General features: G+C 43.4%; 9 protein-coding genes across 10 annotated transcripts; 3 read left to right on the forward strand and 6 right to left on the reverse strand.

The window, feature by feature from the left end:
* Positions 1-9,607: 9,607 nt before the first annotated feature.
* On the forward strand, positions 9,608-14,897 carry WFDC2 (WAP four-disulfide core domain 2). 2 transcript variants are annotated; one of them, XM_010346910.2, is made up of 4 exons: positions 9,608-9,797; positions 10,485-10,628; positions 13,389-13,541; positions 14,717-14,897. In XM_010346910.2, exons 1-3 carry the CDS (start codon positions 9,719-9,721, stop codon positions 13,538-13,540), a joined length of 375 nt encoding a protein of 124 aa, XP_010345212.1. In that variant the 5' UTR covers positions 9,608-9,718; the 3' UTR covers position 13,541; positions 14,717-14,897. The 2 variants fall into 2 exon arrangements, with proteins under 2 accessions (XP_010345212.1, XP_003936491.1); XM_003936442.4 differs by having other exon boundaries at positions 9,609-9,797; positions 14,731-14,897.
* A 22,031-nt stretch (positions 14,898-36,928) lies between these two features.
* On the reverse strand, positions 36,929-39,960 carry SPINT3 (serine peptidase inhibitor, Kunitz type 3). The gene is made up of 2 exons (XM_003936443.4): positions 39,857-39,960; positions 36,929-37,166 (listed from the first exon to the last, which is right to left on the reverse strand). The coding sequence occupies exons 1-2, from the start codon at positions 39,930-39,932 to the stop codon at positions 36,973-36,975; spliced, it is 270 nt and encodes an 89-aa protein (XP_003936492.1). The 5' UTR covers positions 39,933-39,960; the 3' UTR covers positions 36,929-36,972.
* Positions 39,961-56,713: 16,753 nt separating this feature from the next.
* LOC141585562 (WAP four-disulfide core domain protein 6-like) lies at positions 56,714-64,479 on the reverse strand. The gene is given in 5 exon segments (XM_074405403.1): positions 56,714-56,835; positions 60,232-60,336; positions 60,339-60,423; positions 63,003-63,118; positions 64,386-64,479. Coding segments are annotated over 5 exon segments (522 nt in total).
* A 3,321-nt stretch (positions 64,480-67,800) lies between these two features.
* Positions 67,801-72,582, reverse strand: LOC101027907 (eppin). Its single transcript, XM_039479604.2, has 3 exons — positions 72,492-72,582; positions 70,888-71,019; positions 67,801-67,961 (listed from the first exon to the last, which is right to left on the reverse strand). The coding sequence occupies exons 1-3, from the start codon at positions 72,580-72,582 to the stop codon at positions 67,801-67,803; spliced, it is 384 nt and encodes a 127-aa protein (XP_039335538.1).
* A 4,908-nt stretch (positions 72,583-77,490) lies between these two features.
* On the reverse strand, positions 77,491-95,378 carry WFDC8 (WAP four-disulfide core domain 8). The gene is given in 6 exon segments (XM_010346912.2): positions 77,491-77,630; positions 78,564-78,704; positions 81,086-81,253; positions 83,925-84,065; positions 87,432-87,541; positions 95,353-95,378. Coding segments are annotated over 6 exon segments (726 nt in total).
* Positions 95,379-108,188: 12,810 nt separating this feature from the next.
* Positions 108,189-109,975, reverse strand: WFDC9 (WAP four-disulfide core domain 9). Its single transcript, XM_010346914.3, has 3 exons — positions 109,885-109,975; positions 108,766-108,913; positions 108,189-108,240 (listed from the first exon to the last, which is right to left on the reverse strand). The coding sequence occupies exons 1-3, from the start codon at positions 109,973-109,975 to the stop codon at positions 108,189-108,191; spliced, it is 291 nt and encodes a 96-aa protein (XP_010345216.1).
* Positions 109,976-117,592: 7,617 nt separating this feature from the next.
* WFDC10A (WAP four-disulfide core domain 10A) lies at positions 117,593-119,037 on the forward strand. Its single transcript, XM_010346913.3, has 2 exons — positions 117,593-117,757; positions 118,709-119,037. Exons 1-2 carry the CDS (start codon positions 117,667-117,669, stop codon positions 118,855-118,857), a joined length of 240 nt encoding a protein of 79 aa, XP_010345215.2. The 5' UTR covers positions 117,593-117,666; the 3' UTR covers positions 118,858-119,037.
* A 4,495-nt stretch (positions 119,038-123,532) lies between these two features.
* Positions 123,533-130,265, reverse strand: WFDC10B (WAP four-disulfide core domain 10B). Its single transcript, XM_003936449.4, has 4 exons — positions 129,707-130,265; positions 127,906-128,046; positions 125,116-125,270; positions 123,533-123,832 (listed from the first exon to the last, which is right to left on the reverse strand). Exons 3-4 carry the CDS (start codon positions 125,204-125,206, stop codon positions 123,702-123,704), a joined length of 222 nt encoding a protein of 73 aa, XP_003936498.1. The 5' UTR covers positions 125,207-125,270; positions 127,906-128,046; positions 129,707-130,265; the 3' UTR covers positions 123,533-123,701.
* Positions 127,922-132,017, forward strand: WFDC13 (WAP four-disulfide core domain 13). The gene is made up of 3 exons (XM_003936517.3): positions 127,922-128,009; positions 130,253-130,403; positions 131,975-132,017. Exons 1-3 carry the CDS (start codon positions 127,922-127,924, stop codon positions 132,015-132,017), a joined length of 282 nt encoding a protein of 93 aa, XP_003936566.1.
* Positions 132,018-142,668: the final 10,651 nt, after the last annotated feature.

A 142,668-nucleotide genomic window follows, 5' to 3' on the forward strand; every position in this document is an offset into this window, starting at 1 on the left:
TAAGCAGGGGCCGAAAGAGCCATGTGCCGACTTTATAGCTTCACACCGTGAAGCTCCCGTGGATTTGATCCTAAAAGAATAACAGTACCTCTTAGAAAAATTCAAATTCGTCAAACATATATTAACAGCATTATGTGGCAATCACATTTGGCAAATTTCATGGGCATTATATCATTATCTAAAAAAATAAAAATTTTCAATTTTTGAAGTTGACCCATTGGATCTTACCGAAAATTACTAGGTCTAATCTTATTGAAAGAGCAGAAAATGTTTTTACAGGTGGATCCAGCAATGAGAAGGCTTCTTATTCTAGATCTAAGAGTAAGGTCATTTAAACATTTTATACAGTGGCCCAAAAAACAGAATTGGTAGCTGTAACTGAAGTATTATCAAACTTTAAAAAACCTGTAAATATAATTTCTGAGCCTGCATATGTTGTTGATTCTACCTGTCCAATTGAATGTGTCCATTTACATTTTAACATAGACACTCAACTAAAGGAATTATTTACTCAATTACAGATAGAAGTTAGAAAAAGAACATGTCCCTTTTATATTACACATATTAGGGCTCATACTGGTCTCCCAGGGCCTCTCATGGCAGGTAATCAATCTGTAGATTGGTGAGCTGCTACAGTTCTACCTGATGATCAACATTTCCACACACTGACACACTTAAATGCAGCAGGGAGGTGGAAAAAATATGACTTAACTTGGAAAGAAGCTAAAAAGATTGTTCAGAATTGTCCGACTTGTCAGCTGGTCAATTCTCCTCCCAATTCAGGGGGTGTAACCTCTCCCCCACCCACACCCCCACCCCCACCCCGGGGGTTAGAACCAAATACTTTGTGGCAAATGGGCGTTCCTCACATCTCATCTTTTGGGAAGTTAGCATATGTACATGTTTGTGTGGATACTTTTTCTCACTCTGTCTGGGCAAATGTCAGACTGGTGAATCATCTGTGTCAAAAGACATCTTATACAATATTTTGCTGTTATGGGTATTCCATCTTCCATAAAAACTGATAATGCCCCAGGATATATTAGTTAATCTTTCACAGAATTTTACTCGGTGGAAGGTCACACATATATAACAGATACTCCACGTAACTCTCGAAGACAGGCCGTTGTGGAGCGAATGAATCTTTTCCTTAAACAGCAGCTATGGAAGAAACAAGGAGGGGACAAGGAATACCGAACCCCACAAATGCAGTTAAACCGGGCATTGCTGGCTTTGAATGTTTAAACTTGCCAAGGGGACGGCAATTGGCAGCAACTGAACAACAGCGGACAAAGCAACCCAGGAACGAGAACTTAGGGCAAGTGATCTGGTGGTGAGATCCACTCACAAAAAAATTGGGAAAGAGATAATGTAATAACTTCAGAGAGAGGATTTGCTTGTGTTTCTTTAGGTCCAGATCAATAACCGGTGTGGGTACCATCCAGACATTTAAAACTGTACCATGAGCCAGATACCAAAAAAGAGACTTGCAGAGAATCCCCCATCACAGAGATGGCTAGACCAACATTGAGGTGGGGTACTGTTCCCACAAGGAGAACATGACAAACATCCCCACTGAGTTGGAGTCGAATTAGGAAGCTTTCACAAACAGTGGAGGAAAACCTGAAGAAAGCAGGACAGCATCTTATAGAAATCATGATGACGGTTATCACCATTGAAGTGAGTATTTATGGAGTTGGGGATAGAAGTAAAAGAAAGTTTCACATATTGGGCATATATTCTTTCTTTTCTTTATTGGCATGTGATCTCTGGCTTTAGTATTTTCTATAATAATGTAGGAAAGAACAATGTTTTGGCCATCAAAACCTGAATACAGATAAGGTAAAGAATGGTCCCCTAAGTTAAAAACATTAATCTGGGGAGATTGTGTTGTGGTAGAGGCTGAGATGCTGCACAACAATTCCTATGGAATTATTATTGATTATTGGTCTCCTAAGGGGATACTCAGCATTGATTGCACCAGTCAGTCCTCTTATAGTAACATGAAATTCAGATGGCAGATAAAGAACTACGATTATTTAGAATTTATACATACTGACATTAACAACTCTATTGTCTGGAGAGATGGGGGATTAATAGAACCGGGACCAAAGATAGTATGGCAAATGTTAAGAGCTAGATAAAAAGAAACTGAAAAATACCTATGGCTCTAAAACCAATAAAAGTCTGGGAAGGAAAATATAATAGAGAATCAGGCCCTAATTCTTATTCATTAGAAGTTTACAAGAAATAAAACTCTTAAGATTCAGAGCTGTGTTAAGCCCCCATATTTTGTGGTGGTGAAAGTTACAAATTTATTAACGCTAAAGGTGTAATGAAACTGAACATAATCGGGAGAGAATAAAATATCACTTGGTAAGGTCTTTAGACAGCAAGCAAGGAGGGGGGACCCAGAAGACAAGACCCTCAATGCCTGTTTTCAGCAGGAAGTAGTTACAGAAGAATGACCTCAACCCCATTTCCCAAAAGATTTCTGGGTCCCAACTCCTTAGGGAGGAAAGCTAAGAGTTGGCGGTTAGTCTGGCTTTGAGGTGCTTGAGGGAGCTGCTGATGGACCGGCAGCCCTAAAATTTGGATGAAAACTCTTGGAGGATCTGTGATTCTGTTGTGATTATGTCGTTAATCTGTTCTGTTTCTCTTTGTGTAGTCTGCAGGTGCAGATCCAGAATCCTCCAAGAAATGGTTCACCAAGATAGAGATGTGTTGCTTACCTAGCTTTGCTGAAACAAAAAAGGGGAAAGATGTTGAGAAACAATTAAGTTTACCCTGTCCCCGTGGCTCCCTTACGGAGAATACCTTTCAGTTTGCAATTAGTGGTAGGCGGGTAACAGCTGCCTACTTGGAATATTTTTGAGTTATGAGTAAATACAGAACACCTGTTTATTAACAATAATCACCTGCTAAGAGAATAAATATGTGGATCAGAATCTGCTCGGGGCCTTCACCCTGGAATGCTGTCAGCCTCTGAGGCTCTCCGTTTGGTAGGCTGCTGGCTCCCTGGATAGATGCACTTTGCTGTTCTATCTGGTGTCTGCCTCTCATTGCCTTCAGTGCTGCCTGGGTGGGCGTCTCCTGGCCAAGCTGGCACTCAGTAATCTCCCATGATTTTTTTTTTTTTTTTTTTTTTTTTGAGACGGAGTTTCGCTCTTGTTACCCAGGCTGGAGTGCAATGGCGCGATCTCGGCTCACTGCAACCTCCGCCTCCTGGGTTCAGGCAATTCTCCTGCCTCAGCCTCCTAAGTAGCTGGGATTACAGGCACGCGCCACCACGCCCAGCTAATTTTTTGTATTTTTAGTAGAGACGGGGTTTCACCATGTTGACCAGGATGGTCTCGATCTCTTGACCTCGTGATCCACCTGCCTCGGCCTCCCAAAGTGCTGGGATTACAGGCTTGAGCCACCGCGCCCGGCTCTCCCGTGATTTTAACTCTGCTCCAGCTATACTGGTTCTCTTACTCTTCTTGGCATTCATTAGGCTTGTTCCTGCCTTAGGATCTTTGGACTTGCTTTAACCTTTTTCTGTAACACTCAGCCCCAGATGATGGTGTAGATAGATGTTACACGTCATTCAAGTTTTATCTCAAATGCTACCTCCTCAGAAAGTCCTTTCCTGGGCTCCCTCACTCCTGACTTATAATTTTATCAACTTGCTTTATTTTCTTTATTGCATTTATCCATATCTGCAATTATATTTTCTATTTACTAACTTATTTGCTTATTTTCTTCACTCAAGAATATAGTCCAGGAGAGTAGACAGTCTTCTTCATCTGATTGATCACTGTTCTGGTTATCTACTGCATGTGTAATGCAGTACCCCAAAATGTGTGGCATAAAACAACAAGTTATTATCTCTCATGGTCCTGTGGGTTGACTTGGATCTGCTGGTGGTTCTTGCTTGGGTTGTCTCATGAGATTGCAGTCAGTTGGTGGCCGGGGCTGCTGTCATCTGAAGGCTTGATTGGGCTTGATGTCTAAGATGGCTCCCTCCAAGACTAGCACCTGAGGCTGGCTGTTGGCTGAAAGCTCAATAAGGGGTATTAACAGGAGCACACATATGGCTTGGGCATCTCACAGCCTGGTAGCTGGATTCTAAGAGGGAATGTTCCAAGAGGCAGGAAATGGAAGCTGCCAGGTCAGTTAAGGCTGCCCCCTGCAACTGGCATGTTACTTCTGCCATATGCTATTGATAAAAGCAGTCAGGAAACTTGCCCAGATTCAAGTAAGTAGAGAAATAAGCTCTGCCTCTTGATGGGGGGTTGTTGAGTCATATTACAGAAAAAATATGGGTTTGGACATATTGTTATGACCATCTTTAGGAAATACAGTCTGCCACACAGTCTCTCCGACATTCTCAACAGTGTCAAATGTGTTATAGGACACAATAAATATTCGTTGAAGGAGTAAATTACTCATTCAGGGAGGAGGGAGAAAACTTTCTGTAGAAGAAAATTTCCAGTATATAGTTTGAAGCCATTTCATCTTTTTTAACCCTAGCCCTCAAAGTTAGACAATAAAAAATAGAACTTAACTGTTGCATCTTGCAGATTCTACTCCAAAACAGATTTCTCTTATATTCTGGGGGAAACTTGACTGTCAGCATCTATGTACTGGCCACTGAGGGTGTTGAGAAAGAAGACTCTGGGGTGAGCTTGATCAAGGAAGGTTTGATAAGACAATGAGCTCCAGGGAAAGTTTGTGCAGCATGAAGTAAGGAATATAGCTGGAAATAAAAGTTGGGATGGTTGGGCATGGTGGCTCACACCTGTAATCCCAGCACTTGGAGAGGCCGAGGCAGGCGGATCACCTGAGGTCAGGAGTTCAAGACCAGCCTGGCCAACATGGTGAAACCCTGTCTCTATTAAAAATACAAAATCAGCCAGATGTGGTGGCAGGCACCTGTAATCCCAGCTACTCGGGAGGCTGAGGCAGGAGCATCACTTGAACCTGGGAGACAGAGGGTGCAGTGAGCCGAGATTGCGCCACTGCACTCCAACCTGGGCGACAAGAGCAAAACTCAGTCTCAAAAAAAAAAAGTTGGGATCAGTCAAAAAGGCAGGCTAAGGAGTTCAGTCTTTATCCTGAAGGCAATGAAGAGTCAGTAGAATTTACAGTCAAGGAATTAACTTGAAAAGTGCACTGTTCTTGGAAAATTACTTGGTTTGGTGCTGGACCCAAGGTACTTCAAATACAGAAGCTCTGCTTTTCACAGTTTTTGTGCTGAGACCATGTGTATTTTTTTTTTTAATGAGGATTTGGTTTGAACATTATTGCATGTATGCCATGAAGACTTTACTTGTGAGTTAGAAGAGAATGAGAGCTAAGAAAAGACCACTGGGTCTGGAAATGAGAAACCTGGTTACATCCACATAGGACGGTAAAGTCAGAACAGAGGTCTTCCCAGGACACCTCTGAGTAAGCTCCACACATTTTCAAGTCTTTTATCATTCATTGCTCAAGATTACAATTCTAGGAAAAGCGTCTGATTGGCCACTCTGCTTAGGGGAAGACCAGGCACTTTAATTGACATTCTCCCTGGCCCCACCTGTCTTGGGTTGAGGAAGAGTTACTTGCCCCAAAGTAAACTCAGGGTGCTTTATCAGAAAAAGGACAAATGGATGCTAGGTGACAAAACAAAATAGCCAATATGCCCAAAGAGAGAGGTTTCCATGGAGCGAAAGGAAGTTTGACTGGGTCCAAAAGTCCAGTAGGAGAGGCCCATAACATGGTTAAAGACACTGCGGGAAGTAGAAAAGTTCCTTTTTAAAGTTTTCCTTCTTGTTAAAGAATAAGTATGCTAATAACTGTGTTATTACAGAAATCCTAGGATTGCTTTGCAAAATATTCTCTCTAGCTGTTAGACGTACTGTGCTTACAGGCCCATAGTACATTCTATGTCCTTGTACTGGATATGCTCACAGGCATGTCCCAGCTCTCTATTGCTTTTACCTATTTAGAAAAGTTTTAAGTTGTTAGCCAATCAGGTTTTAGTTTAGATTGTGAGGTCTGGCTCCAGCCAACTGAGATCAGACACAGCGGTAAGGACGACCCCAAATGCATAAGGAATAAATTTGTGTGTATTCCCTTTGTTCTATGTACTCTTGTGGCAAGATGGCTAGTGACAGTACCTTTCCTGCAGCCCAGGAAGTAAAAATTGCATTGCTGAAAGATCCTTTGTCTCAGTGCTGATTTTTCTTTGTAGCACCAAGCATCTATTTCCAATATCAATTTCCAACAGACACCTTGTTCCTGGAAATTTCATAAATTTTCACCATTAACTTGTTTACAGTCATTTTAGAGTGAGCTTGTCTGCAGCTAACTGACATCCCCTACCACTATAAACTTTTTCATCTTCCCTCTCTGCTTATTTTCTTCCTCCTCTTCCCTAATAAATATTTTTTTACCACTCATGAAATCATGCTGAAAACTTCAGATGCGTCATCTATGTTAACCTCAGTTAGATCTGTGCGAGTGTGTATAATATTGAAATAACTGGGACAGCACAAGTAATTTGGCAAAAATCCTCCTTCTGGTTTACTAGCTGTGTTTCCTCCATCAAATCACTTTGCTTAGCTGAATCTCAGTTTCTTAACCTGTAATAATACTTAATCCATAAGATTATTAAATAAACATAAGCTGTCTTTCACCAAACACTTACTTTGTGCCCATCCCAGAGGTCACAAATTTAAATACCCTCCTGGGGTCAGGTGAGCACTGTGAATGGAAGTATTTGCAGAGGTGGGGGACAGTGGTGGTAGGGATTATGGGAAACTGGAGGAAATGCTTCCCTCATAGAACGAGAGTAGCTCTACTTAGATTCTGGTTTTCAAAGTATGGTCCTTAGCCGTGCAGCACTGGCATCACCTGGAAACCTGTTAGAAATGCAGATTCTCAGATCCTGCCACAGACCTACTAATCAAAACTCTGGAGACAAGGATCCTGCAATATGTCTTTTAACAAGCCTTCCGAGTGATTCTGATGCTTGCTAAGGCCAGGTGTGGTGGCTCATGCCTGTAATCCCAGCAATTTGAGAGGCTGAGGCAGGCAGATCACCTGAGGTCAGGAGTTTGAGACCAACCTGGCCAACATGGTGAAAACCCGTCCCTATTAAAAATACAAAAATTAGCTGGGTGTAATGGCACCTGTAATCGAAGGTACTTGGGAGACTGAAGCAGGAGAATCGCTTGAACCCAGGAGGTGGGGGAAGGGAAGAAAAGGGGAGAGGAGGGAATGGGAGGGGAGGGGAGAGGAGGGAAGCCTGGGGGACAGAGCAAAACTCAGTCTCAGAAAAACAAAAAACAAAAAAATGACTCTGTTGCATGCTCAATTCTGAGACCCACTGCTCTAGCTAATGGTTGTTATATGAAAGATTGCAGGACTGTGTTGACAGATCTTTTACTTTTTCCAAGAGAAGCTAGAGGTTTATTTTTATATGAAATTCTCTACTTTTAAATGTTGGCAACTAACTTAAAACTTTAAAACATACTCTGTAGTTAATGTATGTGCTCTAGCCAGATTTGCAACCTCTGGTTATGCTTTTTCCTTTAACCCTTATAATACCTCCAAGACAGTTAGGATGATACACAGTTCATGCAGGAAGAAGACGCAGGTCCAAAAAGTGAAGTGTTTCTGTAAGCCACATAGCCAGAAAGAGGCCATGGATGCACTGGCCCTGATTGGACCTGGATGCATTTGGTTCTAAAGCCTCTGCTCTTTTAAAAGATGTAAAGAGAATATATAATACTATACCTAGCATAGCACTTGGCACCACAAAATCTAAACATGTGATGCCATTGGCTGATGAAAATTTCTTCCCCATCCTTTTGCCTGGCCCTGCCACCCCACCTCAGTTTGCATTCCTGTAAGAGAGAGCCAATCAACAGGGTGCCCATAAGGGCCTGGGAGGGGCAAGGCTGGGCAGTTTCCTGGCCCAGGGAGCTGAATAGGGCCCGGAAGAAAGCTGTTGGCAGCCGTGCCCGGGGCTGAATATCCAGTAGCCAGCTGGGTCCACAGACTAAAAACCTGCCGCTCATTTGTGTTCTCTCTGTGCTCTACACTGGGTTTCACTTACCTGCTATGGGCTGTGTCCCCACCTGCCTCCTGCCTTCATTGTTGACTGAGCTCAGAGTAAATAGCCCTGGCCCCTCCCAACAACGGCATGTCCCCAGTCCCCAGGCTGAGCATGAGAAGCTGGGGGAAGTGTTCTCAGCATCCATTTTGGGGACAGTGGCCAGATGTACTCACATCACCAAACGCTACTCACCTATCCTTGTCATCCCAGCATTCCCTGCTCCAGACCCCCTCTAGCCTCCAGCAGCAAAGACCTCCTGGAGCTTCCAGAACCTCAACTCATTAGAGCAGGAAAGATGTTCGAAGGCACTTCTCGCCCAACTCCCTGGGTAACCCTGTTTTGGCACTTAACACTCTGGATTCTAAAGCTTGATTTACACTCATCGGTCTCCTTACTCATAGGAGTCACTAATGTATAGAGCACTTACTCCATTTATCCAGTGCCTAGCATGGGTCAGACCTGGGGCCCCTGTGTCAATCAGTGTGGATCTACTCTCTATGCTCTCGGTGAGTACTGGGTTGTCCCGTGGCAGGAACATTGCATTTGTGTTCCCACTGAAGTCCTAGATAGGTGTCATTTTCACCGATGACACGGCAGCTCAGATCTAGGAAAGGATTCATTCAAGGCCCCTCCGATGGAAAGTGGTGGAGGTGGGAGTCAGATCCCTGACCCTGTCACCCCTTCAAGACCTGTGCTGGAGGGCCCTTTTTGACGACTTTCTCTTCGCCAAGTGTCTTGCCCTATAAATGTCATGTAGCAGGCACCCAGTGAATATTTAAAATGGAATGGAAAAACCAAGGGCCTGGAGGAAGAGACCTGGGTTCAAAACCTTGTTTGTGCAGCTTTGCATGGGACCTTGTGGTGGAGGTGGGGTCCTAAATCCCTGAACACCCAGTTCCTTTGTCATATACAGCTGAGAACAGTAACTCCCGGGTCAGAGGTTTGCTGGACGATTCTTTGAAACAAGGAGCACAGAGCCTGGCACAGTCAGCCCTGATCGGGGGCTGGTAGGGCCAAGAGAGGGAGGCAGAAACACATACCCAAATGCCTTGAGACTGGTAGGCGCTTTGCCTTCCTGGGCCTGTTTCTGCTCAGGCGGGTTCGTCTGTTAATTACAAGTGCTATGTCTCTAGCCCCTACTGTGGGTTCTGTATCACTACCCTAGCCCTCCGTCAAGGACGATCTGCCCTCTCATCTAGCTGACCCCAAATCGAACCCTTTAATCCGCTTGCTCTACTGCCTCCCTGCGGTCCCTGCCCTATCCTCCTCAACGTGGGGAGGGGACATTCTGAAGAAACCTCAGAGTGTTGGAATAGAAACCCAGGAGCCCTGGGCCTCCGCTCTCAGGCCACAGGAGGGAGGAGTGGTCAAGGGTCCGGCCGCGGCTGGTCCCGTCCTGGAAGCTGCGTAAGTTCCTGGTTCCCACTGGGGCCAAGAGTGATACCTGATCCCTGGGCATTGTGAAATGGCCTGAGGTGGCAGCCCGCCCGCCCGCGGTGCCTGCAAGGCCCTCTACCCTCCCCTTCCCCTCTCGGCCCCGCCCCTACTCCACTCCCCCTCCACTACGCGCGGTTAAATCCCCGCACCAGAGCAGCGGCACACACCTGCACCCCGCCCCGGCGTAGAACCATGCCTGCCAGTCGCCTCGGCCCGCTAGCCGCCGCCCTGCTCCTCGGCCTGCTGCTCTTCGGCTTTACGCTAGTCCCAGGTGAGTGGGGCGGGGAGAGGCCCGGCGCCCAGAGGGGCAGAGGCACGAGCGAGCGCCAGGATGGAGCCAGGCGGAGGCGTAGCCTGTGGAGGCTGGGGAAGTGGGAATTCCTGGGGCGGAAGTGGACGGGGGTGGGGGGGGTCCCCTGGGTCCTGAGGATGGTGACTCTCGGAGCCTAGGATGTGGGGTCCAAAGTGCTGGAGGCGGAGAGACCATTGATGGCTGAAATTTAGGCGGGTTCTGTGCTGAAGGCGGACACTCCGTGGGGACAGTGGGCGGGGGGTTGGGGGTGCTCTGCCTCGACCTCGGAAGCTTGTAGACACTCAGCTGTGCGGAGGGACCCCTAGGGCTGAGATCTGAGGGCTCCGACGCCAAGGGAATAGAAACCAGGAGCCCTGAGCCTTGGCTCTCGGGTCCCAGGAGGGAGGTCAGGAGGGAGGAGTGGACAGGGGTCCGGCTGCAGCTGGTCCAGTGCTGGAAGCTGCTTAAGTTCCTGGTTAGGGAGCTCTTGTACTCCCGGGGATCAGGGACCCGAGGTCTGGAAGTGGGAGTCTCTGGGGACTGTAAGGGGACTCCTAGGGCCAGAGGCTGAGAATTCCTTGGAGTTAAGGTTTGAAGCAGGAGGTGGGCATCCTCGGAGGCTGGCGCCACGCCCCACCCTCGACTGTCCCGGGCCTCCCCTCCCAGGCACAGGAGCACAGAAGATGGGCGTGTGCCCCGAGCTCCAGGCTGACCAGAACTGCACGCAGGAGTGCGTCTCCGACAGCGGGTGCGCCGACAACCTCAAGTGCTGCAGCGCGGGCTGCGCCACCTTCTGCGCTCTGCCCAATGGTAACCTCAAGGTGGCAGAGCTGGGACGGGGCGGGGCGGGGCTGGGCTGGAGGAGGCGGGAGCGCCCGGATTCCGGGAATAGGGGCGCCCCGGACCCGGGAACCCCCGGGAAAGTCGACGCAGATGAAACCAGATCCGCCAGTGCTCTCCCTCGCACGGCCCCGGGGGAGACAAAGGCGGCGTTGAAGCGCAGCCAAGGGGGGTCCGCACCCCTAGCTGGATTCGAGTCTCTGGTGCATGACCGGCTTCCGGGCACGCACAGCTGAGACATTGTTCCCCGCGGCCTGGGGACCCGGGGCCGCAGTTTCCTTCTCGGACAGGTCAGAGCCTGCCCTGCGGGAAAGCCCGGAACGTGGGGCGCTCACCTCTCCTCTTGGAGTCCCTCTCTGGGAGACTCCCCCAGACCTGAGGGAAAGACAGGGAGCGCCTGGCTGGCAAGATTTTCCCCAATTCCTCTGTCCAGGCTGAAAGGAACTTCACAGATTTAGGCAAGTGCCCAGCTCATCTTAGAGCTGTGGAAGGGAGCATCAGCTAGAGAACAGTGTTCTTGCCCAGGGTCACACGCCAGCCCACGGCTGCAGGAGCCCTAGTGAGGGTTCAGCTTTGGCCTTTCGGGCCGACTGGCTGAGCGATTGGAAGAAAGTGAGGATTCCTTCCTGGACAATTTGTCACCCTTCCTTGTCCTTGTCTTTCAGTCAATCTCTTCCCCTCTAAGGATTGAGTGAGCGCGAGCTGGGGGCTCCCTCAAAAGTGCTTGCTGGAGCTGTAGTGTCTCCACCAGGCTGATGAGAGCAGGCAGTGGCTTAGACAGCATGGAATCTTAGCTTCTCGTTCTCCAGAGGGAAATGCTGAGGATTAGAGGCGGGGATAGGACCTGGAGAAAAACAAGGTACTTAATGATGATCTTTATCCAGAATTTAGCCCCGGTGACGTTTCCTCTTTGTTATTTCCCTGAAGATGCCAGCACAGGCTGGCAAGGTTTGTAGTAAGCCGATCAGCAGGGAGGTGGGAAGTGGAGGGGGACTGGGAGCCACCAAGGGCAACATCCAGGTCAGGAGGCCCCTCTGGACCAGGGAGAGGAGGACCAGAAGGAGAGAGGAAGATTTGGAGAGAATGCAGGTGGCAGGCAGATGAGAGAGGTGGAGGAGCAAAGGAGCAGGTATTTGCTGTTTGATGGATGAAGAACTTGTTCCCTTGTCTCAGATGGACAGACTGAGGCAGGAAGAGGGACAAGGTCAGATGGCCTCCTGAGCCAGGGAGGGAGCCTGGAGGTTTGAATCCTAATTCTGCCGTTTTCTAGTCGTGTGATCCTGAGGCAGTTGCTTTATCTTTGTGAGCCTCTGCTCACAAATGGGAATAATTCCAAACTTTATAGGACTGACATGAGGGCTAAGTGAAATAATGCATGTAAAGTGTCTGTTAATGAGAAGATACTCTATACACAGTGGTTGTTTTCATCATTAATGGTTCCCTATTTATTCCCAAGGCAGACCAATATTGAAGGCTCCTACCCCTTTCAAGAGAATGAATTTCTTTGTCCTAGGAAGTCAAGACTGTCAGCCACTTAAAAAAATTTTTTTTGAGATGGAGTCTCACTCTGTTTTCCAGGCTGGAATGCAGTGGCATGATCTCGGCTCACTGCAACCTCCATCTCTCAGGTGCAAGTGATTCTCCTGCCTCAACCTTCCAATTAGCTAGGATTACAGGCATGTGCCACCACACCCAGGTCATATTTTTAGTGGTAATGGGGGGAGTCTCACCACATTGGCCAGGCTGGTCTCAAACTCCTGACCTCCAATGATCCACCCGCCTCAGCCTCCCAAAGTGTTGGGATTATAGCCATGAGCCAGCACTCCCAGTGATCTGGCCACTTTCATTGTCCTCTACAGCTAATCACCCTGTGTTTTACACACAAAAACCTGCACATGAATGTTTCTAGCAGCTTTATTTATAATTGCCAAAAGTTGGAAGCAACCATGATGTCCTTCAGTTGATGAATGGATTTGGCTGGTTAGGTCTACAGATATGAGTGAAGATTATAAGTGTGTAACCCCTCACGTGTGTAGTCCACTTCACACTTTACATGGCAGCATAATGCTTAACCGTGGCAACATCAGTTAACACATAGACTCGAGCTAGATTTCCTAAGTTTCAAATTCTGCCTCAATTCTGTGTGACCTTAGGCAAATTGCTTAGCCTCTCAGTGCCTCAGTTTCCTCATTTGTAACACAAGGAAATATTAACAGATCTCTACCCGCTTTTAGAATTATTGTGAGAATTAGAAGATTTAATGTATGTTGGGTGCTTAGCATAATACCTGGCATGTAGTAAGAACTAATTAAGCGTTCACCGTTGTAACTTCTCATTATTACTACAGAGTAGTTTGATCTTTCAGGGAGAAATAATATATGTTTGTCCCCACTGCTTTCACAGTAACTCCATGCTGTGAGTAGCACTGGTTCCACCGATACCTAAAGTCATGGAGGCTCTGGGAGATTTCTGGCCCTAGGCCACGAAGTCCCACAAAGACAGAGCTGGCACTCAAGCTGAGGTCCTGTGATTCCATTTGGGAGCAGGTGGAGGGATTTGCAGGTGATCTTCCTGTGCCTCCTGAGTGCAGCTCAGGTGCCCCCGATGGACTCAGGCAGGCAGCTCTGCTGCGAGTGAAGCCAGTGAGGGGCAGTGGGGGGCCACGCTGCAGGTACAAGTTCATCTCCCCGTATCCCCTCTGCTCACTTACCCTCACTCCTTTTTCTCCAGATAAGGAGGGTTCCTGCCCCCAGGTGAACAGTGTCTTTCCCCAACTCGGCCTCTGCCAGGACCAGTGCCAGGTGGACAGCCAGTGTCCCGGCCGGATGAAATGCTGCCGCAATGGCTGTGGGAAGGTGTCCTGTGTCACTCCCAATTTCTGAGGTAAGTGAAGGGGAGAGAGAAAGTGTTTCAATGGCCAGGTGTTGTGGAAAACAGGAGAACACGTTGCCCAGGTGGAGGGAAAGGGAGGATAGTTGCAGGGACAGCTGGGAAAGGTGTATCAGAGGGTGACCCTCAGCCCGTTCTAAAAGAAGAGTGAAAGGAAGGTAGTCTGATGAGCTGCAGTGGGGAGTCGGTCTCAGAGGGAACAGGATAAGCAAGAGCTGTCTGGTGCCCTTGGGTTGAAATCTCGTGGTTGTCATGTGCTACTTTTAACAATTCCTCAGCAAAGGAACCTGAAGATAACTGATAGAATCCGACAGTGCACAGATGAGACCACCGAAGCCCAGAGTGCGGGTGTACTCTTAGTGCCCGAGAGGGAACTATGGTTTCTCTAAACAAAGCTATGGTCTCCCTGGGGCCAGCGCTCTCAGATGCCAACTGCATGGGTAGTCTTTGCAATCAAGAAGATCGAGTTCAAATGTTAGTGCAGACACAGCCTTTTCACCCGCTGAGTCACAGTTATCTTGGTTATAAAATGGGGCTAAATAAGATCTAATGGATCATCGAGTCCCATTTTAACCTAAGAAATGAAGGCATGGGAACTTCCTGATAGTAGAGGGATTATTTTTTTCTTTTTAGTTTTTGAGATGGAGTCTTGCTCTGTCGCCAGGCTGCAGTGCAGTGGCATGATCTCGGCTCACTACAGCCTCCACCTCCAGGGTTCAAGCAGCTCTCCTACCTCAGCCTCCCGAGTATCTGGGATTACAGGCATGCGCCACCACACCCAGCTACTTTTTGTATTTTTAGCAGAGACAGGGTTTCACTATGTTGGCCAGGATGGTCTTGATCTCCTGACCTCGTGATCCGCCCACCTTGGCCTCCCAAAGTCCTGGGATTACAGGCATGAGCCACCGCGCCCGGCCTAGTAGAGGGATTCTTAAGGAAAGGAATGGCTATGGCCCCTCAGGAAAGCCACACTGGGCAGCTGGGACCAGGTGCCTGCTAGTGATGGTCTGAAGGAGATGTCTAGAACCTGCAGAAAATGCAAGCAGAGCCCCAAGAAGGTGAGGCTTTGCTACGTGGGTATGTGGGATGGGGTGAGCTTAAGGAGCTGGTCCAGGATTTAACCTGAAAGTACTCTTGTCCTGTGGATATTGTTATTGATGCTATTACAGTTTTCTTCCTCCAGCTCCAGCCACCACCAGACTGAGCAGTGGGGAGGGAAAGTTTCCGCCTGGCCATGTGTCTGGTTCCAGCCCACCTGCCCTCCCCCTTTTTCGGCCTCTGTGTTCCCTCCTGGGCTGACCACAGTTTCTCCCTTTTCCAACCAATAAAGTAACCACTTTCAGCACATTCTATCTCCGTCTCCATCTCCCCTGACTTGAGTTGAGGTGGATGGGCAAGCGTTGGGGGTGTGACCCGATCATCCAGGAGTGGAGTCCAGACAAGGATCATCTAGTAGGTGTGAGCACTCTCCTGGTGGATCCTCTCACCAACCCTGTGAATCTGGTCATTATTCCTCCATGGGGATGGATGGGAAAACAGAGGCTCAGACAGGTGATGGGATGCTTCCAACGTTGCTCGGATTTATTGCTGGGGATACTGATAAAAGCAGCAGCATGCACCAGGTGCCAGACACGGTGCTGGGAGGTTTGCTTATAAGATCCTCTGGCTCCTTGAAACAGTCCCCTGCATAGTTAACGCACACCCCTGTCATAGACCTGAACTCTAGGCGATTACTTGCTAGTGGCCACACAGAAAGATGGCAAAGCCAGGATCTCTTCTTATTGATTTAAATCAAAATTTTATTTTGTATAATTAATCTAGACATATGCATCAAAACTCAAAAGATTTTTAAAAAAAGGAGACACAATGAAAAGTGTCTTTCACCCTTTACCCCCTGCCTCTACAAGAAAGAAAGTTGTTTTCTTTCTTTCTTTCTTTCTTTCTTTCTTTTTCTTTTTCTTTCTTTCTTTCCTTTTTTCTTTCTTTCTTTCTTTCTTTCTTTCTTTTTCTTTCTTTCTTTTTCTTTCAACAGAGTCTCTCTCTGTTAGCCAGGCTGGAGTGCAGTGGCACAATCTCAGCTCACTGCAACCTCTGCCTCTCAGGTACAAGCAATACTCCTGCCTCAGCCTCCTTAGTAGCTTCGATTATAGGCACTTGCCAACACACCTGCTAATTTTTGTATTTTTAGTAGAGATGGGGGTTTCACCATGTTGGCCAGGCTGGTCTCGAACTCCTTACCTCAGGTGATCCGCTGCCTCCACCTCCCAAAGTGCTGGGATTACAGGCATGAGCCACCACATCCCGCCCACCAAGTTGTTTTCTATGGAGACAACCAGTGTTCTATTTCCTGTATTTCCTTTCAGATAAGTATCTCCAACTCTCAGTCCTTTCTCTCTTTTTCCCTTCTCCATTTCTTCCTCCATGCCTAACTACCTTTCTCTCTTCTCTATCCCTTCCTCTCCATCCTCCTCTCTCTATGCACATTCCTCTCTCTATGTCCCCTTCCTCTACTTCTCTCCCCACTCCCTATCTATCACCTCTTTCCATCTGTTAGAGTAGGTAGTTAGGCAGACAGGAGCAGGACAAGAGAGGGCTCCCCTCTCACATACCCAGACATGTCAGGTGACCATCAGGTGATAGGTCGTGATTAAACTGTCTCTCTAAAATGATCATAGGATTTGATGCAGTGGCTCATGCCTGTAATCCCAGCACTTTGGGAGGCTGAGGCAGGTGGATCACCTGAGGTCAGGAGTTCAAGACCAGCCTGACCATGGTGAAACTCTGTCTCTACTAACAATACAAAAATTAGCCAGGCATGGTGACATGCACCTGTAATCCCAGCTACTCGGGAGACTGAGGCAGGAGAATTGCTTGAACCCAGGAGGCAGAGGTTGCAGTGAGCTGAGATCACACCACTGCACTCCAGCCTGGGCAACAAAGAGAGAGAGACTCCATCTAAACAAACAAAAAGGAAACTAGCCACTCACAGGGGTTCCACCCTCAACCCACAATCTCCAATAAAGAAAGAAGGTCAGCAGGTCTCACCACCCATGCTGGTAGCCCTCACACCCAGCTCACCACTGCCACTGCCACAGCCTCCAGCCATGCCCTCGCCTCCACCGCCGCCTCCACCAACCACCTCCCCACTGGCTGCCTCCCAAGGAGCCCACTGCCCCATCCTCCGAGGACCCCGAGCTGCCAGACACCTGGATCCTGCACCTAGCCAAGAAGCAGGAGATGGTGCCTGTATGTGTGTGGGTAGACGGACGAGGAGGCCAGCAAGAGTGGCGGAGAGGGGGACGAATTCGTCATCCGCACCAAGGACGTCTCTTCACTCAAGGTGAGTCCCAGCCTTCTCCAAAAACTGGGCTTGATGGGTTTGGTCCCTTGAGTGTTTGTTGAGTGCCTTCTGGATGACAGGCTTGTGTGGTGACCTGCAGATCCAGTCATGGTTGAGGCAGAGTAGCTGGGTCCCCCTGGAATTCACAGACCCATGGAGCCAGTAGAGGTGGCCAGGACCTGCAGGCCTCAGAGGTGTATTTGTGTGTGTGTCAATACGTGTATTACCTGTATATAAAGTAAAGCGATTGTGTTGGTTTGTTAGTTTGTTTGTTTTGAGATGAAGTTTCCCATTGTTGCCCCAGTGGGAGTGCAGTGGCATGATCTCAGCTCACTGCGACCTCCACCTCTTGGGTCTAGCGATTCTCTTGCCTCAACCTCCCGAGTAGCTGGGAATACAGGCACGTGCCACCATGCCTGGCTAATTTTTTGTATTTTTAGTAGAGACAGGATTTCACTATGTTGGCCAGACTGGTCGAACTCCTTACCTCATGATCCACCCACCTCAGCCTCCCTAAATGCTGGGATTACAGGCATGAGCCACCACACCCAGCCTTGTTTTGTTTTTTTGAGATGAGTCTCACTCTGTTGCCGAGGCTGAAATGCAGTGGTACAATCTCAGCTCACTAAAACCCCCATCTCCCAGGTTCAAGTGATTCTCCTGCCTCAGCCTCCTGAGGAGCTGGGATTGCAGGGGTATGCCACCACACCCAGCTAATATTTTTATTTTTAATAGAGACGGGGCTCCATCATGTTGGCCAGTCTGGTCTCGAACTCAGGTGATCCACCTGCCTCAGCCTTCCCAAGCGCTGGCATAATAGGAGTGAGCCACTGCACCCGGCCACACCCTACGTCTTAGAAGAGACTCTAATTTTTCTAAGGTAAGCCTTTAACCCAAGTTTGGTCAAGAGTCCTTGCTTTTTATTAAGAAGGGCCTTTAAGCTTCTTTGTCTTAGTGTTGCAGGAAAAGCCACTGACAGAACCCTTCAGACACCCGAGTGAGGAAGAAAGAGACTTTTATTCAACTATCTGTGGAGCAGGGATTGACTAGCGTCCAAAAAGCTGAGCTCCCTGAAAAGGAGGTTTTTCCCCTTTTTAAAGACATACAACACAAGGGGGAGCAGAGGTAAAACTGTGTCAATCCCCAACCTTTTAAGCAGAAACAGAGGCATCCAGTGATGGGTTGGGAAGAGTTTCTGGGAACTTCATGTGTGAATACCACTACCTCCACTTTCTTTCAAAGCCTGTCCTTCTGCAGGTTTGCATTCTGAAAGAACGGCCCAGGCAGGGTGACGTCTAACCCAGGGATGCAAAAGGTGTTGTCCACATGCCATCATTTCTTCCACCAGCACCCATATCATGTGACTGTATCACTCCTGTGACTATATCACTCCTGCTGCTGCTATTTGTCAGCCCTTGTGTGGCCACAGAGCCCTCAGCTCAGGACTCCAGGCAGCTGCTACAGCTGCTTATTGAGGTTGGCAGGCAGATTTGCTACCCCCGATTTAACTCAAGAAATAAAATGCTAATGGTGGAAAGTCAGACCTGATGGTTGAGGTTTTACTGAGTGAGAAGACTGCACAGGGAACCCTGAGCAGGGGTCCAAAGAAGATGGGATTTCAGACCCTCCACCAAAAGCTTAAGAGGGGGTCCTTAGCCGAAGGCCTCCTGCAGAAGATGAGGTGGAGGTTGCCAGGGATCTCAGTAATAGACAGGAAGAATCTACCAGGGAAGGAGGACTGAGAAGTGGGATGGGGCAGGTAAGAAAGCAGGGGTGGGTTAGACCAGGCAGAACCTCTGGATAAGACCCTTCCTTTAATTTTCTTTTTTAAGTTGCTTGGTGAATAAATTTATTATTTTTATCTGAATAATCTTATAGAAAATGACTATTTACCAGATGTGGTGGAATGTGCCCATATTTTCAGGTACTTGGAAGGCCAAGTGGGGAAGATTGCTTGAACCCAGGAGTTGGAGGCTACACTGAGCTATGATTGTGACACTGTACTCCGGCCTGAGTGACAGAGCAAGACCCTGTCTCTGAAAAAAAGAAAAAGAAAAGAAAAGAAAATAGTTGTTTGGCTTAGCTCTCAGCAGCCTGCTCCTGAGCTCTGAGGAAACTTGCCTTCTGAGCTACCTGATCTTTATTCTGGACAGGGGACATCTTGGAATGGTTCCACCTTTTCTTAACTTCTTTCCCAGACTTCTTCTTGTGGACTGGATTCTCTCATTCAGTATCATGAGCTTTCTTACACATCTCTCTGTCATGACTGGAATTACGTTATTCTTTATGTATTAAGAGAATTATTTCTTATAAACATCTTCATCTTCTTGCATAGGGTAATGCATATAATCTGCGATCTTCTGACCCAAGATGTGCTTCCACATCGAATTCCCTGCCTTTTGAATCAGAACCAGGGAACTGTTTGGTGACTGTGAGGGATAGACAACCTCAATCCGCAGCTTCCTTCAGGGCCCACTAACTTTATTTCCGTTGGTAGTTTTGGCAAGTAGCAGATGAAGAACATCAAGTAACCGTCAGTGCCTCCCATGTGATACCCATCTCTGCTCACCTCCACTTGACCTTCATAGATCTTATCCATGTCAAGCCTATTGCGGAGTCTGTGGGTCAGCACAGGCCGGTACAACGTTCTGCAGCATAATCTAACTGGCCAACCTTCACGCTATACCTAGAAAGTTCATGAACATATGCTGTGCAGACGATCATATCCCCTTCTGTATGGGCAAAAACCACATGTCAAATGATCTCCCTGTTAGTCACACAAACTATCATCCTGAATTTGGGTGCTTTCTACTCACCCAGGATTACCAAGTGTTTCTGAGCATAGTAATGTTTAACCATCTCGTCTTCCGAATGTTATCTTGTATCTCTTAAAGTAGGCCTTGCTCTAAGCAACTTTAACACACTCCATCCTGTGGAACAGAGAGCTGTGTCCATGGCTTGACACAGATCTGCAGCAGTGCTATGGGGTAAGGGGGAAGCCCTACGGTCATTCTTTGATTAACTTTTGCAGCCAAGTGAATGCTGTAGTTTGGGGACTCTGAGAGTTTGTGATTGGGAAGGGGGAAGAAAATAGAGGGGGTCCCAGACTGGTCTCTTCTCCGTCTTCCACTTGATGTTCACTTGATGTAGGCAGACCAAAGATAAGCTTAGTTTTGGCCAGGAGGACAGCTCCCAGGGCCCGGGAATCCTGGTAAACAGGTGGATCCAGATGGGACAGCCAACCTCAAGGCCCCTCCCAGAACCACTCAGCCCAGCTGCCCCTCAAGAAGTCAGGGTAGGGCTTCCTCCCGCACTGACTTTCTCCCATTTTCAATGGCAAACTGCTTTGCGGATGCCTCTAAACTCCAGCCCCAGCCCAGGGAGCCATGTATGGTAATACCTACATGGAAATGGATACCTGCTCTGCAGGAAAATGCAGGTTTGAGGTTGAAGGGATAGTAAGAAGTTACATGAGTGAGCTGGAGCTTAGAAAATAAAGTTCTAAAGACAGACCAGTTAGGGAGGATATGGTCCTGCCCCAGGAACAGCATCAGCAGAGGCATTCAGTCATTCAATATTTATTGAGTACTTACTATGTGTTCTAGGTGGTGGAGCTTTGATGTGAAGGAGAAGCATGTGTGTATGTGTTGGTGGGGGTGTGGAGAGGACAGTCAATAAACAAATGAACTAACACAGGTGGAGGAAAAGTTACGAAGAAATATAAACTTAGGTAAGAGGAATAGTGAGTCTAGGGGCAGGGTAGAGATGGGGGTGATTATTTTGCAGAGTAGTCAGGGAAGGTCTCAAAGTGTTATTCAGGTAGTGAACTCAATGAAGGAGGAAACAAGCTGTGTGACAACTCTTGAGAAGAGCAATTTAGATAGAAGAGAGATCCAGAACAAAGGACCTGAGGTCAAAGTGTGCTCAGGGTGCTGGGGATCATCCAGGAGGCTGGCATGGCTGGGGTGAATGAGTGGTCAGGAGCCTGAGGGGCATTGAAGTCAGAGAGGTAGCATGGGCACAGAGAATGAGGGCCCTGTGGGGCCTCTGCAAAGACTTTGCCTTTTATTTGAAGCAGATCTGGGAGCCACTGGGAGACTCTGAGCTTAAGGTGACATAATATGACTTTAGTTTGAAAAGGATCCTTCTGGCTGCCGGGTTGTGAATGCTACAGGGGAGATGTGGAACCAGGGAGGGCAGGTGGGCAGGTTGGTTACTGCAACAGGGCAGGTAAAAGGTGGCTTAAAAAAACTTTTCAGGCTGGTCATGTTGATTCATGCCTATAATCCTAGCACTTTGGGAGGCCAAGGCGAGTGGATCACAAGATCAGGAGTTCAAGAACAGCCCAGCATGGTGAAACTCCATCTCTACTAAAAATACAAAAAAATTTAGCCAAGCATGGTGGCACGTGCCTGTAATCCCAGCTACTCGGGAGGCTGAGGCAGGAGAATCGCTTGAACCCAGGAGGCAGAGGTTGCAGTGAGCTGAGATTGCGCCACTGCACTCCAGCCTGGGTGACAGAGCGAGACTCCATCTCAAAAAAAAAAAAGTCTTCATTCAGTGGTATGAGGCCTCCCACACTGTCAGGTGGAAATCTTGGCTTCCTTAAATGAACTTTTATTGTGCCCCTTCTTGGAAGTTTTCCTTCCTTGGCTTCTAAAACACTATAGAGCCCTAAGACACAGCATTGAAGAGGGTCATCATATCAATTAGTTATTGTCATAGTAATGCTGAATTACAAGCCAACTCAAATTGCCTTGTAATTACAAGCGACTTAAGACAACAAATATTTTCTCTCACTCCCAAATCTGTGTCTCAGCTGGGATTCAGCTGATCTAGTCTGGGCTCAGGTGGTTCTTCTTGGACATGCAGATTCCGTAAAACATGTTCTCCATATTACCTGAGGTCAGGAGTTCTAGAACAGCCTGGCCCCCATCTCTACTAAAAATACAAAAAAAAATTAGCCAAGCATGGTGGCGGGCACCTGTAATCCCAGCTACTGAGGAAGCTGTGGCAGGAGAATAGCTTGAACCCAGGAGGCGGAAGCTGCAGTGAGCCAAGATCACACCATTGCACTCCAGCCTAGGCAACAAGAGTAAAACTCAGTCTCAAAAAAAAAAAGTTCTCATAGTGTTGGTAGAAGGGGTAGAAGGATAAGCAGGTTCCAAGTCCATGCTTTCATTACATCTGTTAGCAGCATTAGCCAAAACAAGCCACATACCAACCCTGAAATAAAGGGGAAGAGAAATATACTCTGCCTCTAGCGGAAGAAACTGCAGAGTCCTTGACTGTGGATGTAGGGAGGGTGATGAATTGGAGCCAGTAACTCAATCTTATTCTGGCTGTGGGGGGGAAAAGCATCATATGTTGGTTGCTCATCGAGAGCATGTGCAGTATTCTGTAAGACAGAACCTTACCCACTCCATATTTTATCTCCATGGTGATGATGTCACACCAGCAGGACATCCCACCATCCCACAAGTCCAGCTGCTTCTGGGTGATGAAGAACATGATAAAACTTGTGAATCCCGTGAATTTATTTATTTATTTTCTTTATTTATTTTACTGTGGCACTCTCCCTAGATGTCTGTATGGTGTAACCTTCTCAAAAAGGCCCACTATGGCTGTCCTCATTAAAATTATAATCTCTGCATCCCAAATTTCCCTTATTCTACTCGATTTTTCCCCATAGCACCTTTTATTATTAGCCTATATAATTAAATTATGTATTATGCTTATTGTTTATTTTCTGGGCCCCACCCTGAATATAACATTTATTATCTTTGCCCCACTCTGAATGTAAGCTCTCAGAGTGTTTGTAATCAAGAAGGGGAAGGAAAAGACTACTGTTTTGTCCATTTTGTGTTTGGCATATAGTAGGCCCTCAATAAATATATGTTGATTGATTGAATGAATGAATGAATGAGGAGTTCTTTGCTAGAAGCACTATCATATGGGCTACAGTAACTGTGATTAAGAAATTCCACAAATCCATGGGCCCCAGTACTGGCACAAGCATGGAAGGCAAGGAACTAAAATTCCGATTTAGAGTATCTGTTCCAGTGAGGGCCAATCACCTCTGCCTCCATACTTTTGAAAGGGTCTTATGTACCTGTCACCAGATAGCTGGTTCATCTTCTCTGGTTAATGGCACCATATCAGGGCTTAGATTGGCCACCAGGCCAGCAGGCTCATGGCTGGAATACACTGCTGGTGTACTGCAAGTGACAATAGACAGATCAGCCTTGCTAAGTGAGAAGTCCGTGTTATTGGCCCCAGGCTTAGTCCCCACCACTGTCACGTGGTGCCTTGTTCATGAACCCCCTGAGCAAGCACTAGGGTGCCAAGGAGACAGGCTGACTGACATCTATAGGGGAGTCGTCTTCTCTAAGTGATTACAAGAGCTTCTCACATAGCTTTTGTGAAGTGCCTGCGGGACATTGAGGGAGGTCTTGGCTCATCTCCTGTGATCAGTTCCTCTTTGGCTTTGAGGCCCAGGAAATAGCTAATTCTACATGCTGTCATACTGGGTACTGGCCATTATTACCTTGTCACAGTGGGACTGTGTAAGCGCGATGTCTCAGTTTCATATAGCTTCTGTAGAAAGATGGTACTAATTGTGTCGTAAGAAAATGTGTTTACACCCTGGATGTTAGATCAAAATGGTAAAGACTGATTGACATTTTTACAACATATCAGGATGATATGTTACAAATGTAAGAAACCTGGTAACACCCATGTGGGGTTTCCTCTATCTAGTAGGAGGATTGCACCCACACAAAATATTCCTTGTGAGGAAACTGGAAGGTTAAAGAAGCAACATTCATTGAAAATCCCCCTAATCTATGTCCTCTGTAATGCTTTTCTGAAAATGCATCATCTGATCATACTGCAGTAAATGCAACTGCTATATGATTTAAACATTCGTTTTCTCTAAGCCTCAAACCTGGTCCAACTTCATTCATGTAGTGTCAACCATGGGCTTGGTTTAAGTGAGGAGAGGTCCAGAGTGGAGACAAGATCTCTTCTGAATTTTGAGGTGTCCTAACACCCATTATTTGCAAATGAGCTTAAGTCCTTACAGGGGCCGTCTCAACAGAACATGGTGTCCAGAAGAGTCAGAGGAGCTAATTATTGGATTCAATCACAGGCCAGTACAGGGATCTTGGAGCCCAAAATACACTGCTTCTTGGGCAGAGAAAGGGAGAGGCTGTTTCCACCGTAACTGGCAAAAGGGTTTGGCTGCCTGTCACTTGTAATGTTGCAGGACAAGCCGCTGACAGAACTCCTCAGACAATGGAATGAGGAAGGAAGAGACTTTATTGAGGTAGCTGTGGAGCATCAGTTGACTGTGTCCAAAACACCGAGCTCCCCAAAGAGCAGCAGTTTCTTTCCCTTTTTAAGGGCTTACAACTCTAAAGGGGGAGCACAGGTGAAACTGTGTCATTGTCCATTGGCTGGGCAGCTGACCTCACAGTCTTTGGCTTTCATTGATTTGCTAATTTATATTTGGCACATGAGGGAAGGGAAAAAGGAGAAGGGTTATAGGAGCTGAACAAAGGCGGTAAATTACTTGGTGGTAGATGTAACTCTAAGAGGGGGGTCTGGATTGTGCAAACATGGAGTCTGTGACTGGGGGCAGGTTCCTGGGTCAGAGGGAAAACATTCCTCTGCTATATTCTCAAAGTTTATAGATAACATAGACACCAGTTACAGAAGGGGTTATTTTCCCAGCCTTCAGGCCTCACTACGGCAAGGCCACTGGCATCTGCTATTTGCCTGACTGCTGACTTCAGCTTGTTACCATTTTACTTTACTACCAGCAAGCAACAGGCAGGAAATAAATGGCTTCCCCTCACAGTAAAAAGAAGCCAGTGTAAAAAGAGTGAGGTGGGATAAAAAGAGAGCAAGATTTTATTATCCGTGCTGGATAGGGGAGAAGTGGATATAATTCTTTACAAAAATTTCCACTCTTTCATTTGTGGAGGAAACGCAGGGTTTTTTAAAAAGAGAGTTTGGAATGCAGAAGAGGCAGAGGGCTCAGAGATGTCAGGTGGGGAGACCCGGTCCAATGACTTGTCTTGAATTATTGTTCCATCTGGTGAAGGAGCCAGCACCATCATGGTTGGAAGTGTCTGGTCCGTACCAGGAGCCAGCTCCTGAAGCTTCTAAGGAAACATATTGACTGACCAGATAAGTGAGTATGGTGTGTACTTAACAAGCACCTAGGTAAATAAATATGCATAAGGTGTGGGAGCACAGAATGGGAAAAGAAAAAGAGTGGAGATCGAAAGCCTGTTCCAAGGCTGTGTTTCAAGACGAAAGGAAGCACATATGCAGTTTGTCTCAAAGCGATATCCTGAGATTGGGGAGAAAGGAGGCAAGAAAACAAAGTTTTAAAATGCGGTTTAAAACCATCCAGCCAAGCTGCTGGGTTACGCTATTAAATACAATCCATGCTATTAAAACATGTGGTAGAGCTAGCATCTAGTACTGCTACCCTTTCCTGCCTACTGCCAGTCATGGAAATTCTTGCCCCCAGCCTGGCCCTCACCCTTTACCCTAATGCTACCATCAGCCTCCCTCTACCAGCCCCAGTGCTTCGGCAGCATGGAGCCCCATAGCCCCATACCATCTGTGATGGCTCCAGCTTTCCCCTCTTCACTTTTGCTCCTGCTGGTGCTGTGGCTGCTACGTGGTTCCGCTTGGCCTGTCCACTGATGCAGCCTTGGGAAACCCCAACTTGAAAAATAAGCAAATTGCAAACAAAACAGATATCCTCCCTCTTTCCCATCTCATCACTGTGTTTACCCAGTTGATAATTCTACGTTAAGGTCATGGCAAAAGAGAGATGGTGTGGAAAAAGTAAAAATGGAGTGAAGGCAGACAAAAAAGAGAGAGAGAGAGAGCCCTCTACTCATTGCTGCAGCCCGTTGGCCAGCACATGGGGGTCTGCTTTGCTTAGCTAGTAAAGGTGGTACTTGCAGGAGCTATAGCATGCCCCCTTTTTCCACAGAACGGCATAGCATTAGTGGATCCTGCCTGCAGGGCACACAGGTCTTAGACACAGAAGTTTCTGTATATCCCCCCAAGCTGAGACATTAACTCCCCCGATGTCCAGGGCCCGGCCAAACCAGACCCATTGGGATGAGCTCATTGCATAAAAACTTGGTGAATTTGCAAGAGATGAGACCCCACAGGCTGCTCAGCCCTGGAGTTTACGGTCTTCACATCTTAAACACCCCTCAGAGGTTTTCTTCCTGGATGAACAATCCATAGCCTGTGGTTTATTATGGGTTAGGGTTAGGGTTTTGCCCCATCTGGGGGATAGACAATGAAGGCAACTGCCCTCTTCCATCAATCTCAAAATACATTCAAATGAGAGGTTGGTGGTTTCCTCAGCAAGTAGAGCTTTGGGAAGCTAGCTAGCACCACAGGACCTACCTCAAATAAGACCCAGAAGTTGGTCAGGTGTGGTGGCTCATGCCTATAATCCCAGCACTTTGGGAGATGGAGGTGGGAGGATTGCTTGACCCAAGGAGTTTAAGACCAGCCTTGGCTGGGTGCAGTGGCTCACACCTGTAATCCCAGCACTTTGGGAGGCCAAGGCGGGAGAATCACTTGAGGTCCAGAGTATGAGACCAGCCTGACCAACATGGAGAAACCCTGTCTCTACTAAAAATATCAAATTAGCCTGGCATGGTGGTGTGTGCCTGTAATCCCAGCTACTAGGGAGGCTGAGGCAGGAGAATCACTTGAACCCTGGAAGCGGAGGTTGCAGTGGGCCGAGATCACACCATTGCACTGCAGCTTGGGTAACAAGAGTGAAACTCTGTCTCAAAAAAAAAAAAGAACCAGCCTAAGCAACAAGGCAAAATCCCATTTCTACAAAAAAATGCAAATATTAGCCAGGCATGGTGGTGCATGCCTGTAGTCCTAATTACTCAAGAGGCTGAGGTGGGAGGACCATTGAGCCCAGGAGGTCAAGGTTGCAGTGAGCCATGATCGTGCTACTGCACCCCAGCCTCAGCGACAGAGCAAGACCCAGTCTCAAGCAGACAAACAAAAACCCAGTCGTGCTCTGCAGACTCACGGTAGGTGCCTGGGTTGGTTGGATGGGTGGAGCACAGAAAACCCTAAATTGGCTTGTTCATGATCTGTGTTGCAGGACCAGAGACTCTGGTTTGAAATAATAGAGATCTCTTAACTTCTTAATAAATGACTGAGGTGAGCACAAGCTATCAGAAAGACAGTTCCGTGTCCATTCTAGGGGGTTCCCATTCAGCTGTGGCACATTAGCAAAGTCACTCTGTCATTTCTTATACTTTTGTCTGTGGTTTCATAGGATACCACTATATACCACTGTGGTGACTTCTCCTTTACCGTTTTCTTTATGTGTTATTCTTTTCTTTCAATGTTTAATTGTGACATAATTTCACACTTAATGTTGCATGGCTGGGCACAGTGACTCACACCTACAATCCCAGCACTTTGGAAGGCTGAGGCAAGAGGATCACTTGAGCTCAGGAGTTTCAGACCAGCTTGGGCAACACAGAGAGACCCCGTCACTACAAAAAATTTAAAAAATTAGCCCAGCATGGTGGTGTGTACTTGTGATCCCAGCTCCTCAGGAGGATGAGGCAGGAGGATCTCTTAGCATCGAAGTTTGAGGCTGCAGTGAGCTGTAATCATGCCACTGCACTCCAGCCTGGCCAACAGAGTGAAACGAAAAGAAAAGTTGCAAAAATAGTACCAAGATTTCCCATATATCCCTCACCACATTCCTGAAATGCTAACATTTTACCACATTTTTCTTAATCCTCTCTGACTCTGACGCACACACACACACACACACACACACACACACACACACATACACACACACTGCATATTATGTTTTTCATAGCTTATGGGAATAAGTTACAAATATCCTGAATACTTTAATGGATTTTCTAAAATAAAGGTATTCTTTAAAACAGCCTCAGTACAATAGTCAAATTCAGGAAACCAACATTAATACAGTGTTATTATCTAATCTACAGGCAAAACTGGCTACATAATTGCGGGGTGCCTAGTGCAAAATAAAATGTGGAGTTCCTTGTTCAAAAACAACAGGGGAAAACATATCACTAAAGGTACTCTAACAAAAAGCTTTTCTCTTTCTTTCAGAGTCTCTGTCTAGACCTGTCATGGCACTTTTTATTTATTGTTCTGTCACTCTCCCTCAGGCACAGGGACAGTTGTGGAGCAGTGCAGACCCTCAGAACTACCTAGGGTCCCTGACTGCTACTTGTATGTTTGTGCTGGAGGATTCCACTTGCTGCTGGACTCCTCGTCATGCTGGCTTCCCGACTGAAGCTCTGTGATCCAGCTGGGGGTGGGAAATCAATCTTCCTTGTCTACAGGTCCATTGTACCAACCCATGGATGGGCAGTCCCCAAGTGATTGCAACCTCTGTGCTGAGACATGCTTAATACAGGATCAGGATAGGTGAGAAGAGGCTATCGGGATAGGTAAGAGGCTGGTCCCTGCCAAGTCACCTGTTGAATGTACCATGCTGCTGCCAGCCCAGGACTGGGACAGTAACTGGCATTTTCTGAAAAGCCACAGGATGTGCACAACTAACTCTGACCCTTCCTGCACCCTTTCCCAAGCCCCCACTGGGTGTGGTTGGCAATGGTAGAACATGGGCCTCTCCTTGCCGATGTGATTCAACTGCCATCTGCATAGCTGCAGTCAGGGGGCAAAGGTGGAAAGGGGCAGGCTGAGCAGAGCCATGGTGCCGGGGGTGGAGGGTGAGCTGCTGAGAACCCACCCAGGGGAGGCAGCAAGAGGTGGGACTGCTCTTCCGTCTGGACACCTAGCTCCCAGAGCATGAGCCATAGTCCAGTTGATCTTCACTTACAAACACAGATTCAAATAACCGAGAATTTTAAGAGAATGACCACAGGGAATTACATCCTGGGTGCAGGGCCCTTCTGAGTGCAGGGCCCTGTATGACTTGAGCACATGCCTACAAAACCCATTTGTAGATCTTATTCGGATTTTACAAACTGTCTCAATAATGTCCTTTATAACGAAAGATAATCCTGGATCCTGCATTTCACATTGCATTTAGTTGTCCTGCCTCTTTAATTTTCTTTCTTTTTCTTTTTTAAAATTACCTAGTTCAGGAGCAGATTAATCTTCTTGCATCTGGAAAAGTTTCTCAATCTTTTTTGTCTTTCATGACGTTAACATTTTGGACAATTAACAGCCATCTAGTTTACAGAATGTCTCAGTTGAGCTTATCTGATATTTCTTCACAATTAGATTCATGTTATGCATTTCTGGCAAGAATATTACAGAAAAGACACTGTGTTCTTTGTGCTGGGTCATACCACAAGGCACATGCTGTTGATTTGTTTTGTTACTAATGGTGTTAACTTCGATTACTTGAGTAAGATGGTGGCTGCCTATTTTCCCATTTTCAATGAATTTGTGAGAGGATACTTTGGGTCTATGCAAAAATCTTCTTACTCCTCAAAATTGTACCCACTAGTTTTAGCATACATTGATGATTCTTGCCTAAATCAATGATTATTTAATGGTTGCTAGATGATGTTTTCCTCTTATTTTTTTCTTTTATTTATTTATATTTTTTTCTGGAGACAGGGTCTCGTTACATTGCTCAGGCTTATCTCGAACTCCTGGCCTCAAGAGTTCCTCCCACCTCAGCATCCCAAAGTACTGGACTACATGTGTGAGCCTCATGCCCAGCTGTTAAATGATGGTTTTCTAATTCTGTCCTTGACCCCTTGTCTACCTTTATTGAGCCTTTTTTGGCCTCCTATCCTTGCCTACAATGTGACAGCTGGGCGTTGTGTTCCATCTACTCTTCTGAGCCTGCAGACACAATGCAGGTAGGGGAGGTTTGGGGCGATGATCTCTCCTCCGAGGTTTGGGTTAAATGTCCCACACCAGGGTTTACTCCATTAGTTAGTGGAGTATCTTACTCCAAAGAGGGCGTTAAGCTTCACATTCCTATCATTCTTATCATCCTTCTTTCCTTTCTTCCTTCTGTAATTCAGAGATGATGAGAAGCATGGCTCTGACTCATAGCTTAACACTTTAAAAAAGAAATCCCAGGCCCCTCTTTTCCTCCATGGTATCATGTCTGCAGAACTAATCTACAGGTACTTGGTAAGTACTTATTCTGTGCATGCCATTTTGCTTGGCTCATTAGAGAAGAAATGTGTAAGGCAAAGTCACTTTCAAGAACCCACAAGATGTAAACATGAAGAGTAGAAGCAGGAAGGCCCAGGATATCTCTGTGTAGTCTACATGGAGAGGTCCAGGGGATTTTATGGGATTGGGAAGTAAACAGGTCATGGCAGAGCTGAACTTTAATGATAGCAAACTGCTTAAAAGCATTGGCTCTAGAATTAGACTTTGATTCAAACACCATCTTTATTCCTTGCTAATTTGATATTCTGGGCAAGTAATTTATCTTCATGACCTTCAGGTTTTTCATTTGTAAGAGACAGATATTAATAGAATCTTCTTCTCAGGGCTGTGGGGAATATTAAATGAGATAATGTATCCAAAGCACTTAGGTTGGTTGCTGACACATCCTAAGTGTTTCATAAATAGTAGTTATTAAAAATTTTAAAGGAAGGTATTATGTATCAAAAGCTTTTCAAATGCATGTCCACTGTTGACCCAGAAATTCCACTTCTTAGAATCTATCATGAGCAAACAATCAGAAATGCCCAAAGTGATTACTTATTATATTGAGAAAACTTCAACAACCTTAACATTTAACCACTGAAGCTTGTTTAAATAAACGATGATCTCTTCATGCAAGGAAAGCGCTACACATGTTAGCAATTATGTTACAGAATATTTAATGATAGAAGAAAATCTTTACCTAATATTGTCAACTGGTAAAAGCAGGCTGTAAATCTGCCATAATATATAATCTTAAACTGTTCTTTATCTCATATATTTCTTTCATTCTTCCCAGAAACATTTTTAAAGGACTTGAGGAGCTTGCCACTGCCCCAAGGGGCATTTGGAAGATCTTCCTCCAGCAACTGTGAATTAAAAAATTTAATGAGACCTCAATATTATGTCAGGAAGATTATTCCCAGTGCCCATGTAGCATATCTGGCACTCACTAGCCTCTGGTACACTTTGTGAGAGTTAAGTTTATCTGTTTATCTTCGCATATCAGCAACTTTTATAACACAACAGCTCTCAGAAACTCCTGGGTATTTGTAGTGATGGGGACCAGGCACTATGAGCCTTGAGTTTTCACCTGTGAACAAATCTCAGGGAAGAAAGAGAGGAAAGGGAAGAGACCTAAGAATTGAGATTTCTCCCGACAATATGGCCTTTTAATTGATTTAAAAAGAGGAGATTTGAAACTGCAAAATTTCTGTGAAGCGAAAGAAGCAGGGTGTTTTTATTAGTTCTTATTTCTTGCTTTGAATTCTCAATGCCCTACCTCTGTCCAAGCTTACAATCCATCATAACCAGATGATGGTAAAGCTGCCCACCCTCTTTCTCTAAACAAATCATCCCAATTCTAGAACTGAGACTTTTTTTGGGAGGGGGGTGGACAGAGTCTCACTTCGTCTCTCAGGCTGGAATGTGGTAGCACCAATTTGGCTCACTGCAACCTCCACTTCTGGGTTCAAGTGACTCACATGCCTCAGCCACCCAAGTAGCTGACATTACAGGCATGTGCCACCACACCTGGCTCACTTTTTAATATTTTTAGTAGAGACGGGGTTTTGCCATTTTGGCCAGGCTGGTCTTGAACTCTTGACCTCAAGTGATCCACCCACCTTGGCCTCCCAAACTGCTGAGATTACAGGCATGAGCCACCACTCCCGGCCAAGAACTGAGACTTTAAGCTCTCAGTATTTGACTCTGGGCAAGCTGTTCCTGCTGGTAGTCAGACTTCTAAGATGACTCCAATGACCTCCACTTCCTGGTTTTCATGCCTTTATGTATTCTCCTCCTTGAGTGTGGACTGAGCCTAGTGACTTGATTCTAATGAGCAGTGATATCATGAAAAATGTTGGGATATCACTTCTGAAATTAGATTACAAAAGACTATGACTGCAAAAACTTACTGTATATTTCAAAATAGCTAGAAGAGAAACTTTGGAATTTTCCCAAAACAAATAAATAATAAGACCGGGCACGGTGGCTCATGCCTGTAATCCCAGCACTTTGGGAGGCCGAGGCGGGTGGATCACGAGGTCAAGAGATCGAGACCATCCTGGTCAACATGGTGAAATTCCGTCTCTACTAAAAATACAAAAAATTAGCTGGGCATGGTGGCGCGTGCCTGTAATACCAAGCTACTCAGGAGGCTGAAGCAGGAGAATTGCCTGAACCCGGGAGGTGGAGGTTGCGGTGAGCCGAGATCGCGCCATTGCACTCCAACCTGGGTAACAAGAGTGAAACTCAGTCTCAAAAAAAAAAAAAACACCAAAAACAAATAAATAATAATTGCCTCAGGTGATGGATATACCAATTATTTTGATTTGATCATTATACATTGTGTGCATGTATGAAAATATCACATGCCCCCTATAAATATGTACAACAATTATGTATCAATAAAAAAAGACAGGCTGGGCATGGTGGCTTACACCTGTAATCCCAGCACTTTGGAACGCCAAAATGGGCAGATCACTTGAGGTCAGGAGTTTGAGACCAGCCAGGCCAACATGGTGAAACCCCATCTCTACTAAAAATGTGAAAATTAGCCGGGTGTGTTGGTGCCCCCATAATCCCAGCTACTCGGAAGGCTGAGGCAGAAGAATCACTTGAACCCAGGAGGTAGAAGCTTCAGTGAGCCGAGATTGCACCACTGCACTCTAGCGTGGGCAACAGAGTAAGTGAGACTCCGTCTAAAAACAAAATGAAACAAAAGACTGTGACTTCTATCTTCTGTTCACTCTCTCTGGAGCTTCTTGCTTGCTAACTCTGATAAAGCAATCTACTTTATCAGAGTTATGAGCTGCTCTCATAACTGGGCAGTCCCAGCCAGGATCTGAGTGCACAGGGAGATACCCCTCATCGGTTCCCTTCCTGTCAGCGTTGACCACTTTTGTTGCAAGGATTGCTTGGAGTGAAGACACGTACCTGATTTTGGTGTGCTTTTGGATTTGCGCTTGCTGGGTAAATCACCATGACCTTTGTGACAATTCTCACTGAATAGTGATCTGGATAGCACCCCATTTGACCCCATTTCATAGCACAGGAAGGACATTGGATAGATCCAGTCTTACCTGAGTATGGCAACTGTCTAACAGATCCAGGGCTAGGGAAAATGGCTTTAATGACCGCCTCAACTACTGACACTGTGCTTTGTGCTCCTGAGGGATCTCTCTCTCTCTCTCTCTCTCTCTCTCTCTCTCTCTCTCTCTCTCTCTTTCTGGAAACTCAGGCTGGAGTGCACTGAATCAGAGCAGTAAATAAGGGAGAGCACCCACATGAATGCTTCCTCAAGAAGAAATAAATGTATATAAGGACTCTGCAATCTCTGCCTCCTGGGTGCAAGTGATTCTCGTGCCTCAGCCTCCTGAGTAGCTGGGAATACAGGCATTTATCACCATGGCCAGCTAATTTCTGTATTTTTTAGTAGAGACATGGTTTTGCCATATTGGCCAGGCTGGTCTTGAGCTCCTGACCTCAAGTGATCCGCTTGCCTTGGCCTCCCAAAGTGCTGGAATTACAGATGTGAGCCACCATACCCAGCCTGCTCCCGAGGGATATGTTTCTGTCTGCAGTCAGGAAAACCAACCCAGGCCTGCAGGTGCATTGGGAGAGGAGATCGTGGACAATGTTTATTAGGATACTCAGTGACACCTTTCTCGGTACACAATAAAACTGTTACCAAACACTGGACAAGTTCCCCAAAACTGTTGTCCAGGGTCTCCCAAGGAATTTTGGAAGGAGATTCCATCTGTCGGGGAGGGGGTAGTCTCTGAAGGGGATTTGCCAGGAGGGATTCCCGATGATGCAGGGTACTTTTTCAGACTGACTTTGCTCCCACGGTGGGGAGTGGCTACTCATCACCATGTGCTTAGAAATGTATCCATTACTTTAAGGATTAGAGCTAATGAAACTGGTGCTGCTATCACAGCACAGCAAGTCTTTGGATTCTCTAGCTAAAGTTGTTTAGATATTGGGATAGCATTAGATTACCCACCGGTTGAACAAAGTCAGCTCCTCCTGTTGCACTTACATTAACACCGTGGCTGAAGTTGAAATGCACATGGATAAAATAAGAGAGCAAGTGTTATGGTGGCAACAGATAAAAGATTAGCTAGGATTGGGTGATTGGTATTCTGGACTGTTTTCTTGGATCTCACAAGGGATCCAATCTATATCTTCTATTATCTTTACATTTGGCTTATCTCTTGTATCGTTACTGTAGTTTATGTTTTCATTAATGTCATCATCAAATATGGATTAACATGCTGCTCCAAGACTATAATAGGTAAGAGCACCCAGATGATGGAATTCCAGAATGCAGGCTATGGGTCCGGCTCCTGCGAACACTTTCAGCTTCAAGTGGACAGGTTCCGTTCTTCAGTTTCCACACCTTTGCCCCCTTTCAGCAGGAAGTAGCCAGAAAAGAATGGCACCCCTTTTCCCGCATGAATGAGGAATGGAAAAGGATAGTGGCGATTTGTAACTGGGCCCCTTGAGATCTCGGCATCCAAGCGTTTTTAGTGACTGGAATAATGAAAATTCTGATCAGGCCCTTGTGTGCCTGCACTTGCTCTTTGCCCAATATTCTTTGTTCCCACAATGTGATTATAAACTGCTGATGTACCGTTTCTCTGTCAAGCAGCAGGCGTTAACTTCAGGGTCACAGAAAAAGTTTACAAGAAGAAATAAATATATTTCAGGACATTGTGACTAGCTGCTGACTCCCAGAAGTCTGGTTGTTTCAGGTGTTATCTGAGAGTGAAGAAGCACAGACTTTTCCCCTTGCTTCCCCGAAACTCCCCCTCTCTTAGTCTCTAGCCACATAAAAACTCTCTGCTTCTTTACTTAAGGCAAATTTGAGAGATCTTGCCCTCCTGCCTTCTTGTTTTGACCACATTAAGTAAACCTTTCTCTATTTCCAAGTACCTGTGTGTCGATGTTGGCATCAGCTGTTCGTTGGGTACGTGAACCTGAATTTTGGGTTCTATGTCAAGGTTGGGTGGTGAACGCACATACAGTTGAATTATAGAGACAATGATCGTATTTTCTGAATCTCAGGGCCAGCTAGTTCTGGTGTTTCATGAGTAGGAGACAGAGCTTAGATTCAATGATTTAGGTGTTGAGCAATTCAGGAATTTCTAGGACATTCTGGTAAAACAGAATATCTGATTGGGGTTAGCCATGGCGAATGCTCGCCCTTGTGAAATGTTGAGAAGGGAAGAGAGAGTGGGGATGGGTGGAATGGAGCCCAGGTGCTGGGAATAAGGCAATCTGTCTTTTGTGGAAGTCCTCAGTAGGTTGATGTGACTGTTGCTGTCCAACCTGGAAAAAGAAGACAGCGGCCATGGGAGGCATTTAGGATGTTGTCTCAGACTCTTCCCAAAGATGATCCAGGAATCCTGCTTCCCGGTGTTGTCCACAAAAGGGAGATGTGTTTGTTGTCTTGGCAGCATAACTCGGTGTTTTAAAACTTTTCTGATAAAACCTTTAACTGGAAATCAGCCCCATGGGGGACATTCTGAGATCTGACAGAGTGTGGCATAGCCATTACAACCAGGGACTTTGCAAATATACTGACGTGAACTTAATGAGCAGCTCTGCCACTTTCCAGCTGTGTGGCCTTGAAACATGACTGATCCGTTGTATCCCCGCTTCCTAAACTTGAGCAAGTCCACGTATCACCCAGGAATCTTGTTACAAGACTGGTCATGAGATTCCACATTTCTAACAAGTTCTCACGTGACCTGGAAGCTACCTGTTCCTGGAGCATGCTTTGAGTAGTAATGTGATTCTTAGAGTTACCCTGAGGTTTATGTGTATTATTTATGAAGAGCTTAGCATGGGGCCTGGCATAATGGCTTGGAGTTATTGTTCCTTGGGCAATGGGGAGCAGCTGACTTGGATTTTGGGGGAGGACCCTAAATCAGAGCGGTGAATAAAGGAGAGGGCCCACATGAATGTTCCCTCTTCAGATCTGCCCTCCATCCCAGAGGAAGTCTGTAAAAAATTATGGATTGGGGGGATTACAATGCAATGGGAAAGGACTTTTGGTGGGGCCAAGGATGCCTCTGTTTCATTCCCACCCTATGATCTTAAAGAAGCCCTCCCCATCTATGGGCCGTCTTGAAATAAATAAATGAAATGATTCCTGCGTTTTTCTCCTTTCCCTCCAAGTTCTTGTAATTGAAGTTGTTGCAATTGGTGTTGCTTAAAACAAACCAAAGACTCCAGGACAAGAGCTCCTCACTTCTCTCCTGACGTAGCCCTTGGCAGGAAGATGTAGTTTCGCCTTCGTAGATAACAGCTTTCATAAAAAAATCACTATTTTTAAAAATTATTAAACATCTTCAGTTTCTCCGCAATTCCCCTTTCTTCCCCGGTTTCTGTTGTTTCCTCATTTGTTATTTCACAAGACACCAGAAATCCCCTCCTTGTCCAATGTAGGCCTTTCCAATATCATGCCTAGATTTTGAAATCTACCCTCGCTCCTTCAAAACCTTTAGTTCCCAGAGAGTTAAGCAGTAATTCATACAAAGGTGTGAATGGCTGCTCTAAATTTCCCCAGTGTATTTGTTAAGTACGTGCACGTTTTAAAAAGGAGGTCTTGAGATTTTAAACATGATTGCAACATTTATAGAATTTCAGGCACAGAGATGGAGCATTTTGAGGAGCATATCAGGGAGAATAAATGTAGGGGTAGAGGAATGAATCTCTTGTTCACACACACACACAGACACACACACACAGACACACACACAGACACACACACACACACACACACACACACACACACACACACACACTGCTTTCTATGGCCCTCAGAACAATCCCAAATGCACGGGGGCTGGCTGTGTTCTTATTAGAAAATCAGGTGAACTTGCAGGTTTTCTCACATTCTTCTTTGTTCGAAAAGTTGTTGCCGTTGCCTCTGCAGCCTCCGTAAACAAATGACTCACATTCACCAGTTTCAGAGTTGAAAAACCATCGGATAAAGTAGGCTCGACAAATGCTTTTTTCCACAGGAAAACGGCATACTCTTGGGAGGAGATCCTTGATATTGTCTGAAGAGAGAAAGTGGTTGAAGGAGACCAAACCCATCACCTTCCCCTAGTTTGCCTCATATGCCAGGAGCTGTGACAGCCCTGGGTACAATTGTGAGACTGTCCATGATGGCTGTGCTCTGTACCTCTTTCTACCCAGCCATGGCCTGATCTGTCTACACAGACACTGATATTTTCACTTCTGAGGGTAGCCTGATGTGGTGAGAATCACAGGCTTGAGAATCCAACTCAAGCGGATTGAGGTCCTAGCGCAGCTGCTTGCTACCGTGTGATGTTGTATAAGCCTGACTTCTTCAAGTCTCCATTTCTTCAAGGCGTTGAACTCCATCATCTGAGTGTCCTTCCAGATCTGATTTTATAGGATTTGATCAGAAAGACCCTCAGGTTCCTACCTGCTGTCTCATAATCAATTCTAGAATTGATATCCTATGATAGAAAGAGGATAGGCTTTGAATCTTAGAGCAGGCTTCAAGCTTGTCTCAGTTATCTTCTAGCTATGTGATCTTGGACAAATGACTTATCTCATTGACATTCAATTTCCTTCATTGCAAAAATGCAGGTGTAATATCCACATTTTTTGTTTATTGAAGGGTTAGAGATTATCAGTGAAAAGCATTGATAAGTAGAAAATAAATCAATAAATAGTAGCTGCTCTTAATCATTCTATTTCTTAACCAAGAAGATTCTTGATAAGAGGGATCTCCTTGTACTCATTTCTGCAGCCTTAGTGCCTAACACAGGCCTAGTTCTCAGCAAATATTTGTGACTAGAAAATCGCTGCTGCCACCCCCCCCCCACCACTGAGCTCCTCTGGGTAGGCTTAAAAGTGTCTTTGTACCCTCCTTTTATTTTTCTGTCACTATCTGGGCAGTTTTACTCTTCATGGTAGCTAGTAGAACTTCCAACATTACATGAAGAAACTAAGGCCGAAGAAATGAGATACCTGTCCTAATGTCATGCTAGGAACAAGTAGGACCAAGGATCAAACCCAGCATTGTTCAACTAGAAAGGCTTGTAGGTTCTCCATCCATCTTGGTTGTAAAATGAGTAAATGGACAGATGAATGATCGCACCTGTGGTGGAACTTCAGGCAGCCGCCTAAGGCTTGGAAAGGTTCAGGCTCTGTCTTATCCTCCTACCTTGCAAGGCTGACGCTAAGGGTGAAGGAGAATGGGAAGGAGGTAGAATAGCTTGTCCAGTCAAGGTGGGAGGTGGAGGGGCAGGTTGGCATATTCCTAAGAAATCCTAGTCACAGCAGCATCGGCCCTTAGACCCTTACAGGTGACTCTGTAAGGACTGGGGTCCTATCTGCTCTTAATTTTCTCAGCTCTTCCTAAGAGGTTTCTAAGCTTCTCTGCTCTTCCATTTCATTAAACCAGAGGAAAATCACTTAACTTGTTTCTTTTTTATGTAAAGCAGATAATGACACGGGGTGTGTGTGTGTGTGTGTGTGTGTGTGTGTGTGTGTGTTTTGAGTGTGACAGAAGCTGTTCTGAGTGCTTTACAAGAATCTATTAAAAGCTATGTTATGCTGAGAGCTTGACATATATCAGACTATTTGATTAATAAAGCAGAAAAGATGATTAACCTTTTTTACAGAAGAAGAGACTGATGCTCAGAGAGGCTAAATGATGTTCCTGAGGCACAGAGTTTGTAAGTAGAGGAGCCAGGGCCAGAACCCTGGTGTGTGTGACTTCAGGTGTGCTCATCCTGTAAACTATTACATTCATCTTAGGCCGACATTTTCAAACTTGAGCGTGCATCAGAATCATCTGGAAGGCTCATTAGAGAGACCCATCCCCAGAGTTTCTGATAAGGTGGGACTGGGAACTAGTATGTTTTCAGCTGCTGCTGCTGCTGCTGCTGCTGTTGGACTAGGGGACAAAGTTTGAGAACCACTTGTCTATAGAGTCATTGGGAGGTTTAGGCTTCCACTTATATCTAAGAATCTATCATTAATAGCTCCGTGTACATACATGCAGAGAACTATCCTTGCACTTATGGGGATGTTCACTGGTATGCTGACAGCGATAATCTCCAGAAGGTAAGATTTCCATAACTTTTTACTTTCTTTCTTATCCTTTTGTGTATTCTAATTTGCATTTTTATACAGGGAATCCTACTGGCTGCTTAAAAATCTTGGGAACTGCTGTGTACTGTCCCCATTTCCAGCAGATTATCTTAGATATAACTGCATTTCATCTCCTCGCCTCCATTTGCAGATTCCAAGCTTCCACAGAGAAAGCGGTCCAGGCAGGACCCTTTTCCAGCAAGTGCATCTAACTTGGCTAAGTCCCTTACCCTCAAATTCTGGCTCTGATTTCCCTTTCTCAACCTCTCCTTGCCCCACCCCAGACACTGAAGGCCCCCTTTCCTACTTTACTTATTTTATTTTCTATAGCACTTTGATCATCTATCATGTGTATTAGCTATTGTATGTGTCTCTCTCATTAGAATTTTAATTTCACAAAGGCAGGGTCTTAGGCTCCTTGCTTTAACCTCAGCACCTGGCACAGTGCCTGGCACATACTATGTGCCCAACATATATCTGATGAAGTGAATTGAATTGAATTGACTGTCAGTCTGGTAAGGTAAGAAATGGGCTCTCTTTATGCTGCACTGCCTCCCCTACCCCCCACCCCCGGCCTGATTCCCAGCCTACTCTTTGAGATCCCACATTTCATACCAACCTTTATTTAGTTCTGATCGAAGCTCTCGGCAGAGAGTGAGAATCAGGAGAAACGAGAGAGAGACTCGAAGCTGCATGGTGCCACTCAGCCAGCGGCTCAGCCTGGGTTTGCCATTTTAGGGAGAAAAGATCAAGGGGAGGAGTCTGACCCCACATCCAGCTCATTCACCCTGAACTCAGGCTTTTCATGGGGCTGGGCTGCCTCTGGAACAGAGTGTCCAGCCAAAGCACGGCTCTGCCTTTCTCCTCCTGGCTTTATCTGATCTGGCCACCCAGGCTACTTTAGTACCACTTCAGGGTGGAAGCCCCTTTCCCAATAATAAAAGAATAGCAACCATTTTTGAGTACCTTTTCTTTTCCAGGCATCATACAAAATACTCTGCACACATTGCTTCCCTTAAGTCTACACAGGAATCCCACAACACTTAGAACTCCCATTTTGTAGGTGAGAGGAGGTTATGCTACTTTGATCATTGTTACCTGGACAGCAAGTTTCAGAGCCAAGACTAAGACCCTGGTCTGTCTGCTCCAATGCCCTGGTATCACTCATTCATTCAACAAAGATTCATCAAGTACCCACACAGCACCAGGCAAAGTATTAGATGCTGCCCCCACTCCATCTGGGTGCTCCCAGAAAATTGTGAGAACCACACACACAAGCACATTGGAAGTCAGAAACAGTCACCTACTTTGAGGAGGAGCAGACTCAGTATATATATATATATATATATATATATATATATATATATATATATTTTTTTTTTTTAATTGCATTTTAGGTTTTGGGGTACATGTGAAGAACGTGCAAGATTGTTGCATAGGTACACACATGGCAATGTGGTTTGCTACCTTCTGTCCCCTCGCCTGTATCTGTCATTTCTCCCCATGCTATCTCTTTCCACCTCCCCACCCCTCCGTCCCTCCCCCATTTCCCCCCAACGGACCCCAGTGTGTAGTGCTCCCCTCCCTGTGTCCATGTGTTCTCATTGTTCAACACCTGCCTATGAGTGAGAACATGCGGTGTTTGATTTTCTGCTCTTGTGTCAGTTTGCTGAGAATGATGGTTTCCAGTTTCATCCATGTCCCTACAAAGGACACGAACTCATCGTTTTTGATGGCTGTGTAATATTCCATGGTGTATATGTACCCCATTTTCCCTATCCAGTCTATCATCGATGGGCATTTGGGTTGGTTCCAGTAGTATATATTTTAATAGAAATATCAAAAGCACCATGTAGAAGGAAGGCCCAGCTTGTCTGGTTCAGAGGGTCATGCTCTAGACACACACCCCGGAATCCAACACATTCCCACCTGTCTTCTTTCCTTGATTCTCTGGAGATCCAATTTTTTTGAAAGACAAAGCCAGCAGGCTTCGGTGAGAGTTAGTGAGCCTCAGATTTAAAATCTGAGGTTGTGTTGGGTCCAGCTATTGTTTTTCAAAAAGCATTCTATCATTTCTTTATTTATTATTATTTATTTTTTAATCGAGAAATATAAGTTGTATAAAGGCAGTCCCCAATTTACAATGGTTTGACTTACACTGTTTGACTTTATGACAGTGCAAAAGCAATGCACAGTTGGTAACAGCAGTCCTTTGAGTACACATACGACTGTCCTGTGTTCACTTTTAGTACAGTATTCAATAAATTACATGAGATATTCAACACTTCATTATAAAAGGACTTTGTGTTAGATGATTTTACCCAACTAAGCTATGATGTTTGGTAAGTTAGGTGTATTAAATGCATTTCAACTTCTGATATTTTCTACTTACGATGGGTTTATTCAGCTATAATCCCATCATAAGTTGAGGAACATTACATATTTATGATGTAAAATATAATGTTTTGAAATATATATGTGTATGTGTATATATATATATATATACACACCAACACCTTTGCAATACTTCCCACCCCCCAGCCCCTGCCACTTGTAAGTGAGATCACGTGGTACTTCTTTCTCTGCTTGTTGATTCAAGTCTAGCTGCTTTTGAGCTGGGCAAGTCATTTAACCTCTTCCAGCCTCAGTTTTCTCATCTATAAATTGGGGTTAATTATGTTACTTTACCATACTTTCCCAGAACTGGTACAAGTGTTCAATAAATATTCAAATACCTCACACATTGTGAATGCACACATAGGCACATGCCCTTTGCAAGGTGTGTATGTGTGTGTGAGTGTGTGGCAATGACACTTTTTTGAAAATAGGGGTGCCAACTGGATCAGCATCATATTTAGTTCCTGCAGAAATGTTTTCCCCACCTTTGCACGTTAACTGTAGCTTTCTTTCTGTTTAAATTCCCTGGAGTCATGATACTCATTCCTTGGCCATTGCTTTCTCTAACTATAGTTTATACAATTGTTGGTCAACCCTCTCATTATCTGTTGATCTTTACTGTTTACCCCACATTTATTTCCTTGAAGGCACCTCTGAAGCCTACATTTCAACATCTTTGTGGTACAACTTCTTTTGCACCTTGAGGGGTCCACCAGCATTATCCTTGATATCTCCTTTCTTTGCCTGCTTGAGTGATCAAATCTGTTCATCAGAAAACAAAATAACAAAAGAAGGAAGAAATGAATAGACTGTCACTTGTCATTCAGGCAGAGGAAATGTAGGGATGCCTGTTGATGCTCCTTGGCTGAGAGTTTCCTACAGTGCTGCCTCCTCAGGGGCAATGGATCAGGAAGTAAGAAGCTGTCTTTAAACACACTATTCAGGAGAGCAGGGGAGGGAGTGATACTGCCCCCAAGGATACTTGGCAATGTCTACAGACATTTTTGATTGATTGTCACACCTCCAAGGTGGGGGCACCTGCTAGCTGCTAGTATGTTGAGGCAGAGATGTTGCTAAACATCCTTTAATGCTCAGGACAGCCCTCACATTTGGCACCAAATGTTAATCATGTCACAATTAGAAACTCTGCAGAAGAGCAATAGATAATAAACAATTTTTTTAAAAAAAAATTATAATATTTCCAACATTAACAGCATGATAAGGATCCAGTGCAGTGAGGGGCTTGATGAGGTGTGCCTGTACTTGTTTGACCAAACAGGCCTCCTGGGTAGTTGCAACAGGACCTGGCCCTTGAAAAGCAGGCATTCTGTACTCAGGTTGCCCTGGGGATCTTTGGTCATGACTCAGTGAATTGGCTTTTTCTCAGGAGATCTGGGTGGTAGTGTTACTGTAATTCCAGAGAGGGGAAGACAAGTGTAAGATTTATTAAAAACATGTTAGAGCAGCTAGAAGGCAGTCCTAAATAGTTATCCAGCACTTATAATCATCACAGAAATTTTACTAACCCTATGTCACCCATATGCATATGCGTGTATGTGAAAAATCATTCCTTTTTTTTTTTTTTTTTTTTTTTTGAGATGGAGTCTCACCCTGTCACCCAGGCTGGAGTCAGTGGTGCAATCTTGGCTCACCGCAACCCCTGCCTCCCAGGTTCAAGCAATTCTCCTGCCTCAGCCTTCCAAGTAGCTAGGACTACAGGCACGTGCCCCCATGCCCAGCTCATTTTTGTGTTTTTAGTGGAGACGGGGATTCAACATGTTGGCCAGGATGGTCTTGATCTCCTGACCTCGTGATCCACCTGCCTTGGCCTCCCAAAGTGCTGGGATTACAGGCATGAGCCACTGTACCTAGCCCCATTACATTATTATTTTTTTTAATTGAATAAATTCAGGAGCCACGTTTGCAGGTTTGTTACATGGACATATTGCATAGTGGTGAAGCATGGGCCCGAGAGTGAACACTGTACACTGTAGGTAATATTTCAATCCCTCTCCCTTTCCAATTAACTTTTTTTTTTTTTTTTTTTTTAGAAGGAGTCTCATTCTGCTGCCCAGTTTGGAGTGCAGTTGTGCAATCTGCAGCCTCTGCCCCCAGGTTCAAGCGATTCTCCTGCCTCAGCCTCCCGAGTAGCTGAGATTATGGATGTGCACCACCATGCCTGTCTAATTTTTGTATTTTTAGTAGAGATGGAGTTTCACTATGTTGTCCAGGCTGGTCTCGAACTCATGACCTGAAGTGATCCGCCCGTCTTGGCCTCCCAAAGTGCTGGGATTACAGGCATGAGCCATGACGCCCAGCCCCAGTTAACTTACTTTTGATTGAGACCCATTAATTTGGCTGGTTTATGGATGGAGGAAGTAAATAAGGGTGGAATTTTGAAAGAATAAAGTTTCACCCTTCAGGTTCTAACCTCCAAATGACCTTTCTCTTTTCTAGAAGGAAGAAGGGAACTAACAGCTTATGAGCACCGTATGTCAGGCAATTAATTTAATTCCAGTAAAACGTAGTAACTTTGCACCAGTATAGCTCTATTTCCTGCCCCTCCTTTGTGCTTTTGTTGTTATATATATTACATTTATCTATTATAACACTACTATAATATATATAAATGTAATATATATAGCATATATAACTTCTAGGGAAACATAGGTTAAGATCATTCCTTCCTGTGGATCCAAATGACCGTCTGGTCTTATATCCATTCAGCCTTAAGGACAAAGTTTAGTCTGAGAGAAGCATCATCTCCTCTCAGTTTTTATTTATATGAGAAAGTCTTTATTTTGTTTATATTTTCTTTAATTCAAATTTTTAGTGAGATAATTATAAATTCACATACAGGTGTAAGAAATAATATGGTTTCCCCTAATGGTAACATTTTGAAATGTTTCCCTAGTTTCCCCTACTGGTAATGTTTGGAAAAACTGTAGTATAATATCACAATTGAGATACATATGTACATAAATAAATTCTCTTTACTATAAGGAATTGACTCACATGATTATGAAAGCTGAGAAGTCCAAGATCTGCAGTTAGAAAGGTGTAGACCAAGGAAAGCCAATGGCACAGCTGCAGGATAAGTTCGTAGGATTAAGAACTGGGAGAGCCAATGATGCAAGCTCCAGTCTGAGTCTGAGGGTGTGAGAACCAGGAGAGCCAATGGCGTAAGTTTTAGTTCAAGTCTGAGTGTGGAGAAACCGGTGTTTGAGCTTGAAAGCAGTTAGGCAGAAAAATATATATTTCTTACTCAGATTTTTATGTCATTCAGGCCTCCAACAGACTGGTTGATGCCCATCCACACCGGGGAGAGCAATCTGCTTTACTCAGTCTACCAATTCAAATGTCAATGTCATCCAGAAACACCCTCACAGACACACCCAAAGATAATGTTTAAATATCTGGGCACCCCATGGCCCAGTCAAGATGATACATAAAATCAACCATCATAAGTCCATTCTTTGTCAACCTGGCACCCATGCACATCTCCTTAGACTATACTTAATCTTAAAATAAAGACTATTACAAGATTATAATCCCACCTAACATGATAAAATTATCCAGCAGACAAATATCTGTTGGATATTTCTGTATTCAACAGAAATACACCAACCCCTTCCCCAAAGAGAACATAAAGTTTTTGAGTGACATTTACTCTTCTTGATATCTTGTAGCTTAAAATTCTATGCTGTAAAATGAGCAATACTTAAGCACTATGATATAAAGTCAATATATCTTATGTTGCATAATAAGGAAATAGGAGAGGGAAGAAAACAAAGATATGTGCTTAATACACACTCATGTTCATAACAAAATAAGGAGGAATACTCATGACAATTACAGTTTTTGTTTCTGTAATGGTCACATGGTCATAGCTGGTATTTATAACTACTTTTCCCCACTACCCATTCTGTATTGCCTTTGCCTTCAGCAAGCACCTCAGCTGGTCATTGTTCTTTACCTGGGGAAGTGACCCAAAACCTTCATTCCTAACGGGTTTGGGCCATTTGCTAGTGGTCCTGCCTGGGTTCCATTGGCCTTAATCAAAGGTCATGATAATGTTAAGAGTTGCCTCAAGGAATCTCCTGTATTCCAGACACACTCTTCCTTTACCTCTATTGTGCAGTATTTCAATTTCCCCCTTGGTAGTCCGGATCAATTACCCCAGCCAACATGGTAATGCCTTTCTATGCCTACTGATTTAGAAGGAGGAGGAGCCCAAAGTGGCCGGGTGACAGTCTTAACTTCCAATTCAGTGGAACCATTGTTGGTTCTCCTTGTGAAAGCATGTGTCCTTTTGGAACTAAGACTTCTAGGGAAGCATAGGATAAGATCATGGGAATAGGAAGCAAAATTTTTACTAGTGGGTCACCAGGAATAATAGTGAGTAATGCCGACTCCCATTTCCACCCTTTTATTCCTGGGCGCATAAATCTTGACTATGGGAGAAAGGACACCATATATTGGAGGCTGATTCAAAGCATATACAGCCTTCAGGAAAACCTTGCCCCCGTCCTGCAAGGTGCTATCAAACCAGCTGCTTCAGGATGCTGGAAATATAATAAGATCAGTGAATTCCATGAACACAGGCCTATTGCTGTAAATTTTTTTTTCTTTTTTTTTACTGTGATGTCAGTTCCTTGAAAAGAAACAACACTGTGTGAAATACTATGACAGTGTATAGGCATTCCATTAGTTCACAGATGGTATTTCTGGCAGAAGCGTTCCACACAGGGAGGGTAGATTAGTGTCCAGAGTAAGCATCTATTCTAATAAGAATAAAACACTGACCCTTCCCTGATGGAAGTGGTCCTTATCTGTTGTCTTGCTTTTCTCTCTCCCTCTCTCCCCACCTGCTTTCCCATGCCCATACCCTGCCCATCAATCTTTTTTAAAAGTTCTCCAGATTATTGTAAATTTAGCCCAGGATTAACAAGTATTCTCCTTTGACTTTCACGTATAATGATAACCCACTAGAGGAAGTTTTGCCTCTCATCCTCCCAATCATGGGCTTAGTGGGATTGGTGGTCTTAGTGCTCAAGGGAGGACTGCTTCCACAGGAAAACACTGTCAGGATTTTGCTACATTAAGAGCAAACGCTGCCCCTGGATATTTTTGGCTCTTCATACCACTTAATCAAAAGAGAGAAAAGGGAGGGTGTCACTGCACCAGATGGATGGTTAATCCTGATAACCAAGGGGAAATTGGGTTGCTTCTGTACGCCGGAGGTAAGGAAGCTTGTCTGTGTACTAATTCTCCTGAGAAACAGAGCCAATATATGAGTGTGTGTGTGTGTGTGTGTGTGTGTGTGTGTGTGTGTGTAATTGGCTCATGCAATTATAAAGGCTGGAGGCTGTAAAGTCCCATGATCTGTCACCTCCGAACTGGAGACCCAGGAAGGAAAGCTGGAAGTTGGTGGTGTAATTTAGTCCAAGTCTGAAGACCTGAGACCAGGGGAGTTGTTGGTGTAAATCCTTGTTCAAGGGCAGGAGAAGACGACATGAGATGTCCCAGTTCAAGAAATAAGGCAGAAAGACAAGGGACAAATTTTTCTTTTCTCCATCTTTCGTTTATTCGGGGATCAATGGATTGGATGATGCCCACCCACATTCAGGAAGGTTGTCCACTTGACTAAGTCCACCGATTCAAATGCTCATCTCATCCAGAAACACCCCCACAGACAAATCCAGACATGATGTTTAATCTGGGCATTTTGTTGCCCAGTCAAGTTGATGCGTAAGATTAACCATCACAACCTAGAACCCAAGGGATTCATTGGCATTTCTTAGAACTCCTCTGTCTAATAATCTTGATCAGGCGTCCCCAAACTACGGCCCGCAGGCCGCATTCGGCCCCCTGAGGCCATTTATCTGGCCCCCCGCCGCACTTCAGGAAGGGGCACCTCTTTCACTGGTGGTCAGTGAGAGGAGCACAGTATGTGGCGGCCCTCCAACGGTCTGAGGGACGGACAGTGAACTGGCCCCCTGTGTAAAAAGTTTGGGGACGCCTTGTCTTGATCAATGAAAAACTGTGGGAATCTCATAAAGGAAAGATCATGAAGTGCTCAGACTTCACAGGAATGAAAGTTTGGATCGCCTCATCAAGTGAAGCACTCCATGTAACTGGCAGAAGGTAAAGGAAACAGAGAAAGGATACCAGGAGAAGGCAGCTATGATTATCAACTTGAGCTTCACGACCAGCCACACAGGTGGGGTCTGTAGTTGCTGTTTTATGTTAGGTGTTTCTTTCCTCCCTTCTTCCACAATTGATGATGAGGAACATTGGTGATGGCTAGCTTTTTAGCTTTTGGGTATGTGACCAAATGACATGCCCATTGAGTGACCAGGGAGACTCATGCAACCCCATGATGGGAAACGAACTTTTCATGTAGGTGGAACTCAAGAGTGAATGTTGAGGGATGGATTTGTATTTCTTTCTTTCCCCTTTTGGACCTACTCACCCCCTCTTCTGTGCCCTCAGAAAACCAAATATATGGGTTGGGTCAACGGTTGTCTTGCTCTTTGGCTTCTGCTTGGAACCAGCCCATGGGGCACAGAAGGAGATTAGATGAAATAATGAGACGAAGGTTTGGGCATTTATTCCCCAGCTCCCTCTGGTGTGTCTCCACAGTCTGCATGGACCCCTTAACTTGCTCCTTTCAGGAGACCCCTTCCATATAAATCTCTGTTCCAGTAACCAGTCTTTCCCCTTGCTCCTTCACATGAAGGGGTGTTTCATTATATGATGCATTTTCATTCATTCAACAAATATCCATTGAGGACCTCTCCTGTGTCAGGCACTAGTTAGAAAAAGGCACAGCCCTTTCTCCTTATAGAGTCTAACATCTAGAGGGGAGAGAAGCATTGAATAATGTCACAATTAAATATATATATCTACAGATTATAATAAAGGCTATGACAGAGAAGCACAAGACCTGTGATGAAGATTTGAGGTAAAGGGAATCCAGACATGTGGACCAGCACATGTGAGTGCTTTGGAGCAGTAAGGATCTCAGTGCATTTAAGAAACTGAAATAAGACCAGCAAGGCTGACACAGTAGATGAGGGAAGAGAAGCATGACTTGATGAGGTTCCTCAGTGAATTAGGGGAGGGAGTTGTGGGAAAAATAGGAGACTCCTTAGACATAAAAAATAAAGTCCATTGGAGCTAAACATACATCTTCATGTCCTTTTTTAACTTTACTGCTGATTTGAAAGAACATGGAGGATGTGCTCATTTTGCTTGATGAATTAATATGCTAAAGTAGGCAGTAAGGAAGAAATCAATAGCAGGGGAGAAAATTGTGCAAAAGGACAAAATGAATCATGAATGATGCACTCTCTACTGAACAATACTTAGCAGAAATGGCAAATTAAGAAGGATGGGTCTTTAGAACAAAAACTGATAGCAGAAGGAAGCAAGAACATGCAAAGGTACGATGAATCAGAAGTGATGTGACCTACATTTAGTAATACTTTTCAGGAATGTGATATTAAATCAGGAGTATTAGACCTCCTAAACTTACAAAGCGTCAGAATTACCTTGGATCTAATAAAATCATGTTGTACACTTTAAATATACACAGTAAAAAAAAATGTAAAAGAACGTTATATGGGATTTACAAAAAGAATTACCTTGGGAGCTTTATTTATTTATGAAATCTAGTTATTTGGGAAAGCTCTAGAATCTGAATTCTAGGTGTACTGGTACTAGTGAGCTAAAGCTTTAGGTGATTTGGCTAAAAAAGAAAAATTTTTGGCTTATCAACGGTAGACAATGTATTAAACAAGTACTGAAATACATGCCCATTTTCTTCAGAGTCTGTTGTTGTTATATGGCATCCGAGATATCTTAGGACAGCCCAGATAGCAGTGCTTGTTGATTTTGTAATGTAAAGGTCACTGAAATTACTCTCCAAACACAAAACCCAGGTCTCAATGACAGTTATGTGGGCTCAGTTCTACCTTCGCCATGTTTCAGCTGTGGAGTGCAGCAGGTGTGACAAGAGGCAGGTGCTGGCTATGTAAATAGTGCTGCAATAAACATACGTGTGCATGAGTCTTTATAAAAGAATGATTTATAATCCTTTGGGTATAGACACAGTAATGCCTGTCAGGAGGTGGGCAGGGGTTAGGGGAGGGATAGTGGGGCTGGAGGGCTAGGGGAGGGATAGAATTAGGAGAAATACCTGATGTAGATGCCGTGGGGGTGGATGCAGCAGACCACCATGGCACGTGTATACCTATGCAACAAACTTGCATGTTCTGCACATGTACCCCAGAACTTAAAGTATAATAAAAATTAAAATACAACATAAAAATTTTAAAAAGAGGCAGGTGCCGGCAACAGCTTGGACCCACAGGTCTTCCTGAGAGGTGTGTGGTCTACAGTGTTTTGTTGGATATCCTGTTGTTCTGAGTAAGTCAAGTTCCCCCAGCCCTCACTGCCACCACCACTGATATCTTTATGAAAGTCCCTGGGGTTGGGGGTATGAGAGCCAAGGAAGTGCCATGGCCAGTTTGTGATGGGGGAAGCAGTTACCCCTCCTGTCTCTGGGTGCTTCTGGCTCTTCAAGCCAGCTGCACAGTACCTCCTCAGAGATACCAGCTGGCCATGCCTCCCCACCCGGTGGACCAAGCACCATTTGATTCCTCAGAGGTCTGAACACTGGCTGCAGAAATTTTAGAAGAGAGTGCCAGTCACACAGCTCTCACCTCTCTGCCCCAACAGAGAAGTGTGCCTGGGTCCCTTGTCTTAACTCCTGGGTTCTGGTAACCCCAAATCTTTTATTCTCCCAAACCTAGGAGTGAGGGATATCTCAGCTTCTCCTCCTTTTTGCCTTTTCTCCTAATACTCACGTAACCAATTAACTCATGTATTAAATCCTCCCTGAGTGAGAGCTTGGCTCTTTCAGCTCTTACAGTGGGAATATTGGTTTTAACTCCCACCAAGGCTTCACTAGTAGGACGTCCTAATAGGAATTAGATTTAGATACTGAATATTAAAAATCAAAATCACAAATAGTCGCTATATCCATCCTGATTTCCAACTAGTCTGTGGGATCTGGCAACATTTTGCCGCCCTTGAGACCTGGTTAGCCCAGTTTCATTACTCACTTGCTGTGTGATTTTAGACAAGTCCATTTCCCCTACTAGAAGCTTCCATCTGTACATGTGTTTTTAAAAAGAGAGGGATTGAGGCTCCTGGAGTTTTCTAGTCCCCTTGGCTTAGACATTCCCTGAGTTTCCAAACCATGTAAGCTTCCTCTGGGCATTTCTGGCTCTGGAGGCAGCTCCAAAGAGAGAATAATAAGAAGAAGACGAGGTCCTGGATATGCATGGTACCGTGGGAAACACCTGAAGATTCCACTTGAGATGTCTTCTGGGATCTAATGGACAGTCATGAGCAAACAGTCAGTGATAAAAGAGACCCAACATTCTAGCCCCACTGAAGTCTTGCAAGGCAGGGGTTCTCTGCGCTCAGCCCTGAGGGTTCTGAGTTCATTTCGTGAGCAGAGCAGCGAGCAAACACTGTTCACCACACGGTACGTTCTGAACATTTCCAAGGGCCTCTTTGGTCCATGGGTGTCAGGGACAGAATGATTCTGTTCCATTCATTCATGTATGTCAACCCCAATCAAGGATTGAAGAGTGCCAGTGAGATGGACAAGCACCAGGTGCTTATCAGATTTGGCAAAGTTCTTGAGCTGCCATATTTTCTCAAATTTAGAAGTACACTTTGACATCATTAGTCCATCATCTTCATCTTAGAAATGCAAACCCGAGGCCCCAGGAGGCACATCCCCCCATCCTATTTTGTTCCAACCACAGCATACATTCGATCAGGGGTAAAGTTAGGATTCAGATTTGGATCTCTATTCCCAGACATGTGCACCATGGGATGCAGACCAGTGATGACTGGTTAGTAATTTGGTCTGGATCTTAAGGATGCACGGGACTAGGACAGGCTTCCCAGGAGGAGAGTCCAATTCTCACAGAGGTATGGAGGCAACCACAAATGTCAACATAGGGAGATGCAACACGTAGGGACAGTGTGGCTGGACAGACGCTTTGCAAAACTGCCAAACTAGCAGCGTTTTCAGGGTCTTCATCACAACCCTGACTCCCACTTTCAAGAATTCTAACATCTTCACATACTCTCCTTCTACACCAGGAGCAGGCACTATAAGACTTCTTTTGGCAAGACATTTGGCACAATTTTATTGTAATCACTCAGAATTTTAATTCCAGAATACTGTTGATCTTCTTTCATACTACGTCAAACACTTTAAAAACATTACATCTTGTCTATTTGAGGAGTTACTTTCTAGCAGTTGCATTAAACCTTATTTTCTCAGTAATTATATGGACTTAGCTGTAAAAATTTTAACAGACTAAAATATCATTGACATATAAAAATTGTATACACTTAAGGTGTACCACTTGGCATTTTGATAGACATATATGTTGTGAAATGATCACCACATTTCAGCTAATTAGCATATCTATAATCTCTACATAGTAAACCGTGTGTGTGTGTGTGTGTTGAGAAGATTAAAGATCTAGTCTCAGTAAATTTCAGGTATACAATACAGTATTGTTAGCAATCCTCATCATGCTGCACATTATATCTCTAGAATTTATTCATGCCTTATGACTGAAACTTTATACTCTTAGACCGACATTACCCCATTTCCCCCTCCCACCCCAGCCCCTGACAACCATCACCCTACTCTCTGTATCTAGGAGCTGTATTATTGAAAAATGCCAAGAGAGTAGATTTTAAATGTTCTCCCCACAGAAATAACTTTGTGAAGTAATGCATATGTTAATTAGCTAGATTTAGCCATTCTGCGTGTGTGTGTGTGTGTGTGTGTGTGTGTGTGTGTGTGTGTGTTTATCAAAACATGTTATTTCAAAAAGTATGTAGGGAAAAAATCATTACACAATAAAGACATACAATTTTATCTGTCAATTTAATGTAAAATTTTTTTAATTCTACATGCAAGTGAGATTATGTAGTATTTCTTTCTTTGTCTTGCTTATTTCACATATGATAATGTCCTCCAGCTCCATTCATGCTGTCCCAAATGGCAACATTTTCTTTTTATTTTTTAAGGCTCATAATATCCCGTTGTACGTGTGTGTGTGTTGTGCTGTGTTGTGTTGTGTTGTGTTGTGTTGTGTTTTATCTTATTTTATGACAGAAATTTGTTCTGTCACCCAGGCTGGAGTGCAGTGGCACAATCATAGCTCCCTGTGGTCTCGAAGCTCCTGGGCTCAAACAATCATCCTGCCTCAGCCTCAAGTAACTGGGACTACAGACATGTGCCACCATGCCCAGCTATTTTTTTTTTAATTTTTTTGTAGAGGTGGAGTCTTTTTATGTTGCCCAGGCTGGTCTCAAGCTCCTGGGCTCAAGCAACCCTCCCACCATGGCCGCCCAAACTGCTAGGATTACAGGCGAGAGCCACCGTGCCTAGCCCTTTTCATTATCTATCCATCTGTCAAGAGACATTCAGGTTGTTTCTGTACTTGCCGTGAATAATGCCACAATGAACCTCGGGGCACAGCTTTCTCTTCTCAACCCTAACTTCAATTCCTTTGGATGTGTATACACAGAAGGGGATTGCTGGATCATATGGCAGTTTTAGTTTTCATTTTTTAAGGATCTTCCGTATTGTTTTCCATAAATAAGTGTACCAGTTTCCATTCTCACCACCAGCAGTGTCTAAGGGTGCCCATTTCTGTACATTCTTGACAATACTTATCTTTTGTCTTTTTTATAGTAGCCATCTTAACAGGGGTGTGGTGACATCTCATTGTGGTTTTGATTTGCATTTTCCTGATTAGAAATCTTGAGCACATTTTTTTTTCTTTTCTTTTCTTTTTTTGAGACAGAGTTTCACTCTTGTTACCCAGGCTGGAGTGCAATGGCGCAATCTTGGCTCACCGCAATCTCCACCTCCTGGGTTCAAGCAATTCTACTGCCTCAGCCTCCCAAGTAGCTAAGACTACAGGCGTGCACCACCATGCCCAGCTAATTTTTTTGTATTTTTAGTAGAGACAGGGTTTCACTATGTTGACCAGGATGGTCTCGATCTCTTGATCTCATGATCCACCCGTCTCGGCCTCCCCAAGTGCTGAGATTACAGGCTTGAGCCACTGCACCCGGCCGTGAGCACATTTTTATATACCTGTTGGCCATTTAAATTTTTTTTTTTTTTTTTTGAGAAATGGCTATTTAGGTTCCTTGCCCATCTTTTTTTCAGCTTCTCAAGAATTGTTGGATGCCTATTTGTTAATCAGATGACTTGTATTTTTAATATGTAGCTGTATGAGTTCTTCATATATTTTGGATCTTCATCCTTTACAGCATATATAGCTTGGAAATATTTTTTCCTATTCAGTAGGTTGCCTTTTCATGTTGTTGATTGTTTCCTTTGCTGTGCATAAGGTTTTTAGTTTGATATAATCCCATTGGTCTATTTTTGTTGCCTGTAATTTTGATGTCATGTCAAAAAATAATTGCCAAGATAAATGTCAAGATGATTTTTTCTTATATTTTTTTCTAAGAGTTTTAATTTTTCTCCTCCCAGCTTTATTGATGTATAATTGACAAATAGGAATTGTATATATTTAAGGTGTGCAACTTGTTATATTGATAATGTGTAAAATGATCACCACACTCAAGCAAATTAACAAATACACCTCCTTACATAGTTAACCTTTTCTTGTGTGATGAGAACACTTAAGATCCACCCTCTTAGCAAATTTCAAGTATATAATGCAGTATTGTTAACTGTAGTCACCATACTGTACATTAGGTTCCAGAACTTATTCATCTTACATAACTGAAATGGAAACTTTGTACCCTTTGACCAATATTTTCTCATTTTTCTCCTTCCCCCACCCCATAACCCCATCCCCCTTGTAGTTATCATTCTACTCACTGCTTCTATGAGTTTGACTATTTTTATTTATTTATTAGACAGGATCTCACTCTGTCACCCAGGCTGCAGCCTCAAACTCCTGGCATCAAGCAATCCTTCCGCCTCGGCCTCCCAAAGTGCTGGGATTACAGGCATAAACCATCACTCACAGCCCAAGTTTGGCTATCTTAGATTCCACATATAAGTGAGATCAGGCAATATTTGTCTTTTTGTGTCTAGCTTAATTCACTTAACGTAATGTCCTTTGGATTCATCTGTGTTGTGGCAAACGATAGGATTTCCTACTTTTTAAATGATGAATATTGCCCCATTGTGTGTGTTTATGTACTTGTGTGTGTCCACATATCATGTATACATATATTGTATAATGTATATATATATATACATCATATGTATGTGTATACACATGTGTGTGTATGCATACACACACCACAGTTTTTAATTCATTTATCTGTTGATGTACACTTACGTTGTTTTCATATCTTTGTTGTTGTGAATAATGCTTCCATGAACTTGGAAGTGCCGATATCTCTTCAAGATTTTTTAAAGAATTTTACAGCTTTAGGTCTTATATTTAAGACTTTAATCTAAGTTGACTTTTGTGTATGGTATTGGATAGGGGTCCAATTTCATTCTTTTGCATGTGTATATCTAGTTTTCCCGGTGCCGTTTGTTGATGAGATCTTCCATTGCCTATTATGTGTTTTTGGCACCCTTGTCAAAGATCCATTGACCATAATAGGTGGGCTTAGTTCTGGGTTCTCTGTTCTGTTCCATTGGCCTATATGTCTGCTTTTCTGTTTTTATGCCAGTACCACACTGTTTTGATTACTCTGGCTTTGCAATGTAATTTGACATCAGGAAATGTGATGCTTACAGCTCTGTTCTTTTTCAAAATTTCTTTGGCAATTTGGGATCTTTTGTGGTTCCATATGAATTTTAGCATTGCTTTTTCTGTTTCTGTAAAAAATGCCATTGACATTTTGACAGAAATTGCATGTACTCTGTAGATTGCTTTGGGTAATATGGACATTTGGACATTAATTCTTCTAATCTATGAGCATGAGATGTCTCCATTTATTTGTGTCTTTTAAATTTCCTTCGTTGATGTTTTATAATTTTCAATGCACAAGTTTTACTAAGTGTTTTTGCTGTTGTAACTGCTAATGTAAATGAGATTGTTCTTGGTGTAGAAAATTGCCATTGACATTTGTATGTTGATTTTGTATCCTGTAACTTTAATAAGTTTGTTTATTAATTCTAACCTTTTTTTTTTTCTTTTGGCACTACCTTTAGAGTTTTCTACAATCAGTTTAACCAGCCCTTTCTAAAGAGAAGGAAACAGGGATGACAATGGCATCAATGAGAAGTGAATGCCAGCCTCTTTGGAGCCCCTTAATCCAAGTTATATTAAACAATACACTTATTTGACAAAGGCTAGCAAGTCTTGGTGTGCTACGACAACAACCTGCCTGCTGTGAGGCTCCCTTCTCAAGCCTGGCACCCGCTTATCTTTCCCAGTCCTCTGGGCATCTCTCTTCTTCTCTCCCTATCCTTCCACTCCCTTTCCATCTTTTTTTCTTTTTTTTTCCCTGAGATAGAGCCTCCCTCTGTCACACAGGCTGGAGTGCAGTGGCGCAATCTCAGCTCACCACAACCTCTGCCTCCTGAGCTGAAGCAATTCTCCTGCCTCAGCCTCCCAAGCAGGTGGTATTACAGGTGCCTACCAGCATGCCTGGCTGATTTTTGTATTTTTTGTATTTTTAGTAGAGATAGGGTTTTGCCATGTTGGCTAGGCTGGTCTTGAACTTCTGACCTCAAGTGATCTGCCTTCCTTGGCCTCCCAAAGTGTGTGGGATTACAGCCGTGAGCCACTGCACCTAGCCCCTTTCTGTCTTTGATAACCTATTCTATGAATAAATTTTCTTAAAACTTAGCACTTTAAAGCAGCCATTTTATATTGTGGGTCAGGAATCTGAAAGGAATCTGCTTGGTGGTTCTTTTATAGGGTCTTTCCCATGGTTGCAGTCAGGTGTCTGCTGGAGCTGCAGCCATCTGAAGGCTCTCTTGGGTTGGGCAGGTCATTCACATGGCTGGAATTGATGCTGGCTATCAGTCAGAGCTTATCTCGGCCTGTTGATCATAGCACCCACATGGGTCTCTCAAGCACGGGCCTCTCTCAGAGTAGTTGGATGTCTCACATGGCAGTTTCCCACTGCCCCCAGACAAGCTACCTAAGAGGATCAAGTGGGAGTTGCACTCATTCTAGCCTAGCCTTGGAGGTCACAGAATCATTTTTGCTTTATTCTCTTGGTCAAAGCAGTCACGGAGTTTTCTCAGATTTGAAAGGAGGGGACATAGATCCCACTTCTAGGTGGACGGTGAGTGAAAGAATGTTAGGACCTTGCTTTAAAACAGTCACACCGTCCAGTGACTTTTCCTCCTTCACCCCTCCTTTCTCTCTCTTCCTCTTTAACTCTGCTTTCCTCTGTCTCCCCCTTTCATGCCTCTCTCCAGCTGTTTTCAGTTTTGGAGTTTCTGCACCATACTATGGAACTGTCTCCTTTACTACAACTCCAGAAAACAAGGCAATGAGTCCTTTCACAGATGGACTTACCCTGGGGTTGATGGAGCCAAGCCTCAGGGTCCCTCACTTGAGCAAACCCCTTTTAAGATTCTGGGAGTGCTTCTAGCTATATGTTTAAGTGGTCAGATGACTTGTAATATCTGCAAAAGTACGATATTCTAACCACAATCAACCAATCCACCTTCCCTTTCCATTCTGACCTTTCCCTCTGTCACACTTTTCCTGGCTCAGGTGATGTTGGGGCAACTGCCAGCATTTTAGGCATGCAGATTAAAAGGAAGTTGATTTGGGGATATATTTATTTTGGAGTTAGTAGAATATATTTAGGTTGTCTGCTGTCATTTCTATGTATAGGAAGTTGCTGCTAGCTGTCCTGGTGTAGGAGCAGCAGCAAATAATACTCTTGTTATCTACTGGGCCAATTCCCTTGACATTTAACACTAAGTTATGTGACTAGAGGATGCACTGTAAAATGAATGTTCTTAGCCCAAGATGGATATGGATGGTAGAGGAGAAGCAAGTTTTGAAATGTATGGAGCCAGGAAAACAAGGCTGTGGAGGATTCTTTCAAATATCAGATACATCAATTTTTTTTCTTGAGATGGAGTCTCACTCCACTGTCCAGGCTGGAATGCAATGGAATGATCTTTGGCTCACTGCAGCCTCCACCTCCCAGGTTGAAGTGATTCTCGTGTCTCAGCCTCCCGAGTAGCTGGGACTACAGGTGCATGCCACTACACTGGCTAATTTCTTGTATTTTTAGTAGAGATAGGGTTTCACCATGTTGGCTGGGCTGGTCTTGAACTCCTACCTCAGGTGATCCACCCACCTTGGCCTCCCAAAGTGCTGGGATTACAGGTGTGAGTCACTGTGCCTGGCCCAATTTAGTAATATTATAAATGATCATTCTGCCTTTACTTTTCTCTTACAGGCATGAGCCACCACACCCAGCCAGATACATCAAATTTTAAATAGAAAAAAAAATCAGTCCTTATGGAAGCCTGTTCAGAAGTTCTTTTCTAGTAAGCATATACTTAATACTTCAATATGTACAATTTTAAATGTACCATGCATTTTTTTCTTTTTTTTGATGGAATTGTACAAAAGATAATTTATTAAAATTCCTGTGTTTCTGGACACAAACCTGTAACAGAACTACAGACCTCAAGCATGGCTTCAAGCATTCAGGTATGCATTATGCAACTCACCTATAACAAAAAATAAAATATAATCATATTTTGATCGCCACATTAAATAAAAGACATAGTTATCTTTCCATTCTCTCTACAGAAATTGTGCTTTACAGAACTGATGTCATAAATGTAAACAATGATTTATTAATATTTGTGGGTTTTGTGCAATTTTTACTGTTTGTCAGCCTTTAAAAATTTGCAGTTGATTGCAATTTCCCTCCTCATTTGAAATAATATTCTTTTTTGTACTCATTTGTGTTTGGTTTATTTCTTTCTTTGTCTTTTTCTTTCTTTCTTTCTTTCTTTTTTTTTTTTTTTTTTTTGAGACAGAGTTTCACTCTTGTTGCCCAGGCTGGGGTGCAATGATGCAATCTAGGCTCACTGCAACCTCCGCCTCCCAGGTTCAAACAATTCGCCTGCCTGAGTCTCCTGAGTAGCTGGGATTACAGGCATGCACTACCACGCCTGGCTAATTTTTTTTATATTTTCAGTGGAGCCAGGGTTTCTCCACATTGATCAGGCTAGTTTCAAACTCCCAACCTCAGGTGATCCACCAGCCTCAGCTTCCCAAAGTGCTGGGATTACAGGCATAAGCCACCGTACCTGGCCTGTGCTTAGTTTCTAAAGGAGCTCCTGATTTATCAGGTTTAGACCACACAAAATCTGGATCTGCATTGGCTCCAATCTTAAGCATCTTACAACAATTTTACTAAAGTAACAATGCCACCAGCATTCTCAATTGCAGAATTTTCATACTCCTCTCTCCCTTTTTCGGTGTTACCAGAAAATGTAATGATTTCTTGTTCTCTGAAAATTGCATACAGACAGATGTGAGTATATGTGAATATCAGCATATTGCAGATACGAATTGTTCAGCCTCAGAGAGATCAGATCCTACAGTGCACTTTATTAAGGGAACTGAAAGCTTCATAGGAATACATAGGAGTTCTGAAAGTTGAAGACATAGAGTTTCATACTGAGAAGTGGTCAAAGGGAAGGTCATTATGTTTGAAGAGAAGCTATGCTAAAAGAAAGGGTGTAAGCAATTCCTGGGATTCAGTTTCTGGAACAGCCAACGTTTGGCCCATGGAAGCCAATATGGAGCACCAATCAGGCACACATGGAGAGAGGCCTGGATTATGAACCCAATCCTGGAGGTTGTTCAAGCTCCTCCTTATGCTAATTAGGCCCACCTGTGAAGTAGAAGAATAAGGGGTGAGATACTTGGACCCTGGCCACATTAGGAACCAAATCTTGCAGCTAATGAGAAAAACGAGGTGGGATCGATTTTACATCTTTGGGCAGGAATGGAATGAAGGTGAGTTTGGGGGCTCCTAAAATGATCATGGGTTCTGGTTTGTCCAGTAGAGTCCCAGTTTATGCCTGTCGTCCCAATGTAATAATTAATGGCACCTCAGTTTAAGACATTCTCAAAAGTGACTTGGTTTGGCCAATAAAGTACATGGTTGCTTTGGTTAGAAATAACCTTTAAAAGGTAGAGAATTAGCAACAAGGTTTAGTGCAAAGTAAAGGCCTATAATGATTGGCTGGTGAATGGTGCTCAGAGCTGGGCTGGATTTGCTGGGCCTCCATCTGACCTGGTCTGGGATACTCCACCACTTTTGTTTGCTCTCTACACCCCCTACTCACCTCATACTTGCCAATATCCCTTTGACTAATCCCTCCCTCCCCACCCTCTCTTTCCCAAAATATCCTTCTACTTGTACCACTGCATTGGAGCTGGTTCTGTCATCCCCAGGCCCACCCAGGTCTTTGAATAGACCAGCCAACACCCAGACCACCCAGTGTGTCCTTGGTGAGCACAGGAGACTGGGACCTCTGGGACTTACTGAGCTTTTGGCAGGTGACCATGCAGATATCTTCAGTTTGGAAGTTGTTGTTGTTCCCCTGGCAACCTCCATAAATGAATTCGGAGCAGGTCTTAGTTTTTTTATCGTACCACCAGCGTGGGAAGGAGGCCAAGCAGCAGCCAGGGTCTGGCGGCATACCGCATATATCTGCAGGGAGATCGCAGAACAGAGCTATTTGGGTGCCTGTCTCCCTGGAGAATGTCCATCTCTCCCTTTCTCGGGCCACTGCTCTCTTTGTCTCCACTAAGGAACAAATTTGGTTCAGGGCTCTGCTCCCAATTCAGTGTGCTCCCAATTACCTCTCCGGTCCTTGACTTCCTCATCTGTAAGATGAGAATACAAAAATTCCACCCTGCTTACCTAACAGGGCTGCTGGAAGGAGCAGCTGTGGCATCACATGGCTTCTTTTTCTTTGCCTCCCCAACATCTGAACACTAAATCTGGCTGACTTTGCCTCCTAAATAGCTCTTATTTCCTTTCTGCCACTTTCTTAATTCAAGCATCATTCTCTTTTGCAAGGACTTCCACGAAAGTCCACCAGTTAATCTCCAAGACTTCTCCAGTCTGCTTCACACTGGTTTCCAGAATGGCTGATCTGCTGGACACAGGATGAAGTTCTACCAAACCCAGAAGGACTTGGGAATTCATTTCCTCCTCCTCCTCTCCAGCTTATTTCTTATGCTGCCCAACACCCAAGCTCCCAACTGTATGCTCTAAAAATAGCACGTTCTTACATACCCCATGCCTTTGCACACGCCTGACACATCCAGCCCCCTCTTGATAAGTGCACTCTTGTTCATTCTTTAAAACCCCTGCCAGACATCGACTCTTTTCTGCAGTCTTTCCTGGATTCATTCTTTACTCCTTGCTCTTCTTTATTACTTCTCAGTCTTACACACACATTTATCATTTCCATTTAGTTTCTTGTTTATGTTTTCTGACTCCTCCATGAGAATGTGAGGTTTTTGAGAGGGGATCGCATCTTATGCCATCTTGATAAAGCAGTTTCTCACAGGTAATTTGGCATAGAAAGGATGCTTCATGAGTATTCACAGAAAAAAAAAACCCAAAACCCAAATCTATGGTGGTCTTAAAGAAGCATTTATTGAGCAACTATTTTACCATAGTGCTATGAGGTACAAATAGAGTTCTTTAGAACCTCATAGTCTGAAACACGACAAAACAATAATTATATCATCAGTTAGAGTCAGGCACTATTCTTAGTAGTTGACATCTATTAACATTTAATCTTGTAAAGTAGGTCTTCTTATTGTTCTAATTATGCAGATGAGGAAAGTAAGGTTTGAAGAGGCCAAATAACTTTCCTGAAGCCACACAGATGGCAAAGGATTTGAACATAGGTTAATCTATTGCTTTTGGGATCAAGACCAGACCCCTTACCTGTTCTCCTTCTCTCATTGGCCCCAGCTTCATCTTTCTCTCTTTTTAAAATTTGTTAATTGTTTATTTACCAAGAGAAACTATTTCTCAGCCCACATATTCATGCTTCATGGTTCAGGAACATAAGTCAGTGAGAAACTTCAACCCAGAGAAATTCTATTCCAAAGTCACTTTGCACTCTGAAAGATATCAGCCTTCCTCATCTCTTCAAAATCTGTTCTAGAATTACAATTTCCGTCGAAATCTGTGTATGCCTCATTTCTTGGTTCAGCAACAGTGAGCTTATATAGAGCTGCAATCCCTAGGAATGCAACAAATGCTTGAACAATGTGAAACCACAGGTACTTGGCCAGAAGGCCACACATCCAACATTTGGTCAAGGCACTGAAAACCTAGTTATTGTCTTGATAGGCATGTCAACCTTAAGTAACAAGATTCAGAACATATGATTAAGTAGAGAGTTTATTTGAGCCCAAAACTTGAGGATGGTCGCATGGGAGTGCAGATTCAAGTTGCCCTGAATATACACTACCAGCTTCCTCTTTCTCATCTCTTCCTCACTCTCTGCTTTCCAGTCTTTCTAGGCCTGAACATGCTGCCTCCTGCCACAGAGCCTTTGCACATGCTATTACCTGTGCCTGAAAGGCTATTTTGTCCGATATTTTTTGTCTAAGTACTCATCTTTCAGACCTTAAATCATGGATCCCTTTCCCAGAAAAACCTTTTCTGATCTTCCTGGCCACAATGAGCAAGTGGAACTCATCATGGGTGTCAGGGAACCAATCATATTTGTTGAATGAATAGAATGGATGAATAGTCCTTGATGGTCTTCTTTAGAGCCCAATAATATGGGCAGCGAAGAAAGAGTGCAGGCAGTCTAAGGTGGTCAAGAAAGACATCCTGGATTTATATACACAGAGGAGCCTGAAGAAAAAAACCAGGAAATACATATTATATACTTATCTCTTATAGCTAACATACAACCTGACACAATGTTGGCTTTTGATGAGACTTCGGTGACTACTTGGCATCTCGAGAATCACTGAAGAGTACCCAAGAGACCATGTGGTCCAATATCAACACCTGTCTTATGGATAGGGAAACTGAAGCCCAGAAAGGAAAACTACATTGTTCACATTACGTACCAAGACAGGGGAAGAAATGAAATAAAATCCATGTCTCCCAAGTCCAGGGCTGATAGATTTGTGTCAAGTAGAAGACATAGCTAGACTCTTGGTCAGAGACCAGCCCTCAGTGAAGCAGGAGAGTTAGTGCAGTGCAGGTGGGGGTAGTACATGAGGACATTGGGTAATTCAGAAAGTATCTGAGTTACCTTCTTTGAGAGCTACACATTTCTTTCCACAGCTGTACATGCAACAGTCCATGTCTTCTGGGCAATCTCCGTGTCTGGTACAGTGGTCTATTTCATCCATTGGGCATATCACTTTGATTTTGGGACATGGATCTAAAAGAGGGGAAGATATATTCCTTTGAGGACTTAAAGGAGCCTGTGCTCCGCCTCCCCAGGCCCAGGGCAGCACTGCAGAGTTAGAAAACCTTGTTTCCACTTCACCTGTCCCCAGAAGGTAGTGGCCCTCAGGGGACTCAGGAATTTCACAAGACTGCCCACATCCCCAACCCCATAACAACTCACCATTGGATCCGTAAACCAACCCCTACCCTCTACCCACACCATCTATGAAGTTCCTGAGAGAAAGACGCACTCCTCTGAGACTATTCTGGTCACTCAGCCTTGCTATGCTTGGTTGCTCCCCCAGGAGGCGCTATGATTCTCAGTTATTGAGATGAACATTTCTGGCATCAGAGTGCTGGCCTTTTGAATTCTGTGCAACCCTTGATGTGCCAGGCACTCTCTCTGAGCCCTGATTTTCTCATTTATCCGTAGGGTTGCTTTGAAGACTGATGCAACACAGTTGGAAAAACCATTGTCAAACTGCCTGGGGCAATATAACATAACATAACATAACATAACATAACATAACATAACATAACATAACAACATAACAGTGAGTAATATGGATGAAGCCCCTACTGTGTGCTGGCCTTTTCTCCTTAATACTCATTACAAATTTATGGGTAAGTACTGTTAATATTCACATTTTATAAACAGAGAAATTGGAAGCATAAGGGGATTATATGAATTTGCCAAGGTCACACAGCTACTCATGGGCTGAGCCAGGATTTGAACCAGCAATGTGTGGCTCCTGAGTGCTCACTTTCAACCACTAATTTTCAGTGCTCAGTATATTTAGCTGCTAATTGTGGGTCTTCACATTTCAGCATTCCAAGGGACTTCTGAAGATCATTCTTTATCCCAAAGGCTAGGGTCCTCTGTGAGTATAGGTGTGGGGGGCTGCAGGGAGAACATCTGGAAGCTGACACAGGTGGTATTGTAGGGAGCGGCCTGTTTTCCTTATGGGAAACTCCCTTGGGCTTTCCACTCCTTATTCCATTTCATGAGCTCTAGGTCCAGGCACCTCCAGGAAGAACTCTTTGGAATGGCAGCAAGGAGTCAGTTGCCCCAGATTCAGGTGCCTATATTCACCAAGTGAGTCTCTTACTGAGAGACTCCAGGTAGCTCCCCTATTTCTCACCTGGAACTCCAGGTAAAGATGGAGAAAATAATTACTCATCTGCAAAATTATTCTTTGATCCTTCCTTCTCGCTGAGTCTCCTTTCTCCACTGCAAGGACTGAGTTCCCAATACTTACTATAAAAGAAGGACCCTTCAGCGTGCCCAGGTCCCTGGACGTCCTCTAGAAGGATGAATGGTACCAGGATTGGCAGAAATCCTGAGAGTCCCATGTTAGGAAGTACTGGCCTGGCTGATGGCACCAAAACTAAGAAGGGCTGCTCAGCGGCTCCTACCTCTGCACTTTGCCTGCACTGGTGTGGCTCAGCACTCCAAGAGACAACCCTGGAGACAAGCCAGGCAGACTCCCTTCATCAGGAACACCAGATCCCTGAGGCCATCAGTGTGACTAACTGGTACCTACCCCTGGGGGAAGGTGGGGCTTGATAGGCGGTTTCCAATTCTCAGCAATTGGAGGCTCTCTGGCCTACCAGAGAAAGAGGGCACATCTTGTCTTGGGCTTTCTGGGCTCCCTTAGCAGAAGGGGCTGTTTAACTCGAGAGTCTTCCATTTCTCAGGGGCATTTGAAGGTTAAGAGTATGCTAGTTCTCTTACTTCTTTCGAATTTCACTCTTCTCCTGACACATCTATTCTTATGTTTTATTTTTCTCACTCAGTTTCTTCTCTTTTTTGTATCTCTTTATGTTTTTTACTCTGTGCCTGTCTTTTTCTCTTTTTCAGTGAGTGGCTGTCTGAATCTTTCTCCCTGCCTTTCACTTCTCTCTCTCTTCTTTTGTATGTAAAGATCAATTATATTTATTCTTTAAGTCAGTTGATTTTGCAACAATTGATAAAATCTTTTGTTACTTTGGGACTTCTCTAACTCTGTTCTCACTTTGTCCCTGTTGTCACAGCTATAGCATTGGATAAAAAGTTACACCTTGAAGCATTAAGGCTTGAGCATCTGCACCAAATTTTATATCCTTGGTATAGGCCCGAGTGAGGTGAGGAGCCAGGTACCTGGGCATCAATCCCATCTGGCAAAGGACTGTGGGTAATGAAAGCATTTCTGCAGGATGGCAGCAGGGTGTCTGTGTGCAGCAAGGCATGTCATCAGTGGTGAGTGAGAAATTAATTCCTGTTTATGACTGAATAATAGCCAATGCACATTGACAGCCTCCTACCTCCAAAATTAGTCCCTACTTTTCTGCTGTGGGTTTTCTCTGGCCCCTTGGGAGCCTGTAGAGCTTGCATGCATAAAAGTCTGAAAGAGCAAGGGATTTAGCATCTCTGACACCCAGTGGGCATTGGGAGTCAGTGGACAAATAGCTTAGCTTCCCATAACAGGAGACAGATTAAGAAAATGTGCGATCTGATATCCAGAATCTATAAGGAACTTAAACAAATTTACAAGAAAATAAAATCAAAAAGTGGGGAAAGAACACGAACAGACACTTCTCAAAAGAAGACATTTACGCAGCCAACAAACATACGAAAAAAAGCTCAGCATCACTGATCATCAAAGAAATGCAAATCAAAACCACAATGAGGTACCATCTCATGCCAGTCAGAATGCTGATTATTAAAACGTCAAGAAACAACAGATGCTGGCACAGCTGTGGAGAAATACGAATGCTTTTACACTGTTGGCAAGAATGTAAATTAGTTCAACCATTGTGGAAGACAGTGTGATTATTCCTTAAAGATTTAGAACTGGAAATACCATTTGACCCAGCAATCTCATTACTGGGTATATACCCAAAAGAATATAAATCATTCTGTTATAAAGATACATGTATGCGTATGCTCATTGCAGCACTATTTACAATAGCAAAGACATGGAATCAACCCAAATGTCCATCAATGATAGACTGGATAAAGAAAGTGTAGTACATATATACCATGGAATACTACTCAGCCATAAAAAGGAATGAGTTCACATCCATGGCAGGGACGTGGATAAAGCTGGAAGCCATTATCCTCAGCAAACTAACACAGGAACAGAAAACAAAACACTGCCAGTTCTCACTTGTAAGTGGGAGCTGAACAATGAGAACACACGGACATTGGGAGGGGAACAGCACACACTGTGGCCTGTTGAGGGGGCAGGGGGAGGGAAAGCATCAGGGGCACGTGGGCTTGATACCCAGGTGATGGTTTGATAGGTATAGCAAACCACTATGCCACACACTTACCTGTGTAACAAACCTGCAGGTCCTGCCCATGTATCCTAGAACTTAAAATAAAATAAAAGGAAATAATTTTTAAAAAGAAAATGTGGAAGCCTGTTTTACATGATTCTTTAAAAGGTCCCCAGTAGGATTGAGCCACAGTGATAACCAGCTCATAATAGACTCTTCTGTCGTCCCTGAATTACTCATCCCACTCCCCCATCCTGTATGTCTTGGGAGGTCTCCCAAACAAACTACCTGCACCCATGCCCTTTTCCAAGGGGTCGTTTCTAGAGGATCCAGACTAAGTCATTGTCCTTGGGCCCTTGCCTAAAAAGCATTTTACAATCTTTTGTGGAAACAGAGGTATATAACAATGACAGTATCCCCGGAGCTCACAACTCTTCAACGTTCTGATTGTCTTTACTCCCTTGAATGATATTCCCAGAAGCCTCAATGATCCCTTACTCTACAAGTACAATGTTCCAAAAAGATGTCAATTATTCAGCCTCAGAGGCACGGGACTTCATCAAGTACTTTATTGGAAAAAATTGAGAGTGACACAGTATAAACTGGGAGCTCTAGAGGCCGGAGATAAAGGGGACATAAGAATGAAATCAAAACAGACGGATATTGTGCATCAAAAGAGGCCAAGACTGGGGAAGAGGAGGTGGATGCAGGCGTTCTGTTTTGGGAAAGGCTAGGATCTCGGAATGCTGAGAGTGAAACTGGAAGTCAATTTAGAGCATCAGTCAGATACACGGACAGTCCACAGAGCATGAGCCACATTCTGGTGGTTCTTCCAGTGCGTGCTTATCCATTCAGGGAATGCCTGTCAAGAACATAGGACAGAAACAGTTGAGCATCTTGGGTTCAACTTATCTTTGGAGGTTGAAGTTACATTTATACATCTTTTCACAGAAAGATACTAAAAAGAAGTGGATTTGCTTTGGGGAGTTCTCCGTCTCCTTCAAAGAAAAATGAATAGGAATTGCTGGCAAAGAGTTTTATTGAGGACATCGATGGCTTGGAAGAGTTGATTGGTCAACCTATCTAGCTTTAACGTCCTGTGCCTCTTCTGCAGTTCATCTCTGAGATTTCACCACTTCTGTACCCTTCCTCTACCCCGCCTAACTCCCCTCATACTTGCCAACATTGATTACTTCTACGTCCCTCTCATCCTCAGTTCCCAGAAAGTAACTTTGTCTACCCCTTTGCCAGGTGCATTCTGACCTCCTGGTTGGAGCTGGTTCTATCAGCACCAGGTCTGCCAAAGATGTAGCTGTCCTGAAATGAACCAGCCAACACCCAGACCTCCCAGCCTGGCACTGGAGAAGATGAACGAGCGGGACCCCCAGGACTCACGTTTTTTCCTGCAGGTGTTCAGGCAGTTGGTTTCAGATTGGAAGTTGTTATTGTTTCCCTGGCAGCCACCATAGATAAAGATAGAGCAAGTATCATTTTTCTTGTCATACCACCAACGACGGAAAAAAGCCATGCAGGGGCCAGTTTCTTTCGGCATTTCGCACACATCTGCAGAGAGACTCCAGAGTTGAAAACTCAGAGTGCCTACTCCAGAAATGAACAGGTGTTATTATTCTCCCTGAAAACCGCTATAGATGAAATTGGAATAGGCTCCTTTTCCCTTGTCACACAGCAGGAGTACAGCTCCACTGACATACTGTACACATTTGCAAAGAGACCCCAGGATGGGCAGCTGTATCCCTGGAGATAGCGTTGTTGCAGGTATAATTAGTTAAAATGAGGTCAGACTAAAGTAGGGTGGGCCCCTGTAGCGATATGACTGATGTCCTTATAAAAACAGGTGAATTTGGACAGAGGCATACACACTGGAAGAATACCACATGAATGTGAAGGCAGAGACTGGGGTGATGTGTCTACAAGCCAAGGAGCACCAAAGATTGCCTTCAAACCACCAGAAGCTAGGAGAGAGGAATGGAACATGCTTCTTCCCCATAACCCTGACAAGGGACCAACGGTGCAGATACCTTGATCTCGGACTTCTGAGGAACTGTGAGACCATACATTTCTGTTGTTTAAGCCACCCAGTCAATGGTACTTCGTTATAGTAACTTTAGCAAGCAAATACAGGTCCCAACTAAATTATGCTTACACAGTTCCATATGAGTAAATCTCCACTGCTAAGCAATTAGGTCCTGTTGATTTTTACCTCCTAATAGTTCACCTCTCTGCCAGTCTCTTTAATATAAGCCTCAGTGTCTCGTGCCTGGGCTGTTGAGATAACCTCAGATTGATCCCTCTGCCTCCAGTCCTGGCCCTTCCAATCAATCCTTCATGCCTCCCACCAGAGAGAAGGATCTGATGGATCTGAAAGTCAGGCTCATCATGTCATTCCACAGATAAGACCTACCTCGACTTCACGACCATGTCCTCACTTGACCCACAAGGCCCTTCATTGCCTGGCTCCTACTGTGATGCTGGCCTCCTCCCCTGCCGCAGAACCCTCTGAGCCACATGCTTCAGAAATATTCAGCACACTACCCCATACCTCTATCCTTTGCACTGCTCACAGTGACACTCCTCTTCTTCCTTCAAAACCTTTCTCAGACATCAACTGCTGTGATGTCTCCCTTGACTCCATTCTATATTCCTCACCACCACACCTTGCTTCAGAATCTTGTGCATTCATTTTTTATTTATTTATGTGCTCATATGCTTCTAGGAACAAGAAAAGGCATGAGCTCTGCTATTTAGGAACCCCCAGCCAAGAATTACAAACAAGAGAATAGGTTATCAGGTGGCTATTATGTGCCAGTCATTGCTCTAAGCACATCATGCAGATCAATTTATCTGATCCTCAAAATAACCTTTTGCACCGATCCCTTTATTATCTGAGGAAACTGAGGCACGGGAAGGGAAAGTTGTTAATTTATCCAAGACAAAAAGGCTGGTACAAACTGGAGGTAAGAGTTGAACTCAGGATGTCTGCATTCAGAATCCTTACCTGCTGACATATGAGTGACTTAGCCTCCGGCCTGCCCACTCTACTTCTGTCAAGTCTTGTTTACTTTACCTCCCATGTACCTTTCAAACACATCCTACTCTTCTTCATTCCCTCAGCTATTTCTAGTTCTGGCCACCACTTCTATCATCCTGAAGTCCTTTAAGACACTCTGTTCCTCCTATTTTAACCTCTGTAGATGTAGTATGAACCTGGTCATGTGACTGGCCCACCTTGGTGGATTGCCATGGCCCTTAGGATCAAGGCAAGACTCTTTCATCTGGCCCACCATACCTGAATTGTTTGATCTCTGCCCATCCAGGATCTGTTTTCCCTGTACCATGCTCGTGCTCACTCTGCATTCTGGCCTCCTCAGGCCCCACCATTGAGCCTTGTGGATGCTACTCCCTGTGCTTGGAAAACCCTTCCACCATTTTTTGCCTAAAGCATTACCCATCTTTCTCAACTCAACTCCAGATTCGCTTTCTCAGAGAAGGTAATTCCAACCTCCCTGATCACGCTGAGCAGATCAAATCCGAAATTGGGTCTCAGAGGCACTCAACCAATATTTGTTAAATGAATGAAAAAATAATCTTTGATAGTCTTTTCACATCCCAGGGAGATGGGCATGAAATTAAGATGCAGCAGAAAGGAAAAACCCTCTTCTGGAGTGGTCAGGAGAGGTATTTTGGTGCAAAGTTGGATTTGTGTAGTCAGAGAGGTGGTCACTCCATACAAAAGAGCTAGAAAATATAAATGGCTTAATTTATCACTTGCAGCAACAATGTTGGTATATGTTAGGGCAACGATGGCCACCTGGAGGCTCAAAAAAATTATAAGAGTGACAGGTAACCAAATAGCCAAAAAAAATCTGTTTCAATCCCACTCCTTCACCACTCATTTGTTTTGGTGAGGATAAGAATGGGCCGGGTGCGGTGGCTCAAGCCTGTAATCCCAGCACTTTGGGAGGCCAAGGCGAGTGGATCACGAGGTCAAGAGATCGAGACCATCCTGGTCAACATGGTGAAACCCCGTCTCTACTAAAAATACAAAAAAATTAGCTGGGCAAGGTGGCACGTGCCTGTAATCTCAGCTACTCAGGAGGCTGAGGCAGGAGAATTGCCTGAACCCAGGAGGCGGAGGTTGCAGTGAGCCGAGATCGCGCCATTGCACTCCAGCCTGGGTAACAAGAGCGAAACTCCGTCTCAAAAAAAAAAAAAAAAAAAAAAAAGAATGACCTTATCCTATCAAGTAATGTTTGAGACTCAGTTTCAAACTGAGTCTCAAACATTACTTGATAGGATAAGGTCATTACTATTGTCACATACCATATTCGGCACAGTTATGAATCTAAATCACAGGTCTTCCGAGTCCAGCAGTTTTGCCAGAGACAGCCCTCAGCGACAAGGGCACAAAGCCAGCCCAGGAAGGCAGAAGGTGAGGGTGTGGCAGGGAGGGGTTGGTTATTCTGAGGCTCTGAATATTACCTTGTTTGATATCAAAACATTTTTTTCCGCAGCTGAAGACACAACACTTGTTGTTGTCCGGGCATTGTCTGTGCTTTGTACACACATCCCTCTCTTTGAATGCACATTCTTCTTTGATTCTGGGACATCTCTCTAGGGAAGGAGCAGTTTTACAGCCGTGAGCCTTGGAGAGCACAGTGTCTCCCCGCTTTGCCGGACACAAGGCAATTCTGGAGAGTCAGGGAAGTTTGTTTCCACTTTGCTCCCCTCCAGGAGTTCTTTTCCTCGAGGCGGCCTCACTCACTTCCCTACGGCCTACACCCCGCTCCCTCCTGACCATTCCTCCCTCTCTTCCCATCCCCCCAGCTCCATCCCTTCTCAAACACCAGTGATATTTGGGCTAGATAATTCTTTGTTTGAGGGGCTGAACTGGGCATTGTAGGATGTTTAGCAGCATCCCAGGCCTCTTTCCATCAGACCCCAGTAGCAGTCTCTGGCTGTAACAACCAAAATTGTCTCCAGGCACTGCAAAGTTCCCCTGGAAGGCAAAATAGCCCCTTTACAGGCCACTGGATTAAGATGATGTGATATTTTTGGCCTTGTTGAAGAATCAATGTTTGGAAGTTCCTCTAGGTGGTGATATTATACAGCGATTAGTATCACTTACCCAGGAGCCAGTTTAAATTTCGAATTCTGACTCTTGGTCTGAATTCTGACCCTCTCTGATCCTTGGTTTCATCATCTGTAAAATCGTTTTGCCCTTAAGGAGTTGTGAGAAAGCAATGAGACAAAGTATATAAAGCTCTAATCTTAGTAACAGATAGATACACAGTCATATTAACTAACATTTGCTCAGTACTTACCATAAGCCGAGCACTCTTCTAAGCATTTAAAATGTATGATCTCATTCAACCTTGATAATCACTCTATGAAGGAAGTTGTGTTAATATCCTCATTTTACAGATGCGGAAACTGAGGCCCACGAAATTTAAGTAACTTGCCCAAGATTACATGGCTACCAAGATTTGAACCCACCTAGTCTGACTCCAGATCCCTCTGTTGTTTTAGAAATCCCTTTTCAGAAATCCTTCCTTCCTGAGTGTTCAGCAAATGATAACGATAATTATTGTTACATTATAGTCATGGAACATTAGTGTCTTAAGTTTAAAGGGACTTCTGGATACTGTCTTTTATCTCAAAGTTAGGGAACCCCTAGGGATACAGGGACCCTTTATGGGACTACATTTGAAAGAACCAGGAGTTGATAGAGATGACGGTTCAAGAAAAGGGGACTGTTTTGCTTGTGGGGTAAGGAGAAGGTCTCTTGGTTTCGTGGATTCCTGTAGCACCTACCCTAAATGCTAGATTCTGTGACTCCCTTCCAACTCCTTGATAAAGACTCTCCACTTCAAAGGCGCTGAAAGTGAGGATTGCCGAAGTAGGGGTTTCTGCATTCCCAGAAGGGATCTTCCACAGGAGGGAGCTTACAAATCTCTCTCTCCTCTCCCAACCTGGGACCTGGCTAAGATGGTGGAAAGCAACCCAGATCTGAAGAGTTGTTCCCTGATCCCTCCTCCCAGCAAACTCCCCTCTCTCTAGGGCAAGGGCCAAGGCCCAATACTTACTGGCAAATAACCAATCAGTCAGACCAGGTCCCTGGACATTCACTAAGAAGATGAATAGCACCAAGAGGCTCAATAGTCCAGAAGATCCCATGCTGAAGAGAGACTGGCCTTTCCTGTGGTTCCAGAATTTGAATGATCAGCTGCTGTGGCCCAGCCTATTCCTTCAGTAGCCAGCACCTTGGATATAAGAACTGGAGACAAGCCAGCCACTCCCTTTCTTGCTGGGAACATTTAGTTCCCAAGGTCATAAATGGAACTAACCCCCCCCCCACTCACCCAGCTCACAGCTTGGGAGGAAGGGTCTCTTTATTGAATGGATCTTGGTCCTTACACCCCTAAGCTGCACTGGGCTGGGGGCTCTAGTCAGCCCTGGGGAGTGGGCAAAGCGTGTCTCCCACTTTCCAGGCTACCTTCAGAGGGAATGCCACCATCATGGGTCTTCATCTTGATAACTTGGAGAGCAGTGGAGTGTCCTCGTTCTTCATTCATTTTCCAGCGTACATGCACACTTACTAGCACACCCCTCTGCTTATCTCTGACAATGTGTCTCTGTTGGTCTCTTGGTATCTCATCGTTTAACGGTGCCTCTCTGTGCCTGTGTCTGTTTCTCTTTCCCCATGGTCTCTGTGTTCCTTTCTCCCTCTCCCGTAGTTTCCTCCCATCCTTCTCTCTTTTATTTTATCTTTGGTTCACTCACATTCTTTGACCAAGACCAAAGAATAAAGATGTTGCCACAGAGCAGGGTGTAGAGGAGAAATTAGGACAACAGAGTCTTCAAAGAGTGTTTCTCTGTGCTGCTTTCAGAGCAAGAGAGGATATCAAAGCTTAAAGGGAGCCTCAACCATCAAGCCCAGCTCCTTGTTGTCTAAGGAACTATGAAGTAAAGGGACTTGCCTGAGAGACTACAGTGGAATAAAGTTCAGTAACCCAGCAGAGTTTCGGGATTCTAACTGGGCCAGTAGAGGAGCCGTGGGAAAGCGGTGCTGGAGAACGTGGGCAGCTCTCCTTCCTATAGCCACAGAATCTACACCAGCCACTCAGCCAGTCCTGAGAAGGAGAAAGACACTCTTCATAGAGTAAATGTTATCCCTGAGGCTCCCGTTTTCTTCTCTAACTAGGTGTTGCCCTTTTGGGCCAAGTTTGTTCTCCAAGTTTTCCTACATGACAGACAGAGGCCAAAGACAGGCTTATCATCAGAGAGTGACTGTATGGTCACAAAATTTAGGATCAGAGACAGAGCCCCTGTAAGAATCCCATTCCACCAACTTCACAATCTCTCTTAAAGAGACTAGTGAATCAAATTTCTTTTTTTCTTTTCTTTTCTCTTCTCTTCTTTTCTTCTTTTCTTTTTTTCTTTTTTCTTAAAGACAGTCTTGCTCTGTCACCCAGGCTGGTGTGCAGTGGCACAATCTTGGCTCACTGAAACATCCACCTCCCTGGTTCAAGCAATTCGTGCTTCAGCCTCCCGAGTAGCTGGGATTACAGGCATGCACCATCATGCACGGCTAATTTTTGTATTTTTAGTAGAGATTGGGTATCACCCTGTTGGCCAGGCTGGTCTCCACCTCCTGCCCTCAAGCAACTCACCTCACCCACCTAAGCCTCCCAACATGTTGGGATTACAGGCGTGAGCCACCGTGCCTGGCTAGAATTTCTAATGGACAAGTAAGATGTCCTAAGCAGTGCTGTTTCACTTATTTTATTTCCCATATTCTCACAAACTCAGCCCAGGCTGGAGTAAAAACTGGAATATCCAAGTGGAAGGGCTCTGAGGGATCATCAAGCCCCATTTCTCATTTTATAGATAAGAATCATAAGGCCCAGAAGTGGATATATTTTCTTGTAGAGTTGAAGATAGAGAAGAAGGGTGAGTTCAAGGGAATGAAGAGATGTCTTTAGTGGAGATGGAGGCTGAACACCCACAGAGTCAGTAAATTTCCAAATGGTACCCAGGGTCCCTAATTAAAGCTGTATTTTTTTTCCTAAATTTTATTGAAAATAAATTAACTACCTTTGTGGTTGTTGCATTCCATTCTGTCTTGCCTAATTTTCAGGCTCGATCCAAGCATCTCACTTTCTAACCAGGTAAAATAAAATTTATGACTTTGGGACTTGGGATGAATCATGGTTTTGGCCCCTTCTCTCCAGAAACTTTTTGGAGAAGGCTGGGTAAGGACTCATCTGAGGTTTTGCCTCTCCTTTTGTCATCCCCTCTATTGAGGGCCATGGTGTCTGACCTCTGTCTCAGTGTCAATTCTCTTCAGAACAGGGGACGCCAATGAGAACCAAGCAGATCAGCTTCTACCTGGCACCTCCTGCTTTTTCACTCGCCCAAGACCTGTCACATGGACTGATTTTCTGTCACTGGCTTCCTGTGTTGTTCCCTCTGCCTCTAATTTTATTATTAACTTACATGTTTGCTCTACCAAGTAAGCTCCAAAGTCCATTAAACAGGTCTGTGTCTAGAACGTAGTGCTTACAACATGAATAGTCTCAAAATAAACACTCAGTACATCCTGCTGGATGAGCAAGGTAGGTGTTGGGAATTGGTAGGTGTGTGAATAGGTAGGTAGATATGTGGATGGGTGGATGGCTGGTAGAGTGATGAGTGGGAAGATGGTTGAACAGGAAGAGGGATTAGTGAAGGAAGCATGGATATTTGGGCACATGAATGCATGGATTATGGATGGGTAGATGATTGGTGAATAAGTGGATTGGATTGAATATAAGGATGGATAGGGTAGTGATGGGATAGGTGAGCCTATTGATGGAGGCCATTCGAATGAAAGGTGGATGAGTGCATTGGTAGGTGGATGGAGGGAGGTAGGTATAGAAATTATGAATGTGTATTTTGATGGGTATGAAACTGTGTGTGTGTGTGTGTGTGTGTGTGTGTGTGTGCAGATCAAGTGGGAGGAGAGAGATCAATAATAGGAAGATGAATTAAAGGCTGGATGGGCAAGTGAGTCTGTAGAAGAAAGATGATTAAGAAGGGCAAGTGGATAGAAATATGGAGTGGGCAAATACTAAGTTGAAAGGTGTGTCAGGAAAGGGATGGGAGGGGTAGGTGAGTGGGGATTGGGTATCTGCATGTCTTGACTGAATGGATAGGTGAGTAACAGGATTGAATGGTTAGTAAGTAAATAGGTGGGTAGAAACATGAATGTACAAGTAAAAACACTAACCAAAGTTAAAGATATAAAAAGAATTGTATGGAGAACAATTTATACTACTCTAAAGTAATACATGTAAAAATATAGGAAAAAAATGGATTAATTTTACCAAAATACAAAAGACTAAAATTTGCAGAAGAGGAGGTAGAAAACCTGCAGATGAAAAATAAGATGAAATATTTTAAAATTACTAAAATATACCACTAGAAAGACACTGACCTAGATGATTTTGGAGCTGAATTTTGGTAGCCTTCAAACAACACAGAATTGATATATTATGTAAAATATTTCAGATCATAGAAAAGGTAGATATATTTCCCAATTAGTTCCCATACTCATGTTTTTTAAGTAATGTGACCCAAATAGAAAAACAAATAAAAAACATAGACCTATTTTTCTTTTGACTATAGATGTGAAAATTCAAAATAGACTATTAGCTAAAAAGAATCAATAACATATTGATACAATACACTGCAATTAAGGTTATCCTAAGTATATTGATATAATACATTGCAATTAAGCTTATTAAGAATGCAAGGATGGCTCAAAAAAAATTAACAAGTTATTATGCCAACAAATTAGAAGAGAAAAATTATCATGTGACTGTATGCTCAAATTTGATAAAATTCAGCAGTCATTTTTAGTAGCAGCTATAAATTGATAGGAAATAAGCTTAAAAAGGAAGTAAATAGCCAGGCATGGTGGCTCTCGCCTGTAATCCCAGGACTTTCGGAGGCTGAAGCAGGTGGATCACCTGAGGTCAGGAGTTTACAACCAGCCTGGCCAACATGGGGAAACCCCATCTCTACTAAAAATGCAGAAAATTAGCCGGGCATGGTGGTGGGCACCTGTAATACGAGCTACTCAGGAGGCTGAGGCAGGAGAATCGTTTGAACCCAGGAGGCAGAGGTTGCAGTGATCATGCCACTGCACTCCAGCCTGGGCACCAAGAGCAAAACTGTCTAAAGGAAGGAAGGAAGGAAAGAAGGAAGGAAGGAAGGAAGGAAGGAAGGAAGGAAGGAAGGAAGGAAGGAAGGAAAGAAGGAAGGAAGGAAGGAAGGAAGGAAGGAAAGAAGGAAGGAAGGAAGGAAGGAAGGAAGGAAGGAAGGAAGGAAAGAAGGAAGGAAGGAAGGAAGGAAGGAAAGAAGGAAGGAAGGAAGGAAAGAAGGAAGGAAGGAAAGAAGGAAGGAAGGAAAGAAGGAAGGAAGGAAGGAAGGAAGGAAGGAAGGAAGGAAGGAAGGAAAGAAGGAAGGAAGGAAGGAAAGAAGGAAGGAAGGAAGGAAGGAAGGAAGGAAAGAAGGAAGGAAGGAAGGAAGGAAGGAAAGAAGGAAGGAAGGAAAGAAGGAAGGAAGGAAGGAAAGAAGGAAGGAAGGAAAGAAGGAAGGAAGAAAGGAAGGAAGGAAGGAAGGAAAGAAGGAAGGAAAGAAAGAAGGAAGGAAGGAAGGAAGGAAGGGAAATTTAAGTGTAATAAAACTTACTCATTCCAAATTCAACAACAAATGTCTTTTTACATTGCAGGAGACATTGACTTTAAAATAAGGAACTAGACAGCGATGAATGCCATTGCCTTTATTTTCATTATTATTTTGAAGGTTCTATACAGTACAAGAAGACAAGAAAATAAAGTCATGATGTTGAAAAAAGAGTCAGATATATCCTCGTTTTAAGATGATGGGTTTATATATAAAATTGAAGTAACATCATTCAATATTGTGATACTTAATAAGATAATTTGGCAAGGTAGTTGGATGTAAGACAAAACCGACAGCTTTTTATTATGCTACTCATAATTAATGATTTTGATAGTAATATTTTCTATTTGCTATTCAATATTTGGGGTCCATACATTTCAGTCCACAACGTGAGCAGCACTTTTCCCCCCATGGGCACTCACCATCCTGCAGGCACTTGGGTTTATCAATCTTGGCACATGCCGAGGGCTTGTGTGGGCAGAAACCTGTTTTGACTTTATGGGGTAAAAGAAGAAATTTGACCTTAAAATACTTGATCATAATTTGAGACAAATTTGGGGAATCTTGGGAATCTCAAACAGGGTTTTATTCTGGTTGAGCTTCTTACCTTTCCCCCTATAGTGGCAATAGACTGGGGGAGGCAGAGTATCAACTTTCTACAGCTAATAACTTGAGAAGCATCAAGAAAAGTCTTGAGATCTCTGATTTGTACCATCTGTTGGGGTTCCTGTCTGCTCCTATAGAATTCACGGATCTGGGTTATATAATCCCAGAGTACCACAGATGGCAGGAGTATTAGATAGCGCACAGAACTTTCTTGTTTTATAAATTGTAGGCACTGAAGACCATGTAGAGGGAAGTGAGTTGTCCAATGCCCAGTACAAAAGCTGAAGCCAGTTGAAAAGTCTTTGACTCCTGCCACCACACTATACTGAAACTTAGAACCTCAAAGCCACACCTGGACAATACCTGGTACTACATGGGGGAGTAAACACCTGCCTTAGAGGAGGCTGAAAAGTTGGCTTCTACCCAACAGCATTTGCTACCAATGTTTTCCCTAGCTCATCTTACAGGATGTGAATATGCTGTGCATGCTCTGAAGTTCTGTGCAGACATGAGGGCTTATTAGGAATACACCTCATGGTTATGAATTTTTTATGAATCAGTGGATATTGTCACCTTGCAAGCCAAAGTTTTCTTGGGGAAGAATAGAGAGCAATACTATTAATAATTGGCTTTGAAGAACAGCACAATAGTCTTCAGAGGTCAAGAGGTCAATATAACTTGGGCATTAAAGGGGTTCCCAAGGATCCTCAAAGGTAAGCCCAAGGGGCATCTGAGGTTCAAGATACCCCCCACTCCATGGCACAGAATGGCATCCTTGGCACATGTCCAGTAGATTTGGGAGGCATATCCCCAATCCTTACCTGTCCAGACATGGGCACAAACAAAGCCGCACCTGGATTCACAACATTTGTCTGATAGGGGACAATCGACGTCACTGTGACATGAAGATGAACACTCCTTACGGTCAGTGAAAGGGAAGAGTGGGCATTGTCCACTCTTAACTAAAACAAGAGCAGATGTGAGCTTCTTAAAACCCCATCTCCATCCCACCACTCTTCAAAGAGCTTTTCCTTCTCTTCAAAGCTAGTATCTTTCTGCAACTTGGTTCACCCTACCCTATCCATCTCCAGTAGGCTGTGGAAGAATAAAATGTCTCACCATATCATGGGATATGGCAGACAGCGTGCTGGGCTTGGTGCCTCAAACCCCATGGTAAAGTCCCAATCTTGCTACTTAGTGAGTTTCCTTTTTTACAAAATGGGATAATTATGTGAAATCTACACAAATCAGTGTAAGTCATTTTATGGTATTTGGCTTTACTTAGAATGAAATGAAGATCCATTGCAGTGTTCTCAGTAGAGAAGTGACACGGCCTGACTCATGTTTTGAAAGGGTCATTGTGGCTACTGTGTTGATTTGTAAGGAGGGTAGAAGCAGGGAGACCTTTTAGGAGGCTGTTGGGGTAATCCAAGGAGAAGATGGCTCCTCAGATCAGGGTGGTAGCTGTGGAGGTGGTCAGGTTTTACCAGATTGGGGATCCACTTTCAAGGTAGAACAAAAATTATTTTCCAACTTAATGGATGTTAATTGAGAAAGAGAGGCATCAAGTGTGATTTTGAAGTTTTTCAACCAAGGTGAGGAGTATGGATAGAACAGGTTTAGGTTAGGAGAGTAATGGTAAGAGATACTGGTTTCTGTGTATGTTTATGTTTAGCTTATTTTTCTTTTTTTGAGATACGGTCTCCCATTGTCACCCAGCTGAGCCTTAACTTCCCCAGCTCAAGTGATCTTTCCACCTCCTCAAGTGATCTTCCCAGCCTCCTGAATAGTTGGGACCACAGGCGCGTGACACCATGCCTGGTTTTTTGTTTGCTTTTTTATTTTGTGGAAATTGGATCTCATTATGCTGTCTATGCTGGTCTCAAACTTCTGGGCTCAAGTGATCCTCTCACCTCAGCCTCCCAAAGTACTAGGATTACAGGTGTAAGCTACTATGCCTGGCCCAAGGTTCTGTTTAAACAAGTTCAATGTGAGGTGTTTGTGAGGTACAGGTGGAGATATAGAGCAGATAGTGGAGTCTGGGAGTCAGATTTGGGCTGGAGATGTGACTCTGAGGGTCATTAGGACATATGTAGCATTTAAATCAGTTCTTTGGGGTTTTGTGCATGTATGCTCTTGTCTTCATCTGACTGCAGATTCTACAAGGGCTTCCCCAGGTCAGGCTCAGTTATGATGTGTTGAACTTTCAGAGGTATTATCAGGTTGCCTCTGAGTGTTAACCTAAATTTCCCGCGTATCAGCCCAAGCCCACTTCCCTGGTCTCCTCCTTCCTCCTAGGAGAGGAGACAAGAGTCTCATCCGCAGCCTCATGATTCCTTAGAGCTTCCCATGAAGGGAAGCTTGTGGTCCTAGTTTCAAGTCAGGCCCCAGGATTGCCTTGGCCATTCAGGCCCATGGGTCCATGGAATTAAAAGTCCACCTCTACCCCTGACCAACTGTGGGTCCTTGGGCAACGAACTTTACGTCTCTGACTCTTCTCTCATCTGTTAAGTGGTAGCAATGGTACATTTTTCAGCGTGCCTCACAGAATCTGAGGTAGAAATTGCAATGCTGCCCAGTAAATCACGCAGTGCTGCATTGTAAAGATCACTGGTCATCGTCTCAATTGTCACTATTTAGTGAACCCACACCATGAGACAGCCACTGTATCAAGTCTTGGTGTTTTTAATCACATATAATCCTGCCAACAACTCAATGAGTTGCTTACTGTTACTCCAGAATTACGGAAGAGGGAACTGAAACTCAAAGAAGTGAAGAACCTACAGCTAGTGGGAAAAGTCAGCTTTTAATTCAGGTCATTTGACTCCTAAATTTGGTAGGACACTGTCTCCCAGTGTTACTGGTGATGATCATTATACTAAGGAATAAATCCACAGCCTTCACCTTCACCCCACCCTACCCTCCACCTCCAGTGTGGACACTTACTCCATGGGATTCCAGAGCTGGCCTTTCTACACTTCATTCTAATACGAATCCTCAGTATGATGCTCAACAGGTTACTACGATGAGGAAACAACTTCTTCCAAGGAGCCACACATGGCTTTCCGGTCCCATTGGCCAAGATCTATTAACACTTTCTATACACTTTCTAGTTTTTGGTAGAGCCACTCTATTAGGTAAATACTATTATTAACCTCATTCTACAGACAAGGAAACTGAAACTTATCAAGGCAGGCAACTGGCCCAAGACCTCCCAGCTAGTAAATGACAGAGCTCAGTCTTGAACCAAGGAAGTTTAACCTCAAATCCTGAGCCTATAACCTCACCAGTACACTAGTTCTAGTTAAACTAGGCCCTCAGCTTTCCAGGAAATGGGTCTCACCAGTTAACATGCAGGACGTTTTGCAGTCATTCTCACTTAAGAAGTTGTTGGCATTTCCTTTGCAGCCGCTGTAGGTGAAGGATCTGCAGCGGTAATTTTCAAAGTCAAAATGCCAGCGCCGTGCTCTATCTTTGCAGTCTCCTTGGCTCACAGGTAGCGTGCAGGGTTCTGAGGTCAGGCAGCAAGGAGGGAAGGACATGAAGAGTAGAGATAAAAGGAGAGGGTCAGTTCTCTAGAATTTGTCATAGCTCCTGGTGTTATCACCTAAGTCATAAACGGAGTCAATGCAGGGGGGAAAAAGGCATAGGTTCTGGTCCTAGTTCTACTACTAATAGTCTGTGTTGTATGGCACCTCTGAGCCTCACTCTTTCCTTGTAAAGAATATTATAAAGCGCATATAAGAATCTTGTGGCCGGGCATGGTGGCTCACTCCTGTAATCCCAGTACTTTGGGAGGCCAAGGTGGTCGGATCACCTGAGGTCGGGGGTTCGAGACCAGCCTGACCAACATGGAGAAACCTGTCTCTACTAAAAATACAAAATTAGCTGGGTGTGGTGGCATGTGCCTGTAATCCCAGCTCCTCGGGAGGCTGAAGCAGGAGAATTGCTTGAACCTGGGAGGCAGAGGTTGCAGTGAGCCAAGATCGTGCCATTGTATTCCAGCCTGGACAACAAGAGCAAAACTCCGTCTCAAAAAAAAAAAGAACCTTATACTTTGGAGCTGATCCTTTTTCTCCATTGTTCTGAGCTGTGGGAGGGCAAGGGCAAGACTTGTTCAGCAACTATCAGGTTGGTATAAAAGTAATTGTGGTTTTTGCATTGTTGAAAATTGCCATTTGAGATTAGAATATATTCTTAAATAAATGTGATTATGTTATCCATCAATTTATTGCACACTTTCTGCTTCATGTATTTTTGCTAATGACATTACTTGCTGTTTATCTGATATTTCTTTTAGACTACAAATCCTGGCGAAACCATTACATCTGAGAAATGTGCTCAGCAAATCAATGAGAAGCACTGAAACCTGCAGAGCCTGCAGCTGGCATTAGTCAACAGAAAGGGCCAATTCTTCACAACAACGCCCAACCACACATCACACAACCAATGCAAAAGAACACATTGGGCTACGAAGTTTTGCTTCATCCACCATGTTGATCTGACCTCTCGCCAACGGACTACCACTTCTTCAAGCATCTCAACAATGATGAACTCTTGGAAAGCATTTTCTGCATCCTGCTGTTTGTGGATGTGTTTTTGCAGGGAAAACACATCCACAAACAGCAGGATGCAGAAAATGCTTTCCAAGAGTTCATCGAATACTGAAGCACAGATTTTTACACTACAGGAATAAACAATTTATTTCTCTTTGGCAAAAATGTGTTGATTGTAGTAGCTCTTCTTTTGATTAATAAAGATGTGTTTTGTTCTGTTTTGTTTTGTTTTTTTAAGAAAGAGTCTCGCTGTGTCACCCAGGCTGGAGTGCATTGGCGCAATCTCGGCTCACTGCAACCTTCACCTCCTGGGTTCAAGCAGTTCTCCTGCCTCAGCCTCCTGAGGACCTGGGATTACAGTTGCCTGCCACCATGCCTGGATAACTTTTGTATTTTTAGTAGAGACAGGGTTTCACCATGCTGGTCAGACTGGTCTCAAACACCTGATTTCAGGTGATCCCCCTGCCTCATCCTCCCAAAGTGCTGGGATTACAGGCGTGAGCCACTGTGCCCAGCCAATAAAGATGTGTTTGAGGCTAGTCATAATAATTTAAAATTCCCAGTCCAAAACCACAATTACTTTTGCATCCAAAGTGCCTAACAAAGTACCTACTACCTAGAAGGAATGAAATACCAAGGAAGAGACAGCCCCTGATGTCTGAACACTGATCTGACACTCCCAGCTAAGCCACATGGATCCTGTTGGACATTTAAAACGTCTCCTAGAACATCTATATCAAACAAAGTCACTCTGAGATCATGATGAAGTGAGACAAAAACAAGATCACTGTGAAACCTGCAAAATACTAAATGCCCCCCACCTCCCAGCTAACGTGAGCTAGCATGGCTTATGCTTCTCTGCCAACCAATCACAGCTTTATCCTCAGTTGAGTCTGCACTCCGTATAGTTAAGATTCACTGGGATAGCTAGTCATAGAATTGCCCCCACTTTCTGAAGCACCCAATCTGGAGCAAACTCTCACTACTTTAGACCCTCCCCTGAATTACCCAATCAAATCCCAAATCCTGTAATAGATTCTTTCTAGCAGCTTCCTACTGAAATGCCTCAGACTTGTCTAGGGTGAGCGTTTTCCCTCACTGCAATGAGTAATAAATCCAACTTGTTCAACTACAGTTGTATTCTCGTGGTCTTGGTCCAAAGAGCATTAACAACAGATATTTGTTGAATGAATGTGTGAGTGAGTGAATAAATTAGTTTTTATAAAAACATACAGTTCCCTACACATATTAGATGCCCAATACATTGGGTTACCAGAAAACCTCCTTGAAGATCGAAAAGTCGGAAGAATAATGCCAGCGTCTAAGCTGACTGAAGTTTCATTTAGTCACAGTGCCAAAAATAGTCTCTTAGACAGAGTGAGCATGCAACATGTATTAGTTATTTGTGAATGGTTGAATGTTGGACCAAAGAAGACCAGCATCAATATGGTGGTTGACAGTCACCATGCCCAGACTTATGATTTATACTTGAGGGTTAGGCATTGGATAAGAGAATGAAAAAACCACAAGCCCTGGGTCCTTGTCCTTCCATCCAAGGGAGTCTCTCAGCAAGTTTTGGGTAGAGCAAGAAGTGGGAACCTCTGTCCTCAGCCCAGATATCGCTACCTCGAAAGGGATCCAGGCACTTCTTCTGACAGGCAAAAAAGCAGCACTTCAGGTAGTTATCGCAGTCAGAATCTGTGAGGCATGAGTTCGGAAGTTCAGTGGTACAGCTGAGCCTCTCTCTGGGACACAACCCTGGTTTCTCTGCAAGAAAGAAACGTTCAAACTCACATTCCTTGAGAATTTCAGCTTTTTTTCTCCTATGGCAAAGGTGTATAGTGAAAATCTCCCAGATCTGTCCTCTGCCTTCAATTCATAGTTCTTGTTCTGCTTATATTTAGGGGCTAGTTCTGTTTATTAGCACTCAGATCCATTTAAATAGATCTGAATCAGGAATTTGTGTCCAAGCAGAACTGAAGGAGAAGCATCTTGGATTCCAGGGCAAAGGGTTAGGAAGGGACAAAGACCCTTTCTCTAAATGCAAAAGATCCTCTCTCTTCTTGAAACCTCATATTTAATGGTTAATTCCTTTGCCTCCAGTTGATAAAAGAAATTAGTAGTCTGATGGGGACATCATGGAAGTAGGGGTCAGGAGGTCTGATTTGTCCTTTGACTCCTGGTAAACTCAAGACCAATCTGAACTCAGTTGTGTGATTTTTAAGCAACCTCTAAGGAGTAGGAAATTGTGGAGTAGAAGAAGCATTGTAGTCAGGCAGATTTGGCTCAGGAGCCTGGCTCCAACACTAAACAGCTAAATAGTCTTGGAACATACTTCCCTTCATCTGAGTTATGTTCTTCCATCTTTAAAATGATAATGTCAATTCATGCCTTCCAGATTGATTATAAATGTTGAATAGGGTGATATCTATCATGCCTGGCACACGGTAAGACCTTGGCAAATATGGAGTTGCTTTCTACCTTTTATTTATTTATTTATTTATTTATTTTACTAAAAACTAGGAGAGGCAAGGGAAAAATTAAAGACTCAAGTTAGTTGACCTTAAGATTAGAGATTATCTCTAATTTTAAGATCTAATCTCTGGCCCAGACCCAGTCAATGAGGTCATCGAAAAGCGGAGTTTTCTTCTGGTTGGCGGAGAAGAATTGATCAGAGAGATTCAAATGATGAGAAGAATCCAACATGCTATTTGTAGCTTTGAAGATGGTTGAAGCCAAGTGCCAAGGCAAGAGGGCGACATCTAGAAGTGACAGCCAGTAAGAAAGACTCAGTCCTACAACTCCAAGGAAATGATTCTGCTACAACCAGGGAACTTGGGAGAGGACCCTGCATCCAAAATGAGAACTACAACCCTGGCTGACATTACAATCTCAGCCTGGTAAGAATCAGAGCAGAGAACCCAGATGCACCATGCCAGACTTCTGACCCACAGGCAATTTTGCTACGTAACATAGCAAAGGGTAGCTCATACAGTGCACAATGTGTCTCCATGATTCTAAACTGAACATCCCTCCAGTGGAATCTGGCCAGAGAGGCATGATCCTTTCAGATACTACTGAGTCTTGGGATTGTAGAACTTTAGAGTGGAAAGAACCATATTTATCATTGTCACTAAACTTCTGATTTCATGGATTAAAAGAAATGAGGTCAGATAGGATAATGCAGCACATCAGGGGCAGGTCTGTGGCTTGCAATCCAGGACTCACTTCAGAAGCCCACATCTTCCCTGAGGACTGGCCACTGAGACTTTGAGTACTTTCCATCAATACTTCTTGTCATTAATGACCCCTCCAAGAATGGACTATAGCTAAGAAGAGTATGTGGTTCCTAATTTGGAGAGTAAATAAAAATCATCTGGCCGGGCACGGTGGCTCAAGCCTGTAATCCCAGCACTTTGGGAGGCCGAGGCAGGTGGATCACGAGGTCGAGAGATCGAGACCATCCTGGTCAACATGATGAAACCCTGTCTCTACTAAAAATACAAAAAATCAGCTGGGCATGGTGGCACGTGCCTGCAATCCCAGCTACTCAGGAGGCTGAGGCAGGAGAATTGCTTGAACCCAGGAGGCGGAGGTTGCGGACAGCCGAGATCGCGCCATTGCACTCCAGTCTAGGTAACAAGAGCGAAACTCCGTCTCAGAAAAAAAAAAAAAAAAAAAAAAAAAAAAAACTACACATCTTTCAGAAAATAGAGACTCTAAACTGAATCAGAATCTCTAGAAAGTGCATCCTTGGGACTCTACTTTTTAAAAAGAACCCCGGGTGATCCTAAAGCAGGCAGCAGGCACCAGGAAGTAGGTGGACTTGGGAACCATTGTTCTAGGTTTAGGCAGAGAGACGGAGTTCAGCAAATCAAACAGGGACACCTCCAAAGGGGTAAAAAGGCATAGAAAGGGAAACCTTGCGATTGTGAAGACAAACTTCTCTCTTACTAGTGTTGACCCCATTCTCCATCTTGCTTCCTGGAGCCATTTAAACCTTTACTGGGTTTCAGTCATTTTAGCTCCTTTCCCCGTTGTCAGCTTGAACTCTCACTTATTAATTAAAAATACTTCCTCTATTTCTGGTCAGCTCTTCTCAACCAATTACCTGTGAGTATATGCATACCCCGCAAGTTTCTCTGCATCTACTGAGGATGCTCCCCAGATATCTGGTCTCAGTTGTCTTCTGACATTACTTGACACATACTTCCTGGTTGATCCCACTCATTCCTATGATCCCAGCTATGATTCTCATATCTTCCTCCAGACTCATCCTCTATTCCAAGCTAAAGACTCTTATTTCGACCTCCTTAGGAAAAACACCATCTGGGCATCTCAGAAGCACCTCTGTTACAACATATTTAAAACAGAACTATTATCTCCTTATGCCCAAGCACCACCTTATTTCTATTCCACATCTTGGCATTTGGCATCAACAGGTCCAGTCTGTTATTAGAATCTGGAGATCCATTTCTTCCTCTCTGCCAGCCCAGCATCCTATCAGTCATAGACTTGGATCAATTCTATATCCTAAATCTCTCTCCAAACCCTGTTTCCTCCTTCTCTTTACTACCACTCCCTCAGATCAGCACCTGACCTCATCCCTTGTCTCTCCTCAACTGCTTCAGCAGCCTCCTCACTGATCCTGTCCCCTCAGGTTCATGCCTAATGGCTCATTAATTTTAAAAATATTAAACATGTGTGTGTGCGTGTGTGTGTGTGTGTGTGTGTGTGTGTGTGTAGTGGAAATGAATGTGATCACCCAAGAAGTATGTGTCAAGTGATGTCATAAGACAGAGGAGACCAGATCTCTGGGGAGCATCCCCAGTAGATGCAGAGAAACCCTTGGGGTGTGCATGTCAGGAAGGAGACCACATACATCATCTCCTTCCATATGTACATATGGAAAAGTTAGGGAAATAATTTGGGGGGATACAAGTGAAGAAAGGATGTGGAGGCCCAGGGTGGTGAGCAGGGGTAGCTTTCTATGGCCCCAAATCCATGGCAGAGGGGACCTCATCTGACACTGGTACTGGCCTCATATCTAACCCTCGTCCCCAAGTACAAGGATGGTTTCTAAGGAAGAATGATTTCTAAGGAAGAATAGATGCAGCTTTTTTTTGAACCCACCTTTGCCCTTATTCTCCAGCCATGCAGAGGTCCACTCCAAAGCAAGGGAGAGAAGCAGCAGGAAAGCTACATTCCTCCAGGAGAAGGTGAAGCTGTGGAGAGGAAGGTGCCTATGTGGATGAGAAGAGAAGTGGCAGGTAAGCACAATCTAGAGAGAGACACAAAGTGGGTGCAGAGAAACCTTAGCAATGAGCCACCAGTTTCCCTGAGTTCACAGGTAAGAAGACTGGCACCGGCATGGGGAAGGGATTGGTCTGAGGTCAGATGGTGAGTGAAGGTGGGTGTGAAGACATTCCGTTTCAGGACCCTGGCCAGTTCCCATACTCTGCCATGGTGCTGTACTTTGTCCTACCCAGACACCTGCCTATTGTCGTGTTCCTGGGTGAGAGGCCAAACTCAAATGATCTCAAGGATTTGTTTGGAACAGCTGCAGAGCTGGTTTGCCCACAGTCACTCCGGGGGCAATCCCAGACACTAGTGAGCATCTTTTCTTCGCTCCACTGATGACAGAAATGGATAGTACAAGATTTTCCAGAGGGCCTGGGCATGCTCTACTGGATCTTGGTATGCCAGAAGCAATAATGATCTCAGATGACCTTGGATTAACAAAGAAATTCCTTTTATTCCTTCTTTTGCTATTCAAGCCTAGAATCTTATGATACTCCCAGACAACCAGGCTTGTTCAGGCTGGGGTACCTATATCCCTCAGGATACAGGAAGATTTTCTAGGAAGTGCACAGGTACAGAGGGATCTAAGGACATTATTGATTCTTAAACTACATATCTACTTTTTCCTGAAGCTGATCTACTTGAGAATGAGCCATCTTGAAGTTCTCATTTTCATCCTCTTTTTCATTAAGTCCTTCGTCTTTAATTTTTTTTTTTAAAAGGCATACTTCTAGGCTGGGCACGGTGGTTCACTGTAATCCCAGTGCCTGTAATCCCAGCACTTTGGGAGGCCGAGGCGGGTGGATCACGAGGTCGAGAGATCGAGACCATTCTGGTCAACATGGTGAAACCTCGTCTCTACTAAAAATACAAAAATTAGCTGGGCATGGTGGTGCGTGCCTGTAATCCCAGCTACTCGGGAGGCTGAGGCAGGAGAATTGCTTGAACTCAGGAGGCAGAGGTTGTGGTGAGCCGAGATCGCGCCATTGCACTCCAGCCTGGGTAACAAGAGCGAAACTCCGTCTCAAAAAAAAAAAAAAAAAAAAAAAATACTTCTTACCTATCTCTCACATGTATTCAAAGTGTAAAAACTTCTGAATTCCAAACAAAGGAACAATTCAAGAATGCATTTTCCTGAGGATGCTTTCCATGGAAGCAAACCAAAGAAAGTATGGGTAAGAAATACCAACGAGTCAGGACCGGTTTCATTCAGGTGGCAAACTCACACTAAGCCACTGTGCCTTTTGCTGTCTACCCTAGAAATAGGATTCAGAAGTGTGATGGTTGCCACTGGGATGCATATTGAGACATTTATTTGAATTGAAAAATGAAGTCATTCTTTTGTGGGAGAAAATAAGTTTGACTAATATGGCTGCTGGAGGACTGACTTTGCCAATTAGTCAAACGTGTGCCATCAAGTTTTTTTTAAAAAAAAAATTTAAAGTATGCAGTAAGATAAAAGCATTTTATAAAAGTAATCATATAAAAATTTTTTAAAACTGTATGTTTGCAAAATGCTTTCAAACTTTCCTATATTTTGAAACCATAATGTTTAAACTTTCCAACACTTACAAAGTATATCAGATTAGAAAAGGTGATTAAATGAAAGAGTGACATGTATGATTAATCACATTATTAATCATTTGGTAGATGCTGGTAAAGCCTTTTTGGTAAACTTTCCAGAAATTAAGACAATCACTTGTGATTTGTGATTAGTATTCTACCTGCTATAAAACAAATCATTTTGCAAGATACCAGGTGTTCAATTCTATGCCTTTATAAAAATTGAAGAAGAGTTTAATCAAGCTACTGATTAATGATTAAATTAAATCATTAAAATAATTTTTAAATGTTTAAAATTATTTTAGTATAATCTCTGGAGATCAATAACATATTGCTGGCTGGGCGCGGTGGCTCATGCCCGTAATCCCAACATTTTGGGAGGCCAAGGCGGGTGGATCACTTGAGGTCAGGAGCTGGAGAACAGCCTGCCCAACGTGGTGAAACCCCATCTCTGCTTTAAAAAAATACAAAAATTAGTGGAGCATGGTGGTGCCTGCCTGTAATCCCAGCTACTCGGGAGGCTGAGGCAGGAGAATTGCTTGAACCTGAAAGGTGGAGGTTGCAGTGCGCCAGGATCCTGCCACTGCACTCCAGCCTGGGCGACAATGTGAGACTCAGTCTCAAAATAAAATAAATAACATATTGCTAAATTGTATGTAGTAGAAGTGCATTCCTAAATAAACCCAAGGCAATAGTTAACAAAAAGGCAAAGAAGTAAATAGATTTAGTTTAAAATACAGTCACCCTTTGGTATCTTTGTAGGATTAGTTCCAGGAACCCTCATGGATGCCAAAATCCTTCGATGCTCACGTCCGTTTTATAAAATGGCATAATATTTGCACATAACCTACACACATTCTTCCGAATACTTGAAAATCGTGCCTACTACCATTATAAATGCTATGCAAATAGTTGTTGTACTATATTTGTATTGTTTTTATTATTGTGGTTCTTTTACTGTTTTTTTCTAAAGGTTTTCTATCTACAGTTGATTGGACCTGTAGATGCGGATCCTAGGCATACAGAGGGCCAACTGTAAATGCCAAAAAACAAAATCAACTACAAAATAGCACTATCAATGTTAACTATTTTCAAATACAAGTAGGCACTGTACATATATGCATCGAATCATGTTCTCATTCACTGATATAAGTGTAGGTGTACCTCCAAACAAGTTACTATGAGGGTAAATACATAAATATATTCAAATAAATATACAACCCAAATCATAAGCCACAGATCACCCACCATTTTCCAAGACCAAAATTTTCACATAAATATTTACAGCCAAATATCAGTGTAAATTAACACACTTACATATACAGATATATGAAAATACCAGAATTCAAAGTGACATGAAGACATGTACCACAGGTGTTTATGCATAAACACACAGCTCGGTCAGAAACAGCCCAAACAGAAACAGTGCTGTGACCTTCTCACTAGTGATGAAAATTCAACAGTTCACAATAAAATTGACTTTTAAAATGCTCATGCTTTAAATAATAGAGACAAAGAAACCAGACTTCTAAAGCCACTTCCCACTGCCACTGATTTTCTTATAAGTTGGTAATGTGAAGACCACTTCAAAAACTTAAAAACAAAGGGAGATTGGTGACTCCCATCTGGAATAAATATTTGCTAAATGAAATCACTGAAAATGAATAGAAAAATATTCTGTAAAATTAGCTAAATTATTTTTACTTTTTTTTTTAAGAGACAGAATCTCACTCTGTCACTCAGGCTGGAGTGTAGCAGCGCCATCCTAGCCCACTGTAGCTGCAAACTTCTGGACTCAAGTGATCCTCCTGCCTCAGCCTCCTGAGTAGCTAGGATTACCAGCATGCACCACCATGCATGGCTCAAATTCTTTTTACTTTGAAGGGCCTGCTAGAGACTTGCTACTGCTCTAATTCACATCTTGGAGAGGCAAAACTAAAAAAGCTGTTGCTGTACTCAGGTGCTGTGGGAGAACCCAGGAAAAATGGTCTGAACTGAAAACCTCCATCTCCACTGCCCCAGTTTCCAGCTGGTATACTGGCCAAAGAAAACTTGGAGTTGTTCCCTCATGGGAAGCCAAAAACACCAGACTGCAATTATGGATGAGCTAAGGATATCTTCCTGGTTTGGAATAGTGGTGTTTCGTAGCCTAAGTCTGTCAAAGAGGTGCTTAATTCAATAGCTTTCAATATTGACTGCGTCATCATGCCCGGCTAATTTTTGTATTTTGAGTAGCCACAGGGTTTCACCATGTTGGCCAGGCTGGTCTTAAACTCCTGGCCTCAAGTGATCCTTCTGCCTTGGCCTCCCAGAGTGCTGGGATTACAAGCATGAGCCACTGTGCCCAGCCTTTGTATGCCTGTTCAAGTCCTTTGCCCATTTTTAAATTTAACAAAATATATGAAAGATCTGTACACTGAAAACTATGAAACATTAATGAAAGAAATTGGAGAAGACATAAATAAATGAAAAGAGATTGCATGTCCATGGATTAGAAGAATTGATACTGTTAAAATACCCATATTACCCAGAACCTACCTTTTTCCCCAAATAGTAGAGGTTGCACTTTGCAGAAAACTTAGTGGCATTTTGCAATTGAAAGGTCTATAGATGACCAGGAGCTGGAGGAACAGTGTGAATTTCCAGGTTACAATATTTAGAAACTACAGGTAAGGGCCCGCTATGACTCTACTACATCTCACTATCCTCTTGTTCTCCACCGTTAGGCACTTGCCCAGCCCCATGGGCGTTTCCACAGCTGAGAGCTCCCAGCTCACACCCCTCCTCATCCCCATAGCATAGCATATTCTGATGCATGGCTACTCAACCAGATATGGGTCTTTAGCCTCAGTCACTAGGAAACAGACCTTGAGGAGGTCATCTAGCTCCATGAGTCTCTTTAATGCACCTTGCCCTAAGTTCAGACAGAGTCAGTAAGTAAATTAGTAAGCCTCATCTAAGGATGTTTTCTTCTAAATACCATCTACTCAGATATCCACATTCTGACACTGAAGAAGGATAATTTATAAATATTGAGTACAGAATACTCTGTGTATATCTCCATACCATGTGGTTAAAATATTTTAAATCTTTTAAATGTTTTGTCCTTTTGACCTGTCAATAATTGAGAAAGGTGTGTCAAGGGCCCTCAACACAGCCATAGATTTCTCAATTTATGCCTATAATGACATCAATGTTTGCTTTAATATATCCTGATTTGATTGGTTTAGGTAAATACAAATGTATTCCTGGTGAATTGAGTCTTTTACCATTATCTAGCAAGCCCTCCTTATCCTTAAAGATAAAACTTTATCTTAGAGTTTTCTTTCTTTTTTTTTTAGGCAGAGTCTCCTTCTGTCTGTCTCCCAGGTTGGAATACAGTGGCACAATCTCGGCTGACTCCAACCTCTGCCTCCTGGGTTCAGATGACTATCTTGCCTCAGCCTCCCAAGTAGCTGGGATAACAGGTATGTGCCACCAAACCAGTAATTTTTGTAATTTTAGTAGAGACGGGGTCTTGCCATGTTACCCAGGCTGGTCTTGAACTCCTGGCCTCAAGCAATCTGCCTGCCTTGGCCTCCCAAGTGTTGGGATTACAGGCATGAGCCACTGTGCCTGGCTGTCTTAGAAGTTTCTATTGCCTAATATTAATCAAACTATACTTTCTCTTCTTTGTTTGCATTTGCCTATTCTTTTTTTCATTCTTTTGCTTTCAACCATTCTACTTAAGTTTTAAGTTTATCCTTCAAATAGTGTAAATCTACGTTGTAAAAATTCTATCCATCTATTATTACCTATTCATTGACATTTATGGGCACTAATGACATATTTGGATTCATCTCTACAATCTTATTATGAGTTATCTACTCTCAGTCCTCATTATTCAGATTCTGTACTTGCAAATTTGCCTTCTTGCTGCAATTTATTAATTACCCAAGAATCAATATTCATGATGCGTTTGTGGTCATTCAGGGATATGTTCAGAGTGGCAAAAAATTTGAGTCACTCAACATACACATTCCTAGTTGAAGTCAAACAAGACAGTGCTCTGCTTGTTTAAGCTCTTCCACTGCTATAAACAAGCTTCCTTTTTACAATCTATTTAGTGTCACATTTTTCACATTTTTGTGCTTTTTGTTGGTGAGTTCACAGTTTAAAATGGCCACCAAGAGTTGCTAAAGTGCTGTCAGGTGTCCTAAGAGCAAGAGGCCTGTGATGTGCCTTACAAAGAAATGACTTGTGTTAGATAAACCAGGTTCAGGCATGAGTTACAGGGCTTTCAGCCACATTTCAGCGTTAACAAACAGTAATATATATTATGTATATATTATGTAAGGTGTCTTTTTTTTTTTTTTTTTTTTTTAGACAGAGTCTCCCTCTGTCTCTCAGGCTGGAGTGCAGTGGTGTGATCTCAGCTGACTGCAATGTCCACCTCCTGGAGTCAAGCAATTCTCCTGCCTCAGCCTCCCAAGTAGCTGGGACTACAGGTGTGTGCCACCATGCCTGGCTAATTTTTTGTACTTTTAGTAGAGACGGGGCTTCACAGTGTTGGCCAGGATGGTCTCAATCTCCTGGCCTCATGATCCACACACCTCAGCCTCCCAAAATGCTGGAATTACAGGCGTGAACCACTGTGCCCCTATTTTATATATATATATATATTTTTTTAATATCTTTTTTTTGTCTTTTTTTTAATTTTTTTGTTTTGCCCCTATTTTTTAAACATGTATATAGGCAGGGCATGATGGTTTACGCTTGTAATCCCAGCACTTTGGGAAGTAAAGGTGAGCAGATCACCTGATGTCAGGAGTTCAAGACCAGCCTGGTCAATATGTTGAAACCCTGTCTTTACTAAAAATACAAAAATTAGCCCAGCATGGTGGCGCACGCCTATAGTTCCAGCTACGTGGGAGGCTGAGGCAGGAGAATTGCTGGAACCCATAAAGCAGAGGTTGTGGTGAGCCAAGATCTCGCCACTGTGCTCCGGCCTGGGAGGCAGAGAGAGAATCCCTCTCAAAAAAAAAAAAAAGAAAAAAAGTATATAGAGTTTTATTTAATAACTAGCCATGAAGGTTAAAAAACAGAAAGTAGCCAGCCTCCCAGAAGCCCTCTGTGTGAACCTTCTATATCGCGTGTCTTCAAATAGAAGCATACATAAAACAAGATTATGTAATGATCAAATGATGAAAATGTGTGGTCAGAGGCTTGCATTTTCCCTGGGAGCAACGGCTTATTATTTGCTTATCCAGTGTTCACAGTGACTTTACAGAACATAACTACCCACAAGTAATGAGTGTCAACTGTATTTGTATTACTTTGGGGTAGAAATAACTTTAAGCTCTCCACGGCTTGCCTAGGTAGCAAATTGTCTACTGCTTTGCTCCAAGCGGGGGCTCTACTCCAGGCTTTTGGACCAAGAATAAAGCAGCAGCCTCTATGTGGATCAGGCCCCTTCTCCTGGCAGAGGGGAAGTGCAGAGGAGCTGGCAGGAGCTCAGAGTGCAAAACTCACAATGCATATGCCACATCTGCTCATATTCCAACAGGCAAAGCACAGCTGACAGCAAACCCAAAGTCAATGAGGCAGAAATTTGTCTTCCTTCCACAGGTAGTTCTGTAAATTGCAAGGTAATGGGCAGGAGTGTCCTCTTAAAGGAAAGATGGAATGAATAACTGAATAATAGTATAACCTATCACTATTACTCCTTTTTAAATTTTTTTACTGTTTAGACACATATTATATGTTTGTTTGTTTGCTTATTTGTTTAAAAATATCAAACTTTACCCTGCTCAGCTCTGAACTTCCACACTGGGCCACTCACAGATGCCCAACTTACCCTACTTGGGCTCCAACAGCCATATCAGGTTGCATTCGAGACCAGCCTGGCCAACATGTTGAAACCCCATCTCTACCAAAAATACAAAAATTAGCCGGACGTGGTGGCACATGCCGGTAGTCCCAGCTACTCAGGAGGCTAAGGCAGGAGAATCGCTTGATGCATTGATGCCCTCTTCACCCTGCTTAGGCTCTGATTCCTTATATGAGACAGCCCTGTTCTGTGAGACCCCTCCTCGCTGTGCTTGGCCCACCTCCCCAGAGCACATCACCCTTACTTCTAGATATCCTCCTCATCTCCTTGGGCTGTGAATCTCCATGTCTGGCTGCCCACCCCCATAGACACCCTCCTCACCCTCCTTCAGTTCAGACAGTCCACATCAGGCCTCCTCCCTATGGGGACAGCTTCCTCACTTTGCTGCAGCTCTGAGGCTCCTCCCTTATCTGTTCCCCCTCCTGGACACTCTGCTCACCCCACTCAGGCTCTCATTCTATGCCAGGCTGCCCCTCTAGCCCTAGGGGGATGCCTTTCTCAACATGGGCAGGCTGATCTCCATGATATGCTGCTTCTCGCCTCTTCACTGAGCCTTCTCATGCCATCACTCCAGCACACCATGCCAGCAGCCCTCCTACAGAAATGCCCTCCTTGACCTGTTCCAGCTCTGATGCCCACACAGAACCAGCTGTTGCTCCCTTCCCTTTGGGGCAAACGCCTACCTTGCTCTGCCCTATCTAATGGCTTTAGGACTGACTAGTTCAGTTAGTAAAGAAAATGAGAGAAAATAAGGAAGAGCTACTTTTCCTTTTTGTAAAAATATGTATAGTGAAAACATAGCACAAAAACAAAAATATGCATAAAACAGTGTTCAGCCTAATGAACTATTACTAAGTGATCATTCATTAAACTATCACTGAGCTCAAGTAAAAGATCAAGTAAAAGTAAACCGTCATTGAGATCAAGTAAAAGATTTCCAACACGTTTATTCTTTTCCAATCTCAACCTTTTCTTATCCTCTCAAAGGCAGCTAATGGTAGTGACTTTGTTTTTCACATTTTCAAGATCGTATGTATTCCCCTAAATATGTTCTTGTTTTTATCTGCTTCTGTACTATATCAATGAAGTCACTTGGAATATATTATTTTGTGCCTGGCTTTTTGTGTTCAACATTATATTTATGAATTCCATCCACATTGCTGTGTGTATTTTGTCAATTTTCATTGCTGTGCCATCTATTGTATGACTACACACATATCCCTACTCTATTGAGTTGTTTATAGTTTGCAGCTGTTAAGAATAAAGCTGCTATGAACACTCTGTGTGTGTTTGCTGGAGCAAAGGTGCACGTGTTCTTGTAGGTTATATATTCAAGACAGGCAATGCTGGGTTGCAGGGCATGCGTATCTTCAGCTTCTCAAGCTGATGCCAAATTATTTCCCAAAAATGTTGTACCAATTCACAGTTTTGCTATTGGTAGTTGAGAGTTCCTGTTGTTCCATATCTATGTTGTATGTAGAATTGTCGGAATCTTTTCATTTTTACCATCCTGCTATGAGTATAGAAATACACCATTGTGGACTAAATTTACATATCTTGACTAGTAATGAGGTTGAGCACATTTTTAGATCTTTATTAACCACTTGGATATCCTTTCTGTGATCTTCTGTTCAACTGTTTTGCTCATTGTTGTCTGATTTTTTCTTGCTGATTTCTACTGGAGTCGTGTCTTTCATCAGTTATATGTATTATAAACATCTTCCAGGATCCAGAGTAATCGTCTAAAACTTTTATTGGTTTGTCTTTTACCTTTTGAATGAAGGTTTTCATCACATGCCTTTCCTACTCCAAAGACAGAATCAGGAATCCTTTTTCTATGTTTTTTCCCCTACAATACAGTAACTAATATCTGAAGTCTTTGTGGACCTTTGCTGTTGGTTGTTTTTCTTGATTTTTTTAATCTTGTGTTCTTAAGCTCTGCGTGATTTTTTTTTTATTGTGAGAGTATATATTTAATAGAAGTTTATGTATGTAATGGTACTTTACCTGTGGAATTTCTTGGATTCCTGTGTTTAAAGAAGCATTCTTCAGAATCAATTTGTCTTCAATTTTTCCCTGACAACTCATGTTATTTTGAATTAAATTCATAGCCTTAGATTTCTCAGACTATGCACGTGTGCCAGTTTTCCTACTCTGCTCTTATGAAAGGAAACTAGATTCCAGCTACAAATTCTCAGAATAGTCTTTTTCCCCACTTTGCTCAGAGCCAAAGCCAAGACAGGCAAGTTCCTCTACTGTAGTTGTGGATGCGGATGTTTCTGTATCATCCTTTTATAAGGTGTCGGCATTTGGGGATCCTTGTAAGTGAGATTTCTGATCTGACTTTTCACATTGCCTGGGGCTTAGCTATTTTTTCTTGCCCTTGCCAGAGGCCCACTAAAATTCAAACTGCAGATTACCAGGCATTGACAGATACCCCCAGAAAAACTCTGACTAAAGCACTGCCTTATCTCTCTGGAGTCATGCCTTCATATCATTTTTGGCTTTCAAGAATTCCTCTTTCTTGCCAACTGACTCATTGATTTAAAGAGTCATGCATTTTCAGTATTTTAGACAGTAGTTTGGGGGTGTGTTTTGCTGGGAATAGTTTCTAAGAGTCCTAGTTAACATTAAATTTTATATATGAAATTACACAGTAAGTGAAACAGTCCAAATAATATACAGAGAAAAGTTAATAATTTCTAAGCCACGTCTCTCCATTTCCTCTCAACATTAATTGCCTTGGTTATTAGTTAATAACCAATTTTAATAGTCTGTTTTGTACCCTTACCATCTTTCTCTGTATCCAAACATATACAATCATGTATGTATATGGGTTCTGATACTTAAAAAACATAAAATGAAATTACGATGTATATATTCACTACTACTGTACTTGCTTCTTTTCACTTAACTCTACCTTATGAATGTCCATCTATATAAAAATGTAGATCAACAATTGTCTTAAACAGATGTCCACACTCTGTCCAACATCTCTACTCTTTTAAATTTCTGCTCGTCTTATGGAAATTACAGAGTTGCTTAATTTGCATATCCCTAACTACTGCTGATATTAATCTTCTTTGCTTTTTAAAGTTTTTTAGTTAAAAAAAGTATAATTGACAAATACAAATTTTATATATATCAGTGTGATATTTTCATATATGTATATACTCATAATGTGAAATGATTACATCAAGCTAGTTATGTCCATCACCTCACATACTTATCATTTTTGTGATGAAAACATTTGAAACCTACTTTTAGCAATCTTCGTGTGCTTTTTTTTTATTGGCCATTTGAATTTCCTCTTTTGTGAATTGCTTGTGCAAATCTTCTCTTGAGATGTTTGTCATTTTCCCATCAATTTGTATATTAGAAAAAATAACTTTTAGCTTGTCATATGTATTGCAAATATTTCCTCAGCCTGTAGTTTGATTTTTATTTATTATGCATTCTGTTCTATAAAAATTTAAAGAGTTATGTAATCAATAACGCCTACTAGTTCTTCTTTATAGCTTTTATGTTCCTTGCTTAAGAAGTTCTCTCCAATGCTAAGATTATGAAATTATTCTCCTAATTTTTCTCCTAAGTTATTTATTTTTAAAAATCTAACACATAGAACAGAGATTTCTACTTCTGGGAAAATGAAACAAGATCGAACCCTATTCCTCTGATGAAGTTCACCTAAAAATCCTGGACATTAAATATGAAACAAACACAAGAAGACTCTGAAAGGTGGCAAAAGCAAGGCAGACAAGCTAGGGACCTTAGGACCTGAAGAACAGCACAGCAGTGGAATTACTGAGTTTTCTTTTTGCCTCAAATATTTAAGATTGGATGCTACAGAAGCTGGAAACAGAAACACAGAAGCAGAGACAATAAAAGCCTTGAAAACAAAACAACACAACAACAACAAAAAACAGCCTACTCACTCATGCAAAAAGACCAGGAAAGAGGCAGCCTAATAAGACAGAAAACATTGAACAATAACCACTAGCATAGCCAAACACTCAGTCCCACCCCCATCAGAGCTGATAGAGGAGATTCGACTTCTGCCTTTACCAAGCTGAAATGAGGAGCCCTAGTCTCTTTGCAAAAGCCCCGGACTTTGGTCACCACCAGACAGTAACAATGCTGCCTTCCCCCAATGTGTGTGTGGTAAGTGGAGGCCATGTAGGGAGCAGAAAGTTACTTCTATCCCTCTCAGCTAGAGAGGTACCAGTGAAGTTTATTGGGGAGCTAGACAACCCACCCCAGCTCAGAAGTAATGAAAAGAAAACACTCCCCTAACTCAATTATCAACAGAGACTGAATGGGGAAGCTGATTTCTACCCCTACCTGGCAGTAATGAGGTGGTGCTCCACTCTTTTCTGCTGGAAGGATAACAGAAGAAATCAAGGTTTAAATGAGATCTAGAATCTCATAAAATAAAACCCAAAGTGTCCAACTTTCAATTTAAAAAATTATTTGTTATGCCAAAAACCAGAAGGATCTCAAACAAAATGACAGAAGGTAATTAATAGGTGCCAACACTGAGATGGCAAAGATGTTATAATATGACAAAGATCGTAAAGAGGTAGTCAGAAAGAAGCTTGAAGGAGCAATTTTAAACAAACATAAGGATGCTAAAACAATGTCTCAGTAAAGAAATAGAAGATATAAAGAAGAAACTAATTGACATTTTAGAAAATTTTAGAAAAGTATAACTGAAATAAAAACTCAGTGGATGAGCTTAACAGCCAAATAGAGAGTACAGAGGAACAATCTGTGAATTTGAAGATAGAACAATGGAAAGTGTTCAATCTGAACAACAGAAAAAAAACAGACTGTGAAAAAACCTTAACAGAACTACAGCAACTTGTGGGAGTTATAATATCTGGAAGGAATAAGTCTAGAGGTATAATTTACAGCATAATAACTATAGTTAATACTGTATTGTATCCTAGAAATTTGCTAAAAGAGTAGTAGATTAGGCCAGCCACGATGGCTCATGCCTGGAATCCTAGCACTTTGGGAGGCCAAAGCAGGCAGATCACCTGAAGTCAGGAGTTGGAGACCAGCCTGGCCAACATGGTGAAACTCCATCTCTACTAGAAATACAAAAATTAGCCAGGTGTGGTGGCAGGTGCCTGTAATCCCAGCTACTCAGGAAGCTGAGGCAGGAGAATTGCTGGACCCTGGGAGGCAGAGGTTGCAGTGGGCCAAGATCACGCCACTGCACTCCAGCCAGGGTGACAAAGCAAGATTCTGTCTCAAAAAAAAAAAAAAAAAAAAAAAAAATGAGTAGGAGTAGATCAGACTAGCCTTGTCCCATGTGCAAGACTGCCCTGCTTTGTCCGGGTCTAAGAGTCAACAAAACCAAAGCCACCTCAAGGAGCGTGATGAGCCTTGGGGAATGGGCATCCCTGGCCATCCTCCACTGCAGCCATTCTCATTCCAAACCCTCTGTGCTCCACACAGGTTGAGTCCTCTCCCTGCCACCTCTCTGTTATAAATAAACTTTCAGTGTCACAAAAGAAATAGCACTTGAATATAAATTTTATCAGCAAGGCAATTTACTTCTCTAGAAGGGTGTGTCTCATGGATGAGCGATGGTGAAAACACACCTAAACAAGGGAGGGAAAGGGGTTCTTATCCCTCACACAGGTAGCCCCTACTGCTGTGTTGTTCCCCTATTGGCTAGGGTTGGACCACAAGTCTAAGCTCATTCTCATTGGCTAAAGAGAGCAGGGGTATGAGCCAGAGTGGCAGGGTGAGCAACTTTGGTGGGAAAGACAGTTATGGAACAGGTGACTAAAGGTGACTCAGGTCAAGGCAGGTGACCAGGGGTGACTCAGGGCAGAGCAGGTGACCATGGGAACAGATAAGAACTACTGATTGGAACTGATGGAAAAGTCATTTACTGAAACTAGGGGCAAGGAGACGAGGAGCATGGGGAAGTTAAACTTCAAAACAGAGAACAAGGAACTGAACATACTGACATACTGATTCTTTGAAGAGAAATTTAGAACTCACTGTATTTAACATCTCCAAACAGCTCTCCCTGTCAGCTCAAATGTCCGTGGGGTTCATGGGGTCTCCTGAAGCTAGAATTGAAGGGGTCCGTAGCAAGAGTGGGTCACTCCTTGCCTGTTCAACTCACCCCTTCCCCAGGAGCTGCTGGGGACCAGGAACAAGTCCTGGTGCTTGGCAGCCCCATTGCATGGTTTCCAACTTCCTCTCCCTTTGGCTCAGGATCCGCATCCTCCCACAGTCCACTTTCAATGACTTTCATCAGAAGATCTGCTCAGAGTGTGCCCATCTTCCCAATGGCCTGAACGTCGGTGTGAGATATTCTTCCTGGCTGTGTCTAGTTGGCCATTTGCCTTGTTAATCTGGAAAATTTTTCTAGCTATCTTATTTTATTATTTCTAGCTTAATTCTTAATTACCCTGTGGTCAGTCAATTGGATTTTTAATCTACTGACATTTGCTGGACATTTTTTAAAATGCTTCATGTGCTCTTGAAAAGAATGTATATTCTATAGTATTTCTGAGTTCTTTTCTGTAAATGTCAATAGTTACTTTTTTATTTGTGTTGTTCAAATATTTTATATTTTTACCTTACTCCTATCATTTGTAGGTTCACTCTTTTAACATAGTCCCATAGTTCTTGGAGGTTTTGTTCATTCCTTTGCATTCATTTTCCTCTGATCTTTTCTGCCTGCCTTATTTCAGCAAAATAGTCTTCAAGTTCTGATATCCTTTCTTCCACTTGGTCTATTCAGCTATTGATACTTGTGTTTGCATTATGAAGTTCTCATGTTATGTTTTTCAGCTCCATTAGATCATTTATGTTCCTCTCTAAAGTGGTTATTCTGGCTAATAGCACCTGTAATGTTTTGTCATGGTTCTTAGCTTCTTTGCAGTGAGTTAGACCATAATCCTTTAGCTCGGTGAAGTTTGTTGTTACCCATCTTCTGAAGCCTACTTCTGTCCATTCATCCAGCTGTCTCAGCCCAGTTCTGTGCCCTTGCTAGAGATGTGTTGTAACTTTTTGAAGGAGAAGAGGTACTCTGGCTCTTTGAGTTTTTGTCATTTTTGCGTTTGATTCGTTTTCATCTTCATGGGTTTATCTACATTTGATCTTTGACGCTCCTGACTTTTTTATGGAGTTTTTTTGCGGTGCCTTCTTCATTGATGTTGTTGCATTCTGTTTGTTTTTCTTTAAGTGGTCTGGCTCCTCTTCTGTAGGACTGCTGCAGTTTGCTTGCAGTCTACTCCAGCCCCTATTTGCCTGGTTTCTTCCCATCCCTGGAGTTATCACCAGCGGAGGCTGCAGACTGGCCAAGATGCTAATCTGCTCCTTCCTCTGAGAGATCTGTCCCAGAGGAGCACTGGCCTGATCCCAGCTGAAATGCTCCTGTATGAGGTGTCTGGACACTCCTGTTGAGAGGTCTCAGTCAGGAGGAGCGGGGTCAGAGACCCACTTAAATAAGCAGTTTTCTGCCCCTTGAAGGGGTGCGTGTGCTGCACTGGGGGAAATCGCCCTAGTCTGGGCTGCTCTGACTCTCCAGAGCCAGTAGGCAGAAAAAACTAAGATCATTGATCCACGATACCACAGCTGCCCCTCCTCCTAGGAGCTCCTCTCAGGGTCATCAGGGTCCTGTTCATAAATCCCTCTCTGGGGATACCAAGATTCCCACGAGGAGACCCCACCCAGCACTTTGGGAGACCAAGGCGGGCAAAGCAATTGAGGTCAATAGTTCAAGACCAACCTGGCTAACATGGCAAAACCCTATCTCTACTAAAAATACAAAAATTAGTCAGGCACGGTGGCATGCAGCTGTATTCCCAGCTACTTGAGGGGCTGAAGCTTGAGAATTGCTTAAACCTGGGAGATGCAGGTTGCAGTGAGCCGAGATCACACCACTGCGCTGCAGCCTAGATGATAGAGTGAGACTCCATCTCAAAAAAAAAAAAAAAAAAAAAAAAGTTTAACCCTAATGAGTAAAGCTTTAATTGTAGGGCATTCAAATCATGGAAAATTGCCCTCAGTTAGGGGGGAGTTCTGAAAGTCCTTCTCATTTTGTCCCTGTTGGCACAAGCACCTTTGCCTTTGCTTGGCATGAACCCCAGCAGCAGGGTCTGGGCCCAGAGCTCAGCTCCCTAACTATTCTGTTGGTGCAACAGCACCACTGGATGTCTCATATCTGAGATACTGCTGATCTGTTCTCAACTTAGTTTGGGCACAAACCATGCAGATGGGACATCAGTGACGTTCCAATGGTGCAGTGTCCCACGTAGCAAAAGCAGTAAGTTAGGCAGAGATTGATCAGAGTGAGGCAGGAATAGGGAATGGAGTGATGCCCTGGCTTCTCGGCCTCTGCACTTAACACATAGGAGGAGTGTCTGGAGCTGACTGACAAGGAACAAAACAGTTCCGGGAAACAGGTACCGTGCTGCTGCTTATTTGAACTGAAACACACCAGCCTAGATTAATGTTTCTCTGAACAACTATTAATAATATTTGTTTCTTGGAACAACTATTAGTGTTAGTTGTAACTAACAAATCTATTACTTGCCCCTACTATACTTATGGGATACACCCCACCCCACCTTCATCTGCCCATTACAAAAAATGCCCATGTTTCCCCCTGTCCCCACCCAGGGACTGCTCCTAATAAAATCCACAGTACTGATTGCAGCTGGAGGGCTCCTAGACATAAAAAGACTCTTTAAGGCACTATGTGAAAATAGAAGAGACCCTCTGAGTTGAGGCAGACCAAGAAGCTATGGGGAAATTATAGACTCCAGAAAAGGATCCAGACCTTTTACATACATTATAAGAGGAGACAAAGAAGAACAGAAAATACAGGGATTCTGAATTGAACAGCAAGTTCACAGCCCAGTGCTGATGTTGTCAGAACTAGGGGCAGGGGAGGGCACACGATTTCAGAGTAGGAAAACAGGATTTCATTCCTTCTCTTCTCCCCTCTCTGTCAGGGTCCAGAGAGAGCCTGGGCTGCATCTGTTTTCTCCTGAATAAAAATATATACTCACTCGAAGGTGTCTCAATTCCTTCTTTTTTTTTTTTTTTTTTTTTTTTTTGAGATGGAGTCTCACTTTGTCCCCCAGGCTGGAATGTTGTGTCACGATCTCAGCTTACTGCAATCCCTGCTTCCCAGGTTCAAGTGATTCTCCTGCCTCAGCCTCCCAAGTAGCTAGGTTTACAGGCGTGTGCCACTACGCCTGGTTAATTTTTGTATTTTTAGTAGAGATGGGGTTTCACCATGTTGATCAGGCTGATCTCGAACTCCTGGCCTCAGGTGATCTGCCCACCTCAGCCTCTCAAAGTGCTGGGATTACAGGCCTGAGCCACCATACCTGGCCCCAATCCTTTCCTGTTTCTCAAGGCCATGTTTACATCCAACATGCCCCAGGGACCCTACTCTGAACCTCTCACCATCAACTCACTCTTTAACTCAGAGGTACTGACTGTAAGCCCCATTATGCTTTGTTATCATGCTCTGCTCCAGGCTTGTCTTGTCTATATTATAAAACTTAGCTTATAATGCTGAGAGGCATGTAGCTACCTTATCCATCTGTGCATGAATACCTAGTCCCTTTTCCTATAGAGAGGTATCAACCCGGGCACACAGTAGTAATCTTATAACCTCCTGTTGATTACTTACTCCTGGAAGTTATTAAATTTCAAAATAAGCCTATTAGAGGTTATGTGGATCTGAAAGAGTAAATGACCACTGGTGGAAATGAAATCAACTAGGCAAGAAGGGTGAATCTAATCTTTCTTAAACCCCGAGGAATAGACTATGGTACTTTGAGTACTGCTACCTTTGAAGGCTATCTTTCGAAGGCCATCCTTCCATGAAGGAAATTAAAGACTGCTAGAGGAAACAGAGAAAGGGCCTCAAGTGACTTAAGGGAAAAAGAGGGAAAAGATAAATGGAGGAGCAAGCGGAGGGCATCTGTGGATGAGTTATGGGGATATGCTCACAGACGGGTAGTTGCTTCCTGCAGATATTGGGTACATTTAGAAGGGAGACATCTTTGGGGACCTGGTTGAGAAAAAGTGGCTATGTGAGGAGTGGCAGGGATGGGAAGTCAGTGAAGAAGTCAGAGCTCCTGGACAGAAAGAAGAGTCAGGTACATGGCTTTAATGAGGAAAGCTCAGGGTGCTGGAGTTGGAGTATTAGAAGCAGATATCCTAGGGCTGCTTGATTGGAATTCAAGCCTGGGATGTTTTCTCCCATGGAAGTGGGTCCAGGTGAATCAAGGAGGTAACTCTCTGTCTCCCTGTCTTCCTCCCCCATCTCCCACTAAGGGATCAGAAGGCCAGGTAACCTTAGCCATTTGCTTGTCAGCCCAGGCATATCTCTTTCTGGTCGATGTAGAAATCCATGTACGAATCCATTTGGAAGTGTCTGAATAATAATCTACCCATTGGGATTGTGGGATTGTGACAGGATAGGTAGCTATGTACAACAGGCTGAGGAGCCTTGAGAATCTACCTTTTTCAAACTTAATAATCCTTCTATACTCCAGACTCCTGGACTATAGAAGGGTTGTTAAGTATGAACAGTAAGTAAGTAAGAAGTAACAGTAAGTAAGAAGCAGTGATTTAAAATGAATTTAACTGCTTCTTTTTTTAAAATTTTTTTTTCTTTGCCCTTCTCCTGATTGTAACTGCTCCTTAAGGAAGCATCCTCAGCCAGGTGTGGTGGCTCGCACCTGTAATCTCAGCCCTTTGGGAGGCCAAGGTGGGTGGATCACGAGTTCAGGTGTTTGAGACCAACCTGACCAACACAGTGAAACCCTATCTCTACTAAAAATACAAAAATTAGCTGGGTGCCATGCGCCTGTAATCCCAGCTACTCGGGTGGCTGAGGCAGGAGAATCACTTGAAGCTGGGAGGTGGAGGTTGCAGTGAACCAAGACTGCACCACTGTACTCCAGCCTGGCGACAGAGCGAGACTCCATCTCAAAAAAAAAAAAAAAAAAAAAAAAGCATCCTCTTTGTCTTCTCCAAGTTCTATGTTTGCTTAAACTTACTCCCTTTGCCTGACCTGGTCCTGCAGGCTCCCACAGGCTCCACAGCGTACTGGCCCCTGGAGCTTCCCTATTTCCCCTTGGCCAAAATGAAATCTCCTTTTATCATCCCAGACTCTAATGAAGTCATCTAAGTCATCCAGTGAAATCCATACTCATAGAACGCGAGACCCCAAAAGAGCCTGAGAGTTCCTCTGGACTCTCGCCCACATCTTATCTCTCCCTGACTCTTGTTCCCTCCCCACTGTCTATCACTCACTCCAGTAGTCTTTCTAGAGCCCTTCTTTAACCTTCTTCTCTTGGCCTTGCCACTATTACTAGTGTCATAAGCTTGTAAGTAGCCAGACTTCACTCCACTTTCTTCTCCCTTTTCTTCAACGCAGAGTGAATGCATTAGGAAATAAGTAGATTTTTTTTTCTCCCTTGGAATTGATCAAAGCTACATACAACTGGTTCTTAAACTCTATTTTTTTTTTTTTTTTTTTTAGACAGAGTCTTGCTCTTTTCACCCAGGCTGAAGTACAATGGCTCAATCTTGGCTCACTATAACCTCCACCTCCCATGTTCAAGCAATTCTCCTGTCTCAGCCTCCCAAGTAGCTGGGATTACAGGTGTGTGCCACCATGCCTGGCTAATTTTTGTACTTTTAGTAGAGATGGCATTTCACCATGTTGGCCAGGCTGGTCTTGAACTCCTGATCTCAAGTGTTCCACCCACTCGTGATTCTCAAACTCTTGACACAACAGTTGAGTGGTGGTGCTCACCATGTCAAAGGCTTCCCAACTCCAGTTGATATTTCTAGATTATATTTCCAGATTATATTTCCCAATCTCCTTTGCAAATAGGTGGGACCATGTGACTATATTATGATCAATGGAATGTGGATTAAAATAACAAACTTCACTTCTAGGCCTAGCCCTTTAAAAGCTTCTGTATGAGCCCCCGTGCTACTTTCTTCCCCTATCGCCGGTTGGATGTAGTGGACCCAGTAGAGAAAATCCTGGGAGATAACAGAGCTACAGATTTAAGGAGCTACATTCCTTGAATTATGGTGGGGATGACTGCCTACTGACCACCCTCAGTGAAATGCATTGTGAATGAAGATAACCTCTCATGGGTTAACTGTATTAACCCCATGAGGTTTGTATAAATCTGTTTGAATATTTGTTCCAGTAATTAGCAAACCTGGTTTGTTGAGATTCACTCAGGGTGGTTGGCAAAATATTAAGGGAGATAGCAGGGAAAGATTATACTCTCAAACCTTTTGGAAAACCGAAACGTTTTTATTAAACTTATACAACAGGCCGAAGGCAGCCAGTCCTTACCTTAGAGCCTTAGGTCGTAGGGCGAAGATTAGGAATAATAGTAGCTTCCCCAGTTAAGTCTGCTCACCCCACATTTCTTGGTCTCTACTCTAACTCTTTACTCATGTAAACTCTGTGCCAGATGGCTCGTGGGGGAGGTCGAAGGGGCATTACCCATTAATCGTGTTTGTTCTGGACCCAGAAATCTAAACCTCTTATCATTCGTAAAACCATTCTTTTAACCATGTTAATTATCCACAAGCGTGTTGACTTAGAACCTCTGTTATTAAATCTATGCTGAATAAATGTGAGGAGGAACAGGGAGTAGGGGTTGCGTAACTGCATTCACCTTCAGAGCAGCTGACAACCTCCCTAGCCCACTCAATTCACGGGACTCAGTGTGTGAGTGTATTTTATTCATCCGTCGCAGAGTCAGGGTTTGTAGGACAGACCCCCACAGGTGGTGATCAACGTCTCAGGTGATGACTCTGACGTGATCAACGCCACACCGGTTCATGCATGGGTCTAACTGGGAAGACAGAATTGGCCACCTCTGCCCACAATTGAATGGGAACAACTGTTGGAACTGCTGAGGATTGCAATGAGAGAAATTAAGTCATAGGGAGGAAGTTAAAAAAAAATATATGCAGAGCCCTCAGGTTGATGTAGCAGTTTATCTGGCAAAAGCTTCAGGGTAGAGAGGTCAAGGAAATAGCAGAGAGATTACAGCTAGAGCCGGTGGGTGTCCCAATAAGGAAGTAGGTAATTCTTCTTAGAGCAGATGGTCGTCCTCCAGCCCATATTAATAAGGGGTCGTTAGAACCCTGGGTTTTAGCATTGTTTTAAATGGCTCTCTAGAAGAGAAAAGTTAGTCAAAAGTCAGGAATCGTGGGAGAAATCCATTTCTAAAATTAATAGCACCCTAGGCCCCAGATATAAAGGATAGCAATTCTTCTGTTAAATCAGAAGTTACCCACTTTTAAGCAATTTCCCCCCAGAAGTCTGCCAACTGAACAGACAGATAGAGAACAGGTCTCCTTGGGCCTGGCTGAGAGTAGGGGGCCTATGGAGAGGCCCAACTAAGGGGTCAATAATTGGAATAGGTGATGTTTTGAGGGAAGCAGAGGGAACTGAATAAGAGTGAAGAAAAAAGTAGAGGACCTCATGTCGGTGTCTCCGTTTATTTTGCAGTGAGGAGCAGCCTAGGTTTGGAGATAGGAGGCCATTGTCTTTTGCTGCCTATTTCTTTTTCTTTTTTCTTTTTTTTTCCTGCCTGTTTCTTTAACCAGGATTTAGGTGGCTGCCGTCTTCTGAATAGTATGTAAGGACCAGTGATGAAGCAAGCCCAGGCCCTAGCCTTCCCACCCCAACCAACTCACTCGTTGTCTAAGCAGATGTCTCCACAGTATGTCCAGCAGCAGGTGTGATTCGGAAATACACAGGTGTTTATTTTAGTACACCTTTTCTCACAGAACTTATAGGAAGGCTGTACCCAGCACTGGTAAGTTTCTCTTATTTCTTCTGGAACTGAGATGGAAGAAGTTAGCAACTCAGCAAGAACTATTCAGAACTCAGCAAGAAACCCTTTTTAAGCTTAACAATCCCCTCTGAAACTTGAGCTCCAAGCCACAAAGTATTTACCTGCCTTCCAGGAGAATTGCTTCTCAAATTCTAACCAGTGTCTCATCACAAGACCATCCTTGCATGGCCTGTGTTACTCCGTCTACATGTCCCTACAGCATTTCAGACTTTAAAGTTAGGACTGGGACACCCTGGCCATATATGACACCAACCATCAAATTTGGTCTCATGTAACCTGAGTTTTCAGGGCCTGCAATGTCCTCTCACTCCAATTTCCATAGCCAATTTACAGAATGGGAAACTGAGCCAAGGAAGAAGAGAAACTTATTTTTCTCCCCTTCTATTTGCTTCCCTGAGGATACCACCTAAGCAATCAGTCCCTCCATAAATTTCATTTCTTTCACTGGCCTACAACCCTCCTGCTCAGTGCCTGTGTTGTCCACATTTTCTTATCATATGAACCCAAACTTTAACCCAATAAGGACGCTTTATTTGTCTTTTCCATTTTTCATGTTCTGAAAGATTCTTCCCCTCCAACTAAATTAATGTGTTAAATATTACCCTTTCGGCATTCATCAAAGGCTCACCCAACTGAGGCACAAAGGTTCTGAAAATATGGGCTCGGAGGGAAGCTCTGTGTTGGTATTTCCTCTACTGATCTGATACTGGGAAATATTATTTCCTGCTAGCTGATGGAATATAGACAAAAGATATGTTCCCTTTTCACATACCTAGTGTTGCTTTCAGAGCTGAGAGAATGTAAAGGAATCGGGAACATCCAACCTAATATTGCTTGAATATCTCTGCTTAAGGAGAGCTCTGATCCTTTAAAGGCTGATTCTTGAAATGCAGACCCTGAATCAGCTATGAAAGACACCCCAGGACCACAGAACCCCCTCCCTTCTCACACCACCTACGGGGATCTTCAAGCGAGAGGCCTCCCAGCACAGGCAGAAGCATCAGAACTCCGGAGATGAACACGGTGAGTAGAAGAATCCAGGGCTTCATGGTGGTCTCCGTGTGTGTTTGGGTTAAGTTCTGGCAGAAGACAAGTCTTTTCCCAACGCTGCCAGAGGTAGAAAATGGATTGAGGAGAATAAGGTAGGCAACAGGGGGACAGTGCCTGTGACTATCATGTCATTCCTTCCCTTTCTAGTACCCGGTAGCAAACCAACCAATTCCCAAGCTAGCCAGTAACTTCCCCAGGTTCATTCTCATCTCATATTACATACCCCTTCCTTTGCAAAGCCATTTCTTTCTTTTTTTTTTTTTTTTTTTTGAGACAGAGTTTCGCTCTCGTTACCCAGGCTGGAGTGCAATGGTGCGATCTCGGCTCACCGCAACCTCCGCTTCCTAGGTTCAGGCAATTCTCCTGCCTCAGCCTCCTGAGTAGCTGGGATTACAGGCACGCGCCACCATGCCCAGCTAATGTTTTGTATTTTTAGTAGAGACGGGGTTTCACCATGTTGACCAGGATGGTCTCCATCTCTCGACCTCGTGATCCACCCGCCTCGGCCTCCCAAAGTGCTGGGATTACAGGCTTGAGCCACCGCGCCCGGCCCTGCAAAACCATTTCTTTTCAAAACGAATTGTTCCTTTCTGATTAAAAACAATAAATCCTCAGATTATAAAATTTGTAATATAAAAAAATACGAAGAATAAATGAGTAAGCATTAGTAATTCCACCATCTAGAGATAATCAATATATGTCTGTAGTTTTATGTTGTAGTCATTATTTTGCAAAAATTGGACACATCAAGTGTCCTGATATTTTATTTTAGAACATATGTAACAAGATGATATAAAGAAGTTTTAGTGAAGATCTTAAGATAAAAGGCACTAAAGCAATTCAGGAGGGAGTTACAGATAGATAACAGGATTGAGGAAAAGATGATAGCCAAGAACTCCTAGGGGACTCAGAACTTTAATCCACGAAGATGGTCCAGAGCTGGGGTAATTGTAGAGATTTTGAAGGAGATTTTATTGGTAAAAAAACTTTGCTTGTGGAAGCTGGAATGCTGCCTTCGAATTCCAAGCTGAGAGAAAAGGCTTTATGAATACTACTCGTTGAGCTTGCTGTGTGATCCCAGAAGTCTGTGGGGACACAGTAGACTCGTGTTTGAATCATTACCGAAGACTTTAAAGGATGACTTTAAATATGGCCAAAGTGGCCTATAGTAGCAGAGAAGAGGGCTCTAATTTGGGAAGTATCTGAACTATAAATGGCCAGATGACATTTCATGTCTCCAATGAACCCTTGAAATCTCCTATGAAAGAGTCAAGACCAGAAGCACAAAACTAGCTCATGATAGTATCTATTACAGAAGCACTTTCCTACTCCTCTTGTTGGTCCATCCTCCGTCTACTCCCTAGGAGACGGAGACTTGCTTTTCGTCCAGTGTGGGTGGAAGAATAGAATTACAAAGAGCCAAAGTGTAGGGTAGAGGGAGGAAAAGAAAGATTCACCACATCCTGGTTCATAACTGGAGCTTCTGAGGGAGGGAGGAATCCATAGTTCTGAACAATTTATGGAGTTGTGACTAACTTCATGGGCCTGCACATTTTACTTATTATGTTGAGAAAATGTTTAATGACTGGAGAATCACATAAAATATTTTCAGACTTACCTAAATTTTCCTGAAGAAGCAAGGAAATAAACTAACCATTCTGAATAAAACATACAGATAGTGGGAGACAAAAATATGCTCACATCATGCAAGTCATGACAACAATCCAGTTATAAATATTATGATCATTTCCCCATATCTGAATAGTGTAAATTTCTTCTTGTTATAAAAATGTCCTGATGAATCTACTTATAGTTAAGGCTTTGGTACATATATTGTCATTTTCATAGCATGAATTAATGAAGAAAGATTTCTAGGCAAAAGACATTGTCTTACCCAGAACTTTCGATAATTACATTTTTCTCATTAAGGGTTAGGTTACATTTCCACCTACTGGACATCAAATGTGTGTGTCTCCACTCCTTGTTCTACTCGAAGCTATACAAGTAATTTTCATCACCACACTATTGGCTGTTGGGTATTTTACAGAGGAAAGAACATGGGCCCCAGGGTCAGACGGCTTGAGCTAGAATCCCAACCCCAGCAACTTCTAGCCATAGGGCCTGGGCTGGTCACATAATCCCCAGAGCCTGGTTTTCCCCATCCGTATTATAGAAAAAATATCAATACTCATCTCATAGGGTCACTGGGAAGGTTAAATAATCTAATATGTATGAAACACTAAACATATGACCTGGAATATAGTATATACTTCATAAATATTAACTGTTAGCATTAAGCTCAGAATATCTCTTCTCCTCCAGATATTTGAAAACTATTTTCAGTTAAAATTTTTTTCTTTTTACTTTTTTTTTTTAATACTTTTGCACACCCCCAAGTGTACTAAATGATCCTAGACAAGAGAAACATCATTATGCCCAGGCTGGGTACTTCTCATATACAGAGTCTTGTGAATTTTTTGGTCATTTTGAGACAAACTGCAGGACAATTCAACGGGACCCCAGGATCAGAAAGACACGGAACTACTGTGTTCCACCAAATACGGAATCCTGGGCTTTCCAGGTAATGTTAAAGAGGATAGTGCGGTGGATTTAGCGTCAGGAATGCTGAGATCTTGTTTCATTTCTGTCCCTTTTACCTATGGAACCTCAGACAGCTCATGTCACCCGCTCTCAATTTTCTTATTTGAACAAGAGACAATAATCCCTACCTCATAGAAATAATGATACCATCTGGACTAGGAACTAATCCAAACAAGCCACAGATACAAGTTCATGTCTGAAGACCTTTATCCCCACCTACCTCTGAAGGTGTCTGAGTTGAGTGTCTGTAGTAACTGGCTGACAGCTCTTTTGTCTGGCCTCTTATTATGAAGTTGTTTGAAGGGGGGCTAGAACTGGGGGCAGAAGAGCAGAAAAAAAAATGTTCAAAGGCCGAGAACTTAATGGTGATTTTGGTTGTGACTGATTTTTAATTCCTACCCAGAAACTACATGTTGGCGGTATCACAGATTCCTTCCTTTGAAATTCACCCATCCAGAAGTACTCAATAGATGCAGGCGGGATCTTCTGATAAGCTTGGAAGAACACTGTGTACCTGGATTGCAGCTCAGGCCACCCCCAGCAGACCCAAAGTACATGCCCCCAAAGTCTTTCTTGAATACATCTTAGCCCATTCACACGTGGGTAGTTGGAAACAGTCTACATTGACCTTTGACTTCTTATTTATCCTATTTAACATTCCATCTTTCTCAGTATTGATACTCTTTTACCAGCAAAATCATAACATGATCTCCCACCGAATGCCCTCTGACTTTTATGTAGCTAAAAGGAGACTGGATAGGAAGAATTTTAGAAAAAGTAGATGACCACCTGGCAAATGAAGGAAGTGATGTGACCAAAACCAGTACCACGTTCTTGGCATGAGCTTGTCAGTTGAGGTGCAGAGGGATTTGTTCACCGAATGTCAGGGAAGGGCATTATATTGGGCACTGAATACACATGATTTGGAGATCACTAGCTCATTAGGAAAGAGAACAGTCAAGTGGGCAAGAGGCAGGGGCTTCCAAGGAGTAAACCTTCTCTCAAAGCCTGTCTGCAGGAATATTATACACAGTGACAGGAGATGTCAATATATAATTCTTCCCAGGATACAGGCATACCTCAGAGATATTGCAGGTTCAGTTTTATCTGTAATAAAGATAATATTGCAATAAAGTGAGCCACGTGTACTTTTTGGTTTCCCAGTACATATGAAAAGTATGTTTGCCTGAAGTCTTTTATTTATATGTTTACTTAAACTAGAAAATGAAATATTTAATAATTGAAAGTTGTTTCTCTGAAAAAGCTAGTAAAATTTGCAAACTTCTGATACAATATCTGTATGTTTTAGTATACTACTGTACCTCTTTCATATTCTAAACAGTTTCTAATAGTTTTCCTATCATTAATTTCATTATCATGTATTAAAATATTAAAAAGGTATGTTTACAATATGCTCATCTGTCAAGTGTTCAATAGCATTATGTATAAAAAATAATGTACATACCATCATTTTAAAATACTTTATTATTAAAAATTGTTAATGATTATCTGAGCCTTCAATAATTCATCATCTTTTTGCTGGTGGAGGGTCTTTCCTCAATACTGATGGTTGTTGACTGATCAGAGTGGTGGTTACGGAGGGTTGGGGTGGCTGTTGCAATTTATTAAAATAAGGCAACAATGATGTTTGCCACATAGATTGATTCTTCCTTTCAAGAAAGATTTCTCTGTAACAGGCAATGCTGTTTGACAGCATTTTACCCACACTAGAACATTTTTCAAAATTGCAATCAATCCTCTCAAACTATGCTGCTGCTTTATCTAGGTTTATGTAATATTCTGAATCCTTTGTTGTCATTCCAACAATAATCATAGCATCTTCACCAGGAGTAGATTCCATTCAAAAAACCACTTTCTTTGTTCACCTATAAGAAGCAACTCCTCATCCATTCAAGTTTTCTCATGAGACCGTAGTAATTCAGTCACATCTTCAGGCTGCATTTCTAATTCTCATTCTGTTGCTATTTCCATCACATTTGCAGCAACTTGTATGTTTATTTTGTATCCTGTAACTTTACTGAATTTGTTTATGAGTTCTACAAGTTTCTTGGTAGGGTCTAAGTTTTTCTCTGTATAAGAGCTTGTCTGAAAACAGGGAAAACGTGACTTCCTCTTTTCCAATTTTGATGTCCTTTATTGTTTTCTCTTTCATGATTGATCTAGCTAGGAATTCCAGTACTGTGTTGAATAAGAGTGGGTAAAGTGAGCAACCTTGTCTTGTTTCAGTTCTTAGAGGAAAAGTTGAAAACTTTTCCCCATTAAGTATATTGTTAGCTGTGGGTTTGTCATATATGATCTTTATTATGTAGAGCTGCTTTCCTTTCATACGTAATTTATTGAAAGTTTTTTATCATAAAGTGGTGTCGGATTCTATCAAATGCATTTTCTGCATCTACTGAGACGACCATATTGTTTTTGTCCCTGATTCTGTTGATGTGAAGTATCACATTTATTGATTTGTGTACATTGAGCCATTCTTGCATTGCTGGAATCTACTCCTGGTGAAGATGCTATGATAAATCCCACTTGATCATGCTACATTATCTTTCTGATGTGTTGATGAATTGGGTTTGCTAGTATTTTGTTGAAGATTTTTGCACCTACTTTCATCAGGAATATTGGCCTGTGGGTTTCTTTATGCTTTGGTGGTGGTGTCTTGTTTCGGTATTAAGGTTTTGCTGGCCTCATAAAAGTGAACTAAGAAGGGCTCCATCTGCATCAATTTTTTAGAATAGTTTGAGAAGAATTGGTATTAATTTATATTTAAAGGTTCATAGAATTCCGTGGTGAAGCCATATGGTTCTGGACTTTTGTTTTGGGGGATACTTTCTATTATTCCTTACTTGTTATTGGTCTGTTCAAGGTTTTTCTATTTCTTTTTGGTTCAGTGTTGGTGGATTATATGTGTCCAAGAATTTATCCATTTCCTCTAGGTTTTTGAATTATAAAGGATACAGAGGAAGAGGTTCGTAAGGTGGGACATGGGGGAAAGGCTAGGGAGCTTCCATGTCCTCCATGAGCATGCTGCTCCCCAGCAACCTCTGTGTGTTCAGTGGTAGCCATCTAGAAGCTCTGATTTATCAATTTTAATTTGAAATTTCCGTTTAGTTTTGAGTAACTTTCTTTTTTTAGACTAATTTCTAATTATGTGTATTATAGTCTGAAACTATGTCCTTTGGGTTATAATTCTTTAAAATTTTGTTCAGACTTTATAACATAATATATAGTCACTTTTTGTACATGTTTTATTTTGTGCTTGAGAAAAATGTAGTTCTCTAGTTTTTCTACTCAGGCTTCTGTATATTTTAATTAAGTAAAGTTTATTAATCATAATGTTCAAATTACCCATTTCTTTACTAAATTTACTGATCTATCAATAATTTTAAGATATAAAGACCTTCCATATACCCATAAATCTTTCCCCTTATAAAACTGTCAATACTTGAGCCTACCGCAACGTTGACTAGACTGCTTTAACAGAAAGCCTCCATCACATAATGGCTGAAATACAATATAATTTGTATTTCTTGCTCAAATAAAAATTCAAGATGAATATTCTAAAACAATGGGTATCCCTCCTTTCATGTGATAAAAGGAGTCAAGGACCCAGGCTCCTTCCATCATTTGGCTTCACTAGGCTCTAGAACCTTGTTGTCATCTATACTGAGCTGGTAAAAAAGAAAGAGTGTGAAAGAGACTTGCCATCTTTTTAGGGTCTTAACCTAGTAGTGACAAGTCTGTTAGCCAAAATATTTACATTGTGGCACAGGCTGCAAGGTGGTCAGGTAAGAAAAATGCAGCTTCTATTTGAGATGTTGATTCTTCTCTATATAACCCCTCTTTGCTAGGATAATTATGACAGTGTCCAGTCTCTAAATTGTTCATTTATGAGTGGATAGAAAGAAAAACTAGAAAGAGAGAGAGCCTTTGAGAAAGGTCAAACACCACTCTGTAAACTATAGGTATGAATATCAGAGCTTTTGAATGTAAATTACAACTGCAGACTGTAGGAGATTGCATTCGGAGTTCAGACTGTCAGAATGGGGTTCAAATCTTTAGAAGATTTTCATCATCAGAGGAAGAGGGTGATCTTCCCAGCTTCCATGCCTATTGGGAGTTCAATGACCCTAGGATGTCTCCTCTTTCTCCTCTTAGGGAAGAAGAAACATCTTCACTTCTGAGAGTTCATTTCCTTCAGGATATTCAAGGTCAGTGACCACCTCCTCCTGGACAGGTTGCCAAGCCTTTAACTGATAGGTCCCTCCTTCTGTCTGAGCTCTAAGATATTTACTATGTTTCCCCATTAGCCCTTCTGTCTCATTCCCTACAGTAGCCTCTCTTTCTGTGTGTATATGTGTTTAAATTTGTATATGTATATGTGTGTATGTGTTTATATATGTTTATATATGAAACAGCTACTTACTCTTTTACCCAGGAATTCTAACTCTTTTAGTCTAAAGAAATCAAAGATTTATAAATAAAATGCTCAATATGACATTCTCTAGATTATTAGTAATTAGTACAATACAAATAGTTGATTATTAGTATTTAAATTAAAGCTGTGCAATTATGAAAAACCACATTTTGAGAAATAATTACATGCTTAAATAAGGGTGGCAAAAATAGGTAACAAAAGATGTTTATATTAAGAGGGTTGTTTATGTTAAATATGGAAAGAAACTAAAAGATAATGCAATGAAACATTGGTTAATTCTAAGCACATCTTTTTTAAAAAATATTTTTTCTTTTCTTTATTCCATAAAACATTTTGTAATTAGAAAGCAGAAATAAATGATATCTTTCATTCTATTAGCAAGAACACAAGCCTGGTTATGTGAGAGGAGGAGGCGTCATTCCCACGGAAACCCTACCCCACATAAAGAAGGACAGAGCCAGGGGCAAGCAAAAAGAGGAAGCAAGGACTCTTGCTCTGCCCTGACTTGGCCAGTGGAGGCAGTGAGAAGGTGAGGATCATTTCTTCTTTCTTTCCTTCCCTCTCCACAGGCAACTCTGCAGGGAAGTGTGTGACCGCCTGGCCAGACTCAGGGCTCACACTCTGGTCAGAGTCATGCCATTCCAGACACTGCTGCCAGTCCTGGTTCTTTGCGTGTTGCTGCTGCAGGCCCAGGGAGGATACCGTGACAAGAAGAGGATCCAGAGTAGGTGATGGGCTGCTGGATGGGTGAGGGGCAGTTGGGTAGGGGGAACGGCGGAGCTGTGTCCTGTCTGAGTAGGACCTAGGAGTTGGAATCTCTCTGCATATCCAGCTCTGACCACAATGCTGTGCAGACTCTGGGCTCTCCCGAACCATGGCCCTCCAGCCCCTTAGCTGGTCCTGGGAATAGTAATGGGAATGAAGGGGGAACCTACATCTTTTGTTGTTCATTCCTAATGCTTAGAGACAAATGGTAGATCCCATAGTGAAAGGTGTACCCAGGGCTGAGAATCCAATGGGAAAGCAGGACAACTATTCTTTGTGAGGAGTAAACATCTAGAAGTGGTTATTGAAGGTAGGTGTAGGTGTAGAATGGATATACATGTAGGGAAATAGGATATAAAACAAGCAAAAGTTGGCCTATACAGGGCCAAGTTAAGGTTATCATCAAAGGAACAGGGGGAGCGGTGGTGGAAAGGGAACTAAAGAAGGGCCAGGAATGCTAGAGACAGTGACAGTGAACAGAAGAGAAGGAGACACAAGAGGCAAGTTCATCATCATCTCTGAATTCTGCTACTCAGAGAGTAGGGGAGAGTTGGAAAGATGTCTCGTGCTTCTTTGAGCTCCCAGGGTTAGACCGTAAATTCTATGGGGGTGACTTCACCAAGGCCTTGACTAATAAGAGAAATGGAGTTCTGATTGCTGGTGTATGAAGTAGGTCCAGGAAGGCCAGGCATTGTGGTCTATGGGGGTAAGGTGTACAATGGAGAGGGAGGATTTAAAATACGACCAATCACAAGGATGTGGTGATGGACAGGAAGGTAGTTCTATGAAGAAGGAGTCCAGGAGTGTCATGAATGAGACTTGGGTTTAAGGGTCTTGGAGGAAGCTTTAGCTTGAGAAAAGTGTCCTCTAGGAAGCTGCATTTATTTACCCTTCTTTTTCTCCTTTTCAGAAACACAGCTATCCCCAGAAATCAAAGTCTGTCAGCAACGACCTGAACCATATCTATGCCAACGTTTCTGTGAATCTCACCGAAACTGTCAAGCAAATAACATATGCTGTTCTACCTACTGTGGGAATGTTTGCATGAACATCCTGTGAGTGGGAGAGTGGGCGGGAAGATGCGCATACTGCTTACCAACTCCTCTATCCAAGACTGTGCCCACGCCCGAAGCACAAGGACCTCAAGTCACCAGCACAAGAATGTCAATAGGAATACCACCTTCCCCACTGTCTGAACTCCTTGTCCCTGTCAAATAAACCAGAACAAATGCCCAGGGATCTTGCCTCTTTTACTGCCACTACGGGGGATCATTAAGAGCCCACTGCAGCCCCCACAAATGCCCTTCTCTTCTTGTGTCCTGGTCTTCAGTTTCTCTCTCTGGTTATGCTTCTCTACCCATGCATCCCTGCCAGCCCTCAGGAGGCTCAGCCACTTGCTGCTATGGTCACTGAACCAGTACCCCCGGGGTAGAAACTGCTCATGTGCATCATCTACCAATACTAAGGAGAATATTTCTCACCCTGGAGTCAGAAGGACCCATTAAGCATGAGGTGGGTGGCGGTTAGAACCTGGGGGAGGGGGGGGTAAAAGAGTGGGAGGCCCCCAAGAACTGCTTTGCTCTCCTTAGCCTTGGTGCACTGCCACCCCATGATCCCTAATCTCTCTGTAAGGTTCAGATTACTATCTACTTATCATGAGGATAATGAGTCCCAAGAAGTCCAGCAAGCCCAAGGCCACAAGAGAGTGAGAGGATATGATGCGGCTGGAAGAGGGTGTTTCCTCTAGGCTCCTTTTTGCTCACTTCTCTCCATCACCTGAGACCAGAGGCATCCTAGTGAGAGTGAGTGCCTACACCAACCCCAAAGCTCCTCCTATCCAGCACCCACCAACATGGCTAATCCTCTGATGGGACCCAATTTGGGTCTCAGGACTTGACACTCCAGCACCTTCCATTAACTGAATAGTCCCTATCTTTCCCAAGCCCTCTTCCTTAGAGGCCGGCTTCTGGCAGTACAGTCATTTTCACAATATTGATTCTATCCATCCATGAGCATGGGATATGTTTCCATTTGTTTGTGTCATCTATTATTTCTTTTAGCAGTGTTTTGTAGTTTTCCTTGTAGAGGTCTTTCACCTCCTTGATTAAGTATATTCCTAAGATTTTTTTTTGTTTTTTGGGTTTGTTTGTTTTTGCAGCTATTGTAAAAGGGGTTGAGTCCTTGATTTGATTCTCCTCTTGGTCACTGTTGGTGTATAGAAGAGCTACTGATTTGTGTACATTAATCTTGTATCTGGAAACTTTGCTGAATTCTTTTTTTTTTTTTTTTTTTTTTTTTGAGACAGAGTCTTGCTCTGTCGCCAAGCGCCAGGCTGGAGTGCAGTAATACAACCTTGGCTCACTGCAATCTCTGCCTCCTGGGTTCAAGCAATTCTCCTGCCTCGGCCTCCCGAGTAGCTGGGACTACAGGTGCATGCCACCACGCCCAGCTAATTTTTGTATTTTTTAGTAGAGACGGGGTTTCACCATGTTGGCCAGGATGGTCTCGATCTCTTGACCTCGTGATCCACCCACCTCGGCCTCCCAAAGTGCTGGGATTACAGGCGTGAGCCACCGCGCCTGGCCTGTTCATATTTTCTTATTCTTTTTTCTTTATCTTTGTTGGATTGGATTAATTAGACCTTGTCTTCAAGCTCTGAATTTCTTCTACTTATTCAGTTCTATTGCTGAGACTTTCCAGAGCATTTTGCATTTCTATAAGTGTGTTCAGTGTTTTCTAAAATTTTTATTGTTTTTTCTTTATGCTATCTATCTCCTTGAATATTTCTCCTTTCACTTCTTGTATATATATTTTTTTATTTCCTTGCATTGGGTTTTGCCATTTTCTGGTGCCTTCCTGATTAGCTTGATAACTAACCTGAATTCTTTTTCAGGTAAATCAGGGATTTCTTGGTTTGGATCCATTGCTGGTGAGCTAGTATAATTTATTGGGGGAGGGGTGGTGTTAAAGAGCCTCGTTTTGTCGTATTACCAGAGTTGGGTTTCTGCTTTCTCCTAATTTGGGTAGGCTCTAGGAGAAGGAAGGTCTAGGGCTGAAGGCTGTTGTTCAGATTCTTTTATCCCACCAGGTGTTCCCTTGATGTAGTACTCTCCCCCTTTTCTTATGAATGTGGATTCCTGAGAGCTGAGCTATAGTGATTTTTATCTCTCTTCTGGGAAAAGCCACCCAGCAAGTCTACCAGGCTCTGGGCTGGTGCTGGGAGTTGCCTCCACAGAGTCCTGTGATGTGAACCATCTATTGGTCTCTTACTGTGGATACCAGCACCTGTTCCAGTGGAGGTGGCAGGGGGGTAAAATGGACTCTGTGAGGGTTCTTAGTTTTTTTTTTTTTTTTTTTGCTGGTTGGTCTCCTGCCAGGAGGTGGTGTTTTGCAGAGAGCATCAGCTGGGATAGTATGGAGATGAACCAGTAGTTAGCTTAAAGTGAGTTAAGCTATATTATTGGAAATAATATCAAAGTTACAAGGGTAAGAATAGTACAAAGATGATCTGCATACCATTTACCCAGATTCTCATATTTGCTCGCTCTATCTCTCTCTCTCATGTTTTTTGAACAATTCAAGAGTAAATTTTATTTATCATGGCCCTCATTTTTAAATACTTCCATGAGTACTTCTTAACAACCTGAGCATTGTCTTACAGGATCATACTACGGTTATCAACTTTGTTAAATTTAACCTTGATAAAACATATTTTTATCTATTCTACCATGAGTATTAAATTTTATTAGTTCACCCAATAATGTCCTTCGTCTTTTATAAAATTCAAATTTTGGAAGAATACAGCCAGCATTTTCTTCGAACTGAATAGTCCTCATTTGGAGTTTAACTGAGATTTCCTTAGGATTAGATATAAGTTATGTATTCTCAGCGGGAATAGCATGTAGGTGATACTGTGTCCTCAGGATATCACATGTGGAGACACACAATGTCCATCCATGTTATCTCTGCCTCAGTTTCTCCATTTGAACAACATAAACAAAAATTTATTCCATAGACGGATAGTGTTGGCAGGATATGGGGGCATGATTTGGACAGGGAACCCATCCAAGCAAGACAAAGATGAAAGCTTTTACAGGTTCACACTTCCAGCCCCAGGACCCTGACCCCCACCTACCTTTGAAGATGTCGGAGTTGGAGGTGCTGATACCTATTTGGCTGGTGGCTCTTCCTCTTTGCCTCTAGGAACGTGGAGCCCCCACACAATGGGCATGTGGTGAGCAGAACAAACCAATTATACCGATCTTAGTCATGCTTCTGGTTGTCGCAGATCTGTATGTTCTGTCCCAAACCATATGCTGGGAATATACTGAACATTGTCCCTGAATTCCTAAGTACTTTCTTCTTTTTGCTGCAGGCAATATAGATAGAGACAGAACACCATGGACCTGCAGAAGCCTCTCCTCCCCTAACACACACAGAAGTCCGGGTGATTGTGGAGTGGATGGTCTCTTGGAGACCATCCCCTTACAGCCCACCTACCTCTGGTGATTTCTGTAATAGCGGTTGGTCATGATCTCTTTTCTATGATGCCCTTGTCCAAGAGAAGCTTTTAGCAGAGGTAAAGACGAGCCTGAAAAAACCCCAGAGCTCAGTGATGCCTCTGAGTTGGATCACAGCCTCTGGTCTGATGGGAAAATTTTCTTCACTGATGTCTCTTTCATTGAATGGCCCAGCAAGAAGCACTAGACTGGAGCATAACACTGCACACCTGCCTCTGGGCATGGCCTGTCCACTTGAAACCTCTTCACATTTGACACATATGTGACCGAACCCAAGATCATTTCAGAGGAGTCACGATTGCATAGAGTAAGAAAGAGTCTCTACCGCAGTGATTAATTTCCACCAACTCACAGTAGGATGACAGACAAGACCCACAGCCACTCTGTGCCCATTACTCCTTAGCAACACAGCATGGACAACATGTTTCCCACCCCTTGGACTTCCTCTTGATCAAAAGAAAAGAGAATGAGCCCCTAAGGAAGAGGGCTTGGGAAAGATAGGGACTATTCAGTTAATGGAAGGTGCTGGAGTGTCAGATCCTGAGACCCAAATTGGGTCCCCTCAAAGAGTAGCCATGTTGGTGGGTGCTGGATAGGAGGAGCTTTGGGGTTGGTGTAGGCACTCACCGACTCACTTGGATGCCTCTGGTCTCAGGTAATGGAGAGAAGTGAGCAAAAAGGCAGCCTAGAGGAAACACCCTCTTCCAGCCGCATCATATCCTCTCACTCTCTTGTGCCTTAAGCATGTCATCGGCCTTCCTGGGACTCATTATCCTCATTGTCAAGAGACAGTAATCTGAACCTCAGAGAGAGATTGGGGAACATGAAGTGGGGGTACCCCAAGGCTAAGGAGAGCAAAGCAGTGCTTTGGGGTCTCCCACTCTTTACCTTGGGTTCTAACCACCACCCACCTCACGCTTAATGGGTCCTTCTGACTCCCGGGTGAAAAATATTCTCCTTAGCGTAGGGAGATGCTGCACATGAGAATTTTCTCCCCCGGGGTACTGGTTCAATGAGCAAAACAGCCAGGGGCTGAGCCTCCTGGAGGGCTGGCAGGGATTCATGGGCCACAGAGGGAGAGAGAGGGTAGAGAAGCATAACCAGGGAGAGAAATCGAAGACCAAGACCCAAGAAGAAAGGGGCATCTTTGGGGGTTACAGTGGGCTCTCAATAATCACCTGTAGTGGCAGCAAAAGAGGCAGGATCCCTGGGTATTTGTTCTGGTTTATTTGACTGGGACAAGGAGTTCAGGCAGGAGGGAGGGCGACATTCATGTTGATGTTCTTGTGCTGGAGATTTGAGGTCCTTGTGCTTTGGATGTGGGCACAGTCTCGGATGGAAGGGTGCAGGGAGCAGGAAGCATATCCCAGCCCACTCTCCTACTCACAGGATGCTCATGCAAACGTTCCCACAGAAGGCTGAACAGCATATGTTACTTGCTTCACACTTTTGGAAATATGAACAGTGGTGGATACATAGATCTATGCTGGGTTGCTTCTTACAGATCTTGATTCCTGAAATGATGCAGGAGCAGTCAATGAAACCACGCACCTACAGAACACCCTTCTCAAGCTTGACGCTCCTCCAAGGCAGAACCAAGCCTCCCACCCCTCCCCCACCATGACTCTCCTGCACTTTTCAGGGAACTTCCTTCTAGCCCATGCTAGTGATTGGTAGTATCTTTATTTTTTTATTGTTTTATTGTCTTTTTTTTTTTCAGACGGAATCTCTTTCTGTCATCCGGGCTGGAGTGCAGTGGTATGATTTCGGCTCACTGTAACCTCGGCTCACTGCAACCTCCACCTCCCAGATTCAAGCGATTCTCCTGCCTCAGCCTCCCAAATAGCTGGGATTACAGCCACTTACCACCACACCAGGCTAATTTTTGTATTTTTTTTAGTAGAGACAGGTTTCACCATGTTGTTCAGGCTGGTTTCAAACTCCTGACCTTGTAATCTGCCCACCTAGGCCTTCCAAAGTGCTGGAATTACAGGCATGAACCAGTGCACCTGGCGGTAATTGGTAGTATCTTAAATCCTGTCTCCCCGCCCTGCCACCTCACCCCAGTAGACCTCAATACCTGGGCTTCCTGGACCCTCTTCATACACATGCATTCAGAACTCTGTCTCCCTATTAATCATTGCCTTGGTGAAGTCACCCCTACAGAATCTACAGTCTGACCCTGAGAGCTCAAAGAAGCCTGAGACATTTCCAAATCCTCCCTATTCTCCAGAATTTGCAGAGTCCAGAAAAGAAGATGAGCTTGCCTCTCATCCCTCTCTCTCCTCTTCTCACTGTCACTGTCCCTAATACCCCTTCCCACCACCCCCTGGCCCCTTTGATGATAACCTTAACTTTGTTCTGTATACTCCAACTTTTCATTGCTGTATGTCCTTTTTACCCTACACTTACACCCATTTCTACACCTACACCTAGCCTCATAACCACTTTTAGATGTTTACTCCTCACAAATGTGCATAAATCAAAGAATAATTGTCCTGCTTTCCCACTGGACTCTCAGCCCTGACTCACCTTTCACTATGGGATCTACCATTTGTCTCTAAGTATTAGGAATGAACAAAAGATGTAGGTTCCCCCTTCATTCCCATTACTATTCCCAGGACCAGCTAAGGGGCTGGAGGGCCATGGTTTGGGAGAGCCCAGAGTCTGCACAGCATTGTGGTCAGAACTAGATATACAGAAATGTTCCAACTCCTAGGTCCTACTCAGACAGGACACAGCTCCGCCGTTCCCCCTACCCAACTGCCCCTCACCCATCCAGCAGCCCATCACCTACTCTGGATCCTCTTCTTGTCACGGTATCCTCCCTGGGCCTGCAGCAGCAACACGCAAAGAACCAGGACTGGCAGCAGTGTCTGGAATGGCATGACTCTGACCAGAGTGTGAGCCCTAAGTCTGGCCAGACGGTCACACACTTCCCTGCAGAGTTGCCTGTGGAGAGGGAAGGAAAGAAGGAATGATCTTCAGCTCCTCGCTGTCTCCACTAGCCAAGTCAGGACACAGCAAGAGTCCTTGCTTCCTGCCTTGGCCTTCTCCTGGCTCTGTTCTTCTACCTACAGGATAGGGCAGGCGTCCCCCAACTACGGCCCCGCGGGCCGCATGCAGCCCCCTGAGGCCATTTATCCGGCCCCCCGCCGCACTTCAGGAAGGGGCACCTCTTTCATTGGTGGTCAGTGAGAGGAGCACAGTATGTGGTGGCCCTCCAATGGTCTGAGGGACAGTGAACTGGCCCCCTGTGTACAAAGTTTGGGGACGCCTGGGATAGGGCTTCTGCAGGAATGACGCCTCCTCCTCCCACATAACCAGTCGTGTGTTCTTGCTAACAGAGGTTTCCTTTTCTGTTAAAAGGAAAACTTTTAACAGAATAAATGAATATATCTGCTTTCTAAGTACAAAATTCTTTACAGGAAAAAAGAAAAGAAAAAATATAATTTTTAAAAAGGTGCTTAGAATTAACCCACATTTTATTGCATTATCTTTTAGTTCCCCTGTATATTTAATGTAAATAATCTTTTATTTTCTCATTTTTGAATCCTTATCTTTTGTTACCTACCTTCTGCCACCTTTACTTAGTCATGCAAATATTTACAATGTCATTATTTCTCAAAAAGAAATGACATGATTTTTCTTCTTTTTTTCTTTTTTAGTGAGGGTAGCTACAGGAAGCCACTCCAATTTCCATAGTTGTGAAGCCAGACATTATAACATGAGCCCTTTTAAGAAGTGGCTATTTGCACATAATAGATGTGTTCATTATAAATTCTTCCTTTTTTTCTTTTTAAGACAGAGTATCACTCTGTCACCCAGGCTGGAGTGCAGTGGCGCGATCTTGGCTCACTGCAACCTCCACCTCCTGGGTTTAAGCAATTCGTGCCTCAGCCTCCTGAGTAACTGGGATTACAGGCATGTGCCATCACACTCAGATGATTTTTTGTATTTTTAGTAGAGATGGGGTTCTGCCTCGTTGGCCAGGCTGGTCTCAAACTCCTGACCTCAAGTGATCCACCCCTCTCAGCGTCCCAAAGTGCTGGGATTACAGGTGTGAGCCACCACACTCGGCCTAATTATAAATTATTTTTATCAATTCATTACACAAAACTCTATATGACGGAGCTATATTTTTGATATTATTTTAAATTCCAGGGGAAATGTGCAGGATGTGCAGGTTTGTTTTATAGGTAAACATGTGCCATGATGGTTCGCTGCACCTATCAACCCATCACCTAGGTATCAAGCCCAGCATGCATTAGCTACTTTTCCTGATGCTCTCCCTCCCCAGACAAGCCCCAGGGTTTGTTGTTTCCCTCCCTGTGTCCATGTTCAGCTCCCACTTATAAATGAGAACATGGGGTGTTTGGTTTTCTGTTCCTGTTTTAGTTTGCCAAGGATAATAGCTTCCAGCTCCATCCAGGTCCCTGCGAAGAACATGGTCTTATTCCTTTTATGGCCGCATAGTACTCCATGGTGTATACGTGCCACATTTTCTTTATCCAGTCTATCATTGATGGGCATTTGGGTTGATTTCATGTCTTTGCTATTGTAAATAGTGCTGCAATGAACATGTGTGTGCATGCGTCTTTATAATAAAGGAATTAATTGAAAAGTTATAATAGCATTCACAATTTCCTTTTAAAACTTCACAGTGATTCACACCTGTAATCCCAGAACTTTGAGAGGTTGAGACGGGTGTATCTCCTGAGGTTGGGAGTTCATGACTAGCCTGGCTAACATAGTGAAACACCATCTCTACTAAAAGTACAAAAATTAGCCAGACATGGTGGTGCATGTCTACTAATCCCAGCTACTCAAGAGGCTGAGGCACGAGAATTACTTGAACCCAGGAGGAGGAGGCTGCAGTGAGCTGACGTTGCGCCACTACACTTCAGCCTGGGTGACAAAGTGAGACTCCTCAAAAAAAAAAAAAAAAAAAAAGAGCCGGGCGCGGTGGCTCAAGCCTGTAATCCCAGCACTTTGGGAGGCTGAGGCGGGTGGATCACGAGGTCGAGAGATCGAGACCGTCCTGGTCAACATGGTGAAACCCCGTCTCTACTAAAAATACAAAAAATTAGCTGGGCATGGTGGCGTGTGCCTGTAATCCCAGCTACTCAGGAGGCTGAGGCAGGAGAATTGCCTGAACTCAGGAGGCGGAGGTTGCGGGTGAGCCGAGATTGAGCCATTGCACTCCAGCCTGGGTGACAAGAGCCAAACTCCGTCTCAAAAAAAAAAAAAAAAAAAAAAAATTCAAGCCTCTGTGAATAAATATAAGAAAGACATATACAATTTCCACAGGGAAAAATTATAAAAAGTGTTAAGGGACATGAATAAGACCTAGGTACAGATGAGAGAGAGAGCAAGATCAGTATCAGGGGACATGGGTGATATGAAAACACTACGTGGCCCTGGAGTGGGTGTGACTGGGAGGTGCTTGGCTTTCTGCCCTGCCTTTTTGATTGGAGTACACAGTGAAAGGCTAGGAGTCACAGCGGGCTCCACTTTGCCCTCTTTCCCTCTCTTCTCCTCACAGCAGTGCCTGGTCAAACCCAGCAATCTTTGGCCCAGAACTTACCTGTCCCACTGGCACCATGAATCCTGTGCTGCCTCTCCAGATCCTGGCGGTGTTCTGCCTAGCACTGCCGCTGGTGCCTGGGAGTCTCAAGCTGCATTTTCTGAGTAGGTGCTGGGTCTGGGCCAGGGAGGGAAGTAAAATCTGTGGACAGGAGAGGATCTGAGGGCTGATAGTCTGTCACATCTCTTGGAAAAATACTGTGTCATGTTCAAGGGCCCAAGCTTTATTGTTGGCAAGATCTAGGTTTGAATCCCTGCTCCATTGCTTACTGAGTGACCTTGGGCAAAGTATCTGGGCCTTATGTTTTTATCCTTGTAATGGATACGATTATATGGGGATAGTTGGAGGAGAACAGATAATGCATGCAGACATAGCTCACTCTTACTAGACCATGGTAAATGCTCAGTAATATTAAATGCTGTAAATGTGATCAGCCTTATCATCCAGCTTAATCTTGCTTCCCATGGCTCCTTCACAGATGCTTGGACTCCCTTGTCAAGCATTAAAACAGAGAGACAATGACGTTAGTAGAACTCAAGCTGGAATCTATATAACCTTGGCCTTTGAGGATGTTTTGGAAGTTAGGGGGAAAAAGGCTTGCATTTTATTCCACATTTTCGAACACCAGAGGTACTGCACAATTACTGGTAATTTGCATCAATGGGACAGTGTAGAGTCCATCTCAGCAGCCACCACAGCCCAGCTCAACTCAAAAGAGCTCTGGCTATAGTAATGTTGACCTCAACCAACACCAAATGGGAAAAGAACTGTTATTCCTCATACATCCACTCTTCTATGGGGAAAACATCTTCAGAATACTGGAGCTCAGAAGAGGGATATGTGTGGTAGCTCATGTGTCTGGGGAGGCGAGGTCCTGCTTTAGAAGTTTCAGAAAAGGCATGCAGGTTTGTAGGACTAAGAGGGACTAAGCAAGCTTCAAGAAAATAGGAATGCGCAGGGTAGAGTTAATTGGAGAATCAGAATTCGAGGAAAGTCACAAAGAGGCTTTCTAAGACTGGTAAGTGATGTGAGTGAAGTTGGGACCAGATACCCAGAAGAGGGGTCAAAACCTGAAAAAGGCGACCTCTCTGAGATCTCTGGATCATGGTGTCTATCCCTAAACTGTTCTATTGAGCCCCAAGCTCTTCAAAGTGTAGACTAGCTCCACTTTCTTGCAGTGCCCCAGTGAGCCATAGGATAGCTGAGAGGCCAAGGGTGAGTACTAGTTATTGGTCTCTGTTAAATTGTCAACAGCTTGGACCTCAGCTTCTTTTACCCCAAATCTGGTGCTATTTGCTGCTGCAATTATAGTCATAACCTCTTTCTTCCTTCTTTGGTTTCAAATCATAATATCCTATAGATTCCCTTCTAATTACAAATATCTGCATAGAAATAGACTCACAGATGGGTAATAGAATGCCCTTCTTTTGACTTTTGCCCCCAAAGAAAGGGCAAGTCACAAGGTACAAAAATTAGGACCTGGAAGGGCTTGGAGAAAGGGGTTAATGGGGCCCATCCTTAGAATTCAGGAATAGAAAGGAGACTGTGAGTTGTGGCCTTAGGGAAGAAACTCCCAGGGCAGGTAGGTCTTAGCTTTGAACTGAAATACTTGAGGGTAGAGGAGGAAATAGGAAGGCAACATAAAGATGCTTATTCTCCTCCAACAGTAGAAAGTGGGGCATCCTGGTCCTCTGGCCTCCTGATCGGGAGACACCAAGGAAGAAAAGGAAGCTGAATCTTTGAACCCCATTCTGAAATCTCCACCTTTCTTACCATGAAAGAAGTCACTCCCAGAACTTACTTGTGAATTGGGTCCCAGTTCTCTAATCCAGTACTTTCAGTTTGCTGCGTGGTCTTCATCCTTTGCCAAAACTTATCTTTCTTTCATTCATTCTTCCTATACACAAATAACCCAGGTTAGGTTAACCTAAGGGTGAACTATGTTACTAGTGAGAAGCTCTATGACTTGCTGAAGACCACACAAGGAGTCAGTGCAGAATGATTGTACAAACCTCTTTCTTGTTCACCATATACACCATTAATATTGTTGATAGGGACCCAACCATGGCCCTATGGGGACTTGGCGTCTGACCTACAAGGATGATGAATGACCAGTGGGTGCAGGGTTCTGCCAAACTCTATTCTTGATGAAAAAATACCCATGCCCTGCTTCCCTGCTCAGAACTCAGAGGAAGGCAGCAGGTGAGGACAAAACCTGATGCCACCGCCCTGGAACCATGCAAGGCAGACGAGGGTGGCAGCTTTCCTGGCAGTTCCCTGGGCTTTCTGAGTTCTGAACATTACCCCAGCCTGGTGTTGAGGCCCTTCTCTTACTTGTTTGTTCCAGAGTACATCTTGGAACCTACACCCTGCAAATTAGAGCCTGAAAACTGTACTCAACGGTGTGCATCCCAGGAAGATTGCCAGAAAGGATTTCGTTGCTGTTCATCCTTCTGTGGGCTGGTGTGTTCATTGGGTACATTTCAAAAGCCCAACAGGTAAGAGACATCTCATATCCAGGCCTGATCCTAGAGCTGCTGGTGGGAGCCCAACAGAAGAGTCTCTTACTAGCAACCGTGCTGGATCTCTCCTTTTTTTTCCCTTGGTGGCCATGTTGGCAACATGCCCCTTCTCTTGACCAAGGATAATTTCCATAAAAGTCCTGATTAGAAAAGCCCTCCTCTCCCAATCACCACATCCCATTACTATATCTGTGAATCTCTGACTCTGCCTCTCTGAACACACCAACAATGACTTTATCCACAGACATTCCCCTGACCCAGAATCTACCCTTATCCCAGGGACACTTTACCTGCGAGTATCACCAAAATCCAAAAGCAAATTTTGCTTTACACTTTTGCTTGCCCTCCTTCCACAAGACACCATCCTTTGGCCACCAGTGTTCTTAGGCTCTGGAGATCCAGCCCAAGGGAAGTTGTGCTTAATTGTCCAGACATTAACACTAACCCCAAGCCTGCTAAATGGAGTGTGCTCCCAGAGCGGAGAAAGAACATGAGGGTGCTGATGAGACATATGATGTCCCTTTTTTTTTTTTTTAAGGTGGAGTGTTTTTTTTTTAAGCTCTTGTCACCCAGGCCGGAGTGCAGTGGCCCAATCCCGGTTCACTGCAACCTCTGCCTCCCAGGTTCAAGGGATTCTCCTGCCTCAGCCTCCCAAGTAGCTGGGATTACAAGTGCCCACCACCACACCCAGCTAATTTTTGTATTTTGGGTAGAGATGGGATTTCACCATGTTGGCCAGGCTGGTCTCAAACTGCTGACCTCAGGTGATCCACCTGCCCTGGCCCTCCAAAGTGCTGGGATTACAGGTGTAAGCCACTGCGCCTGGCCAAGATATATGGTTTTTAATCCCATCTTGCAATATATCTTTCTATGACCTTAAGTAAGACAATTCCCCTCTTTTTTGCTTTCTTTTTCTCATGAGTAAAATAAAGACTCTTGTTTTTTCCTGTTTGCAAGGCCCAAATGAAATTTCAAAAGACTCACATTGGAAGACTCAACCATGAGCCTCTTGGAAGCCTGGCAGTCTTGTTCCCTGCTGAATTCCCTACCACAAGCAGAATACCCAGCATATGAGTTAATGTGCAGAGTGATTAAGCATGGGCTCAAACCTGAGCTCAAATCCTGGTTCTACCACTTCTTAGCTGAGTGACCTTAGACAAGTTAATTAACCTCTCCCTGGGCATCAGGTTCCTCATCTTTAAGACTGTAACAATAATAGCAAGGTTAAAATAGGCGATCCATGTAAGCTTTAAAACATTACTTACCAACATAATCGCTGTGAATTTTGGTGATTAGCCAACCACTTCTCTTTGAAGACACTAGCCCCTACAATTAAATTCCACATCTTTCGATGATCTACATTGGGATGCAAAAGCGTAAATATGACTCTTTGATGTCATTGAGTTTTTTGAGATTCTGCCTTCCCTATGGCAAGAGAACTGAGCTTCAAGGTCTAATATTCATGGTGGAAGTAATTGAAAGAAAAAATTTTATCTCTAAAAATAAAACTTCACCAGTTAATATTTGAAAATATTTTTCTTCTACAGAAGCAAATGCAACCACTCAGAAGTCATCAAGCCTGACAATTGAGGCATGTTTCCTAGAGCATTTTGTAAGTAAGGGGTTTGGTCTGGTCTTCCTCATGTGAGATTCCCAGAGATGCTCACTTTCTTCCTCTCGCCCCACCAGGAGCACCGCATTCCCACAAGTTCAGAACGAACTCTCATTGTCTGATTGCCTCTTCCTCCATCATTCCCCTCCAAGAGCTATCTTTGCACTCCCTAGGTTAGGGTGCAGTCCAGCATGAATTCTGCAACACAGAGCAACCTAAGGAGCCAAGTCATGGCCAAGGGGAACCCAGGGCACTCAGATCTGAGGCTCTGTCAGGAAACAAGCTCTTCCAGCATCTGGGTCCGGTCAACAGCACCCTGGGCAGGGAGTCAAGCTGAGCCCTTCACATTCTGTGATACTTTGCTCTTCTCACTGTACACCCCTGAGACAGTCACCTCCCTCATGTGAAAGATGAAGAAAGCATCATGCCTCAGGGTATTGGGAAGACAGCAAAATGCCATGTGGATGGAAGAACTTGGTCTCTGCAAAACTTACACAGCAACTCACAGGGTCAGCAACTCACAGGGTCACTCATTCTAGGTTCCAGTTCTTTCTCTTAAAAAAGAGGGAGTGAGAATCATCTTTGTTGTTTTACTGATGTTGCAAGAATGGTGAACAAAATGGAGTCCCATGGAATTCCACCACCAAAAAAAATAAGAGTATTCATAAGTTGGTGGGGTTCATTTCAGAGTATTTGGTAAAAAAAAAAAAACTAGAAGCTTAGGGTCTTCTTTTTTCTTCTTCCTCTTCTTCTTAAGATGGAGTTTTGCTCTTGTTGCCCAGGCTGGAGTGCAATGATGTGATCTCGGCTCACTGCAACCTACACCTCCCAGGTTCAAGCAATTCTCCTGCCTCAGCATCCTGAGTGGCTGGGATTACAGGCATGCATCACCATGCCCAGATAATTTTTTGTATTTTTAATAGAGGCAGGGTTTCTCCATGTTGTTCAGGCTAGTCTCAAACTCCTGACCTCAGGTGATCCGCTCCCTCCTTGGCCTCCCAAAGTGCTTGGATTACAGGCATAAGCCACCATGTCCGGCCAAGCTTAGGGTCTTCTAATGGTCCTTCTGATGTCTCCGGATGTTCCAAATTGGAATGGTGGTCTTTCAGCTCAGTCCTTTCATTAACCCTGTATAAGGGAGCCTGGTAAACAGTAGCAAGTGGCGGCCAGAGGAGCCATTTAGATGCATGAGCACTTGCCCAGGCTCTAGCGAGTCTACCATGCTCCTGATGAGCTCCCACTCATGCTTCCAGGTTTCTACTAAATTAAAATTTCCATGGAACCTTCACCAGTTCACTCCAGACAAAATTGGTCCCTCTCTGTCTTTTGCAGTGCCCTATCTTTGACCTACCATAACCTTATCAGACTTTCTTATAATGGTTTGAGTTAGTATTTCCTTTGTTCAGAGGATAAGTCCCATCAAAGCACAAACTGTGTGTGATTTCTTTGCCACAGAACCCTAGCACCTAGCACCATGCTTTGCACATAGCAAGGATACAATTCAGACTTTTCAAATAGGGAGGAGAAGAGGCTGGCAAAAAGTAGATTAATTCTAATATTTGATAAGTTTTTCCTACAAAGAAAATCTTCATTGAGCAGTCCAAAGTCCCTCAAATATCAGCTGCCTACTATTTTTTTAAACTATATTTACTTATGAAAACCTACAATAGGCAAAAAAAAAAAATAAGCAAAATAAGAAAGCCTGATAGTATCCATTCACATGGGGTAATAGCTCTGTATTAAGGTTAAGGGTCCTAGCTACCTTGGGACTCAATCCAGCTGTGGCCTGCTGACCTGGTAATGCTGGGCCTCTCCTAGGTACTAAGAGCCCCAATCTGTCCATCTGTAAAATGGAGATGGAAAATATCTAACCCTTAGCTGTGTCACCAAGATGCAATTAAATGGCACATGCAAAGCACACATAAGGTTGCTGGCAGAGAGTCTAAGAAGAAGATATTATTATCCACGTCTTGCCAATCCTTCCTTTAGCCAATATTTTTGTTTTATAAAGGGATCACAGTGTACACTCTATCTTAAACTCTGATTGGTTGTTTGGTTGGTTGCTTTTTAATTTCTCTGAGTCAGTGATCAGTGAACATTGCTCTTGTTTTAAGTTAATTCAGTGTTCACTGATCTTCAAAATAGCTTTTTCAGAGAGAACAAGGCATAGTTACTGCATCCTTGAAACATAATGTGATTAAATCTCATGACAAAAGATTGGCTAATTTAACAGAAATCAGAATTACTCTACTATATTTCCAGTGAGTAATTGTGGAAGACTGCTTCCCTCTGCAAATCCCATATGAATGTTAACAACCTGGAGATGTGTGGTCACCTGGTCCCACAATTCCACTTTTCTTCCCATTGCACCCCCTCTAAATGAAGTTTTCCCAAGATAAAATTATCGCAAGTCCATATCTTGTTCTTCTCTTTAATGACACCCTTCTATTCTGACTCCCCAGTGACCCCTAGTCCAGAGCAGGAAAAACTGTTCAGAAAAATCTATAGATGCTTTGACTACCAGAAACTGACCATACATGGTTTGAGCCGACCTGAGTGAGGCAGGTCTCTTACATACAGGTTGGCTATCACTGTTTTAATAATCTGAATTTGATCTATCCAATACTGTAGGCACTGATCACAAAAGGCTATTTAAATGGTAATTCATATGAAGTACAATAAAATAAAAGATTCAATTAGTTCCTTAGCCTTACTTTCCATTTCAACTGTTTAATAACCACCTGTGGTTAGTAGCTACCATATTACACATCATAAATATAGAACACAGAAAGTTCTAATGGAAAGCATAGGTTTAAGCTACATAATGCTGATGTCTAAAAAATGATGGCTAATTAAAGGTCATCATGACAGAGGATACCCTCTATGACAGCCTCACGTTAGGCTCCAGGAAAAGTTTTTGGAGCTATTTCTTTAAGGGGTCCTAAGCATAGCCTGACAACACACAATTTAATGACAGTAGTTCTCTAGAGACCCAACAGGATGTCACCCATGGATGTTTAAAGAATCCAGAAGAATAATGGACTAATTATTCTCCCTTCCCCACAGGCCCCTACAATGTTTTTTCTTGGTTCACCTTTAGGAAGACACTGAGAAGCAAGAAATTTGAGGCCCAATATCTAACTTGCAAATCGTTTTTGAGCTTGGTGGTAAAGGCTAATCTACCATAAAACTCTTGAAGCTTAAGCTTTAGGTCAACACTTGCAAGAGCCCCTTCTAAAGTTCAGCACAGTTTCCTCCTGGGATGAGGAGAGGAAGTAGGAACCCCCCTTTGGCTTAGAGACAAGCAGCACTGTTCAAGTCCAGGGACACTACCTGTGCCTTGCTAGTGGTCTTTTTTTTCTTTTCTTTTCTTTTCTTTTTTTCTTTTTTTTTTTTTGAGACGGAATCTCGCTCTGTCATCCAGGTTGGAGTGTAGTGGCGTGATCTCAGCTCACTGCAACCTCCACCTCCCAGGTTCAAGCAATTCTTCTGCCTTAGCCTCCAGAGTAGCTGAAATTACAAGCACCCGCCACCACACCCGGCTAATTTTTGTATTTTTTTAGTAGAGACAGGGTTTTGCCATGTTGGCCAGGCTGATCTCAAACTCCTGACCTCAGGTGATCTGCCAGTCTCGGCCTCCCAAAGTACTAGGATTGAAGGCGTGAGTCACCGTTCCCAGCCCTGGTGGTGGTCTTAATGACCAACCACATCAACATCTGGACAACCCTCACTGATTACCCACCCTTGGTTGCACTCATCAGGCTAATTGATCCCATATTTAACCTCAAGAAGAAATATCAACCAGAGACCAACCAGAGACCACATGGCAACCTCCCTGGGGCCAGCCTTCAAGGCTTCATGGCCATATCATGAACCCAGGACAGGCACCACAGGGGTGAGAACCTGATAGAGCCAGATCAGTGACTAAGAGCCTGCAATAAGGAGCCATGAAATCAAAATCAAAGGACTAGAACTCTCCAAGGTTTTCCCCCAGACAGGTAGCACCACCTGAGCCAGAAACTGCAAAGGACGTGACAGATGTGGCATTACTGATAAGTTATGGAAATGGAAATAACCTTTCCTAAGCTATCAATAATAACTTTAAATTTTTGTTCAACCATGCTAGAGCAAAGACTGAATTATCCTTCTGTTCCCTATACAGAAATGATATAAAATCATAGTCATAAGAAGAGACAATCAAAAATAATCAGCCACAAAATGTTAAAAATGTATTATAAAGCTTTTTAAAATAATAATAAAGTGTTTTATTTTTCTGAGATTCATGATATTTGATGTATTTGTAAGCTTTTGTAAGTTTCTAATTTGTTGCAATTTCTTTTTCATTTCAAATAAATATTCACTTACATGCCTAATTTTGTATTTGTAGTTCTGCATTATTTTTCTAAAACAAGGTATCCATAATCGTACAAGCATGAAGCTCCACAAAGCCTGAGCTTTTCTCTGCTTGGCTCCATTACTTCCAACTCTGTACCTGTGAGCCTTGTGTTCCTCTTTAGGAAAACGACATAAGCAACTGTTCTTCATTTTCACAGGATAATACAAAAAGATCAAATAATATAGTGAGCATAAAAATATGTTGTATGCCCTGTGACAGAAATGTGAATTGTTATGATTATTGTTAACATTTTCAGGACTTACAGTTAGTTATACAAGCCATGTGCCTCTATATAATAAAGGCCATATATAACAAGCCCATAGCTAACATCATATTCAATAATGAAAATCTAAAAGCTTTGCCTCTAAGATCAGGAATAAGACAAGGATGCCCACTCTCACCACTTCTATTCAACAAAATACTTGAAATCCTATCCACAGCAATTAAGCAAGAAAAAGAAATAAAAGGCATCCAAATATGAAAGCAGAAGAAAACAGAGACAATAGGAAAATTGTCTCTGTTTATAGATGGCATCTTACGTATATAAAACTCTAAAGACTCAGTAACAAAAATAACTGTTAGAACTAGTAAACAAACTCAGCAAAGGTTCAGGATAAAATAATATACAAAAATCAGTTGCATTTTTGTACACTAACAACAAACTATCCAGAAAAGAAATCAAGAAAAACAATTCAATTTATAATAGCATCAAAGAGAATAAAATTAAATATAACCAAGGAGATGAAGGATCTGTATACTAAAAACTATAGAATATTGATAAAAGAAATTATATATGACACAAAAAATGAAAAGATATCCTGTGTTCATGAGTTGGAAAAAATTAATATTGTTAAAATGTTCATAATACCCAAAGTATGCTACAGATTCAATACAATCTCTACCAAAATTCCAATGACATTTTTCACTGAAAAAAAAAAAAATCCTAAAATTCATGTGAGCCACAAAAGATACTGAATAGCTAAAGAAATTCTGAGCAAAAAGAACAAAGCTGAAAGCCCCACAATTCCTGATTTTAAACTATATTGCAAAATTACAGCAATCCAAACAATATGGTACCAGCATAAAAACAGACACATATAGCAACAAAACAGAATAGAGAGCCCAGAATTAAACCCATGCATATATAGTTAAATAACTTCCAACAAAGGCACAAAGAATACACAATGGGGAAAGAATAATCTTTTCAGTAAATGAACTTGGGAAAACTTACACCATACACAAAAATCAATTCAAAATAGTTTAAAGACTTAAACATAAGAACTGAAACTGTAAAACTCTTAGAACAAAACATAAGGACAAAGTTTCATTGGTATGGGCAATGATTTTTTTTTATTTGAAACCAAAAGCACAAGAGAAAAAATGTGAAGAAATAGGGGCCAAGTGCAGTGGTTCATGCCTATAATCCTAGCACTTTAGGAGGCTGAGGCAGGTGAATCATGAGGTCAAGAGTTCGAGACCAACCTGGCCAACATGGTGAAACCCTGTCTTTACTAAAAACACAAAAATTAGCTGGGCATGATGGCACACAACTGTAATCTCAGCTACTCAGGAGGCTGTGGCAAGACAACTGCTTGAACCAGGCAGGTGGAGGTTGCAGTGAGCAGAGATCATGCCACTGGACTCCAGACTGGGTGACAGGATGAGACTCTGTTTCAAAAAAAAAGAAGAAGAAGAAGAAGGAATAGGAAACCATTAAGCAAGTTTACAAAGTAGTAACAATCTCCTAAAACAGAAAACATAAAGTCCACATGATTTTCAGAAAAGTTCAATCAAATCTTCAGGAATAAACCATTTCAATTTTATATGAAATCTTCCAGAGACTAGAAATGACTATTCCTGAATTCAGTCTTTGAGGCCAATATAGTCTTAGTGCTCAAACCAAATAAGGAGAGCATGAGAAATGAAAATTACCAGCCAATCTAACTCACAAACATATATAGAAAAATCTTGGCCGGGCGCGGTGGCTCACGCCTATAATCCCAGCACTTTGGGAGGCTGAGGCGGGCGGATCACAAGGTCAAGAGATCGAGACCATCCTGGTCAACATGGCGAAACCCCGTCTCTATTAAAAATACACAAAATTAGCTGGGCATGGTGGCGCGTGCCTGTAATCCCAGCTGCCTGAACCTGAGAGGTGGAGGTTGCAGTGAGCCGAGATCACGCCATTGCACTCCGGCCTGGGTAACAAGAGCGAAACTCCGTCTCAAAAAAAAAAAAGAAAAATCTTATACAGTATATTAGCAAACTAAATTCAGCAGTGTAAAAATGGATTATTTAGCATAAGCAACTTTATCCCAGAAATACAAGAGTAAAAATGAGAAAAATCTATAAATACAATTCACTGTATAACAGTTTAAAAGCCATGTGGTTATCCCAACAGATACAAAAAATAATTTTACAAAATTCAAATTTTGATAGTTTACATTTTTAACCCACTGGGAATATAAGAGAATATCCTTAACAAGATAGAATGTAGGTATTTTTTTTTTAAAAAAAAAACCCTACAGTACACATCATGCTTAAAGGTGAAACTATTAGGAACATTCCTTTAAAATCTGCAAAAAAGACAAGGATGACCACTACACTGGCTTTATTCCACAATATACGAAAGATTCTAGCTAAAAATAGAAATTTAAAGCATTCATAATTGGAATAGAAGGCACAAAACCATCATTAGTCACAGATGATAACTGTGCCTATTTTTGTAGAAGGCAAAGAGAACCACATACAAATTATTTAGAAATAACAAGAGAATGTAGGAAGATGACTGGATATAAGATTAATATGTAACATCAATTGCATTTTCGTACACCAGAAAAAAATTGAAAGAAACTTAGTGTTTAAAGATACCATTTAAGATGGTCAGTTAGAGGCAGCTGCAGTCACAGCACTTGTGCAGACGAAGGAGAGCAGCGAGTGAATTCACCAGCTTCGTCTGAAGTACCCAGGTTCTCGAGTTGGGACTGACTAGGCAATCAGCTCAACCCACGGAGACAGAAGAAAAGCAGGGTGGGACGATGGCCCACCAGGAGCAACATGGAGCCAAAGGAATCCCCACCCCCAACCAAGGGAGGCAGTGAGTGATTGTGAGACCCTGCCTGGGAAACCACACTTCTCCCACAGACCTTTGCAACTCGAAGATCGGGAGATTCCCTCATGAGCCTACACTACCAGCACCTTGGATTCAATACACAGAGTTGTGTGGACCCTCAGCAGAGCAGCCACTCCAGCACACACAGAAGCTTTACATACTCCAGCCCTGGGATCCCCAACAAGGGGGCAGATCTGTCTGTACATTCCCCTAGGAAGGGGACTGAATCCAGGGAGCCAAGCAGCATCATTCTGCAGGCCCCACTTCCACAGCACCTCTTAAGTTGGGACCTGCTGGTTTGGAGTCCCTGCACAGTGGCAGTAGGCTGAGTCGGCCTGAAACTGGAGGGAGTTCCAGGGCCTAGGGGGAGGATCGGCTGCCATTTCTGCAGTTTGATCAGCTCAGTATTTCAGCCTGCCAGTTCTGGACAGTCCCGGCAGTCTAGACTAGTCCTCTTCTATGCAGCACACCTGCTTTGTCAGATCGTGCCAGACGGCTTCTTTAAGCAGGACCCTGATCCATTCCTCCTCACTGGGTGGAGCCTCCCTACTGGAAGCCCTCGGTCACTCTGGCCAGGCTTATATGGACAGAATTCTGATCTCGCCCTAAAATGGAGCTTCTAGTGGGAGAAGTGGCCACCATCTCTGCAGTTGAGTTGAATCGGCTGTTCCAGCCTACCAGCTCTGGAGAGTCTAGGAGGTCCAGACAAGGGAGGGTCCCCACCAACACAGCACATGTGCTCTACCAAAAAGCAGCCAGGCTGCTTCTGTAAGCAGATTCCTGATCCCATTTCTCCTGACTAGTGAGACCTCCCAATAGGGATCTCCAGACACCTCCTATAGAAGCATTCAGGCCAGCAACAGGTCAGTACCCCCCTGGGATGGAGCTTCCAGAGGAGAAGCAGGCTTTGCTGTTTTGCAGCCTTCAGTGGTGACACCTAAGTTACAGGAAAAGTCAAGGCAACTAGGGCCTGGAGTGGACCCCTAGAAAGCTGCAGCAGCCCTACAGGTGCTAACAGTCAGTGGCCTGACTGTTAAAAGAAAAACATACAGCCAGGCGTGGTGGCTCAAGCCTGTAATCCCAGCACTTTGGGAGGCCGAGGCGGGTGGATCACGAGGTCAAGAGATCAAGACCATCCTGGTCAACATGGTGAAACCCCGTCTCTACCAAAAATACAAAAAATTAGCCGGGCATGGTGGTGCGTGCCTGTAATCCCAGCTACTCAGGAGGCTGAGGCAGGAGAATTGCCTGAACCCGGGAGGCGGAGGTTGTGGTGAGCCGAGATCGCGCCATTGCACTCCAGCCTGGGTAACAAGAGCAAAACTCCATCTCAAAAAAAAAAAAAAAGAAAGAAAAACATACAGAAAACAACAACAAAGACCCCACAGAAAAAACCCACACATAGGTCAGCAACCTCAGAAAATCTAAGGCAGATAAGCCCACAAATAAAGAAAAAAATCAATGCAAAAGTCCTGAAAACTCAAAAAGCAAGAGTGCTTCTTCTCTTCCAAATGACCAAAATACCTTTCTAGCAATGGCACAGAACTGGACTGAGGCTGAGATGGCTGAATTGACAGAAGAACACTTCAGAAGGTGGGTAATAATGAACTTTGCTGAACTAAAGGAGAATACTGTAACTCAATGCAAAGAAGCCAGGAATCATGATAAAACAACACAGGAGCTGATAACCAGAGCAACCAGTGTAGAGAGGAACGTAACTGACCTGATGAAGCTGTAAAATACAACATGAGAACTTCACAATGCAATCACTAGTATCAATAGCAAAATAAACCAAGCAGAGGAAAGAATCTCAGAGCCTGAAGACTATCTTTCTGAAATAATACAGGCAGACAAGAGTAGAGAAGAATGAATGAAAAGCAATGAATAAAAACTCTGAGAAATATGGGACTATGTAAAAAGACTAAACCAGCCAGGCACGGTGGCTCATGCCTGTAATCCTAAGACTTTGGGAGGCTGAGGTGGGTGGATTGCCTGAGGTCGAGTTCAAGACCAGCCTGGCCAACACAGTGAAACCCTATCTCTACTAAAAATACAAAAATTAACTGGGCATGGTAGCAGGTGCCTGTAATCCCAGCTAATCTGGAGGCTGAGGCAGGAGAATCACTTGAACCCACGGGGTGGACGTTGCAGTGAGCTGAGATTGTGCCACTTTACTCCAGCCTGGGCATAAGAGTGAAACTCCATCTTAAAAAACAAAACAAAACAAAACAAAAACAAAACAAAACAAAAAACCTTAACCGGCAACTGATTGAGGTACCTGAAAGAGATGGAGACAATAGAGTCAAGTTGGAAAACACACTTCAGAATATCATCCAGGAGAACTTCCCCAACCTAGCAAGACAGGCCACTATTCAAATTCAGGAAATGCAGAGAACCCCACCAAGATACTCCATGAGAAGATCAACCCCAAGAAACATAATTATCAGATTCCCCAAGGTCAAAATGAAAGAAAAATGTTAAGGGCAGCCAGAAAGAAAGGCAAGGTCACCTTCAAAGGGAAGTCCATCAGACTAACATCAAATCTTTCAGCAGAAACCCTACAAGCCGGAAGAGACTGGGGGCCAATATTCAACATTCTTAAAGGAAAGAATTTCCAACCCAGGATTTCGTATCTGGCCAAACTAAGCTTCACAAGCAAAGGAGAAATAACATTCTTTTCAGACAAGCAAATGCTGAGAGAATTCAACACCACCAGGCCTGTCTTGCAAGAGCTCCTTGCAAGGAAGGAAGGAAGCACTACATATGGAAAGGAAAAATCACACTTCCAGCTACTACAAAAACACTGAAGTACACAGACCACTGACACCATGAAACAACCATATAAATAAGTCTGCAAAATAACCAGCTAGCATCATGACGACAGGATCAAATTCACACATAACAACACTGACCTTAATTGCAAATGGTTAAATGCCCCAATTAAAAGACACAGAGTGGCAAGCTGGATAAAGAGCCAAGACCCATCAGTGTGCCATCTTCAAGAGACCTGTCTCACATGCAAAGACACACATAGGTTCAAAATAAAGGGAGGGAGGAAAATTTACCTGGTAAATGGAAAACAGAAAAAAGCAGGGGTTTCAATCCTAGTTTCTGAGAAATC

This window comes from Saimiri boliviensis, chromosome 9 (genome assembly GCF_048565385.1).
Source record: "Saimiri boliviensis isolate mSaiBol1 chromosome 9, mSaiBol1.pri, whole genome shotgun sequence".
In the NCBI taxonomy this organism is placed as follows: domain Eukaryota; kingdom Metazoa; phylum Chordata; class Mammalia; order Primates; family Cebidae; genus Saimiri; species Saimiri boliviensis.

Bases quoted from the DNA above. Each gene is read 5' to 3' on its own strand.
- WFDC2 (XM_010346910.2), top strand. From the start codon at position 9,719: ATGCCTGCCAGTCGCCTCGGCCCGCTAGCCGCCGCCCTGCTCCTCGGC. The intron at 9,798-10,484 runs GTGAGTGGGGCG...CTCCCCTCCCAG, and splicing joins CGGCTTTACGCTAGTCCCAG to GCACAGGAGCACAGAAGATG. The intron at 10,629-13,388 runs GTAACCTCAAGG...CTTTTTCTCCAG, and splicing joins CTTCTGCGCTCTGCCCAATG to ATAAGGAGGGTTCCTGCCCC.
- SPINT3 (XM_003936443.4), bottom strand. From the start codon at position 39,932: ATGCAGCTTCGAGTCTCTCTCTCGTTTCTCCTGATTCTCACTCTCTGC. The intron at 37,167-39,856 runs GTTGGTATGAAA...TTCTCTCTTCAG, and splicing joins TCGATCAGAACTAAATAAAG to ACAATATCAAGGATCTCCTC.
- LOC101027907 (XM_039479604.2), bottom strand. From the start codon at position 72,582: ATGGGATCTTCTGGACTATTGAGCCTCTTGGTGCTATTCATCTTCTTA. The intron at 71,020-72,491 runs GTAAGTATTGGG...CTCCTTCCCTAG, and splicing joins GACTGATTGGTTATTTGCCA to AGAGATGTCCCAGAATCAAA. The intron at 67,962-70,887 runs GTAATATTCAGA...TCAACTCTGGAG, and splicing joins ATGTTTTGATATCAAACAAG to TCTCTCTGCAGATGTGTGCG.
- WFDC9 (XM_010346914.3), bottom strand. From the start codon at position 109,975: ATGAAGCCCTGGATTCTTCTACTCACCGTGTTCATCTCCGGAGTTCTG. The intron at 108,914-109,884 runs GTAGGTGGTGTG...CTTCCATCTCAG, and splicing joins CCTCTCGCTTGAAGATCCCC to TTCCAGAAGAAATAAGAGAA. The intron at 108,241-108,765 runs GTGAGTTGGTTG...TTTCTCTTCTAG, and splicing joins GACATCTGCTTAGACAACGA to AGAGCCATTTAAAACAATGC.
- WFDC10A (XM_010346913.3), top strand. From the start codon at position 117,667: ATGCCATTCCAGACACTGCTGCCAGTCCTGGTTCTTTGCGTGTTGCTG. The intron at 117,758-118,708 runs GTAGGTGATGGG...TCTCCTTTTCAG, and splicing joins TGACAAGAAGAGGATCCAGA to AAACACAGCTATCCCCAGAA.
- WFDC10B (XM_003936449.4), bottom strand. From the start codon at position 125,206: ATGCCATTCCAGACACTGCTGCCAGTCCTGGTTCTTTGCGTGTTGCTG. The intron at 123,833-125,115 runs GTAGGTGATGGG...GCATCATTTCAG, and splicing joins TGACAAGAAGAGGATCCAGA to GAATCAAGATCTGTAAGAAG.
- WFDC13 (XM_003936517.3), top strand. From the start codon at position 127,922: ATGAATCCTGTGCTGCCTCTCCAGATCCTGGCGGTGTTCTGCCTAGCA. The intron at 128,010-130,252 runs GTAGGTGCTGGG...TGTTTGTTCCAG, and splicing joins TCTCAAGCTGCATTTTCTGA to AGTACATCTTGGAACCTACA. The intron at 130,404-131,974 runs GTAAGAGACATC...TTTCTTCTACAG, and splicing joins ACATTTCAAAAGCCCAACAG to AAGCAAATGCAACCACTCAG.